The sequence below is a fragment of the Suillus bovinus genome, assembly GCF_016758785.1.
Source record: "Suillus bovinus strain UH-Sbo-P2 chromosome Unknown EDB93scaffold_109, whole genome shotgun sequence".
Taxonomy (NCBI): domain Eukaryota; kingdom Fungi; phylum Basidiomycota; class Agaricomycetes; order Boletales; family Suillaceae; genus Suillus; species Suillus bovinus.
Window position 1 is genome coordinate 1 of NW_024542165.1, and position 112332 is coordinate 112332.

At 47.4% G+C, this 112332-nt stretch overlaps 33 protein-coding genes and 1 non-coding gene across 34 annotated transcripts; 16 read left to right on the top strand and 18 right to left on the bottom strand.

The window, feature by feature from the left end:
• On the top strand, positions 1 to 1484 carry EDB93DRAFT_1180957 (uncharacterized protein; the record flags this gene model as incomplete). The annotated part of the gene is made up of 3 exons (XM_041450650.1): positions 1 to 201; positions 268 to 868; positions 930 to 1484. The coding sequence occupies exons 2-3, from the start codon at positions 405 to 407 to the stop codon at positions 1480 to 1482; spliced, it is 1017 nt and encodes a 338-aa protein (XP_041301944.1). The 5' UTR covers positions 1 to 201; positions 268 to 404.
• A 2080-nt stretch (positions 1485 to 3564) lies between these two features.
• Positions 3565 to 4167, top strand: EDB93DRAFT_1256017 (uncharacterized protein; the record flags this gene model as incomplete). The annotated part of the gene is made up of 1 exon (XM_041453882.1): positions 3565 to 4167. One exon carries the CDS (start codon positions 3565 to 3567, stop codon positions 4165 to 4167), a length of 603 nt encoding a protein of 200 aa, XP_041301945.1.
• Positions 4168 to 4795: 628 nt separating this feature from the next.
• EDB93DRAFT_1057271 (uncharacterized protein) lies at positions 4796 to 5266 on the top strand (the record flags this gene model as incomplete). Its single annotated transcript, XM_041444770.1, has 1 exon — positions 4796 to 5266. A coding segment is annotated over one exon (471 nt), but the record flags the coding sequence as incomplete, so codon positions are not given.
• Positions 5267 to 13914: 8648 nt separating this feature from the next.
• EDB93DRAFT_1256022 (ferric reductase like transmembrane component-domain-containing protein) lies at positions 13915 to 16099 on the bottom strand (the record flags this gene model as incomplete). Its single annotated transcript, XM_041453883.1, has 8 exons — positions 13915 to 13930; positions 13982 to 14333; positions 14385 to 14448; positions 14501 to 14604; positions 14653 to 15064; positions 15121 to 15305; positions 15365 to 15434; positions 15482 to 16099. The coding sequence occupies 8 exons, from the start codon at positions 16097 to 16099 to the stop codon at positions 13915 to 13917; spliced, it is 1821 nt and encodes a 606-aa protein (XP_041301947.1).
• Positions 16100 to 17593: 1494 nt separating this feature from the next.
• On the top strand, positions 17594 to 19651 carry EDB93DRAFT_1095086 (amino acid/polyamine transporter I; the record flags this gene model as incomplete). Its single annotated transcript, XM_041446661.1, has 11 exons — positions 17594 to 17833; positions 17888 to 17946; positions 17996 to 18060; positions 18109 to 18169; positions 18217 to 18436; positions 18498 to 18532; positions 18584 to 18635; positions 18694 to 19152; positions 19213 to 19298; positions 19356 to 19422; positions 19472 to 19651. The coding sequence occupies 11 exons, from the start codon at positions 17594 to 17596 to the stop codon at positions 19649 to 19651; spliced, it is 1524 nt and encodes a 507-aa protein (XP_041301948.1).
• A 435-nt stretch (positions 19652 to 20086) lies between these two features.
• On the top strand, positions 20087 to 22446 carry EDB93DRAFT_87269 (GWT1-domain-containing protein). Its single transcript, XM_041457769.1, has 8 exons — positions 20087 to 20285; positions 20335 to 20760; positions 20815 to 21000; positions 21053 to 21185; positions 21241 to 21345; positions 21398 to 21639; positions 21694 to 21915; positions 21969 to 22446. Exons 1-8 carry the CDS (start codon positions 20193 to 20195, stop codon positions 22113 to 22115), a joined length of 1554 nt encoding a protein of 517 aa, XP_041301949.1. The 5' UTR covers positions 20087 to 20192; the 3' UTR covers positions 22116 to 22446.
• Positions 21969 to 24588, bottom strand: EDB93DRAFT_1264051 (Alpha/Beta hydrolase protein; the record flags this gene model as incomplete). Its single annotated transcript, XM_041454213.1, has 13 exons — positions 21969 to 22446; positions 22504 to 22531; positions 22592 to 22719; positions 22920 to 22985; positions 23041 to 23232; positions 23281 to 23494; positions 23545 to 23682; positions 23734 to 23878; positions 23934 to 23953; positions 24008 to 24065; positions 24110 to 24156; positions 24224 to 24279; positions 24334 to 24588. 13 exons carry the CDS (start codon positions 24586 to 24588, stop codon positions 22372 to 22374), a joined length of 1422 nt encoding a protein of 473 aa, XP_041301950.1. The 3' UTR covers positions 21969 to 22371.
• Positions 24589 to 27372: 2784 nt separating this feature from the next.
• EDB93DRAFT_1264063 (glycoside hydrolase family 3 protein) lies at positions 27373 to 30235 on the top strand (the record flags this gene model as incomplete). The annotated part of the gene is made up of 14 exons (XM_041454214.1): positions 27373 to 27492; positions 27556 to 27626; positions 27679 to 27912; positions 27959 to 28083; positions 28136 to 28216; positions 28274 to 28332; positions 28382 to 28806; positions 28862 to 28889; positions 28947 to 29090; positions 29150 to 29323; positions 29376 to 29588; positions 29640 to 29815; positions 29870 to 29936; positions 29993 to 30235. Coding segments are annotated over 14 exons (2160 nt in total), but the record flags the coding sequence as incomplete, so codon positions are not given.
• A 213-nt stretch (positions 30236 to 30448) lies between these two features.
• EDB93DRAFT_87346 (uncharacterized protein) lies at positions 30449 to 32895 on the top strand. The gene is made up of 9 exons (XM_041457770.1): positions 30449 to 30694; positions 30747 to 31021; positions 31071 to 31346; positions 31395 to 31522; positions 31569 to 31741; positions 31789 to 31938; positions 31998 to 32106; positions 32154 to 32655; positions 32709 to 32895. Exons 1-8 carry the CDS (start codon positions 30539 to 30541, stop codon positions 32624 to 32626), a joined length of 1740 nt encoding a protein of 579 aa, XP_041301952.1. The 5' UTR covers positions 30449 to 30538; the 3' UTR covers positions 32627 to 32655; positions 32709 to 32895.
• A 2333-nt stretch (positions 32896 to 35228) lies between these two features.
• Positions 35229 to 35636, bottom strand: EDB93DRAFT_1061994 (uncharacterized protein; the record flags this gene model as incomplete). The annotated part of the gene is made up of 2 exons (XM_041444844.1): positions 35229 to 35480; positions 35529 to 35636. Coding segments are annotated over 2 exons (360 nt in total), but the record flags the coding sequence as incomplete, so codon positions are not given.
• A 2179-nt stretch (positions 35637 to 37815) lies between these two features.
• On the top strand, positions 37816 to 38361 carry EDB93DRAFT_1332129 (uncharacterized protein; the record flags this gene model as incomplete). The annotated part of the gene is made up of 3 exons (XM_041455236.1): positions 37816 to 37986; positions 38035 to 38206; positions 38254 to 38361. 2 exons carry the CDS (start codon positions 37816 to 37818, stop codon positions 38161 to 38163), a joined length of 300 nt encoding a protein of 99 aa, XP_041301954.1. The 3' UTR covers positions 38164 to 38206; positions 38254 to 38361.
• A 2404-nt stretch (positions 38362 to 40765) lies between these two features.
• Positions 40766 to 45614, top strand: EDB93DRAFT_1181002 (P-loop containing nucleoside triphosphate hydrolase protein; the record flags this gene model as incomplete). The annotated part of the gene is made up of 7 exons (XM_041450651.1): positions 40766 to 40824; positions 40855 to 40926; positions 40951 to 41338; positions 41367 to 41374; positions 41436 to 42616; positions 42674 to 44154; positions 44204 to 45614. 7 exons carry the CDS (start codon positions 40766 to 40768, stop codon positions 45344 to 45346), a joined length of 4332 nt encoding a protein of 1443 aa, XP_041301955.1. The 3' UTR covers positions 45347 to 45614.
• Positions 45615 to 45662: 48 nt separating this feature from the next.
• On the top strand, positions 45663 to 46787 carry EDB93DRAFT_1095075 (ribosomal protein S5 domain 2-type protein; the record flags this gene model as incomplete). The annotated part of the gene is made up of 6 exons (XM_041446660.1): positions 45663 to 45828; positions 45882 to 46001; positions 46060 to 46165; positions 46233 to 46375; positions 46426 to 46546; positions 46604 to 46787. 6 exons carry the CDS (start codon positions 45663 to 45665, stop codon positions 46785 to 46787), a joined length of 840 nt encoding a protein of 279 aa, XP_041301956.1.
• A 960-nt stretch (positions 46788 to 47747) lies between these two features.
• EDB93DRAFT_1095120 (carbohydrate esterase family 8 protein) lies at positions 47748 to 49351 on the top strand (the record flags this gene model as incomplete). Its single annotated transcript, XM_041446663.1, has 10 exons — positions 47748 to 47962; positions 48015 to 48105; positions 48157 to 48357; positions 48411 to 48567; positions 48617 to 48638; positions 48690 to 48804; positions 48864 to 48912; positions 48975 to 49068; positions 49120 to 49166; positions 49218 to 49351. The coding sequence occupies 10 exons, from the start codon at positions 47748 to 47750 to the stop codon at positions 49349 to 49351; spliced, it is 1125 nt and encodes a 374-aa protein (XP_041301957.1).
• A 1199-nt stretch (positions 49352 to 50550) lies between these two features.
• Positions 50551 to 50631, bottom strand: EDB93DRAFT_t104. The gene has a single exon. It is a non-coding gene; the product is annotated as a tRNA-Pro (tRNA).
• A 1399-nt stretch (positions 50632 to 52030) lies between these two features.
• Positions 52031 to 58543, top strand: EDB93DRAFT_88086 (glycosyltransferase family 2 protein). Its single transcript, XM_041457795.1, has 10 exons — positions 52031 to 52537; positions 52599 to 54525; positions 54575 to 55459; positions 55507 to 56535; positions 56590 to 56744; positions 56799 to 56883; positions 56936 to 57409; positions 57462 to 57731; positions 57785 to 57838; positions 57888 to 58543. Exons 1-10 carry the CDS (start codon positions 52197 to 52199, stop codon positions 58404 to 58406), a joined length of 5739 nt encoding a protein of 1912 aa, XP_041301958.1. The 5' UTR covers positions 52031 to 52196; the 3' UTR covers positions 58407 to 58543.
• A 308-nt stretch (positions 58544 to 58851) lies between these two features.
• On the bottom strand, positions 58852 to 60494 carry EDB93DRAFT_1243326 (glycoside hydrolase family 71 protein; the record flags this gene model as incomplete). The annotated part of the gene is made up of 8 exons (XM_041452127.1): positions 58852 to 59202; positions 59263 to 59379; positions 59432 to 59484; positions 59532 to 59657; positions 59708 to 59796; positions 59849 to 60224; positions 60284 to 60365; positions 60423 to 60494. The coding sequence occupies 8 exons, from the start codon at positions 60492 to 60494 to the stop codon at positions 58852 to 58854; spliced, it is 1266 nt and encodes a 421-aa protein (XP_041301959.1).
• A 359-nt stretch (positions 60495 to 60853) lies between these two features.
• EDB93DRAFT_87825 (Phosphotyrosyl phosphatase activator) lies at positions 60854 to 62502 on the bottom strand. The gene is made up of 9 exons (XM_041457785.1): positions 62298 to 62502; positions 62109 to 62237; positions 61913 to 62055; positions 61791 to 61862; positions 61620 to 61744; positions 61465 to 61565; positions 61358 to 61411; positions 60964 to 61308; positions 60854 to 60889 (listed from the first exon to the last, which is right to left on the bottom strand). The coding sequence occupies exons 1-8, from the start codon at positions 62457 to 62459 to the stop codon at positions 61021 to 61023; spliced, it is 1074 nt and encodes a 357-aa protein (XP_041301960.1). The 5' UTR covers positions 62460 to 62502; the 3' UTR covers positions 60854 to 60889; positions 60964 to 61020.
• A 1355-nt stretch (positions 62503 to 63857) lies between these two features.
• Positions 63858 to 65360, top strand: EDB93DRAFT_1234236 (uncharacterized protein; the record flags this gene model as incomplete). Its single annotated transcript, XM_041451327.1, has 9 exons — positions 63858 to 63918; positions 63973 to 64085; positions 64140 to 64298; positions 64352 to 64430; positions 64479 to 64607; positions 64656 to 64760; positions 64813 to 64895; positions 64949 to 64972; positions 65085 to 65360. The coding sequence occupies 9 exons, from the start codon at positions 63858 to 63860 to the stop codon at positions 65358 to 65360; spliced, it is 1029 nt and encodes a 342-aa protein (XP_041301961.1).
• A 715-nt stretch (positions 65361 to 66075) lies between these two features.
• Positions 66076 to 67662, bottom strand: EDB93DRAFT_1108510 (uncharacterized protein; the record flags this gene model as incomplete). The annotated part of the gene is made up of 10 exons (XM_041447847.1): positions 66076 to 66127; positions 66280 to 66380; positions 66411 to 66493; positions 66549 to 66754; positions 66808 to 66920; positions 66980 to 67072; positions 67132 to 67195; positions 67258 to 67355; positions 67417 to 67437; positions 67603 to 67662. The coding sequence occupies 10 exons, from the start codon at positions 67660 to 67662 to the stop codon at positions 66076 to 66078; spliced, it is 891 nt and encodes a 296-aa protein (XP_041301962.1).
• Positions 67663 to 68040: 378 nt separating this feature from the next.
• On the bottom strand, positions 68041 to 71047 carry EDB93DRAFT_87926 (uncharacterized protein). The gene is made up of 6 exons (XM_041457789.1): positions 70839 to 71047; positions 70189 to 70791; positions 69459 to 70132; positions 69228 to 69403; positions 68454 to 69169; positions 68041 to 68407 (listed from the first exon to the last, which is right to left on the bottom strand). The coding sequence occupies exons 1-6, from the start codon at positions 70936 to 70938 to the stop codon at positions 68295 to 68297; spliced, it is 2382 nt and encodes a 793-aa protein (XP_041301963.1). The 5' UTR covers positions 70939 to 71047; the 3' UTR covers positions 68041 to 68294.
• Positions 71048 to 71229: 182 nt separating this feature from the next.
• Positions 71230 to 71865, top strand: EDB93DRAFT_1108512 (uncharacterized protein; the record flags this gene model as incomplete). The annotated part of the gene is made up of 2 exons (XM_041447848.1): positions 71230 to 71352; positions 71422 to 71865. The coding sequence occupies 2 exons, from the start codon at positions 71230 to 71232 to the stop codon at positions 71863 to 71865; spliced, it is 567 nt and encodes a 188-aa protein (XP_041301964.1).
• A 204-nt stretch (positions 71866 to 72069) lies between these two features.
• EDB93DRAFT_88382 (NADP-dependent mannitol dehydrogenase) lies at positions 72070 to 73883 on the bottom strand. The gene is made up of 10 exons (XM_041457808.1): positions 73811 to 73883; positions 73486 to 73753; positions 73331 to 73427; positions 73216 to 73279; positions 73066 to 73158; positions 72901 to 73013; positions 72642 to 72850; positions 72506 to 72588; positions 72357 to 72439; positions 72070 to 72293 (listed from the first exon to the last, which is right to left on the bottom strand). Exons 2-10 carry the CDS (start codon positions 73514 to 73516, stop codon positions 72275 to 72277), a joined length of 792 nt encoding a protein of 263 aa, XP_041301965.1. The 5' UTR covers positions 73517 to 73753; positions 73811 to 73883; the 3' UTR covers positions 72070 to 72274.
• A 990-nt stretch (positions 73884 to 74873) lies between these two features.
• On the bottom strand, positions 74874 to 76172 carry EDB93DRAFT_1181040 (uncharacterized protein). The gene is made up of 4 exons (XM_041450652.1): positions 75877 to 76172; positions 75750 to 75815; positions 75587 to 75697; positions 74874 to 75531 (listed from the first exon to the last, which is right to left on the bottom strand). The coding sequence occupies exons 1-4, from the start codon at positions 75925 to 75927 to the stop codon at positions 75352 to 75354; spliced, it is 408 nt and encodes a 135-aa protein (XP_041301966.1). The 5' UTR covers positions 75928 to 76172; the 3' UTR covers positions 74874 to 75351.
• Positions 76173 to 76952: 780 nt separating this feature from the next.
• EDB93DRAFT_1095098 (uncharacterized protein) lies at positions 76953 to 77180 on the bottom strand (the record flags this gene model as incomplete). Its single annotated transcript, XM_041446662.1, has 1 exon — positions 76953 to 77180. A coding segment is annotated over one exon (228 nt), but the record flags the coding sequence as incomplete, so codon positions are not given.
• Positions 77181 to 81162: 3982 nt separating this feature from the next.
• Positions 81163 to 82559, bottom strand: EDB93DRAFT_1108514 (uncharacterized protein; the record flags this gene model as incomplete). Its single annotated transcript, XM_041447849.1, has 7 exons — positions 81163 to 81192; positions 81240 to 81377; positions 81418 to 81468; positions 81517 to 81870; positions 82061 to 82135; positions 82201 to 82323; positions 82542 to 82559. 7 exons carry the CDS (start codon positions 82557 to 82559, stop codon positions 81163 to 81165), a joined length of 789 nt encoding a protein of 262 aa, XP_041301968.1.
• Positions 82560 to 83579: 1020 nt separating this feature from the next.
• Positions 83580 to 85193, top strand: EDB93DRAFT_88766 (uncharacterized protein). Its single transcript, XM_041457825.1, has 7 exons — positions 83580 to 83797; positions 83848 to 83966; positions 84019 to 84180; positions 84250 to 84325; positions 84377 to 84517; positions 84565 to 84749; positions 84805 to 85193. Exons 1-7 carry the CDS (start codon positions 83731 to 83733, stop codon positions 85075 to 85077), a joined length of 1023 nt encoding a protein of 340 aa, XP_041301969.1. The 5' UTR covers positions 83580 to 83730; the 3' UTR covers positions 85078 to 85193.
• Positions 85194 to 85700: 507 nt separating this feature from the next.
• EDB93DRAFT_1181059 (uncharacterized protein) lies at positions 85701 to 95686 on the bottom strand. The gene is made up of 41 exons (XM_041450653.1): positions 95468 to 95686; positions 95336 to 95404; positions 95198 to 95239; positions 94621 to 95136; positions 94448 to 94559; positions 94208 to 94400; positions 93959 to 94153; positions 93709 to 93907; positions 93470 to 93660; positions 93161 to 93415; positions 93045 to 93109; positions 92969 to 92996; positions 92867 to 92919; positions 92152 to 92812; positions 91863 to 92102; positions 91594 to 91804; positions 91346 to 91542; positions 90440 to 91295; positions 90209 to 90377; positions 90080 to 90153; positions 89895 to 90029; positions 89659 to 89774; positions 89473 to 89605; positions 89395 to 89419; positions 89234 to 89334; positions 88700 to 89175; positions 88494 to 88572; positions 88384 to 88443; positions 88260 to 88333; positions 88076 to 88204; positions 87887 to 88011; positions 87658 to 87766; positions 87565 to 87602; positions 87202 to 87513; positions 87107 to 87155; positions 87040 to 87056; positions 86814 to 86988; positions 86343 to 86690; positions 86198 to 86287; positions 85978 to 86143; positions 85701 to 85919 (listed from the first exon to the last, which is right to left on the bottom strand). Exons 1-41 carry the CDS (start codon positions 95570 to 95572, stop codon positions 85836 to 85838), a joined length of 7272 nt encoding a protein of 2423 aa, XP_041301970.1. The 5' UTR covers positions 95573 to 95686; the 3' UTR covers positions 85701 to 85835.
• A 117-nt stretch (positions 95687 to 95803) lies between these two features.
• EDB93DRAFT_1332144 (uncharacterized protein) lies at positions 95804 to 97091 on the bottom strand (the record flags this gene model as incomplete). Its single annotated transcript, XM_041455237.1, has 5 exons — positions 95804 to 96288; positions 96347 to 96534; positions 96582 to 96710; positions 96769 to 96844; positions 96906 to 97091. The coding sequence occupies 5 exons, from the start codon at positions 97089 to 97091 to the stop codon at positions 96064 to 96066; spliced, it is 804 nt and encodes a 267-aa protein (XP_041301971.1). The 3' UTR covers positions 95804 to 96063.
• Positions 97092 to 97716: 625 nt separating this feature from the next.
• Positions 97717 to 98729, bottom strand: EDB93DRAFT_1256046 (ribonuclease III domain-containing protein; the record flags this gene model as incomplete). Its single annotated transcript, XM_041453884.1, has 4 exons — positions 97717 to 97770; positions 97820 to 98135; positions 98184 to 98640; positions 98693 to 98729. 4 exons carry the CDS (start codon positions 98727 to 98729, stop codon positions 97717 to 97719), a joined length of 864 nt encoding a protein of 287 aa, XP_041301972.1.
• An 813-nt stretch (positions 98730 to 99542) lies between these two features.
• Positions 99543 to 101870, bottom strand: EDB93DRAFT_1264221 (uncharacterized protein; the record flags this gene model as incomplete). The annotated part of the gene is made up of 9 exons (XM_041454215.1): positions 99543 to 100066; positions 100126 to 100190; positions 100656 to 100775; positions 100834 to 101021; positions 101071 to 101199; positions 101258 to 101333; positions 101403 to 101564; positions 101621 to 101739; positions 101801 to 101870. The coding sequence occupies 9 exons, from the start codon at positions 101868 to 101870 to the stop codon at positions 99892 to 99894; spliced, it is 1104 nt and encodes a 367-aa protein (XP_041301973.1). The 3' UTR covers positions 99543 to 99891.
• A 1802-nt stretch (positions 101871 to 103672) lies between these two features.
• EDB93DRAFT_1108519 (uncharacterized protein) lies at positions 103673 to 104961 on the bottom strand (the record flags this gene model as incomplete). Its single annotated transcript, XM_041447850.1, has 7 exons — positions 103673 to 103882; positions 103937 to 104124; positions 104173 to 104301; positions 104354 to 104429; positions 104489 to 104650; positions 104707 to 104825; positions 104892 to 104961. The coding sequence occupies 7 exons, from the start codon at positions 104959 to 104961 to the stop codon at positions 103673 to 103675; spliced, it is 954 nt and encodes a 317-aa protein (XP_041301974.1).
• Positions 104962 to 106192: 1231 nt separating this feature from the next.
• On the top strand, positions 106193 to 109316 carry EDB93DRAFT_1340533 (uncharacterized protein; the record flags this gene model as incomplete). Its single annotated transcript, XM_041455455.1, has 7 exons — positions 106193 to 107363; positions 107443 to 107676; positions 107780 to 107988; positions 108313 to 108415; positions 108570 to 108861; positions 108925 to 109176; positions 109290 to 109316. Exons 1-7 carry the CDS (start codon positions 106282 to 106284, stop codon positions 109314 to 109316), a joined length of 2199 nt encoding a protein of 732 aa, XP_041301975.1. The 5' UTR covers positions 106193 to 106281.
• A 649-nt stretch (positions 109317 to 109965) lies between these two features.
• Positions 109966 to 111542, bottom strand: EDB93DRAFT_89155 (uncharacterized protein). Its single transcript, XM_041457839.1, has 7 exons — positions 111369 to 111542; positions 111191 to 111309; positions 110976 to 111137; positions 110843 to 110918; positions 110659 to 110790; positions 110428 to 110612; positions 109966 to 110371 (listed from the first exon to the last, which is right to left on the bottom strand). Exons 1-7 carry the CDS (start codon positions 111430 to 111432, stop codon positions 110144 to 110146), a joined length of 966 nt encoding a protein of 321 aa, XP_041301976.1. The 5' UTR covers positions 111433 to 111542; the 3' UTR covers positions 109966 to 110143.
• Between the last annotated feature and the right edge of the window lie 790 nt (positions 111543 to 112332).

Below are 112332 nucleotides of genomic sequence, written 5' to 3' on the forward strand. Positions count from 1 at the left end.
CACGAACTCCAATCAAGTTTACCATTATGCAATTGACCTTTTGAATCACCTTGCAGGCTCACTCAGTATGAATGCATCAGCGAGCTAGGTTGTACTAAAAATGCTACAGAGCGTTCTGTAGCCCTCTGTAGTGAATTTCGTTTCCCTGTGTTTACCATGAACATGGGCTGGCCCAGAAGCGGACACGGTCCCGAACTTCCTGTACGTACCCGAGTTCGTGATATAGTAGCCTGCCACAAATTAGTTTTAACGTAAACTCACGTACAGCGCAGAAAACCAACGAGTCTTCCCGTTTTCGCTTTTGCATACTTGGATGTGGACTACGACGAAGAGCACACCAGTTTTATAATATCTCACCCAGTTAATTGCCACCATGCTCATTCGTCTTGTCCCCTCCGTATCACATGGCACTGTTCACTACAATGTCTCCTTTCCGATTCACTTTCCTAATTTACCTACCCCCCCCTGCGTGGTCAAACCAGTTGCACCATCTGACCTCAGTGTTGCATCTCGATTCTCCCCCGAGCATCCATGTGTTCGACCATTCAGTTGGTCTCGTCACTCGGATAATCAAAGTCATGTTTGATCTACCAACCAAGGAGGTTGTCGTAAGCTTCGTTAATGGGTGCATTGAAAAGCTGCCTATGAACTCCCAATGCATGCAGATGCTTCAGAGTGTTGTTGACGATGTTAAAGCATGCACTGAACAGGAGTCTCGACGAGACAGCTTCGAGTATGCCACCTCCGCTAGTATCTGCAGCAATCCTGCCAGTTTGCAGGATATCCCTAGCACACCCATAGCTCCCCTGAAGTCTCTGAAGTTGAGCAGGCATAAGAAGCAGTGCTCCCTGCTGTTTTCTTTGATCTTGTATGTGTTGTCATGTTCCTTACGCTTTCTCTAGGCTGACTTGTTCTTGTCTACTATTCAGCTCATTGGTGCCACATTCCTTGTCTCCGCCCCCAGCCCCTCCTCCATCACCCACCACACCCTGCCCATCTCTGCCTCCCCTCCCACCAATTCCCCCTATCACATCCCATGATACATCATTTTCTCCCATCCCGCAATCTCCAATCTCCTGTAACCCTGCTTTCCTATCATCAACAGACCTGCCAATTCTCTGTTGCCATGCATGTGCTATGCTTATCGATGCCTGGAGACGACATGTTGTTTCAGCCCTTTTGAATCAGAACCATTATGCAGGGTACATTGAATGGGTGCTCTGTGGTATGGCTACTAGAGCTTGTGCCCAGCTGAGAGAACTCGAGAAATCCTGGCAGCCTGGGCATGGTGCCATTCACAAACATGGTAGGGCACAAAGTGAGGGAAGAGTTGCTCTTGACTTTGGGGAGCGTAGCTCTGAGGAGATTCAAGGACAATGGCATGCACCTTCACCATTTCTTGATGAACTTGAGAGTGAAAACGATGACTGCGTTGTATATCCTCGTCACGAACAAGGTTTGATTGATTTCATTCTAGAATGACGTATTTCTGAAAAGTATTTAGCACACGAATTTGGCGCAATTCGTCATGTCTGTAACTCAAGTGCATATGATGAACTGGATGTGTACACTTTTGAGTTCAGCATGGAGAATGGCAGCCTCCTATGCGAGAGCTTTGGCTTTGGACCTGATGCTTTTGGTGATGTGTGGGATGATGATGACCATGTCGCTTTTGACAATTTTGGCGCCCTGCGCCCAGGAACAGAGTTCACCTTCGATGATGGACAGCTCAATTTCGATGAGGATTTTGGAATTACTCATGAGGGCTGCAACTATTATGCTGATATGACATTTGCTGCTATGCCATCGGATGCCACTGAGGAAGATGAGTCAGATGAAAGCCAGACATCTTTGCATACCCCCGAGGACGATGAAATGCTGCCTCTGCCTCTCCCAGCTATGTTACCAGGATTGTCTGAGAATGGTGCATGCTTTCAGCAATGCAGTCATTCTGACTCTGTTTTGACGACCATCTCAAAAACTATTTCTTCCTGTCCAAAAACTCGTCCTTTTCATTCAAGCCCCTCAACTATGCTGCATGTATGTGTCAAGCCTAGTACTACCGTGGCGCCATGGAACTACCGATCAGCAATGCACTCACAGAAGTTACCCTCACATTTCCCCTCATCACCATCACATCTGCCAAAGTGCATGTCCATTTCGAACGCAGAGGAACTTATTTCTGTTACAAGAACATCTAGACGCTTGGGCCCCTACTATCTTTTTCCTAATCCTCCTCGTATCAGCCCTCACATCATACCCTTACCCCGACCTTACCCTTGTCATCCTCGTCATCCTCGCATTCCCTTTCGCCCTCTACCTGTCGCTTCAGCAAAGCCAGTACATTTGGCCGGATCCTTTCGCTGACGAAGCATACCCATGCTCCGTTTCACCACCTGACTGATCCTGCGGACAGTCCCCTTGCCCTTACCGTCCGGACGGTAACCTATGACACGATGCATGACGCATCCCCTTTGCCCTGTTCCCTTTCTTGTTCTCTGACTCGGTGCGCAGTCGCACATGCGACCTATACTTAGATCTGCAGTTGCATGATCGTGCCCCTGCGCGTTTTACTTCTCATTCTGATCCTTGACTCACTTTCTTATCCAGCACGTTCTACCTAGATCGAACGTGCCTTCCTATTATGGTCTTACCCTTTACCGATTGCCTCTCCCGGTAGTACGAGTTATCATCCACTAATACGTTCCCTGTCCTCTATATAAACTCGCTACCATGTACTATATTCCTTAACTTGAATCTACTTGGTTCTTGACCTCCTACTCTCACCAGAGTGATCCTTCTGCCTCGCCAGCAGTCTATATTCTATCTTCTTATCTGCTCTTTGCGGATAAGCCTATAGTCTCGACCTTTACTCATCGACTTCGTCGACGAGCAAAGCCCCTGTTAACTAGTCGGACTTCTGTCCTTCTAATTAACGACGATCCTTACGATTAACCTTCGGGTGTCGTAAGCCTAGGCCGATATAGCTTATCGTCTCGCACCCGCGTGACATAAGCTACCCGATTTGGACATAGGCGTTAAATCGTACTTGCCGAAGACACGCCAAGTACGACCCCTAACCTTGGGCTAGCCCAAGGACGTCCACAGACCGTTGACGACACAAGCTCTGTTTGAGCATCGCCAACAGATACCATCCAAGTCATAACAATTTCTACTCGCATTGCCTTACTTTCTTGAATTTGAAGTGCTCTAACTTTTGTGCGTACTCATGCACATGAGGAGCATCGGGGCCTGTTATGGTCACAAAACTCTTTTGGGTGTGGATTGATGGACCCTGAGTCTGAGGGGCAACTCGAAATTAGGGCATGCAGGTGTACATGGAGTGTGGGCATCAAAGTCACTGTGGCTTTTGCGCCCACCTTATTTTCAGTTGCTGTCCAGGGTTCTAGCCCAGGTATGAGGGTATGGGATGGTTCCGTCCCATCTGCTGCACATTTTCCTTATTGACCTCCTGGACTCACACCACCTGTGACAAAGCTGAATGGACCGATTCTTCCAACTGGCCTTGTGTTGGGCAGACCTGTCAGGCGGTCACCATTAGCCATGTATGTGTGGGGCATGGATGATGTTTCTAAGAAAGACATTGGTCGTCACAGCAAATACAGGGATATCAATTTGAAACGTGGTGGAGAAACAGCAGCTTCAAAGTGTCCCCTGCGCATTTCGTTCCTCGAGAGTCCCACTAAGTTGCTTCCTGTTCATGAGGGAGGGGACGATGAGGGAGGGTCTCCCAAAAGGAGAACCTCCAAGATTGACTTCCCTCAAAGCCCTACATCGCTGAATTCACCTGAAGTTACATCAGCTATCACTCTGGATGGGAGACTCGGTGTCAGCCAGGGAGATGTCAATGCAACTGATGATCTGTTCTTCTGTTCTCCATTCCATGTGCACACACGGACTACAAGCATGTATCCTTGCTCTCAATCCTTGCAGGAACTCCCTATGTTTAGGCCACGGACGCCTCCCCCATCGTATCAAGCTGCCATTGGTAATGATAACACCGATGATGATGATGAGGCCGACAATGGATCACTCAATGCTTGTGCACTGTTACTCCAACCTCTTTCAATGTTGTGCCTGACATCGCCCACAAAAACCACACCTACACGACCTCCACTAGTAACAGCTCTGCCAATTACTCCATGAGTTCGTGCTGCATCCTTTATTGACGCCAGTGTGCCTTATACGATACGAATCACGCTTGGCGGAGTTGATAGTTGGAATACCAACACGGACTATGTATATATATATCTCATGCCTCATTCCCTCCTTCCCTCAGTCCGTTCTATCTGACTGAGGGTAAGCCGCTCTTCGTTATCACGCCATACATACATAACTTACTTGTCATTCCTAGACTAACACTGTCTAGGTATTTGCCAATATCAGTCCATTCTATCTGACTGAGGACTAACAAGCACTCCTAACTAAGACGCACGCACACGCACAGATGCATACACGCGCACAGACACATATATGCGCACGTCCTTCCCCTACCCCATTTTGGCACCTCATGTCTCTCTCCCCCCTTGTTCTCGAACCATCACCACTGGTAATGTTGAGAGCCAATAAGCCGCAACCCCATACTCAATCCAAGAGTTCCCTAACTGCAACACCTAATACTATGGCTATGCCTTCTTTGATTACCGCCATCACCCTTAGTCAGACAGATCTTGAGAAGATCGAGATTCTCGATCGCAGTCAGAACAATTGGGAGGTTTGGTCTGACAAACTACAGAACTACCTACTCCTCAAGCATGGCGGAGGGTACCTTCTAGGCATCATCTCCCGTCCAGATCCCGTCACTGATTTTTCAGGTGCGGCCACCTGGGACCTCAATAACCTCTGTGTTATCGCTGCGCTTCGTACTCGTTCCAGCTCTGAAGAGCAAGAGTTTCTCCGTCCTTTCACTAACACGTTCCTAGCATGGACTGCGCTCAAATCGCGCCATGAGAAAGTCAGACCAATTGCTCAAATCCTCCTTATCCAACAAGCCCTGGCAGTTCGTTATTGTCGTTCCGGATGGCTTTCCACCACCAGTACTCAGATTGGCGACCTCGTCAGGTGCATATATGCTATAGGGATACCAAAGGAAGACGATTTTCTCACCATTATGATGTTGAACGCGATGACCAACAATTTGCCTCACGTCCGGAACCACATCACGGACTCACTTTCCACCAGTACTTCCACCTCTGTCTATGGACCTTCCAATATTCTCTCCCGTCTCGATGTCGAGCAGCAGCTCCTCGACACGGAGAAGATGAAGGGATCTGTGGACTTGGCTATGGCCACTTCCACCACCAAGGGCTCCAACGGCCGCAATGCGCATCTGGGGAAGATCTGTTCGGAATGCCACGTTGCCGGTCACTCCTCGTGCTGCACTACTTGCAGTAGCTGGGGTCATCTCGCCAAAGATTGCTTCAGCAAAGGTGGGGCCATGGAAGGCAAACACGATGAAGTGCTAGCGCGAAAATGTGCTGCCCGTGACACTGCGGCTGCCAAGGGAGGTTCTTTTACCACTAAGCCTGTTCCCAAGGCTGCAGCCACTGGTAAGCCTGGCGGTCTGCGCTACAACCAAGGGGGATGCGGTGTCTTAATAACCGAGGGTCTTATATAAAGTCATGTAAATGTAATGACACCACAATTACACTTTGGATAAGACTGCTTGCCAGTCCTCGATTAACACGGTCTACAACTTTTCCTATTTCATGGTAGATAACGTGTGAGTTCTTGGGAGGCTCGCTAAACTAATCTTTTTATAAAGATCAACCTAGCCGGAGCTTTACTTTTCTTTATTGAAACTCAAATCTCTTGTCTAGGAACAAGCTTCTAGACACGTAATTCAGTTTCTGGGACGTATTTGCCTAGGAAATCTCCTTCTAGGCTCTGGACTTGGATACTGGAACTAGTGAGACGTGGTCTCAAATATACAAAATATGACCAAGATCGCTTGGTCTATGGACACCTGACTGTGAGACAATGGTCTCAAATATACGATATATGTTCAAGATCGCTTGAACAAAGGGGACTATAACTTGACCAAGATCGCTTGGTCTATGGGACAACTAGTGAGACGTGGTCTCAACAATATGATAGATGACTAAGATCGCTTAGTCAAAGGGCACAGAGCAATGAGACAAAGGGGTCTCAAAGACAATATATGTGACCAAGAACACTTGGTCTATAGCACTAAATAAGTTTCTAAGGTAAGAAACTTATGATCTCAAGGAAATTCTTTTCCCTGCACTTGTCTCACTTCAAAGGGACTAACTTTGCAAGTGAAATATCTGATAGGCAGATTGCTACAAATGGGAGATCATATTTTTTTTTGGGGAGAATGGGCTCTCCTTATATACATTTTGTGTGGGAAAGTAACCTAGGTTCACAAACAATAAAAAATAAGGAGGACCAATCAAAATATTGGGTCAAACCCAATAAAAGAATAAAATACAAGTGAAAGATGGAGCTATGACATCATTGTGGAGCAGAACATTCTGGAATGTGGAGTAATGACATCATAATGACATCAAGAGTGACATCATTGTGGAGCAAAAAATTCCAGAACCTTCCATGAGTGAGTCAGAGTGAGTCATTGTGGAGCAGAATATTCTAGAAGGAAATGACATCATGGATGATGTCATTGTGGAGTAGAATAATCTAGAGCTTGATGACATAATATCTTTCAACAGAATACCTGCAGGAGTATCTGTGGAGTCTTATGACATCATAATGACATCATACCCTATGGGTACAATTTTATGAAGTGTCAGGTGAGTCAAAGCATCCTAATGAAAAAGTAAAGTAAAGAAACACTAGAGAAAAGTAGGTAGCAAAAATAAGACAGTTGGCAGGAATTGAAACATGGTCTTTTTGGATAGGTTTTTTATAGGCTTTGTACTTTTCTCTATGGTTTTCTCTAGCCAAAGTGAATAAGTCAAAGGCAAGGCTATACCTTAACCTTCATTTCCCTTCTCACATCAACTAGGTCTAAATGTGATTCCCATCTCACATTAGACTTTTTCCATCAAAACATATTCAGATCATGAAACTTGGGGAAAACTGGAAATATGGACCATGGTTTGAAACCAAGGTATGGGTTGACTAGTCTGAGGACTAAGCTAACAGACTTTATCTTTTGAGGGTCACCTAGTATTCATGTCCATGCATGATTCCCACATCATGCAGGACAGCGCGTACCTGCTTGACGGGGAGACTGGTGAAGCCATCTACATGGCCATGTCCTCTGCTGCACCATCCTCCGCACCTTCTACTTCACAGGAATTTGCGGGCCTTGTGTTTGATCCCACCCCATCCGCGTATATTAATGAGCTCTCCAGCTCTGATGATGAGGAGTACAATGCACTATTCGCTACCATTGGTGACTTTCAAACCAGCGTGGATTGGCGCATCAACTCGCAGAGTGTCGACTTCGCCAGCATCACTTATAAGGCTCCCAACCAGCGTCTACACACCATTGTTGACCCATCCATTGTTCCTTTCTTCCTCGACAGTGGTGCCTCTGTGCATATCAGTAATGTTGAGTCCAATTTCTACTCCCTATGACCTGTACCTCCCAGATCAGTCAGTGGAGTTGGTGGCTCCTCCATCCAAGCTGTCGGTATCGGCTCTATCTGCCTCATCATCGCGAAGGGAATTCATCTCACACTCGACCATGTCCTTTTCATCCCTGCTGCGACTGTACGTCTTGTCTCCATGTCTGCCATTTGTGCTGCCCACAGGTGCATTGCATCATTTGATGCTTCATCCTGCTGGATTCAGGCCCGCAGTGGCACTCGCATGCTTACGGGCAATCTTACTTCGCACCATCTGTATGCGCTGTCCGGCGGTCAGTTGTCTGCAGACCATGCCTACCTCGCTCAACGCCAGCCTACCTTGCAATCCTGGCACCGTCGCCTAGGTCATGCGCACTACCGTGCAGTATATGACCTCGCGCGTTCAGGCAATGCAACCAGTATGCCCATTGATCTTTCTGCCCAGCCACCCATTTGTGACGCATGTGTTCTTGGCAAACAGACCAAGTCTAATGTTCCAAAAGTTTGAGTGGGGGATCGCGCTAGCAGAAAGCTTGGTATTGTGCATGTTGACTTGATGGATCACCCAGATACAATGTCCGCTGCAGGGAATAGGTACATTATGGACATTATTGATGACTTTTCCTCCTACTCCTGGGCCATTCCCCTTGCTGCTAAGAGTGACACATTTCCTGCTCTCCTTGCCTGGGAGTGCGCTCGCAAACTTGAAACTGGTCTTAAGGTTGGGCTTTATCGATCCGATAACGGCAAGCTCAAATCTGCGTCTATGCATGACTGGCTCCTTACCCGCTGTCCTGCATGATGTGGGAATCATGCATGGACATGAATACTAGGTGACCCTCAAAAGATAAAGTCTGTTAGCTTAGTCCTCAGACTAGTCAACCCATACCTTGGTTTCAAACCATGGTCCATATTTCCAGTTTTCCCCAAGTTTCATGATCTGAATATGTTTTGATGGAAAAAGTCTAATGTGAGATGGGAATCACATTTAGACCTAGTTGATGTGAGAAGGGAAATGAAGGTTAAGGTATAGCCTTGCCTTTGACTTATTCACTTTGGCTAGAGAAAACCATAGAGAAAAGTACAAAGCCTATAAAAAACCTATCCAAAAAGACCATGTTTCAATTCCTGCCAACTGTCTTATTTTTGCTACCTACTTTTCTCTAGTGTTTCTTTACTTTACTTTTTCATTAGGATGCTTTGACTCACCTGACACTTCATAAAATTGTACCCATAGGGTATGATGTCATTATGATGTCATAAGACTCCACAGATACTCCTGCAGGTATTCTGTTGAAAGATATTATGTCATCAAGCTCTAGATTATTCTACTCCACAATGACATCATCCATGATGTCATTTCCTTCTAGAATATTCTGCTCCACAATGACTCACTCTGACTCACTCATGGAAGGTTCTGGAATTTTTTGCTCCACAATGATGTCACTCTTGATGTCATTATGATGTCATTACTCCACATTCCAGAATGTTCTGCTCCACAATGATGTCATAGCTCCATCTTTCACTTGTATTTTATTCTTTTATTGGGTTTGACCCAATATTTTGATTGGTCCTCCTTATTTTTTATTGTTTGTGAACCTAGGTTACTTTCCCACACAAAATGTATATAAGGAGAGCCCATTCTCCCCAAAAAAAAATATGATCTCCCATTTGTAGCAATCTGCCTATCAGATATTTCACTTGCAAAGTTAGTCCCTTTGAAGTGAGACAAGTGCAGGGAAAAGAATTTCCTTGAGATCATAAGTTTCTTACCTTAGAAACTTATTTAGTGCTATAGACCAAGTGTTCTTGGTCACATATATTGTCTTTGAGACCCCTTTGTCTCATTGCTCTGTGCCCTTTGACTAAGCGATCTTAGTCATCTATCATATTGTTGAGACCACGTCTCACTAGTTGTCCCATAGACCAAGCGATCTTGGTCAAGTTATAGTCCCCTTTGTTCAAGCGATCTTGAACATATATCGTATATTTGAGACCATTGTCTCACAGTCAGGTGTCCATAGACCAAGCGATCTTGGTCATATTTTGTATATTTGAGACCACGTCTCACTAGTTCCAGTATCCAAGTCCAGAGCCTAGAAGGAGATTTCCTAGGCAAATACGTCCCAGAAACTGAATTACGTGTCTAGAAGCTTGTTCCTAGACAAGAGATTTGAGTTTCAATAAAGAAAAGTAAAGCTCCGGCTAGGTTGATCTTTATAAAAAGATTAGTTTAGCGAGCCTCCCAAGAACTCACACGTTATCTACCACGAAATAGGAAAAGTTGTAGACCGTGTTAATCGAGGACTGGCAAGCAGTCTTATCCAAAGTGTAATTGTGGTGTCATTACATTTACATGACTTTATATAAGACCCTCGGTTATTAAGACACTGCGGCATGCAACATCAATTTACCGCGCCATACATGTCTGCCCAGAATGGCCATGTTGAACGCCTACATCGTACTTTTATGGGCAAGGCCTGTGCTATGCGTTCTGCGTGTGATTTGCCCCCCAATCACTGGGACGAGTTTGTTCTCACTGCTTGTTACTTGTCTAATTGTACACCTGTAGCCTCACAGTCAGGACACACCCCGTTTGAACGCTGGTTTGCTCGTAAGCCGGACCTTTCGCATCTCTGAGAAATTGGCTGTCGCGCCTTCGTCCTCATTCAAAATCGACACAATCCTAAAAATTTTGATCATTCAGTTGAATGTGTCCTTATCGGCTACTCCCTCGACTCCAAAGCTTATCGCTGCTATCACCAGGCAACCCATAAAGTGTTTGTTTCTTACCATGTTTCCTTCATCGAATCTCACCAAGCTAGTGACATTCCCTTGCATCCGGGGGTTACTCTGGGCACACTTGTTGACACTAACGTTGTTCCACCCACCGGCAGTGTCCCAGTTGATGCGCCTGGCCCATCCACTGCTAGTAACCCGACACTTAGTGAGAGCTCTCCCGTGCCTGGTGCAGTTTTGTCCCAACGGACAACTGTTACTGACACAACTGACACTGGTGACCCCCCTCCCATCTTACCTCGTCGGTCTTCCTGGGTACCTGCTCCATCCGAGCATCTACAGGCTGCCAATGACCTACCATATACCTCCGCAACTCAGCGTGCGATCCTTGCCTCCATGGCTGTAGCTGATCGTCTGCATGCACTCAAGCCAATGCCCTCTTGCCTGCCCGATGAAGATGTCCTAGCCGCAATGGTGTCAGAGGGAGAACTCGCCCACCTTGCTGAACTTTTTTCAGCCATGCCAGATCATCTCGACAACGAGCACCCCAATGATCCATCGACCTATTCCGAAGCCATGGCATCTGCCGATGCTGCTGCCTGGACTTCAGCCCTGCAGGAGGAGTTCTCCTCACTTCGCAAACTTGGTGTGTACAAGCTCATGCCCCGGCTCTCCATGCCTCATGGACGAAAGATTATGAAGGGACACCCAGTCTTTAAACTAAAACGTGATCAACATGGTGCGCCTGCCCGCTTTAAAGCTAGATATGTCTGTCGTGGGTATTCTGCCGTTTGGGGTCAAGACTATATGAAAGCATCTGCTCCCACCGCCCGGCTAGAATCTTTCCGAGTCCTCGCACACTTGGGCGCCGCACTTGATTGGGAAATCGATCAACTCAATATTAAAATGGCTTTCCTCTATGGTCTCCTTGATCCAGACGAAGTATGCTATATGGAACAACCTGAAGGTTTCATAGAGCCCGGTTTTGAAGACCACGTCTGGGAACTTCAATGGGGCCTTTATGGTATGAAGCAGGGCGGACTGGTATGGAATCACACTATGAATCAGGCAATGCTCTCCTGGGGATTCACCCAACTTAAGTGCGAACACTGCATCTATTACCATCGCACCGATGCTGGCATCCTACCCGTTGCAATTCATGTTGACGATTTTTTCACTATCGGGAGTTCCAAGGCAGTGATCTCTGGCTTTAAGGAACAGCTCCATACTAAGTGGACTGTCTCTGATCTTGGCGCTGCCCAATTCTGTCTGGGAATCACTATTGAACGTGACCGCGCTGCTCGCACAGTCAGTCTCTCTCAGGGTGCCCTTATCAATCGAATTGTCAAACAATTTGGTCTGAAAGATGCCGTACCTGTCTCTACACCCATGGAACCTGGTCTCCAATTGTCGCGCAAATATCACGCACCTTCCTCTGATGCAGAACGTGAGCTAATGGCCCACACCCCTTATTGCTCCCTCGTTGGCTCATTAATGTACTTGGTGATCGGCACTCGTCCGGATATCGCATACGCAGTTCAGCAACTATGCAAATTTTGGACTGCTATGGTCGTGTCCATTGGGAAGCTGTGAAGCATGTTGTACACTATTTGAAAGGTTCACGGGATACTGCGCTTGTTCTTGGAGGGGAGCACACTGCACGCTTACTTGGCTACACTGACAGTGATCTGGCGAATTGTGTTGATACACGCCGATCAGTCAGCGGTTACTGCTGCACCCTAGGCAGTGGTATGATCACCTGGAGTGCATGTCAGCAGAAGACTGTTTCTCTCTCCACCTGCGAAGCTGAATATGTCGCCACCTCCGAAGCAGCATCCAAACTCAAGTGGTTGCGTACCCTGCTCAAAGAACTCAATTTCCCACAGCTTTCTGCTACTCACTTACTTTGCGACAATAATGGCAGTATCATTCTAACCGAAGACTCATCATTCCATGCGCGCGTCAAACAAATCGATATCAAGCATCACTCCATTCAACAGCACATTGAACAAGGTCGTCTCAAACTGCACTATGTGAAATCAAAGGAAAACACCACCGACATATTTACCAAACCCTTACCACGAAAAGATTTCAAGCACCTTAGATCATGCCTTGGCCTCCAATAATGCAATCGAGGAGGAGTATTGATGCCAGTATGCCTTATACGATACAAATCACGCTTGGCGGAGTTGATAGTTGGAATACCAACACGGACTATGTATATATATATCTCATGCCTCATTCCCTCCTTCCCTCAGTCCATTCTATCTGACTGAGGGTAAGCCGCTCTTCGTTATCACACCATACATACATAACTTACTTGTCATTCCTAGACTAACACTGTCTAGGTATTTGCCAATATCAGTCCGTTCTATCTGACTGGGGACTAACGCTGTCTAGTATCAACATCCTTGCCCATGTGTCTACCACCCCGCCCGCATAGTCCATCTCTCTCTTTGAGGTCAAATGATGAGGATTGCCAGGATCTGTCACAGGCTTACGCTGCACTGCCACCACCAGCCACCCCCATTATTGTGGCGCCAACCATTGTAGTACCCGAGTCTTACCTCACTTATGCGCACCTTCATGCTCCAGTGCCTGCTTGTGGGAAAGCTAGCGTGATGAAAGGCATATGTGAGAAGGGCAAGGGAATAGCAACCCAAGAGTTGGTCTTTGAGTGAAATGGGGAGGAATATACTTTGGGTCTGGAAGTGGTGCTGGGTAGGGCAGAGGAAGGACGCTCAGTATGGTGAACACACAGATGTAGTTAAACAAACTTGGGAACTGACTACTAACTGCTCTAATCCTTATTCATGTCTATCGTGCTTTCTTTCACATCAGCTTTCGCGTTTTCATTCTTCATGTAAGTGCGCTTTATCTTCCTCTGCTGTACCTGCAAGCTCATCCATTTCTTCATATAGGATCTTACCTGATGCACCTCCGGCTCCTGCCTAATAGTCAGCATTATAATGCTTTTACCTAGACCATCAGATACATTGATCAAATTAACCAGTCATGTGTCACGTAAGCCTCAGTAGGCCTGGTGCTTTCATTACTCAATGAATCGCGTTACGGTACGGTCATCAAATTCATTCATTTAGGTCTTAAGTTGCGACCCGCCTTCCTGCGTCGATGTGCAACATAACATATACGTTTCTGCTAACATCAATCGCGTTTATTAAATGCCGCTCCGCACGAGCACAACGATCATGTTATGTTGCTACCGTCCAGACGTAAAGAAACACGACCAAAGTTACAATCCAAGCATCGAAGTGAACTGATTTGGCACGGAACACAACTGAGTATAATAGAGTTGCCATCAGTGCTCCGCAGCACCGGATGCAATTAATTCTCCGGTTTGTGACTAGTGATCGGTCATCCCACCCCAAACCAAAGATCTCAATCAACTATGTAAGTACGTGATCCGTCTCGCTCAAATTAGATAAAAAGAAATAAATTCACTTGCTTGCAAGTATCGGCGGAGTGTGGTGTTGCTCGATATGAATTTGTCTCGCTGAGATACACTGCGCTGGGCAGTCGGTGATTAAATATGTTATACCCCCAATATTCTTCCAGTAACGCCGCAGAAGAGCCGCAGAGCCTACCACCCAAACACCCTGTTCGAAAATTATGAGACAATAACGCACTGAGATTAAGCGAACGCTTACTCCTCATGCATTTCAATTCCGCCGACGGCCCAGCGTCTTCCAGCATCTACTTGAGAAATTACGTGCGCGACATCATCACCCAAACCTGTTGGGCCGCACACGCCAACCACGACACCTGTGATATCCATACTGGCCTTGACATTAGATCCGTAAGATACCGCACGCGATATCACTGCGTCAAGGACTTTGGCTATCTTTGGACGTCCTGCGGTGAGCGTAAGCCCTGGTGGGAGGAAATCCTTCCCGGGGGGTTTCTCGCATGCGCGTGTGTAGTGGACAGATATTTTGAGTGGCGTGTAGATGCTTTGTTGGATAAGCGCCGCTAGTTGAGGGACAAATGGAGTAAGGGAGGCTAGTGGGTATGAGAAACGAATCGTTCAGTTGATACGATAACGATACAGACCAGAATCTTGAACACTCCAAATGACTTCTATAACTTTTACTCGACTCGCACCTTCCGAGTCTCTCTAGCAGCAGGGGTCGGAAAACAGGAAGTTAAAAATGCTCAATCTGGCTTACTTGTATGATGTCCTGTACAGCTGAGAGGGCAAAGGTAATCCCACTTCCGCCAACCATAAATATCGCGGCGGAGTAGCTCGCAAACACGCAATGACCTGGCCCGCCTGCACGACTAATGAATAACCATTAATAAAACGCCTGTCTTCACTTACCATATGGTCCTTCGATCATAACTTGCACCGTCCTCCCATACGTGCCTTCGTCTGATCCATACCCCGCAGCTTTTGCCATATCATACAATCTCCCCGTCCACCCACCAGTCTTCTTACACAACAACACCATGCCTTCAGGTGTCTTCGCAGCGGTAGCAATGGTAAATGGGTGACTCTCTGCCCAGCCGAACCATCCCATGGCGGAGGAGAGCACGCGGAGGCGTACGTGTTGTCCTGCCCTCCAACCAGCATTGAGCTGGGGAACCTCGATACGTGTGAACATGAGATCTGGAATAGGACGTATGCGTGCATTGAATATGCGTGTTTTCATAAGTCGAATGAGGTAGTCGAGGCCGATAATACCGCCAGCGGCAATGACATATGGCCAGACACCAGATTGATGAGCGTGAAGCTGTATATGTCATTGTGAGAAGCTGGCAACATGGCATGAAGACAATTTGGGCTCACACTTGGAAGAAAGAGAATGAAGAATATGACATGCGAGTAGTAGAACAGATTGTATGCCCGTCGTCTGAAGAATGGAATTGAAAATAGGTATAGTAGATCTACAGCGATGAGCGCAACAACGCCCCATAAACGTGCTGGCACGCGAATGTTTTCAGTAAATGTGTGGTTTGTCGTCCAATGATAAACTAGAATAAGAACGACCAGAGACATCAGCACTGAGCAATTACGCCCTTCTCAAACTCACTGTAACCAAGCGAATGCAAGTTGGAAGCGATCACAAGGAGCGTTCCCGCGAACCTATGAATGTAATTGAGCTGTAGAGAGTTCGTAAGAGTTAACTCAAAGGATTGCAATCACCGACCTTCTCATACCCGAGACCAAGAAACATACCCAATATATTATTTTTTGTTGCCAACAGAAAGACGACAGGAATCTGTGACATCGCTACGAATCCAGTCCGCAACGGCTCCGCAAATGGGTTTGACTCTAGGAATCCAGCGTAGACTAGAACCGCAAAATAGATCACCAGGACCAGTGCTTGACCCAGAGAGAAGCCCGCGTCCAGTCTGTACCTCAAGATATTAGCGAAAGTTGGGGAGCGCGAGGACCATGCGCGAACATGCGGTGGGAGTGACCAGCCTTCTTCCTTTGCTGCTGGGTGTCGAATGAGATGTGCTTCGGAATGTAAAGTGTGAGATTCTTCCGACGTAAGGTTGTCGGCTGCCGCGGAGGGGCCAGCTGAGGGAGGTTGTACGGAACGCATGTGGGGCTTTGGCACTCGGCGCTCGAGAGGGATGGCACGGAGGATATGTCCATGGCGCCATTCTGCAGCGCGGGAGAAGCGTGCAATAGCACGAGGGAGCGCTAACAGGGCGAACACCCCCGCAAGTGCAAGAAGGAAGATATCGATGTGGAATACCAGTTGGAAGGCGTTCATGGAGGGAGAGGTGCTTGATGCTGATTGTGTTGTGGCTTCCATGCTTGGAATGGTTCAACCTGTTGGACCGGTTGGAAGGTGGATCTAGCAAAATGAGGGTATTAGAATAGAATAGATGCGGGACCACGCCGCGTCGTTCGACAGTGTGAGTGGGAGGGAATGTTGGATGACGAGAGGCGACAAGAGGATGTTTATAAAGGTGACTTGCATGTGCAGGTGTCCAGGAATATCAATGGATGAGCATGGTAGCTGCGCAGGTGATGCACAGAAGAGGATTTATCCTGATATACTACATGTCCAATCGATTGGAATGTAAGGATCATGGAACGCGTGTTTGCACCATGTCAATCAGTCACAGTGCCATTATTAGCACACGCTGCGGCGGAGATGAGCACTTTGCCTATTTTCAATCAGTTAACCTGCCGAGGAAATGAGTTCAACGTGCGCTGTTACTCTCACCTAATCGGATCCTGAAAAGGCCCATGTGACCACTGACCAGTCGTGGGTCTCCAGCCTGACTCGAACAAGGCTAACAGCTCCGTATCAATGGAGAAGGTGAACTTGGCATGTCGAATTATGTTGATCCAAGACTCGGAGGTCATCGATCATCAGCAAGCGTGCCCGTTCAATTGCCTCATTAGACTCCAGCCACCGGCAGCTTGAACCAACTTGAATGGCTACCCAAGTTGGCACCTCACATCATGGACCTCAAACGTTGTATTGTATCTTGCTTAAGAGTCATTGATGATTCACTTGTACGAAGGTTCAAATGCAGTGCGAGCCCGGCCATACTCATGACTTTTCAAAATCTGTGAAGCGATCAACCGACATCGACGAAGCCATCGATCCTTCTCACCTCTCTCAGGCCAGGAACTCGGACAAGTGTGAGCTTCATTTTCATCGACTGCAGACGAGGGATTATACTGCCTGCTGGCAGCAATGATGGCCGACGATATGTGCACAAGCGGCACACATTAGGGAATTGTAAATCACAGGTCCCTCGTCTATAACATTTCCTGCCGCAACTGACTCAACCGCACAGATAGAGACATTGTCATAGCCAGCGCTTCTGGTGTTGAACTAATATTGTTTCCTTCGGGGTTTTGCCGTCAATTTCAAGGCTCAAGCACATCCGTTTATTTAATACATTATGGCGGCCATATTTCCTGGCGTCTACTGTCCAAAAGCAAACGCTAGTTACTACATAGCAACAGCGAGCAAGCTGCTTGTCTTATCAGATCCACTTTCTCTCAGTGAGCCTGACCTGTTCAAGTTACCCGTTGATGTATTCTAATATTGACTGTTAATGTAGACACCTCCGGTGACCATAGTCAAGTCACAATGTGCTTACTCCACTACAGGAGAGAGTTCAATGCCAAGGCAGAGGTACACGATGCTGCCTATCCCACCAACGCCTTCCGGACCTGAGTATAGACCTGAATCTGGAACTGAGCTCTCACCTTATCTCTGCTTTATCTCATTCCATATAACGTTGATTATTTCTAATCATAATTATTAGCGTGTCTCACATCCACTATGGGCGAGCCAGAAAGTCCCTCCAGTGAGGTAAAGGTCAAGGAAGAAGCATACAATGTTACCATATCCGACCAACGCCTTCTAGACCTGGGGTACAGACCTGAATTCCGCCGCGAGATGTCTCTCTTCGGAGTGCTTGGGATATCGTTCTGTTCCATCGGCATTTTAAATGGAATGAGTAGCGCCCTTCAGACAGGGTTGTTCTCTGGAGGCCCGCTGGGTCTGTTTTGGGGATGGAATGTGAGTTTGACGCTTAAACCCCATGAATATGACAATAACTCCTGTTCTATCCAGATTTGCAGTTTTTTTATGCTGCTGATCGCGTTCAGCTTTGCAGAGATTTGCAGTGCATAGTAAGCATTTCATGTTCTGTCAGAGCCTACGTCTTAGGTTGTTGTATAGCCCAACAATGGGAGGACTCTACTTCTGGGTTTGCAAGATGAAACCAGACGTACCCATCCTTGGCTGTAAGTCTTGATGTCCATCCTCCGAGTAGCGCCTAAATGAATTATTAGTCTTTACTGGCTGGCTTTATTCCATGGCCATGGTATTTACTGGTGTTTCTGCTAATTTGAGGTGAGTTATCTGCATCATCGAATCAGCACCTGTGATTTGTCATCTAGTACCGCTCTATACCTTTCGTCCATGGCAGAAGTTGGGCAAGGAAGAAGTTTAACGAGATTAGAAATCGCTGCGATCGCATGGGCCGTAAACGTATTCTCTGGCATCGTCAATACTATTGGAACGAAGGCTATAGGACATATGAGCACATTATTTGTTTGGTGGACGCTCGGAGGCACAGTTTGTTTGGTCACCACACTGCTTGTGAAAGCACCCGTAATGGTAAAGTTCCATCAAACCGCAAGTCCGATTCCTTCATGCGGAATCTGATGATGTCTGACAGAACTCTGCCGACTTTGTGTTTACGAATGTTCAAAAGTAAGCTTCGCCCATTTTTATGATTGAAAGAGTCATTGACTAGTCGACTAGCTTCACCGGCTGGCAATCCCAAGGATTTGTCGTGCTTCTTGGGTTTCTTCAAGTGAGGATCGGCACTGCACATGTTGTACTGTATGACTCACGGCGCAACCTTACCATAGGCTGTATACACGCTCGAGGGGTGCGAGACAGCAGCTCAAGTAGCGGAAGAAGCTGTACGGGCGGAGATTCTGGCTCCACTCGCTGTCGTTGGCAGCATCGCAGGTTCTTGGTTGATAGGCCTCGCGTACTTGCTTGCACTTCTTTTCGCAGTTCAGGATATCTCTTCCGTTCAGGGCACCACGTTTGCCATTCCGATCGCTCAACTCTTCTACGATGCAGTCGGGCCCCGATTGTCACAAATGTGTCTGGTTGTGATAATGGTTTCTCAAGTGATGGCTGCAATTACAACATTTACTGCCAGTTCGAGACTGTTCTATGCGCTCGCTAGAGATAATGCATTCCCATTGAAGAAACAATTTATGTCCTTGAACCGATTCCAAGCACCATACTGGGGCGTATGGTGTAGCGTCTTGATAGGATGCATCATATCATGCGCTTACATTGGGTCTGCGATTGCAGTCAGTCTATCCGACTCATTACAGTGTTTATTTGTTCTGATAACATTTGCGCCTTCACAGTTCAACGCTATCTTATCCTCAGCAGCCATATCGGTGATGTTGAGCTACTTGCAGCCCATCATTATTCGCGTGTTCTGGCCTGACTCGTTCGTCATTTACAATGATGTATTTGAGCCACACTTAACTTGTTTTCTTGAATTTAGCATCGAAAACTTTGGACCTTTCCGCCTCGGAAAATGGTCATGGCCAGTAAACTTTGCTAGTTTTCTGGTACGCAACTCTATCATCCATCATACATTCATATTCATTATCCGTACAGTTCACTATTTTCGTTTGTGTCTTATTCATCCTACCTACGGCATACCCGGTGGACGTCTTCAACATGAACTACGCGATTGTTGCTGTGGGCGGTCTTCTTGTCGTGATCACAATCAACTGGATTTGGTGGGGAAGGCATAGATTTAAAGGCCTTGTCACAACGGTCACGTTTAAACACTGACATAGAGTCAAATGACTACAGGCACATGATAAGAACGCAAATGCTTGTACACTGGTCAGTTGTATGATTACTATGAATTGCATATATTTCACAAATCGCATTGCACGAGAAATTATATTTATGTGCGAGAAGAGGACGTGCAAAAGAAATACGCTTCATACTTTCATTTGGAATCTTGAATGCGACGAGGACCCATAGCCGATTGCACTCCGTTGTTTAGGGACGATGATGCTGTAGGGGAACGTCCTTACAAAAGTAGTTCCTCTGTGTGTCGCTCCAACAATAAATAAAGTGACCTAGTGAATTTTTGGTCTATCGTTACATACGAAGAATCGATAGCTGTAGACTTGTTCACTCGGCTGTACCGTGTGCAAGTAGATTCTGGAAATTGCCGAGGAAGGCAACAAAATTAAATAATAGACCCTACGAGTTGGCGCTTCAAAAGTTGGCGGCACCTACACCTTGCAGCTTGCTGCAATCCGACACATTATATGGTGTTGCAGACCACAATTAGCAACTGACCATATTCTTGCAGGTCACGATGAATGACTACAAGGCCTCGAAGGAGGCTTTTGTCTCTGAAATGACTGGCTCAACAGTATTTCATGTAAATATGATAAGCGGCGTTGCATTGGTGCGTATTTCTACGTGTCTTTCCACTCCAGCAAGCTGACCATCTTCAGTCCTCAATCGCCCTTCATTCAGCACTGCGTTCGCGTGTTCAAGCATTTGGATCCCCATATTTCTTGGCAGAGTTTGTAATACTTGCCATGCCTCTGTTATTGTCCATGACATTATTCGCGGAAGCTCCTGGCGCACTGTCTTTCCTACTACTCGTACCAATGCTTGTTTTACTCCTTCTGCCCCCTCTTGAAAGAGGCACGCCTTTACCGGCTGAAAGTCGGGATGAGCTGGCTTCGCAAAATGGAAGAAGTCGAGCAGACACTCCACCAACACACTCATCTCAATCTGAGTTCATCAGACCCTTACCTGCTTTGACCACCTACCGTGCTCATATGATGTTAATGACAATTCTGTGTATTCTTGCTGTTGATTTTCCAGTGTTCCCCCGTATTCTAGCAAAGTGTGAGACGTATGGTGTTTCTTTGGTGCGTCTGGAACATATATCATGTTTTTCAATTTTCACACAATTTGATTTATAGATGGACATCGGCGTTGGCTCGTTTGTATTCTCCCAAGGCGTGGTGTCTGCGATTCCGATCATCAAAGATATATCCTACCTCCAGGCTCCGATCCTTCCTAAACTGAAGTCTGTTTCCCGTAAGATGATACTCATCATTGTGTTAGGCATTCTTCGCGTCGTGCTCGTGAAAGGCACTGAATATCCTGTAAGATCTTACATAGGTTTCATGTCACCCACCGCTTAACAGCTACAACCAGGAACATGTGACAGAGTACGGCGTACACTGGAATTTCTTCCTCACACTTGCGCTCTTGCCTATCATTGAGGTCTTGTTGCATCCCATCATCTTGCATATCCCCGTCGCTCTGCTGGGTCTCTGGATTGGAGTGTGTAAGTGATAGCCAGGCCGTCCATAAGAAACTTGAATCAGATGCCTGCTTAATAGTGCATCAATTCGTACTGTCACCTGGAGAAATGAAGGACTTTCTGCTCGACGCTTCGCGGAGTAACATTATTTCTGCGAACAAAGAGGGCTTGATCTCCTTGCCGGGTATGGTTTGTTACTCTCGTAGGATATGCACCTCTTAATCCCTCTCCACTAGGTTATGTTTCGATCCACATACTCGGCTTGTCCTTAGGAACTATCATACTTCCTCCCTCCCCTTCGTTTTTCCGGAAGCAGCAGCAGTTACTCGACAGGCCATCCTCTCACCGACCTAGCAAACTTGATCCTTCAGCACCCAGACAGAGTGCAAAGATCATCATTGAAGTACTCTCGTATTCAATAGTTTGGTGGATGCTTCTGGCTTTCGTGAGGCTTCAATTAGAAGTTTCGAGAAGAATGGTTCGTCCTGTTTGTTTTGGTTTGCGGAACCTTATGTGCTGAGATGATTCATAGGCAAACATCTCATATGTTCTCTGGGTTGCAGCCTACAATACCTCCTTCATCCTTGGCTACATCTTACTCGATATGGTGTTCTTTCCCACCAGAACATTAAAGATACGAGATCCAACCAATCCTTCAGGTAAACGGCTCCTCATCGAGGAAAAGGGGCCGAAAAGCAGCGCGCCTGTGCTATTGGAGGCTATTAATAAGAATGCATTCATCTTGTTCTTGCTGGTTCGTCTTGCTAATATCACCTGCATTTGTGGTCCTGACGGTTCTACACACAGTCAAATGTGGCCACCGGTTTGATCAACCTCAATATCCAGACTATGTTCGTGGGTAATATGAAAGCAATGTGTTTGTTGTGTGCATATTCTATGGCTATGTGCGTTTTTGCATGGGTTTGTAGAAGGAAACGGTTATGGAAGATGTGAGGCCATTTCAAAATCTATCAAATAACATACACTGCCGAACTGTTCTTATAGTTGAGCCTATACCAATTGCGATATGTTTGTTTGAATTCTTCCCCTTGTTTCAGTCTTCAGTCCATTACGTCTCAAGCTTAAAGCTTACTGTGGTCATTCGGAGTGCGATCAAGGCACTTACACAGTTACAGTGATGTGTGCTATTGCTAAACCTTCCTACAAAAACTTCTAACCAATTCACGATGTGTACTCCCAAATTCACTCTTTAGACAGAATGAAGTTGCTCCTTACGAATAACCTGCGAGAAAATTTCTAAAGCTGTTTTGGGCTGGAAGGCAGGCTAACAAAGACATAACAAGCATCAGTAGACATCATCATCTCAGGAGAGTCAACTGACCACTTTGTGTCCTGCGTTATACACCCGTCTAAAACATGGAATAATAAGGTATATCTCTCGCTAACAAGCTGAGATGAAAAAGACTCACGCAAAGGAGAAGTTGTCGACGTTCTGCACGGCTGCAACAGCCTTGCCCTTGAGCGTCATATTGGTGAATGGAGTATTATGGAGTGTCTTCTTGCCATACCAATCCATCGCTAGAACTGCGGCTTGGCTCTATTAACCGGAATAATTCAGCAGGGTTGGCGGCAGGATATGCGATAACCTACCCCAAGCCAGTTGCAACTAAAGTCAGTGAGAAGCGTCAGGAACATAGGAAAGGTCACTACAACACGAAAACGGACTTCAAATCAGCATCTCCGGCCTGTTTTCCCCGGGTAAGTTAAGAGACAATGAAGCAGTAAATAGGCACGCACCCAAATCAAAATTTTCATCTTAGAGTTGACTAGAGCTGATAGCTGGGGTAGCCATGTTCTAGCGTCCTTCGATAGGAAGCCAAATTTAGCACTCGAAGAGAGAAGTTGGACAAAAACATACGTCGCCTGTCTTTGCAAATTCATTATAGATTTTGTCTGGGCATTCCCCGTATTCGACCTCGGCACCGATCTTCTTCATAACGTCCTTTTTACTCAAATAATTTACATAGTATTCAGGGGGGAATACTTCAGATTTTTGACGGATATCATATTGGTTGAAATCTCCCACAGCAAGCAAGAGGACATTTCGAATCTGAAAGAGTTCAGTGATGTCCATACGTATAGCGTTGATGTTACTCACACAGTATTTATCAGCAACCTGGCAAATCTTGTTTGATTCAGCGGAATTTCCAGCAGCGTAGCAGGCTTTCTCTTGCGCTACGCAACCATTTGGACCATAAAGAAAATTAGACATGTTCTTGAGTACACCGTCTGGCCGGAGCTTTCCATAGCCGGGGGCATTTGTCGTATAGTTCAGGTACGAGACGTAATGGATGAGCGGATCAAACCAGCCACTGCGAATGCTCATTCAAGGGGGCATCAGTAAATCAAGAAAGCGACTTACTTGTTGATCATCAGGGCGCTGACAACGATTGGAACAGCTTTAATCTTGCCGCTAGTAATTAAGGCGTTTTGATTTTCGAAGTACGTTACAAAGCCGGGTCCGTAGTGACCACCGTAACTCTCCGTGGCAAAGATGAACCTGAGACCGGCGTAAGTAAGTGTTTGTGATAGCTTGAGTTAAGCGACTGACTCTCGACTGGCATACTTCGAGAATAGCTCGCTTTCGAACAAAGCCTGAAACGCAGTCCATACAAATGGCGCAGCGCTTTGCGTGCTGTTTACCGTTTCATCGCCGTGGGAAAACCCGGTTCCAATTGGCTGGTCAATGTAGATCACTGGGTGAGGAAGTCAGTTCTGGTCAACGAAGTCGTAGGTCTGCGTGCTACATACTGTTGCTAACACTGTTCCAGCTGTAGAAACCCGTGTTGGATTAGCATATAAAAATAGCTATAATCCTGACATACCTGTAGGGGTTAAGAACTGTAGAACTACCGTCGGCATTCACAAGGCATGGCCCGTTTTCTGTAGGAAATTAGAAGCAATTGAAGGCAATTAAACCGATTAACCTTGGAACAATCCGACCATAGAAGAACATCCAGGGCCGCCATTCAACCTGCGAAGGCAGTTCAGAGGTGCGACTTAACTCAAATACTTAGGCGACCAGCTTCCCGGCAACTTACCATAGAGTGAATGGGGCTGTTTTAGGTGAGTTTCTAGACTCGAAGAACCAGAACCACTGTGCCCCAAGTCAGTTTATATCCAGAGCAGCTGGCAGGGAACGGAGATATACCATGGACATGTTTGTTCCAACCTCGATATAACCAGAAATTTGGTTAACATTCGGAGTTGTTTCACAGATTCCTGAATTCTTGACAAAACGAATACCAGTTGCACTGTGAGCCTCGGATTGAAGCTCGATGTGTCCCGTTTCCCGGGTCACGGTAGTATCAAGATCGTTCTCGACAAGAGAGACGGCGCGAGTTATGGATACGCTAGCTGCCAGTAATAGCGCAACGCCAGCTCGAGCGAGTGTTCTCAGAAACATGCTAGTAGTGCACTGAGTGGGGAGATCTAATAATTTTTTCACGGCCAATTAACTTCTGATATTTATAGAGTACCAGACGCTTTAGCTAGGCATTAGTATCAAGCGATCGAAGGCAAGTGCTCACATGATGGCGGCGATAAAACCGAGATATGGCAACGTCGTACCTTAGCCGCGCTTCAGTGGTTTTAGACTGCTTGATTCAACCGTGGCTGGCAAAACCCACTGTATGGGCTAGAAATGAGGACTTGCCGGCATGCACGCGATTAGCAGCCGCTGGTGTGCTCCGGGCTACTTATAACCCCAGGGTAGACTCTTAGTAACCATTCTGCCTACGGGCATTTTTTGAGATGGTGTGATTTTTGCCGTAGGCAGACTGGTCAATCTCGGGGAGATTTGGCAGGGAAAGCACGGAATTTGAAAGTTTGCCCATAGCACATGAACTTGAGTACTGAACTCCAGATAGGACATTACAATGATACCATTTCCTGCGCTTTTCCCGCAGATATTGTACTATCATTAGTCATCTGAACCTCTGGCATGGACAATCAACGTTGAACCACCGTGGCCTCAGCGAAGACGAAAAGGTTCTGGCTATCCCGGAAATACTTTGTGACATGCAGATGACAGTAAATGATAGAGTGGACAAACTCATTGACCTAAAGGCAGATGCAGAAAAGTAAAATTCATGATTTAAATTTTCGAGCGTACATGATCTTTTGCAAAAGCTTCAATGGTGTGACGGCGATTGCTATCTTGTTGGGAGAGAGCAGTAAGGGAATAATCATTGCCAGTGGTTGTTTCGTTCCTTTGGCAAGAAAATTGAGTCGGGCGAAAATGTCCACAGCGTTCTGGCGCTGGGATATATCTAAAGGATCAAAATCTGTCAGAAGGTTCTCAAGTGCATCTAGCGCAGTAAGGGACATTGTGGAAATCGAAACGACAAGGCCACGATCATAGCATATAGTACTACGTAGGCATGAAGACTATGACATAGTCTGTACTTGAATACCGCCGACACAATCGGCAACTGCAAATTTTCAAACTCCGTGCGAAATCTCTCCGAAATAGGCCAGCCGTACTCAAGTGGCAATTGCAGATGGAATTGGTAGTTGCAGAAGAAGTGCTTGCAGAAGCACCACTGGTCAAGGTATCGAGTATGACTCTGAGTTAGCTAGGAGCCGGTTTGATGTGAATAAAGAATGCTCGAACAGGCACGAACTACCATATCGATACATGGGACCTGCCCCCCGTCCCGTGCCCTCCTGTCCAATTTCCACAACCAAAGTTAAATGTACGCGGAACCACTGTTATAGCCTGTTCAGAGTGTCCCGTGATCGTTCAAGCATGTGGAAAGATATATTATCTATGGTACACCCGTGCAAGGTCTTGGCAGATTCTGCCTCTTGGGCTAACACAAGTACTAGTAGTTGCCTTTGAAGCTTACCATGCGAGTCACGCGCGACAACGGCTACCGACGATCTGTACAAGAATGCATACGCACCCCGAGGATCGCATCTGTTTGATATCTTCGTGCACTCGGTCCCCAAAGATATATGAGCTATGCTCCACAAGTGCGTCAGGTCGGACGTTCCAGTGACCATGTGATATCTAGATTTCAGTCATTCCCGAACATTCACTGGCATGTGAATCCTTGTCATCGAGTACAATGAATTGTCATTGCGTCGTGCGAAATACTGCCAGTTGTCGATGTCATCACCTCCCGAGTTTCCTCCACTCCACCTCGAGGAATCCATCAAACCACCGGTGTCACCTAAGTTTACCTGTATGACCATGAATAGTCCCCACGGTCGATGATGCGCTATTCGCGATCAGATCGGGGTTACCAGGCCTGATTGAAGGACATGATGGCGCAGACGCAGCAACACAGAGCGACAAACTTCTGGTTTAGAGGCCGGCCGAATAACGATTCTAGCTGGAAATGGACGTAAAGAATCAGCAGGACGTGATCGATTGATCAACAGACCAGAGAACGCGTGGCGCGCGGTGTTTCAACGGCGGTTTTGGAGTCATGTGCGGAGAGCCTCTCCCATGAAGGGGTATACATAGCTCAAGGTTGTCTATTGAAGTGAAGGATAAAATTTTGAAGTGAGTCGTGACCTCTAGTTTTGCAGTGGATCTCTAACAAATTTATGGCTATTTCCCTAGAATCTGGGGTAAAGCTTGTGCGATTCCGATGTGAAATTGTGAATACTTATTCTTAGGTTCGTTCATTGCAAAGAGCTAATTTAATCCATCAGACCACTGCCAGTTATAATCAGCAGCAGCAATGCATTTCGTTAGCGAATTCATCTGTATATCCCTTCCCCGTACGCATCCTCCAGGATGGTTCCAAGCTCGTTCGTGCTGCTACTTGTGTCGTATGCGGTCGCGTCGAATTCCTCGGTCACGATCCCGACGACTTCTGCATCCAATAGCAGCACCCCTGTCACGAGTAGCATGAGCTTAATGAGCAGCGTGAACATGTCGACTAGTGGTGTCGCAACATCTGTGTCAACGTCTTCGATGACTTCCTACCTTGCCACTGAGACTGGTCCTTTGACTTTGCCCATCTCACATTACTCTTTCAGTCCGTTTCCAACTCCAACGCTTGCGCCAGAGCCACCGATTTTCCCTGCAACCGATCCTTTATATCCCCCTCCTGTTAGTGCAGACCCCATGGTTGTGCCTGACTTTGCTCCAGCTTGGGCAGCCGCTTACACGAAGGCAGTGTCTATGGTATGACGAGCAAATCCACTTCATGATATGATTATCTGATTTTGCGTACAGATATCCAACTTCACTATCCAGCAAAAAGTCAACATCACCACAGGCGTTGGCTGGGGTAATGGTCTCTGTGTTGGAAACACTCCTCCTGTTGGAAACTTTCCTGGGTTGTGTCTTCAAGTCAGTGAATCGTATGTTTATTTTTGACGAGTGTTCAATCTTCTGGCACATCTCCTGCTCTAGGATTCACCGCTCGGAGTCCGGGATACTGACTTCGTCACTTCGTTCCCCGCTGGTATCACCACCGCTTCTACGTAAGTCTTAAATGTAAAATTCTTTCACCTGGAATGATATATAGTAATGCAGATGGAATCGTGCTCTCATGCGCGCCCGGGGTTTCGCGATGGGTCAAGAGCACCGAATGAAAGGTGTCAATGTCGCTCTGGGACCCATGATGAACATGGGCCGCATCGCTCAAGGTGGACGCAACTGGGAGGGATTCGGTGCTGACCCGTTTCTATCTGGAGAAGCCGCCTATGAAACGATCCTGGGCCTGCAATCTGGTGGTGTCCAGGCCACGGCTAAACACTACATCAACAAGTGCGATTCAGACATGTCATTTTACCAGGCTAACCTTGTTATCTAGCGAACAAGAATGGAAGCGCACACAGGAGTCTTCCAATGTCGATGATCGTACCCAACATGAAATTTACGCCCATCCTTTTATGCGCTCTGTAATGGCGGGTGTCTCGTCGGTTATGTGCAGTTATAGTGAGTGTCTCCAAAATTGAATTGTCAGTGCCTCATGCGACCAAACTTTCAGACTTGATTAATGACACTTATGCTTGTAATAACAACAAGACCCTCAACGACATAATGAAACGCGAGTTTGGCTTTCAAGGCTGTGAGTCAAACTTGGTATTTTGGATCAATAGCCCCTGAGCTGTATGAGCATGTCCAGTTATCCAATCTGATTGGTCTGCGACGATGGAAACCCTTTCCCCCGTTGCCGGTCTCGATGTAAGTGTAGAGTCGATTATGCCTCAGAACACTGATCTGATGTCATTAGATGTCGATGCCCGGAGACATAACCCTCGGTTCAGGGACGTCTTACTTCGGTCAGAATCTCACCGACTTCGTTATGAACGACACTATATCTATACAGCGGCTTGACGATATGGCGACGCGGATCATTGCTGCATGGTACTTCTTGCACCAGGACGAAGGCTACCCAAATGTCACTGTTTCTTCGTTCGATCTCTACAACCCTCTTAATCGGGAGGTCAACGCGCAAAGTGATCATTATCTAATTGTACGCGAGATTGGTGCCGCTGGTACAGTTCTTCTAAAGAATGAAGGCGCACTCCCTCTGTGCAAGCCGAAGAGCATCGTCTTAGTTGGTAGTGATGCTGCTCCGCCAGTTTCGGGTCCAAACGAGTACACCGACCAAGGTGGCGATCCAAGTGGCATCCTTGCGATGGGCTGGGGTTCTGGGTAAGTGGCAGCCTTCCGTACATTACAACATTTCTCAAGCGCTTCTGCATGTAAGAACCGACAATTTCACGTATCTTATCTCCGTGAGTATCTCAACTTTTGCCTAATTACTCTGTTTAACGATTGTCCCGGCCTTTCAGCCCTACGAAGCCATTCAGGCACGCGCTCGAGTGGATCAGACCAGTGTTTTCTGGGACTTTGATGACTGGGACCTCGCCAAGGCAGGCAACTCCGTTATTGGCATGGAAGCCGCCATTGTTTTTGTTAACTCCGACTCGGGTGAAGTGGGTCGTCCAACCTTGATTTTGGTCCTGACGACTTACTTGAACATAACGCTTCTTAGGGTTACATTACTGTCGATGGAAATGCGGGTGATAGGAAGAATTTGACTGCATGGCATCAGGGTGACCAGCTCATTCTTGCTGTCGCTGCTCAAAATAACAACACTATCGTGGTCACCAATTCTGTTGGTCCTTTGATCATCGAACCTTGGGTCGATCATCCAAACGTCACTGCCGTGGGTGCTGGATCAAATCGCTTGCACACATATGCTGACATCTGATGTACAGATTGTTTGGGCTAATCTTGGCGGCAACGAGGCTGGCAACGCCATCGCTGACATTCTTTACGGTGCCTGGAACCCATCTGGGAAACTACCATATACCATTGCGAAGAGCCCCACGGACTATCCTGCCCAGCTTGTAACGGGTGGTACTGCAGCAGATATCTTGTCCATAAACTACACTGAAGGTCTCTTCATTGACTACCGCTGGTTCGATGCAGTAAGTACTTCTGTACTTTCCGCAGGTTTAGCCAATATTGACCGTCCACAGCAAAACATCACACCTCGTTATGAGTTTGGCTTCGGATTGAGTTACACGACTTTCGAGTACTCTGACCTTGCCATCACGAAAGTTAACCCCGCCAACTACGCACAAATGGACCTGGTTCAGAATTGGGAAGTCGGGGGTGCAACACCCATTGCCGAAGGGTCTACAACTGCTCTCTGGTCTGTCCATGAATATGATAATTCCATTGTATCGAACTAATCATCTACAAACAGGCTGCATATGCCAGCATACGAAGTTACCTTTGCTGTACAAAACACTGGTGCTTTATACGGTGGCGAGGTACGTGGCTCCTTCCGTTATCCTTTTGCCCAAATTATTGACAGTTATCCACCTAGGTTCCCCAAATATACATCCATCACCCACCCTCAGCTGGTGAACCGCCTTCGGTCCTTAAGGGCTTTACGAATGTCGTTGTATCACCAGGCCAAACTACCTCTGTATCGATTACTCTGTCCCGCTACGATCTTTCTATTTGGGATGTTGTTCGCCAGGGGTGGGCAAAACCCGAAGGAACTATCACTTTCTCCGTTGGGGCAAGTAGCAGGGACTTTAGGCTGAGTGGGATCATTCCTGCATAGATTCTTGGGAGTCTGCATTGTAAGAAATGTAGAAACTTTGGACATCATGATGGCAGATAGTGTAGTGCAACATTGCAACGCTTTTACCGAATTGTGGGGAAATCGGCCGGCCCGACTTGCCATCGGATCTTTCGGCTACTAATAGGTGCTTTTGTCGAGTTCAACCTATAGTTATCTAGTGACTTCTAGTCTCCTGTGGTCAAACCTTGAGACAAGGAAGCAAATGTTCTTTTTTTTCACAGCCATCTGACAATCTGCCTTCATGTCCATCAAACGTCCAACATATGTCTACACACGGTGATCATGGAACAGGACCATCATTCATCTGCGTCTCGCGAACTTTTGATTCTCTACGCTACGGAAACAGGTACAGCTCAAGAGACTGCCGATCGCATTGCGAGGGAATGTCGAAAAGTCTGTTTTCACTGTCGTGTGCAGAGCATGGATGTGTATCCACCAGTGAGGCAGCTTCTCAATCGTTTTACTAAGATGGTGTTCACGTCCTGTGCAGGAAACATTGATTTCGGAACACTTGGTCATATTCGTGGTTTCGACTACTGGCTGGGGAGCTGAACCCAGAGCCATGACTTCGTTATGGAACATGCTGCTGAGGTCTGATCTCCCAAGCGACCTATTCGAGGACATGGATTTCTGTGTATTCGGCCTTGGAGACACGGCCTACGAGAAATTCTGTTGGCCGGCGAAGAAGCTATCGAGAAGGATGCAAAGTTTGGGAGGTTATGAGATTTGCCCACGAGGCGAAGGAGACGAACAACATCGCATGGGGTGGGTATCCCATGTTTTCCGCGTTTCAACATAGCTGATCAAAGTGCAGGGTAGATGGTGCTTTGGATCCTTGGATCGAAGGTCTCCTAGATGTCCTCACACGGCTCTACCCACTACCGCACGAGCAAGATAATATTCCTGCTGGTCTACCACCACCTCGCGTATCCTTGAGCAATGTGACATCCGATAGCTCCCTGAATCCAGATCCTCTAGATGAGGACATGAAATTTCATACAGCTTCGGTGAAATGCAACAGACGGATCACTGCGGAAGATTGGTTTCAGGACGTACGCCATTTTGAGTTCTCCTTTGAAGACGATATACAGTATGGGCTTTGTCTTTTGAATTCGCGGTTACTAACGGGAAATTTCAGGTATAATCCTGGAGATGTTGCTGTGATTCATCCATCTGCGGCTGCATCAGAAGTCGACTCTTTCCTTGTCACCATGGGCTGGGCAAATGATGCCGATGACTTTTTCACAGTAGAACATACAATGTTAGGTGCGACAGAACAGGTCCCTAGTAAACCACATCTAACATCTTTCAGATCAAACGTTGCCCGACCATCTACCGAAAATCATTTCCCTCCGAATCCTATTCACCCGCTATCTCGATTTCAATGCTGTGCCCCGCCGCTCTTTTTTCCAACTGCTGCGATATTTTGCTACTGATGAGCTCGAACGCGAAAAACTCGATGAATTCGTATCGATAGAAGGAGCGGTACGTTGGGTTTCCTCCATTTTGTTTGGTTTATTGAGGACGTGCAGGACGAAATGTATGATTATTGTCAACGCGTCAAACGCACGATCTGGGAAGTATTGTCCGAGTTCCTGTCCGCAAGGATACCGAGAGGGTATGTCTTTGACTTGTTCCCTCCATTGAGACCAAGAGAGTTTTCAATTGCTAGTTCGATCAAGGTGAGCTTGACTTAGATCGCCTTCACTGCAAACCAAAATTCACTTCTGTGTTTCGTCAGCTCCATCCCCATGAAATACATCTCTGTGTCGCTATAGTGCGCTATCGCACGAAGTTGAAAGTTCCTCGGAAAGGCGTATGTACTAGTTATCTTTCAGGGCTTAATTCAGGTCCGCACGGCGTTCTAGCATAGTCCCTGAACTCATATCATGTCCAGGAGATACCCTTTGTATCGGTCTCAGAAAGGGCTTCATTTCCCTTCCTACGGATCTAAACATTCCAGTGGTATGTGTGGGTCCAGGAACAGGCGTTGCACCTATGCGTGGCGTTATCGAACAACGCATACACGAGGGATACACCAGTATGTTTGGCTGCTGGCATACGCCACTCGAGCATCCATGGGTAGGCTGGTCACGATCTAGGGCTTTACATCATGTAAACTACCACTCGCCGGATCATTTCCCTCTGGCGCTTCAGCGCTTCAGCTTCGTCAATACCGTAAACCTCTTCGGTTCTTTTCAACTTTTCGAGAACTGCAAGTTCAGTGGCAATGTCGTCGCACGAGATACTTTCTGGACTTGCAAGAAGGTCATATCTGCATCGCAATTCATGTCGGTCGGGAGAAAGGTGCCCATGCGAAGGATACCCCAAGATCATGTGCGATCTCGACAGCCTGTGCCCTACAATTGAAAGATTATCACAACAAAGACCTTGAGCGAGTAAGTTTCGGAGTTGATTTTTCCACCACAACTAATGAAGGCCATTTGCTTAGCCACCGGCACCATCCTACTTTAGTAAGCCGAGGGTTGGTTTTCGCGCTCTATTGAATTCAAACCCATCTGTGTTATCATATCTCGTGAGTCTCGATGCCTAGGAGTTTGTCACAGACTTTTAAAACTAGGTTTGAGTTTGGATCAAAAGCGGATTCTCGGGGTAATAGTCTACGTGGTTGGGCACAACCAGATCACCCCCGAGTTCTGCCAACAACACTGTAGTTACTAACTCACGTCGTCATCGGAAAATAAGCTGATTCACACATGATGACAAAAGCTTACCTGTTCTTGTCTTGTGCATGTTATAGGCTTTCAAAATCCTCAAGTCCTTCGCACTCCGGAACTGGCTGTGTTCACCATGACTGTGTACCTTGCCGCTACTTGCACGTACTAAGTGACAGTCAGCGCTCAGTGTAATGGCGGCGCGAAACTCGCTGACTTCTTGATAAAATAGAACTACAATTGTAATGAACACGCATCGGGAAAACATAATTTGCTACGGAGTGCTTTGTAGCACTTTGAAGCACCCTGTAACACTGTAGCGCAATACGTCCCGCTGATGTGACAATGAACACAATGTAAGTAAAAAGTTCCTATAGCCATTACCGTAAGTAAATCTCATTCATTTCATGAACCAGGTATTGATCTAAGCATATGAACGTACGTAACAAACACGTAAAAGTACCTCGCTACTAATGCATGTCTTTCTCGATCCCGAAGCTCTTTTCTCGGAAGTGTTGCGGTGTGCTCCGTTGCTTGACAATATGACTCAGCTCGTCGTACAGGCTCTGCACATCGGATATTGCAGCGTCGAATTTGGCCCGAGCTGCATCATCATCCACAAGGACCGCTTGTTTCTTCTGCCATTTGACCAAAGCTTCATGCACCTTTGCAGCGAGATCTGCGAACCACTTCATCGGAATACTATCATACGAGGCTGTTAAATTCAGCCTCGTCGCTGTCACCAAGGCTGATATTCCATCGACATAGTCGTCTTCTTCTTTGAGATATTGCGCGTTGTCCCATGCGTCTGTGACGAGCAACTGCCATGTCTTCTGGACAGGGCTGAAAGGAAGAACCTTGCCCCAGGACTTGATGCGCCCGAAGATCACAAGAAGGTAGAATGCGACTTCCGAAAAACGCTCATGACAAACATGGTCGATCAGAAGAATGCACTGTGCGAGATGACCATCACGAGTCAGACGTTTCCACTCGTCGTTCTTTGTCAGGAAATAGAGGAGGTGGAGGTAGCATTTGTCTCGAGCTTGGTTGAAAGAGGCGTCGGGTCCAGTGTCGTGGATTCTCTTGTTGGCATTTGGACGTACAGCAGTTAAGAGAGCGCGGGAAAGTTCATCCAGGAGTTGTGCGTCGACGCCCTCTGGCATCGAGGCAATTGTCATAGAAGCTAATTCTTCTCGAGCTTCAAAAACAGCTCTAAGCGCGGCGTGTCGGACTCGGGAAGGTCTGGTGGAGTGCATACAGCGGATGAGCGACTTGATGTAGGACAGTTTCTTGGTAGGGCTCCCAAGTCCACGCATGGCGCTCAGTGCAAGCAAAGCGTCACCTTCTGTTTCATCGTCTGGTCCATCTGTGCCATCTGTGCGAGGTTCTGCACCATCAGCCAGATAATCGATAAGCCAATCGAAATTATCGCTGGGCACGCGCTCGTCGCTTTGAGAACAGCGCAGATCACCATTCCAAATCAAGCGTTCATCGTCCGGACGTGAAAACTGTGCGTCCAGTCCGTGGACAACCATTGTTCTAAGAGCTGTGCGCGTATCGGCCCGATGCTTCTTCTCATCCTCTTCTTTCTCTGAATCCTTGAGCTGATCGTAGGCAGCCCGTCCAGCCGCGAAAGCATCGCGAATGAAACGCCATCGGGTTCCTTGAAATTTATCATTCCACTGAAACTCCAAAAGCTCCTTCTTGATTTTCACCGGCTGCATGTAGAGATGGGCCACGGCTTTGCCGAACTTCACATATAGCTCTTCCTTGTCCTCACACGTCACAAAATGATCACGCAAACGTGCGAAGGTTGCTGAAACATTATGGTTCCGGGGCCATTGCACGGAGGGTACAATCGTAGCTGCGGTCTCGACAATGTCTGGGTTTGTCGATATCTCCAGCATCCAACGAATGGCGGACGATTTGCCGAATATCTTAGAAGTGAATAGGGATCTGTCTGGAAGAAACTTTCGGCAGATAGCTACCAGTAAATCCGAGGTTGTTGTATGGAAAGGACTGTCCGGACGCAACACCGACAGGACGATAGTGCCGATATAGAACAGGAAACCGGTGGCTGTGACGCTGATGATGACGCTGGATATCGTGGTTTGTTGGAGCCACATGCGGGCGCTGAGCGAGAGGGCGAAGAGCAGCAGTGAAATTTGGAGCATCCCCAGGAATGTCCGTAAGAAGAACTCCAGGCGGAATTCTTCTACTCCGTCTAGCTTCATCTGCCTCTCGATGCCGCGCTCTTCAATAGTCCGTCCTTCCCGAGCTACCTTGTAAGAGTTTAGCCATTGTTTCCCCAAGACAGCTCCGAACGCGGCCAAGACGCTAAATGTGAGGCTAGCATAAGCAAGCGCTTGCGTCCAGACCGTGGATGGATCAAATCGCGTAGTTGAGGAAAGAGTGTCAACGTTAGGTAGGGAATTCTGTCCGCTAACATTTAATTGGATTAAATACAGGAGGAGAGCATTGGTGGTGTCTCCTGGATTGGGCTGCATCCCGACGAGGAAGGTGGAATTGACAGCTGAGAAAAGACCAGCCTAATACGCCTGTGAGACTTGTATCGCAAGTCATGGAAAAAAACGTACAAAAGTCAGAATAATGTCCATATCATCATTGGCCTGCCCGAGGAAGTCATCGTCGTATTCAGTTGAAACTTTCTTGTACGTCGCCCAAAACTTTGAAGTGTCGTCCTTTCCACGTTCTTTTGCGATCGTTGATCCTTTAAGGACTTCGAGAACGTGTTCCAGCGTGTCCGACCTTTGAGAAAAATATAGTTAGACCTCAAGTGTAGCGTACTGATGTGTTGAAATTCACATCTTATCAAGGCTTCCTTTGATAGACACCTCAGGATTCTTCATCACATCATTCGGCTTCCCATTGTCCGGGGTCTGCTCCAGGGTGTTTGACCTTTGAAACAATATAGTTAGATGCTAAGCGTATCGTGCTTATTGGTTAATGATTACATATTCTTGTCGAGACCTTCACGTTCCTCGTTCGCATTATTCGCCTTGAGCTCATCCTGGATCTGCTCCAGGGTGCTTGACCTTTAAGATAGTAAAGTCAGACGTCAAGTACACCATGCGAATGGGTTGACATTCACATATTCGTGACAAGGTCGACCTCGATCACATTCCTGCGTGTTCATGAGTATCATGGACAATTGAGTCTAGCTTGCTACTCACTCATTTGTCAGGACTTCGGTACCGACAGGCGGGGGGTTGGGTGATGATACACTTGCCATGTCTTTGGGCTGCGGGCAATGAATAGGAAAGTAGGGAGGAAGAAACGGTGGAAATATATAGTCCTGGCTCTACACTGCATCCAAATCATATGTTCTTATCAGACGTCAAAGCCTTGTCACCGGTTAAGCCGGCACACAAGGTACCACTGAATCGAGTCCCTGAGACAGGGGTTTGAAATCTGCCAAGACGCACATATTGAAGGATCCAGCTTACCACATGATCCAAGAGCGCGCTAAAGTATTAAATTTGCGACAGGAGGAAGCAAATGGTGACCGGCAGTATATGATTCCGACCTGCGTAGTCGCTGTGCTGGCGTCAGTTTTGACATAAGTGGGATCCCAACTGGCGTCAAAGTCTGCCATATATATTGCTGATGGCCCTGGGGTAGTAGGTGATCTTTGAGGCAGAGCCATGTGTGCTGTCACGGAGTTTCGAAGTATGAGAATGAGCATGCGGTTCTCCATCAATATGCAAGCTATTTGCTAGTACAGGTTAAAATGGTCGCATATGCAAGGAGGGAAGTGGAGATATATTCGGAAACGCACGGACGATGCTTCACTACCAAAATTACTTTTGATGGTCACGAATACAATTTACAAAGATTCGGAACCTGACTCGGAGGCCTGAAGCTTGAAGGTTCGAGCGACCCCTCACCGTTGAAGAAGCGATGAGTGTAGCACGAAGCCTCGTAGTGGTTCATAGTCATGAACCCAATGAGTTCCGCAACATTTGCATTTACCATCTGCTGCTTGCGTGTACAGACCATCCTCGCACAACGACACACCATGACAATACTGACTACCTTCTCATCATGCCACGATTTTGTTGTCGAGATCGTGCGAGGGCGGGTTCAGTTGGCGGTGCACGATGCGGAACTCTCCGGATGACTCTCGCACTGCCAGATTTTCAGTGGGCCTGGGTTATTAACTTATGCATGGCCTCCGAGTCACAAATAGTAAGGCGTCGACCGGAATCGATGACCATTTTCATTCATCCATGGGAGACCAATTGCCTAGTAAAAATCAGTGCGAGGGACGTCCGGAGAGTGCTGCCTGTTGTAGTACAAGTAGGTGCAAGGCTGCAAGTTGGGTCGCCGAAAACGCTGGAGGAGTTGAACTGTTGAAGGCGGATGCTATATGATTCCGACACCTTCGGCATTTGCCGAGGACATGTCATTTACATCCTTGGCGCTTAGCGGCCCGCACAGTACTAGTTACGTACATGGGTCAGACTGGTGAGCAGTAACTTATGAGGCAAGCTGTGTCACCAGTCTAATGCAAAGCAACAGAACAAATGCAAACGTCGCTAATCCGTGCAATAATGTTCGCGCCGCGGATTTACATTGCGCGCTACGCTCACAAATTTGAAAATAGTCGTCGTATGTTGCTGTCAACTAAATCTGCACATATGATCTGACCCTTTGCTCGCACGTTCTGACATGTCCCTGCAGTGTCGCAATTGTTGCCCAAAGGCTTTGTACCTTGACGGCTTTCGGTCTATGATACATCCGACGCCGCATCTCTGAGATCTGAGGCCTGAGGTCCCACACCTCTTCTTGTAAACACTACGTGACCGTCAAGTAATGTTTATCATTGATAATAATATTTGAACATCAACAGGATGTAGACCTATGTCACACTCTCCACTTAAGCAAACGTTCAGCCTCGCTCTCCTCCTACTAGGCCTCGGTATCCTCCATGCCTTCATCACCACCGTTGTCCTCACTTCCTTCTTTGATACCCGCCCTCCGGTCTTCGATCAATGTCGTTACCTTCTCTGCAACATCACTCTCGCATTTTCTGTCGGTGAAAAATACAGAAACCCGAGAACACGGCTCAATCTGTTACAGACGAGGTTTCAGGCTCAAAGTCCCGTTCGACACATTCAAAAATTCCTCTGCTTCCATACTCCCATTTACCCTGCACCTGAAAATATGTGGAGCGACAAGATTATTGCTCTGCGCGTCGAGTCCAGGTGATATGGACGGTGTGAGCTGATCATCATTGATCCAAAGGATTTAGGTGGGTGGCTTGCGCTAATGCAAATTCCAAATCACAATTTAGAGAAGAACTTGTTTGATAAGAAGCCCGCGAGAAATTTATTGAGTACGATCCAGAGCGGAAGGTTGGCGGTCGTTATCTCATTGTGTCTATCATAGCTATCCAGTATAATCGAGCCTATTGCTGGCAAAGTCACTTTAACACTCGAGTAGCTAATTGTTCTGTAGCGCTCAGGGGCATGAGAGGCCGGTGTAGCATAATGAAAGGTGTTGACAGCGTGTCAAAATATTATTTTGAGTCCCCCTGAATACTCGAGACGGTCGTCCGCTCAACTATTGCGGCGCTAAAAGGCAGTGATAATGAAATTTGAAAGCTTGTGCTTCAATATCGCGGACAGTATTTATATAGATTATGAGAACTTAGTTTTAAAAATTACTCGTAACCATATGATCCATTGAATTGCGCCCTCACGAGGGCGAAGACGCAGAATATACAGCAGAGTATTCCGATGTCTCGCCCTGTCATGAGTACGATGGATTTCATTTTATTTGTTTTTCTGCGACAGTTGTGCACATTAACTTGTCACCCTGAATATTTAATCATTGAACGGAAGTCTGCCTTCTGCTCAACGTGCTCTAACCATAGGAACGAACTGCGACGTGCCAGTGCATAACAAACATCAGCGGGGTGGATTGCACTACAGAGTGTTACAGGGTGCTACAGAATGCTACCGAGAGCACTCTGTAGCAAATTATGTTTCCCTGATGAATGCATAAAACACTACTGATGCTACCTGTCAGTGTTCCGACGTTCCACCCTCCCTTTGTGGGGCAATCTGGTCCACAGTGCAAGGTGAGCATCATCCTCCGACTCATTGTCTGTAGCTGTCCTTATTGTTTCAAGTCTCGTCAGCTAATCGATGAGCCAGTCAAATTCTGCACAACTGGGTGCACACCCGTTGCTGTAATGCCAGCGCAGTTCACCTTCTCAAATCAGAGTTTCAGGTGAAAGTCGACAATAGTCTGTGTGAAACCATTGATCTTACAGTGATGCGTACATCTGCCAAGTGATGGTTCCGCCGAGCTTGCAGACCAAAGGCGCTGCCTTGCCCTTCAAGCCGACGGTGGGTGTCATGACTATCCACGAACGCATCGCTGATAAAATGACTTTTACCTCCCTAATAATGAAGAGTATCAATGTCTTTCGAAAGAAGTTCTGGGTTGATTGTCACTGTCTGCGTACAAAGATGGGTCATGGCCTTGCCATACTTCAGAAAGTGTTCTTCCCTGTCACCACATGGCCAGCAGCTATTACGTAAGCGTACGCAAACTGTTGAAACATCAAGGTTCGGCGGCCATTGCACGAGGGGTACTGTTGGAACCGCAACCTCGGCGATTTCTAGGTTCCTCGAAGTCTCTAGTATCCAGCGAATGACAAATGATTTACCGAATATTTTTAAGTGCCAGCCAGTATGAATTCGTTTGGAAATATTATTTTGCCAATGGCAACAAGCTCCGAGGCTGGTGTCCGGACGCAGTACTGACATGAGGATGAGGATAGAAGAGGCCAAAAGCTGTGGTGCAGATGATGATAGATATTAGCGTTGACTCTTAACGAAAGGCCGGAGAGCAGGAGTGAAATCCAGAGCAGCACTAGGAATGCCTGCAAAACGGTCTGCAGGAGATATTCTGCTCGTCTAGCTTCATTTTCTGATTAGCGCGTGGCTTTTCGTCAATTTTCGTTGTGAGAAACTCGCAGGCTAGTGCAAGTATAGAAAATGCTGATCAAGCACATACACCAAGTGGAGGATCTTCAGAGACGCATGCTTGGCTATCGAAAGGATTTCAATAGTCACATATACAACATACGGTGATTCGGAGCCGCAACCAAACTCGAGGGTTCGATCCTCCCTAAGAATTCGAGGTAACGATACGTGTAGCACGAAGCCTGGTTCGCAGTCAAGAGTTCAATGAATTGAAAGCAGCGTCGTCGCGTGATGAGGTTGTGCATTAAGATAACGGCGTAGTCTTGTTGAGCCAAACTGCCTGGTTGAGGCCGTTGAGGTCTTGGTTGAACTTGAACAACTGGGTTGACCCGCCCGTGGCACATCAATGTGTGTATTCCATTCCAGCTAGGAGTACCCGCTCGGTGACCTTTTATAGACCGTTAGTTCATATCCCGACAGAGTCAATGTTCCACTGCTCTCATGGCTCAAGATAGAAAGACCTCCTGTTTAAGAGATTTGCCATTCGCAATAATGAATGATTGCTGGAGCAAAGTACTCACCTGCAATATAATCGCATACTTGTAACACAATGAGTGGGAGCCGAGCGCAGCATGGTGTAGGCCATTGTTGTCTATTGTTGTGCAAAGGCTTTGTACCTGATTACATAACAGTTTTTATTGTTTCAGCGTCCATTGTGTCTGATTGTGTTCCCACGTGGCAGGACAATAGTGAAGCGAAACTAAAGCCACAATTGAAACAACAAAAATGCGGGAACGTCAGGCTAGCTTTTCGACGTTTCTCTCCCTTATACCATTCAGACGATCGAAGAGGCAAGTTCATCGTGCAGAGCGACGATGAAGAACCACGATCCAACATCAGATCTTTCAATTCGGTCGATTCACTCAGCTTCTTCGTCGACACTTGATATCAAAAATGACACCAGTGTTTCTGAGACAACATCAATTCACGACATTCCTAACATTCATGCAGTACCTGTGCCATCAACGAAGCTGCTGTTCTCATTCCTCACTCCGCGAAGGAAGCTGGTCCTTCTAACACCAGCTGTTTTATCCTCTGTCGCTACCGGCGCCATTGCTCCCCTCATGACTTATGCTGTTGGGCAGTCGTTTAACGCCTTCGCCGCATTCCCACTGACACCCAACCCACCGCAATCCGCCAAGGATGCGCTGCTTCATGGTGTGGGTATCGCAGCACTCGAGCTCGTAGCACTCAGTCTTAGTGCGCTAGTCATGAGCAGTATCACAAGCAGCTTGTGGATTTCCACTGGCGAGCACAATGTCGTGGAGCTTAGACAGCTCGTTTACCGGTCTGTCGTCAACAAGGAGATGTCATGGTTCGATCTTCAGATGGGGATCGACGGGTCTGCACATGCGGGCCATGTGCAAGACTCGTCTGAAGATTCTCCCGTAGGTGCCTGGCGGTCTCATGGCCAAGTTTGCCAGGTTAGCATTTTTTTATCCGTCTGAGCCCTTGATTCTGATTGTCTTTCTATAATCCCAATAGAGAAACCGATGAGGTACGCGCAGCATCGTCCCTGGCAGCAGGGCAGCTGCTTCAATATTTAACCACCACCATTACGAGCCTTGTACTTGCATTTGTGTGGTCGCCGCTCCTCACCCTTGTCATTCTCTCAGCCGCCCCCGCATTAATTATCATTCAAGCGTTCTCTCAAGTGCTAGCGGGTCCTCTCCTTGCTCGTGAGCGCACCTTTACTGCGAGTGCCGCTACTGTCGTTGAGCGCGCTGTGTCTGCAATCGCTACCGTCAAAGCGTTCAACGCAGCTACACATGAGACTCGGGTACTTTCCCGTGTGCTTGGACGCGTAGGCGCAGCTGCCAATAGACTTGCGGGCATCTGGGGTCTTACATGCGGCCTGAGCCAGTTTGTTACAATGGCAATGTTTGTACAAGGATTTTGGTTCGGAGCTCACCTTGTCCGCGAAGGCAAGAATACACCCGGTCAAATCATGAGCGTTTTCTGGGCATGTCTTATCGCGACGAGCAACCTTCAAATGGCCGTACCCCTTCTCATCACCTTCATGAAGGGCAAGGTCGCCGCTGCAGAACTCGCAGGCATCATCTCTGAAGCACATCAACCCCCAAAACGACGTCTACAAGAACTTCGGAAAATCCAACCGAAATCGTTTTATGGCGAACTGAGCCTGACTGGCGTGTGCTTCGCATATCCCGCACGACTGGACGTTCAAGTGCTCCGCGACGTAACCATGTACCTCCCCGCGCGTGAGACGACATTCATCGTTGGATCAAGCGGTTCCGGAAAGTCCACGCTTGGTGCAATCTTGATGGGCATTTACACTCCGAACTCTGGCTATGTTTGTCTTGACGAGCAGGATGTACGATACATTGACGCCGCGTACGTGTCGGACCGCATAGCCGGCGTAGCGCAGGGCGCATCGTCTGCACCTGTCTTCCCAGGAAGCCTTCACGAGAACGTGGCTCTCGGCGCAGTAGGAAAAGGCAAGCGATCGGAGGATGTTAGCAGAGCAGAAGTAGAAGAGGCGTGTAGAGTTGCGATGCTTGAGTCTTGGGTGGTTGGTTTAGACCAAGGCTATGATACGCTATTGAGCGGTACTGGTGCGGAAGGCATCCAGTTAAGTGGTGGACAGCGCCAGAGGCTCGCGATCGCGCGGGCGCGCATTCGTGACCCTGAGATATTGATTCTTGGTAAGTTTTGCATTTCTCTCGTATACCTGGTCTCTTAGTTTTGTTCTTTTGTGTCAGATGAAGCAACATCGGCGTTAGACCCCCCAACTCGTGCACTTATATTGGCTGCCATTCGAAGATGGCGACAGCACCGCACGACAATCATCATTACGCACGATGTTGCTGCAATCGAAGAGAATGACTTTGTCTACGTCATGCGAGAGGGCTCTGTGGTCGAGCAAGGCTTTCGATCAGATCTCGAGCACGCAGATGACGAATTTGCTCGCATGCTTCGTACAGGCGGCCTTGCAGTTGAAGACGACCTCCCTGAGTACGATGCAATCGCAGCGATCCTCGCAGGGGAGGAAGACGAAGAGCTCCCAGTTCATGAACGACACGTGAGCATAGCCCCAACGTTGGGCGGCATGCGCCCCGTCACAGCAACGCTTGGCAACTGGATGTTCGATGTTGTTGCGGAGCTTACAAAATCGGGTACAGCACCACCATCTCTTCCTACAGCGGCAGAGAAAGACAAGGACTGGCGAATGAGTCGATTTATCCCCTCTAGTGCGTTGCCCATAGAAGAAACACCGGAGTTCGAAGGTGGTGCAGCAGGGAGACAACGGAGACCGAGCAGTATGTCGATATTCGTCCCCGAGGTCACGTTTCCCCCCCGCACATACGGCGGCCATCGTTTCAGTCTGCAGTTCACCCCTACTTCCCCGACATCCTCACGCCCAGGCTTCTCTCTGCCGGAGCCGATATGCATGGTCGAAGATGATGAGGAATTCGAGACTGAGAAGCAGGCATTAAAGCGCAGCGCTGAGGAGGCTGCGAATAGAAGGGAGCGCAGGGAGCGCAAGCACCATGGCACCCTGCAGAGTGTCGTTGTGCCTCTGTCTGGAATCGAAAATACTCAAGACCAATCTAATCTTTCACCGGCTCCCGGCCTTTTTGCCCTTCTCCGTGCTGTGTACCCCACCATTCCCACCAAGCCAGTCGTTTTCGTCGGGCTCATCATCTGCCTGCTAAGCGGGGCGATGACACCCATATTTTCATTCCTCCTTTCCAAACTTATCGTCTTAGTCTCAGCTGGTGGTTCAGATGCCAGCATGATCAACTCCTACGGTGGTCTCGTTCTCGGAATTGCAGCCATTGATGGGCTACTTCTCGGTTCCAAATTCTTCTTTATGGAAACTTCCGCTATGCGTTGGGTCACTCGCCTCCGCGACATCGCTTTCTCCCGTGTTCTTAGTCAGGACAAGAGCTGGTTTGACCGTCCCGAGAATGGTGCAGCTAAACTCACCCAAGTCATTATCAAGGATGGCGATGACGCTCGTACGTTGATTGCTGTCGTGGTAGGCCAAATTGTTGCTGTTGGCGCGATGATGATAATTGGCCTTTTCTGGGCGATGGCTTGGGGATGGCAATTGACATTTGTTGGGCTGGCTATTGGGCCTGTGTTTGTTGGAGTCATGGGCATACAGACCAACCTTGTGGCAAAATGCGAGGAACGCAATAAGCGGGCTCGTGAGGAGGTTGCCAGGGTGTATTACGAAGTAAGTTTTTGTCACTGCCTGATGTTTCTTGTTCTGATTTGTTGTTTAGTCTGTTCTCAACGTCCGTGGCATTCGTGCTATGTCTCTTGAGCCTGTTCTTCAGGCTCAATTTGACAAGGCCGCTTCGCAGTGCCTTTCCACTGGTGTCCGCGGCGCTTTCGTCGAGGGGTGCTCGTATGGTGTCGCCAGCGCTCTCATCTACTTGGCAGAGGCCCTTCTTTTCTATGTTGGCGCTGTGCTCATCGCCAAAGGCACATACACATACCTCCAGATGTGTCAAGTCCTCAACCTTGTCGTCTTCACCGTCTCCATCGGCTCCCAACTCATGTCATTCACTCAAAAAATTGCCAAGTCCGTTCTGGCCACGCACGATCTACACGAGCTTATCAAGCTAGATACGACTAGTTCCGAGTCTCAAGGTATTCTCCGTCCGAGAATCGAGGGTGATCTTGTCTTCAACAATGTATCATTCTCTTACCCCACCAACCCTAATGTCTCTGTCCTGAACAAGATGTCGATGCGCATTGCAGATGGAGAGTGCGTAGCGATTGTAGGCTCTTCTGGATGTGGCAAGTCAACCATTGCGTCGCTCCTCCAACGTCTCTATGAGCCTACTTCGGGCACCATCTCGGTGGGCTTCAATGAACTCCGTGCAACGGATATCAACTATCTTCGCGATCATGTTGCCGTCGTCAGTCAGACCCCAAACCTCTTCGACGCCAGCATCAGAGAAAACATTGCCTACGGACGAGTCGGCGAGGACAACGGAATGAGCGACGCAGACGTCGAGCGGGCTACTCGTGCAGCAAACGTCCACGAATTCGTGATGTCACTGCCACAGGGCTATGACACGCTCATCGGCGAGAACGCATCTCTTATCTCAGGTGGACAAGCGCAGCGCTTGCAAGTCGCACGCGCACTTGCACGACCTGCCAAGATCCTCATTCTGGACGAGTGTACTTCAGCGCTCGATCCTGCCAACCAGACGGCTGTCCTGGAGACGATACAGGCTGCGAAGGTTGGGAGGACTACTATCATGGTGACGCACAAGGTGCCCGTGATGAAGATGTGCGACCGTATACTTGTCGTCGAGGATGGTCAGGTGCGCGAGCAGGGCACGTATGAGAGTCTCATGGAGGGCAAGGGTCTATTTGCCAGACTTGCGAATGGTGGAGAATGGGTTAGCGAGTAAAGGCTCGCTGACTGTTGTGTTTGTTTCTTTTTACCATTGCATTTTCTTATGTTCTAACGGCTACAACATACTGCCGTGATAGCTAACTTTCGACTTTCACTGTATATTCTTTTGTCTCTCTGCTTTCTGACTGGGTGCAAATGACATTTCACGACTACGCATTTGTAGTACTACCACAATCATTTATTTACTCATCTGTACTGTAGTTACTATCAAAGAATTCATATGTTGTACGATTACAATTGCAATAGAATTAGTGAAGCTGCTGTGCCTGTTGCGAAATTTCCAAATCCGAGTCGATATAGACAGCTCCTCTATGTCTTCCTCATCTGTCACAAATTCCTCCGCAGCGGAGGAAACTCTCCGCGCTCAAATTTTCCAGAGATTGCATCCTCGCGTTTATCTCGAAAGGTTTATTGCCGAGAACATCAGGCCAGATGGACGGACGTTTGATGAATGGCGCAACGTTTCTGTGAATGTCGGTACGTGATTTGTCCAGCTTTTCGGTGCTTACACTATAATGTGCTCGCTACAGGATCAATATCAACGGCTGATGGCTCTGCTCTTGTGCGAATGGGAGACACCACGATCGTTTGCGGTGTCAAGGCGGAAATCGCAGAGCCAGAGCTCGATCGCCCTGAACAGGGTTTTTTGGGTGATTCTTTCATTCCTTCCGCACAAAACAGTAGAGGCTGATTAGTCTGAAATTTTAGTACCCAACATCGATTTACCCGCAATCTGCTCTCCGAAATTCAAACCAGGACCTCCGACAGAAGAAGCTCAGGTCCTTTCTGATAGATTAAACGAAGCTCTCGTCGCGTAGGTCATTGCGTTATGTGTGTGCGTTTGACTTTGAACTCGTGTCTTTTCTTCTTTCCCGACACAGCTCAGGCGCACTTTCATTATCTTCGTTGTGCATCCACCCCGGTAAAGCTGTTTGGACGCTGTATGTGGACTGCACGTGTATAAATTATGATGGGAATGCGTTTGACGCAGCGCTGCTAGCTATGTTGGGCGCGCTTAGAAGTAGTGAGTTCAGCGTGCTAGAGGCATGCCACGTAATTGATGACACGAGCTAGCTACGCTGCCTAAAGCCACCTATAACGAAGAAACTGGGCATACGACGTGTTCGCGGAAAACTCGTTCGCCGGTACCATTGACTCGAAATTTCTCTTCGGCATCTTTTGGAGTGTTAGACACGTACGCTCTCTTCTGGCTATTTCAATGACGTGTTATTCATGCCCTGCTTTCTTCTAGATCGCACGTTCTTTCAGATCCCACTGCATTCGAAGAGCCCCTGATGGACGTGACGCTCACGGTTATCGTAGATGATCGAGGAGAGCTTATCAGCACCACTAAGTCAGGCGGCGCAATCTCGGAAGAGATGTTGTTGCGGTGTATTGACAGAGCGAAAGAAAGAGTTTTGAAGCTCACAGACTGATGGTATACAAATCCGTGTGGAGACAGTTGTGAGTGAAGAATTTGACTCTCGTGGGCATAGCCTGCCATGACATATGAGGCGACAGCACATCCACGACAGGAAGGCACCATAAAGCGCTTGGATCACCGTGTATCTATAGTTGTTCCGTTGCCGACGTCCTCATATGTTTTCAAACATCCGAACCTCGTCGCCGCCGATCTCGGTACTACCGTACGTGGTGGTATAGTGGTTGCCAACAATTTTGTTGCAATAAATTACGCTGGATTTATCATCACTTAATTATGTTCTCCCGCTTTTTTCTGGTAGCATCTGCCGCGGACTGGCGGATATGGTCAGAACGTGAGTATACATCAGTGGGAGTCAACCTTAACGATTCATTGCATCAACCTGAATCGGCCATGAGTCGACTGTAAGTGTGAATACCTCCAATTCTCATACATCGCGCTTAAGCTACAATTTTAGGCATATCAAACAATCTTGGTGGTCAGACGAATGTTGAATCGGCTCCAGAGCCGATTCAGGGCGATTCAAAATTCCACTCGATTCCGACGCTCGAAAATCGACATCAAAATTAGCGGCGATAACAGTGATAGTTGATCCACATGGCCCACCACGAGTCCGAACTCATCATCAAATTTTCCGTGGCCTGAGTAACGGCAGTCCTCCAAGCCATCAGGGTTGCCTCGATACAAAGGAATGATTACCTCTAAGTCGGGTTTGCTAAGTTCAAGTTGGGAAGACCCACCCTTTGACAATCTATTCGTGATGAGTTTGCCAAAATATTGACTTGGATGCTCTCCCACGCTGCGTCGGCGTAGGGATTCAGTGTCGGACAAAGGGTCGCCAAGATCGCCCCATGGTTTGGGAATGGACTCATGTGGGGATTTCTTGATGAGAGTTTATAAGCGCGACGAGCCATGGTGGGCATACAGCATTACTCCTTCCCTGGATATCATATCAATGGGACCATATTTGACACACTTTGCAGTGCTTTGCGCATTCCTGGCCAGTTTGAGTGTAGAAATTCACGCCCTCTCCCCGGACTATTCTGCATGCCAATTACATCAGAATGCGGAAACTTCCCCCTTGACTGGATGCCCAGATGGAACGCTATTTGTGTCACCCACAGATAGCAGAGCAGGCTTTAAAACTGTCCAAGCTGCTGTGGAGTCCCTGTGGGTAGCAACCAGAATTTGTCCTTTGTCTTATGTCTTGATATTTGCACAGGCCAGAGACGGGCGACGCAATAATTCTGATTGGAGCGGGAGAATACTTTGAAAGGGTCAATGTTGCGCGGTCTGCGCCGCTCACTCTTCTGGTATCTGTCATTTCATCTGTAGAATTTGATTACTGAGACATTTCTGTATAGGGCCAGCTTGATCCCAACACTGCTCGCGACCCAGCTGGGAATGCTTCTCAGCGCAACCTTGTTCACATTTGGAGCAATTTACATCTTCTGTCTGGGATGAACGACCTGGAGACTGCGACTCTGACCGTCGCACCTCGCTCTGGACAGCAGTTCGGTAACATTGACTTCAAAGCCTATAATATCGACTTCGAAAATCGTGCTGTAAGCTTCGACGTATTTCTTACACTGACATCTGTACAAGCTTAGCGATCCAGGCCAATTACGCGATTTCTCAAGCTCTCGCTGTAGCCTTCGTATCAGCAAATGTTTCTTTCTATGGCTGCTCCTTTGCAAGCTATCAGGATACGTGGTTCACCGGCCCCGGCGCACATTCATATGCTGTTGGCAGTATAATATACGGTCAAGCTGATTGTGAGTCATGTGACCTCGATTTAGTTGCAGTTGCTGACATCGTGATAAGATCTTTTCGGATTTGGCACGGCGTAAGGATGTATCAATATATGTATAAACTCCATGAGTAACTATTGGAATAGCTGGTTTCAAAATGTGATTTTGGCCAATCGAGCTTGTAATGGTGGTATCGTAGCATGGCGAGGTACAGAAGGAACCAGGACTGGGGCATTCATCGCTGATTCGAAAATCATCCGCGTCAGTTTTTTTCTTCTGGTGATTGCCTGATTTAATTCTTATTTTATTTCACTATTCAGTCCCCAGATGCAAATACCACTACCGTTACTGATGGCCATTGCTACCTCGGTAAGCTAGAAATGAAGAAAACACTTTGATTATGACACTAAGGTTACTTTTTCTCTATGTAGGACGCCCCTGGAATCCCCTGGCTGTCACCGTATATTTGCGCACATACATGGATAAGAGCATTCATCCTAATGGTTTCACCCACTGGTCCAAAGCGTAAGCACGATTGCAAAACCATGACACCAATCGCTAACTTGTTTATGACAGAACAAGTGTTCCACGCACCACGTATTTCGCAGAGTATAAGTCGTCTGGTAAGGCTCGTGCCTTATACTGTCAATGTTGGATCCTTATGTCGCTTGCAGGTCCTGGAGGGGACACGTCGAAACGTATACCCCAAGAATTTATCCTGACTGACGCGCAGGTGGAGAAAAATTTCACGTTGGAATCAGTGTTTGCTGGTACACCATCGTGGATTGACTTTAAATATGGGCATTGATGGGTGTTGTCATGATGTTCACACTGCCAACGCTTAGACGTTTCATTGCTCTGTACCGTCCAGACTCCGTCACAAGTCGATGGCTATTCAACTTAGATGACTGCCCCATGTTACAACAGCCGCGTATGCACACTGTCTTCCTTCGTCGCAGCCAGAGTGCAGGAAGAAAGGCTCTCTTGAGTAGTAAGAAACTGAGGTAAATTTGTTCATCGATATGTCACCGATTTCTCTTGCAATGATGGCTTGGTGTTGATGATGATCTTGAATATATATACAGCACGCACATATTGTCTAAACTGAAATATGGTGCATAGATAGAGCGAGGGAATTCCCTTGAAGAAGTAACTTTCCTGAAGACACTGCCTGGTAAAAATATTGATGTCTTGTCATTGTCGGAGGAAGCTCAAGGTATGGGCAGTATACTTCAATACTGCCACTGACAATTATCACTTGGCTACCCCGTCGGAACGACACAATCTGGCCATATTCTCGAACCAAGTCGGTCAGCGTATTGGCAATGCTGAGTGGACACTCTGCATCAGCTTTTGACATCTCGAATAGAAACTCGCTTCACAGAAGGCAAAGCATTGCACCAGAGCCAACGGGCAGGAGGTCCAGGTGGAAGTGGGATCCCTTCCTACCCGCTACAAGGGATGACTTGTAAAACATGATGAGTGTCACTACAACTGCAACTGCGACGATACCAGCGGCATAGTTGGCACTCGTGATGATAATTTCCATTATCACAATGTCATTTGGGATGGAATAAGATAGTAGGAGTGAAAGTTAGATGTCTCATCGACATAGAACGTGCGTCTGAATTGGTTTGATGAGTTCATGCGTGTCTGATTCGGTATCTTATGATAGCCAGTTAGGAGCCCAACACCAATTCACTGTGGTGACACAGGTCCTCAGATGAATTGAATTGTGACCAGCCCATCTATGAGCAAGCCGTCATGATAGAAAGGCTGTACAACTGTTTGAATTTGGATGCCAGCTGAGCGGATTGGAGATTCTCAGTCATGACAATGTTAACCTTACCTCTGGCCAATGAGAAAAAGAAGACTTTGTCAATAATTATAGTTACCTTGCTTGATGTAGTACTGCAGGCCGGTAAAGCATGCCGTCAAATTCAATGTCCGACGTTGGCAGTGACGGCAGCTGGTGCTTTCGGTAAGCGAAAAATGTCAAAAGTTTCTGGGCCTTGCTGGGAATCGAACCCAGGCCACTTGCAATTGTGATCACCCAAAGCAAGTATCGTACCTCTAGACTACAAGGCCTTGCTGTAGGTCCAGATATGACGACACATATTGCTCGGGCAACAGACATGACATGCCTCGGCTGACGTTGGGCTGACATTGACGATTTATGTTAAAGTCTATCGTTTTGTATTGGGCTTTGGTTCCAGTATTCTTCTTTTTAACGATCAGCACTGTCTATACCATGCACTCGTTAGACTTCTCCACTCTCTTAGTTTCGAGACCGCTGCGTACTACACTTCAACCAACGCGTCCCACTTTCTCCTCGAGCTCCGGCGGACTGACGGAGATTGTCAGAGACTACGAGGCCAATGAGAACGAGGCCAATGAGAGGGTCATGACGAAAGCTGTAGCGCGTGCAGTTGTTGAGCCCATCATGATACCCTTGCGTCGGCCGAATGTAATGTCTCTCACGCACATCTTGTGCTCCGGTCCTGGAGTTGTTCCGGATCAAGCAACGCTAGAAGGGAGTAAAAACAATGTTTCTGTCCCGTCATCGGGGATAGAGGCGTCAAGCTGGGATGAGCCTGTAGGTAAGTATTTAGTACGTCGTGAAGGATGCACTGATCGAGAAGCAACCGCTAGCGCCCTTCGAGGATATGGATGTTTACCTCAACTACTTTGATGAGAACGAGGAAGAGTTCACTCAGCCAGATTCATCCGTACAGTGGAATGCCTCTCCTATGCTTGGATGGATACCTCCCAGTGGTTGCGAAGACATCGAGGTCAGTCACGAGGATCTGACGTGCTCTTCACGAGTTTCAAATTCAACCCTACACCACATTCCTCGGGCATCTGATGAACCGGTGCATGTCAAAGCATACCCAGCCACGCGGCCTGCAGACGTGAGAGTCACAACAAAGCTATCGACACATCCACCTGCGCAGCTTCCACGAACACGAGTCGTACACCCCGCAAGTCAACGCCCAGGAGTGAAGAGCAAGAGCAAAGACCGTAAAGCCAATTCGCGGCTGTCTTGTGGGTATGGGCAACCGCCGAAAGGTGGGATTCCTCCTGCGCTGGCTCGAGATGTGACGAAGTCTCATGCACTACGCGCGGAACAAGAACATAAGCGTATGCGTGCTGCAGCTGCGAGAGCTGGGGAAGGAAGGAAGCCCAGTGTGCTGCAGAGAGCTAGCCTTGCGGAGACTGAGGATGGGATGGCGAAGATTTGCTAGTCACTGTTCCTCTACGGATATTGGTGGTTCACGTGGTGTCTGTTATGCAAACTTGGTTTAAGAAAGACTTGAATCAAATATTTCCTGGATCCTGCTGCAATGATTATTAGTTCACTACCCACGACGACAACAACTTTGAAGCGATTATTCTAGTCTGTGTGATGCCGTGTCGCCATGTGAGTTCAGAGGTGCCCGTCGTGAGAAAATTGGAAACCATAGGCTAGCTGGAAATAGGACAATTTCCCTTTGCTCAGCTACAACCGTTCAACGGGTCTCACTCGCTTCTTTCCCTGCTTCATCCACCTCCGTATTTCTCTGTGTCTGCCAGAGCATTTCTTTCCTTTCTTTCCTACCCAATTCTTCTTCCTTCCTTCCTTAGCAGGGTAATTGGTCAACAACGCGCTCGCCATGAGCCGCCCGTCTGCTGGCATGTCACATCACCAAAGGCTTGAGGCCGCTAGCGACCTCTCCGGCTTGTCCTCCATATCAGACGATCTCATTGTCTCATGTATTCGTGAGCGTTTCATGTCTGAATCGATTTACACCAACATCGGCACCAATTCTCTCGTCGCCGTGAATCCCCACAAGTATGTCTCTTCCAACGGCGACTCTGTCCTTCAAAAATATGCCTCAGAGTATCGCGACACATCGGAGAACAAGTCTCCATTAGCTCCTCATATTTTCCAGCTTGCCAATAATGCCTACTACCACATGAAACGAACTACCCAGGACCAGTCTATTCTCATCAGGCAAGTAACCCCCATCAATGCATGCATTGCATCATCTAAAATAATACCGCCATCATTCTAGCGGTGAGACTGGAAGCGGAAAATCAGAGAACCGCAGACTTGCTATAAAGACTATTCTTGAGCTTTCCGTTTCCAATCCAGGAAAGAAAGGTTCCAAACTCGCTACCCAATTACCCGCCGCAGAGTTTGTCATCGAGTCTTTTGGTAATGCCCGGACTCTATTCAACCCGAATGCTTCTCGCTTCGGTAAATACACAGAGTTGCAGTTCACTGATCGTGGTCGCCTTTCTGGTGTCAAGACCCTGGACTATTACCTCGAGCGCAACCGCGTATCTTCTGTGCCATCCGGAGAGCGCAACTTCCATATCTTCTATTACCTCGTGGCAGGTGCAACTCAGGAAGAGCGCCAGCACCTCCACCTCTTGGATAAAACCCAGTACCGTTATCTCGGTCAGCGTGGTGCTATCCCAGCACGCCAAAATGGCGTTCGGGATGATGACGCTACCCGCTTTGAGCAGCTCAAGGTCGCTCTCAAGACAATCGGTTTGTCCAAGCGGCACGTCGCTCAGACTTGCCAACTTCTCGCTGCCATTCTTCATCTTGGCAACCTTGAGTTCACCGTTGACCGTGGTCGTGACGTTGACGCTGCTGTCGTGCGCAACACAGATATTCTTGGCATTGTTGCTGAATTCTTGGGTGTCCAAGCGGGTGCTTTGGAGGGCGCAATGTCTTACAAGACCAAGCTTGTGAAGAAGGAGCTTTGCACTGTTTTCCTTGACCCCGACGGTGCATCTGATAACCGAGATGACCTCGCAAAAACGCTGTACTCCCTTCTCTTCGCATGGTTGAACGAACATATCAACCAGCGGCTGTGCCGTGAAGACTTTGACACATTCATCGGCCTTTTCGATCTTCCTGGGCCACAGAACATGACCAGTCGCCCCAACTCCCTTGATCAGTTCTGCGTCAACTTTGCCAATGAGCGCTTACAACACTTCGTCCAGAAACGTATCTTCGAGGCTCACGTGGATGAATACCAGAACGAGGGTATCTCACGTTTTGTCCCCACCGTCTCCTACTTCGATAACTCTGAATGCGTGCGGTTGCTCCAAAACAAGCCGGGTGGTCTTATCCACATCATGGATGACCAGGCTCGCCGTTCGCATAAGAAGACTGATCACTCGATGGTGGAAGCCTTTGGCAAGCGTTGGGGCAACCACTCCTCATTCAAAGTCGGTGCCATAGATCGCTCTGGTTTCCCCACGTTCACCGTCAATCACTTCAACGGCCCTGTCACCTACTCCGCTGAGGGCTTCTTGGACCGCAACCTCGATGCTCTTAACCCTGATTTCGTCTCTCTTCTTCGTGGCTCAGCTTCGGGCATTTCTGATGGTGCGGAGGGTGCTGGTTCAATGAACCCCTTCGTCAAAGGCCTCTTCTCGGGCAAGGCCATTGCAACACAAGCCCACCCAAAAAATGAAGACACCATTGTCGCTGCCCAGCAGCCCGTCAAGCCCATGCGTGCCCCCTCTACCCGCCGCAAGGGTACAATCAAGCGCATGCCTACACTGCGTGAAAACGGCAACGACGAACAGGATCGGGAAGACGACGATATTACCGCTTCCGCCGGAAACGGCGCACCCTGCGTCGCAGGCGAGTTCCGTTCCGCGCTCGACACACTCTTCGAGACTCTAGGAGACACGCAGAATTGGTATGTTTTCTGCATTAACCCGAATGACTCGCAGCTGCCCAACCAGCTCGAGGGTCGTTCTGTGAAGGGGCAGGTGCGCAGTATGGGCTTGACAGAGATCGCGAAGCGCAATGTGAATGTGTTTGAGGTGGGCATGACACCGGAGGAATTTTGTCAAAGGTATAGGGATCCAATTTTGGCTCTGAACATTTCGGAGGGAGCTCCGAGGGATCGTGTTGAGCAGACGCGCGCTGCGTTATCGTTGAAGGAGCGGGATATTGTCCTTGGGCAATACAAGGCAAGTGAATTGATTACGCAGCTCAGACACGTTTTAAACATATCTGTAGGTCTTCCTATCACAAATAGCGTTCCACTTGCTCGAGGACCGTATTCGTGCATCGGATGTTGAGGAACAGAAGCGCAACCGTGTTCGTGATGCTGAGGCTGAGGTTGGACTTGATGTCCGTGGCTTCGGCGATCCTTATGCTCCTTACCACTCACCTGGTGCCAATAATGGTGAGGATTCGCCCTTTGCCAACGCCTTCTCAGACCCGGCTCTTCCTCTTGTTTCCAATGCATCCCCCTTCCAACGCGCTGATCTGTACGAGGATGAATACGACGAACGCAAGTCTTTCCGCAGCGACGACTTTGACAACCGCAGCCGCCTCACAAGTAACAGAGACGACTCAAACTCCAACTATGGTACTGAGTCCTATGCGCCCTCTCGCAATATGTTCCAGAACGCGGACAAGGAGGGTCTCATGGTGAAAGAAGCACTGCCTGGTGAGATCGGAGATGGCGAGACAACCGAAGTGCTCAAGGAATCTTCTGCGCGTCGTCGCTGGGTCGCGATGTGTTGGGCTCTGACATGGTGGATACCCTCTCCCTTCCTTAGATGGATCGGCCGAATGAAGCGTGAAGATGTCCGACAAGCATGGAGAGAAAAGCTCGCAATCAATTTCATCATTTGGTTCTTCTGTTCATGCGCTATTTTCGTCATCGTCTTCCTGGGCGAAATCATTTGCCCCACAGAGCATGTTTTCAGCACTTCCGAATTAGCGTCGCATTCATATACGGCTTCACCGAATAACGTGTATACCTCGATTCGGGGGGAGGTGTTCGATCTTACGACTGCTGCGGCTACGCATCAACGCGTTGTTAGTATTGTGCCTGTGAAGACGATCCTTCAGACGTATGGTGGTACTGCATCAGACGCGATCTTCCCTGTTCAGGTCAGAAGGATGAGTTTACGAGTTGATTCTTTCTAACCAGTCTTCAGGTCTCCGCATTGTGTAATGGCGTGACTGGCTCCGTCAGCCCCTACGTGACTCTAAGCTCTGCCAATGACACCGATCCGAATGCTTCTTATCACGACTTCCGTGCTTTCACCAATGATTCCCGTCCAGATTGGTACTTTGAGAGCATGACCATCATGCGATGGAACAATCGCGTCGGATACATGGGTTACACGCCACAGGAGATCAGCGACATGGCCAATTCTGGCTATTCCCTCGGTGTCTACAACGATATGATATACGACCTCACGTCCTACGTCAACTACGGACCTGCCGTCAAAGCTCCATATGGCGAGCAGCTTCCTGGAGGCATCGACACTCAATTCATGGACACATCCGTCGTCGATCTTTTCAAGTACAATTCAGGACAGGATCTGACGAAGCAATTCGATTCTCTCAATCTTGATAGTACTACGCTGGAGAATCAGCGTACCTGTCTCCGCAACTTGTTCTTGATCGGTATGGTGGACAACCGTAACTCGCCACAGTGCCAGTTCGCAGAGGGTATCTTGCTCGCACTGTCTATTTTGATGGTCAGCATCATCGGATTCAAATTCATCGCTTCCATCAACTTTGCGTCTCCTCGTGCGCCCGAAGACCATGACAAATTCGTTATTTGCCAGGTTCCTTGTTATACAGAAGGCGAGACTTCATTGCGGAAGACTATTGACTCATTGGCGCAACTCAAATATGATGACAAGCGGAAACTTATCCTTGTTATCTGTGATGGGAATATCGTTGGTTCTGGAAATGACCGTCCCACGCCGCGCATCGTGCTTGACATCCTAGGAGCTGATCCTAATCTTGACCCTGAGCCGCTCAGTTTCGTCTCGTTGGGTGAGGGTGCAAGGCAGCATAACATGGGCAAGGTCTACTCTGGTTTGTACGAGTGCGCTGGGCATGTCGTTCCTTACTTGGTCGTGGTGAAGATAGGCAAGCCGTCTGAGCGTTCGCGGCCTGGTAACCGTGGCAAGCGTGATTCTCAGATGGTGATCATGCACTTCTTGAACAAGGTGAGGTTCTTTCATAGAATGGTGGAAATTAGCGCTTACACTTGAGCTGCGCAGGTTCACTTCAGTACGCCCATGAACCCGCTTGAGCTGGAGATGTACCACCAGATCAAGAATGTGATTGGTGTCAACCCGACGTTCTTTGAGTATCTGTTTACGGTCGATGCTGATACGACAGTGGAGCCTTATTCTGTTAACCGGTTGATCTCTGCGTAAGTCATCGTTCGTCACTATGGGAATTGGGATTGATGTTTATTTTTCTGTAGGTGTATTCATGACAAGAAGGTGCTTGGTGTTTGCGGTGAAACTGAGCTAGCGAACTCGAAGCAGTCAATCATCACCATGATGCAGGCAAGCTTGTTTTAGGTTTGTAGGGTGGTTCGAAATTCTAACGGATATCTAGGTCTATGAGTACTTCATCTCGCATCATATGGCCAAGGCTTTCGAGAGTTTGTTCGGATCTGTTACCTGTTTGCCTGGTTGTTTCACCCTATATCGTTTGCGGACTCCCGATACCCACAAACCACTTTTGATATCCAACCAGATGGTCCAGGACTACTCGCAGAACCGCGTTGATACCCTGCACATGAAGAACTTATTGCATCTCGGAGAAGATCGATACCTGACCACGCTCCTTTTGAGGCACTTCCCGATGCACAAGACCCAATTCGTTCGCGATGCTCATGCATTCACCGTAGCGCCTGATGACTGGAAGATTCTACTCTCACAACGTCGTCGTTGGATCAACTCGACGGTTCACAATCTTGGCGAGCTGATGTTCTTGGAGCAGCTCTGTGGTTTCTGTTGTTTCTCCATGCGATTTGTCGTCATGATCGATTTGGTTTCAACTATCATCCAGCCTATCACTGTCGGCTACGTGCGTCGAGTTTCTCTTGGATTTTTCTTCGGACTCTGATTTAAAGTTATAGATTGTGTATCTTATCGTGGAGGTCGCTACTAAGCAGGAAACTCTCCCGGTCATCTCGCTCATTATGATCGGTGCTGTTTATGGTTTACAAGCCCTCGTGTTTATTCTCCGGCGTAAGTGGGACATGGTCGGATGGATGGTCTTCTACATTTTGGCTATCCCGATCTTCTCTCTCATGCTCCCGCTCTATTCGTTCTGGCGTATGGATGACTTCTCTTGGGGTGCTACCCGTGTCGTGTTGGGTGAATCTGGCAAGAAGATGATTGTTCATGTGGGTGTTTCTGGTCCTTGTTATTTGGAACGATGTTGATGAAGTTTCTTTAGGACGAAGGCAAGTTCGACCCACGTGCCATTCCTCTTAAATCTTGGAATGATTATGTGAGTGGTGTTAGTTCTTTGTAGTCATGTTACTGATCTTAGTTTACAGGAAAACGAGCTTTGGGACAAGGAGTCGAACCACAGTATTGGCTCGTGGGTACCTCCCAATCAATTCCACAAGGAAGGATATGCGCCATCAGCTACTGCATCGTTGTACGGCCGCGAGACCTACTACGAGCCACGTGGCCATTCACCTGCACCATCACAATTCGGCATGATCCCACCCCCTGGATACCAATCGGGTCGCAATACACCGATGTCACAGTTGCGGCCCATGAGCGACGCTGGCATGTTGTACCAACCCATGCCATCGCGGCCGCCAACGAACTATCTTGAAATGCCTATACCGACCACACGCAGTCATGAGGACATGGATTTGGCACCAGGCGTTCCTAGTGATGCTGAACTTGATTATGCTGTCCATGAGATCCTTCGCACTGCCGACCTCAACTCCGTGACGAAGCGCGAGATACGGCGTCAGCTCGAAGAACAATTTGGGATGGACTTGACGTCACGAAAGGCGACAATCAATGCCGCGATTGACCGAGTACTACTGAGACAAGCATGAAATAGGACGGTGGTATTTAGACACGAGACGGACGGACAGACTCCTACATAATACCAGAACGCGATCAGAACGCTATGTTTCGATGGTAGATCTAATTACGAACTACACTTATGCGACAGGGAATGCCTTTGGGTCGACTACTCTTTTGACTTTCTTTTAATACCATAGGACGTTCTTTACTTGCTCTGCTGTTGGGTTCACATTTCATTCCTCTTATTGGACGTTGCATTATAACCCGCATGTGTTTTAGTTACGAAATTAGCATGAAGATATTTAGACGCCGCACACTAGTGACGAGGACCTTGATCTGTGCGAGCCCAAATCAAGGCGCCATTTTGCTACTCGATGAGTCGACGTTTTCACTAAATCTAGCTGTAGTCCGTCATTCGGTAGAGACGATAGAACAAACGGTTGTCCATACAGTGGTCTACGGCTGTATTCTACATCACTCTGCAACGCTCCCAACGAAAGGATTGAAATTGTAGTACGTACATCCGCTTTGATTAACATACATCGAGCCATGGGTGTCGACAACTGTTGTGCCATCTTTGTTGATCGCGATATAGGGTATCTGTGAATCCTCTGTAGGGAATGGTACAGAACCCATGGTCACACCCGGACCAGCGGTGAAATTTACCGTATTGCTACCTATGGCAAGCGTGATAGTTGCAGTGTCTTTGAGCATCGCGAGTGCAAAAACGGCGTCCTCAGGGTATGCAGCATTGCGTGGTAGAGATCCAGTACTGCAACTAACGGCTTTCGGCCATGCACGATACCAGAAGACGACTTCATCTTTCTATACGATAAAAGAAAACCCAGATCATCAAATTGGAGAGCAATTTAGCAAATGGCTCACCGTAATGGTCGGTGCAGAACCAGTCTTGAACCATGAAATATAGTACTGAGCTACATCTCGCCAAGCAGCATGTATGAAACCATCGACGTAAAGTGGGGCTTGTGTCCCAAGGTACACCTACATAAATGCATGTTAGAGTTATAACTTCGACGACGGCATGAGGGGTTACATTTGGATTGATATCACCGATGTAATGGGATTCGGCATAATCGTTCCAACTTACTAGAGCACGATGAGCTATGACCAACATAATAACAAAGGTACAGCACTGATTTCGACGATATCAGGTTTCACGTCATTCAGGGCTTGCTGCCAGCGGTAGTTCCAGAGAGTGTCACTGTATTCTACCCAATCACCAGCGCCATCGAGGTTCTTAAACTGCCAAGGCGAGACAGCTCAACTGAATTTCAATGAAAGCCACAAAGATTTGGGAAAAACTACTCACACATAATGTACGGTCCACTGAGCGACGAGACAGCTGATTTGTAGGCTAAATCTGTAGCTGTCGTTAAGTTTTCATGAACATCGGCAGGCCTAGTGATACATTTGGTGGGAGGGTCATCATTCTCTTTGCGACATTACTTACCAGGACCACCAATTGAAGAACCCACCAATTGAGGGGAACGTAGACACGAGTGAAGTAGCATTCGAAGGGTCACGGTAAGTTGTGAACGCGGGTGCAAGTGTGATGTCGATGCCTTGGCTCTTAAGTGCGCTCTTGAAGCTAGCCCAGAAGTCTTCTCCATAACTCTCCCCTGAATATGTCGATACAAGTATAGTATTTTTCCAGAGAAATGTACTTGGACTCGACGAGTGATTGGCAACGATATTGACCATATCGCTCTGCTGCCAAGTGTATGACATATCAAAAGAATAGAAGAGCTTGAAGCCTAAAGATTCCGCAGCTGAATATGCATCGACGATTCTGTCAACTTCATAGTCGTTTGCGGCAATGTTCAATGCTAGGCACGAGGCGTACTACATGAGTGATCGAAAGCTTAAGAAACATAAGACAACGCACCAAAGCCATCGATGCCAATATTCTGAGCGGTTGTCATATCATTCGTCCAATCACTTTCGGCGTATGAATAAGAGTTTTGTGCCTGTGCAACAAGGTTTTCAACAGCCTGACATACAGTCAAAGATTCTAAAAGACTTGCCATGAAATGGGCAAAAACGCGTTGCGCATTTGCAACGCGCGCTAAGGCAATGCATGCCAGGAAGAGGAACATGAACTTTTGCAAAGTGTGAGCGTACTGTGAAGTCCTCAACATTAGGTGGTAGCTGTCGAGTTGGAAGAAAGTTGAAAAGTGTGAACGACTAGTTGCCATGATGACCGAATTCCGAGTGCGGATGTATCTTCCCCTTGTATTTTTGCTCATTCATTTATATGTAGGGCTGTGGTATAACCCTTTCCCGGTGGTGCTCGCGCCTTCCCGACAGCCGTCATTGCAAGTAAAGTTTCGCGCAGTACCTTTTCAGTCAAACAAGAATATGGATTAGATATGAATGTATCACAATACATTGCGGCGCGTCCCCAATAAAACATGTTCAGACAGCCTGAAAGAAGCCGACTCGGCCATAAACGCACCAGAACACACACCCGATTACCTGGAAAATGCAACTTCTGTTCACGCGCCGACCAGGTTGTCTGTGAGCACTGCTATCACATTTATATAGCACTGAACCTAGGTTACCTACCGATGTTTGTGATGGAGGCATTGTCATGACTTGGAAACCACCCTCGCAAATTCCGTTTCAATCAAACGGTACAGGACGGATGCCTGGTCCCTCGATCCTCTTTCCTGGCTCTCGCTCCTGTTGGACTGCCGCAAATGCACTAGGTATGGGTATACCACAACAATCGCCCCATCCTTCGTGCACGTGACCACCTCCGTGATGCGATTCATCAGAAGATGGAGGCGGTGGTCCTTCGTATGGAAGAATAGATCCAAACAGGAAATGTTGCATGACAGGAAGCTTCCCTAAAACTTCTGCTTGATACATCTTGATCATTCCGGAGTTAACTTTTTCCCAAGTTCTCACCTACACAAAAAGTCAGGCGAGTCAATTTACCGAGGGCCGCAATACTCACTGCTGATATATCATCCAGCATTGGCGAGTGCCATCTAAGCGAGGCTGTCTTAATCTATATCCAAATCTTGAGATCGCAGCTAAACATGCGATATGAAAGATACGAACGGAGTTGATGAACTTTATGCAAGAGAAGTACATATAATCCTTCGACAGTTCATCTACGATCTCTGGATCATGTATTGCCTTCGGTCGTACAAACTTGTGTCCTGTAAGTAGAAAATATCAGGACCTGTTGCACTCTGTAGGTGATTGCGACGTGCCTCGTAGCTGTGCAGAACCAAAGAGGAAAGGCAAAAAATGATAATCGTCGAGACCCCAAACGCCATGAGATCCAGCGGGTTCTAACCAATACGTTGACTGAAGTATGCGCATGATTTGAATATATCTACGAGGAATGAGTAATGAACAAAATAACTGTTTTGAGAATGCACCTCCAAAACACACAAGTAACAAGCATAGTGTGATCACTTGCGGTAACAACCTGCAGACGATCTAGGCATATCCTGTGAGATGTGATGAGGACCAAGCGAATTAAAAACATGAAAAGACTTACAGCCAGCAAAGAAAATTCAGCTCCATACCGCTCCCATAGTCAATGCGTTCTCGATTCCCCCAAGCCTGCAAGAAGTAGGTAGTTAATTCGGGTATAGCATTTTGATCTAGGCCGGGGAGATCAGCATGCAACGACGGTGCCAGCTTGAATACGGCATAAGTAGGAGACATGAAGGGAGAGGAATTGCAAGACCAACAGTCTGAACTTTGTCGTAGAACGACCTGAAGGCTGGGTTGCCAAATCTTGATGCCTTGTTCTCAACCGGGGGAGTCTCATGAGCCAGTTGCTCTATTCGATCCAACAGGCGGAGGATGGCGTTTATCCCCTGAACTTACGCAAGAAGAATGTATTAGATACAATGATGAAATTCGAGGAGGAAACGCACCAGAGATAGCGAGTATGCGTCGGTAAGCTTCACACCCACCACAGAAGCATTTAGAACCTCGATGTATGATGTGATGGTATTGTAAGTAGCAGATGATTGAAACGCAGTCAACTGATCATTAGACAAGATACGTTTGCCTGGAATTTCGAAGGCAATCGACATCGTAGTACCAAGTCAAGGAGTCGGATTTATCCATCGATGGGACTTCACATTGACTCATCATCCAACTGAAGCTCATTTAAAGGACTCATTTCACGGTGTATAATCTGAGCAACCACTCGAAAATATTCTCGAACTTATCAAGCACTTAGTATGTGGTGCAGCGGTGGCACGTTTCTTGAAGGAGTCATGTATTATACTTTGCTTTCAGATTCGCATCCAAATGCCCGCCGCACCTCCCGTCAACACCGATACAAAGACAGAGTCATCAAATGGAAAATGCCTCCATTTTGAGCTGCAAATGCGAATGGCAAGAGGCGAAAAATCGAGCCCCGGCCAAGCTGACGCACCACTGATCAAGCCATAGTGCCACGTAGGCTCGTGACCAGCGTCCGAGTGGCGTGGCAGAGGGGTTTCAAGTTGTACTTCGAGCTGCGACAGGCTCTGGAAAGACCCTTGGCATTGCTATGGTTATCCCTCTACTCCTTTCTTCCAACAAGAGAGCTATCACTGTCACACCTTTGAAATTGCTGCAGCGAGCTCATGTACGCTAAAGACACAACGTTTCCACACACTCCAACACATTCAGAAATCGCACAAGTGCCTTGCTTGGAAAGAAACCTTATCTCCAAGTTGCCTGGAGGGTCTTTTCGAGATTGAATACAACATGAGGTCCATGACTGTCATCCGCAATCCATGAAGTATTTTGAGGACAGCAAGAATTTTTCGAGGCTGGAAGGATCAAGCCAAAAGTTCAGGCTGCTGATACATCATCACGGGTGGGTATGATGCATGGAATGGAATCATTTTGATTGTCCTAATCAATGATTTGTGCTCCGGCGCGATGTACTGTTGTATTTGAGAGGATATTGTACTTTTCACGGTAAGAGTTTGCGTTGTTGACAAGCGGCATACGGGCATCTACCAAATTTCAAAGTCCTCGCTTCGCCTGCCGAGACCGACCAATTCTTCGGACTACGACTACGCCAATAAATTCTCACCAGACTGGTTACGAGTCTACATGCCACGTCTGCTTAATAGCGATCACTGATGATAGTCGCAATAGCATTGTCCAAGTGCCTGGTGCCAGCAATGTCATGATCTGGCGGATGTTTCCCACTAAAGCTTTATGACCGCACTAGTGTCTGCTTGCAAGCTTATGCGTGGGATTATGAGTCGAAGGGTGTAATCTGCTTTCACACTTTAAACCAGTCTGTGCTGATCAGATGCTTTTAATACAGAGTAAATTCACTTTACTGCTTCGTGTGTCTACGAGAAATAGCGCTTATTGTGGTGCGTGCAACCGATCGCTTGTTACTAGACTCGCCAGCACGAGAGTATCTATATAAAGTTCCTCAATCTTACCTACCTCACATCGACTTGCAGGCAACTCGAGGTATCATGGCGTTGACAATCTCGACAGCTGAGCTTATCGGCGTTTTCATTGAGTCGTTGGCATATGGTGTTGTTTTCCCATCTCTATATCATGGTGTGTCCCATACTGATCCTTGCCTAGGTGTATATCTGATGGTGTTCATTCAATGCATATTTGTACTACGGAAGAGGCATTCGCGACCAAGTGATTACTTGCTTGGGACTGCAGTTTCACTGTTCATCCTCATCACAGCAGTACGGGTCTCGTCGATTCAACATTGTCCACGTATCTTATAGATAACTCTCTAGCACCTTTTCATCGACATTCTGCGCAACATGCAGGCTTTCACCACAGACGAGGCAGTGCCAAATTATCCAACCAGATATTATGACACATTTAACACTTGGCAGAACATTCTAAAGAGTGGTCTGTATGTCGCTGTTACATTAGTGTCCGACGCATTCATTGTACGCATCCGAGTTCTAAACTTGCTGTTATTCAAATCTGAGCATTTCTGCAGTTATACCGCTCCTTTATTCTATGGGGTAGGAATTACCTCATTTGCGCCTTCCCCTTCTTGTTGTTTATCGCGGATATTGGTTTGTCTCCTTCTGCCATCCCACTGCTGCGGCTAACATGTAGTATAGTTATCGGTGTTTTATGGGTATACACTCTGAACTTTGTCGTTCTAGGTGATAATGTCTTCGCCGATGCCCTCTCCGTTCGCGTCAAGATATTTTCCTCGATTACTCTGGCCATGAATGTGATCTGCACATGTTTGTTTTTTACTCTGTATTTGGGTCTGGACTGAATTCGCATTTCAGTGCTGATTGCCTTCAAAATTTTGAAGATCCAAAAAGCAGTTGCGCACTTCGTAAAAGGTAGCGGGGACCAGGTCTCTCGTTTGGTGCCTATCATGATTGAATCTGGTAAAAAAAAATCTAGCAATACACTCCCTGATATGTGTTCATGCACCAACAGGTTCTGTGTACTCAGCCTTGCTCGTGGTTATGATTGTAACATATACTTCTAAGTCCGCAGCCATATTCATCATTTTGAATCCAGTAAGTTCAGCCATTCCTTCCAAAAAGACTGAACTGACGGCATATTAATCTAGATGTCACCGATCATCGTAAGTTCTGTATATTTCATTTTTCCAATTTGCTCACCCTACGTCTGACACAGGGCATTGTGGTATGTCGATTCTCTCCAACTGTTTCTTCCGCCCTTTCTCACGTGCATCCTTCCCCCAGTTTTCTTCCGTTATCGTCCGCGTCGGTATGGGACTATCTCATGGTGATTCCTATCGCGCCAATGGCACAGTTTCTTCCTCGCGGAACAATCAATGGATGCCGCGTGTGGGTTCCAGGCCATTCAATAGCGACCTGCAGATTTATTCTCCGTCATTCCCGCATGGAGGTGTTCAGGTTCAATTGCAGCAAAGTGTACACACCCGTGCCGACGTCTTACCGGATGACCTCGAGAATGACACAAGCCCACATGCAAAGCGCTCTTTCCTGGCTGTGTGATATAATAATAGAGGAAACGTGTTCGCCGCTTATTTATTTGCACGTTATTATTCCAGCCAAGAATTCAGTGAAAAGAATGGCCATCTGAGCTGGGGTGTGGTTTATAGATAGCTTTGATCCACGGACGTGGTCATAGACTTGACGCGAATGAACGTTGAACCCACCATCTTGGATCCTCCGAGGGCTCAAGCTTTGCGAGGACTCCGCATACAGTGCACCCATGTAGCATCCCCGCAAGACCGCGGTGTTATTCCCCTTGAGGTTTAAATTGAGATGGGCCATTCGGTATGGAACTTGATGAGATCACGCAGATTCTTTAGAGATGATCAAAATGATCAATCACTTTCGCAGGGACTTTGTGGACGAGGACTTGTTCTTTAGACCGATTTTAGTCGCTTTGGGATGAAATGCTATCCAAAGGTTCAATTGCTTCTAACGGCTCATCAAAGTGCGGGCTGTGGTCTTGAATTGCAGCCACGACTGAAATTCTCCCCTTCTGCTATTACAGCATGTCAGATTCTTTTAACCGTCAATCATCAAAATAGCATACTGACAACCTTCATCAGATCTCTCTGCTTGCGATGATCCTTACCACTCGTCTACAGTGCCTTATATTGATGACCCAATTAATTGGGCGCATAGCACCGCCATTTATGCATGTTGATCATATAGGTCCACGAATCGATGGTCCATTCAATGCTGCTACAGTCATAATTCAATTGTCTGCGACAACTTTTCCGCGTCCGAGTCTTCCTGTTGCGCGCTCGCTTGAAGTCATATCCCAATACGTACAATCACTCAAACACATCGCTCCTTGAGCACATGACAGTTCACCAAATGAGGTGGCCACTAAAGTTCAAAGTTCAAAAAGGCGTCAAAAACCCAATAATGCGCCTCAGAATAATCATACCATACGTACCCGTCGACAAAATATTCTCCACCCGTCATGTAGCTGGCATGATCGGACAGAAGCAACACTGCCTGGCCTGTCATCTCATGCGGCTTTTGAGGTGGTGAGCGCTTGTCGGACCAAAATCACTTGGTACATACCTCGGCGAAGCGTCCGAGCGGTACGGTCCTTGCTTGATTCTCGAGGACGCAGGTTTCCATACCAGAGGTTTGATCCGTGTTCACTGATGTCAAATGTTCAACGAGTTAAAACCAACAGAATTATTACAAGATACAGACCATAACCAGGGGACAGCGCATTCACTCTAATGCCATGAATAGCCCACTCTGCAGCCAACCCTTTCATGAGAGTGGACACAGCACCCTTGGATGAATTGTAGAAGACCTGAGTTAATGGTTTATTTGGCGCGACTTGATTTATGATTCGCGAGCTCATGGAGGATGTGATAACGATCGAACCGCCATACTTCTTGTCAATCCAAAGCCTGCCATATCCGTTTGGCTCACGCTTTCCAAAATCCATCATGATGGAACTTACTTTGCCGCGGCCTTGGTGCTGTTGAATACACCAAGGACATTGACACCGTACACTTTATGGAAGTCCTTGTTGGTCAGCTCGAGTGCAGGCTTCACCACGGAGACACCAGCATTCTGTGATACCAAGCCACTCGGTTCAAAGAAATGAAATGGCTGAAGAGCGTTCCACTCACTGCTATAAGTCCTGTCACCGGACCGAGATCTTTGTCGATGAGAGAGAACGTTTCATTTGTCTTGTCTGCATCGGATACATCGCATCGATAAGCCTGCGTAAATAAACAGAAAGGGTTAATCCAACGAGTCAACCACCAAACATCTCACATACTTTGACCTTCACGCCGAATTCTTTTCCAAGCTTCTCAGCTACCTCATGCGCGTCCTTGGAACTTCTGAAAGACGCATTTCATTTCAGAAAAATCCTTGACATATGGATGCCCAACTTAGGGCCAACCTGTAGATAATGGCCACTCGTGCACCAGCCTGAGCAACAGCACGACTATATGCGTATCCAATCCCGCGATTGCCCCCAGTGAATGATGATGCATTTTTCTACGGCGAGGCAAACAATGTCAATTGAAGGGTAATGCCTGCACAATCGCAGCTGACGCACCAGAGAAGTCGATGGTAAAACCTTTCGAAGCCATGGTGTGTTGCATACGTCTATGAGATGTATGTAGTGTCGGAGGAAGGGAGATGTAAGGAGGTCCCAGATCTCGAACTTTCATTCTGGCGAGCTTCAAGAACCGTCACAATTGCGGTGAACCGCGGTGAAATTGCCTTCCTAATATGTACTCACATTAGTTAAGGATAAGGAGTGTGCACGTAGTAATAGCGCAAGCTTTTGGTAGGCTGACATGTCTTTGTGCAACACGTTGTTGGAGTATCTGGGGATGTAAGTTGCTGACCAGGTGAACCTTCTTAGTATGATGTCAGATGGATGGATCTATATATATATATATGCATGTAAGCTCACCCGTGACCTAATACAGTGTGGACTGTAGAGCTGTACTACTACAGTCACTTGCATTCACAGTACTACAGCGACATCCTGGGAGAGGCATCAGCGGATATTAGCTTCATACATCCGCCAGTCAAGCCCAAACTTGAGGCTTCAAGGACAGCTACAGCGAGGGACGACGACGATGTCGGTTCAATTGTGGCTAACTTCAATACATTGCGGACGACTTACTGACTAAGCAGCGGAAAGGGCCGAGTCCACGCTTCAAGCTTTAACGTCAACGTTAAAAGCCTTTGATTAGCAAAAGCCTGATATGAGATGCTAGTGAGTTCGACGTGGATTGACCGATCATGAGAGATGAGCGAGCGGGAGTTTATCAACTAAAGATACCGGGAAAGTAAGAACAGGCTTTTATATCAGGTGAATGGCTATGATAGCGGTATAATGGGAACTCCATAGGCGGCAGAGTAGCACTCGGAATCGGTACAAAGGGAATTCTGTAGCCAGCGGAGTGGCATTCATTACAGAGATTAGAAGTGATAGTAAACATGAAGAAAGAAAGAGATTAGTATGCCTGACCATATCAAGAAACGCGCTCGTGCATGCACAAACAAGAAAAGTATATCATCCTTCATTCCATTCCCTATGTCTGCGGTCAACAAAATATAACTAATATCGAGGAGACTCACCATATATTCTGCCTTCCGCATGTATCCAACCTTCTACCTTATCTCCCAGCAAGTCGTTAGTTTGCTCCCACTTGTCAATCTGCAGCGGCTCTTCGTCGCATTGCAGCTGCAGACGGACAATCTCGCCAGAACATTTCATTATCGCCTTCACGATAAATATAGGCCACTGCCAATTTTCATTCAGCCAGAAATACCACCAGTAATTGTTCCGTAAGTTGCGTAAATGCAAGGCGACCGAGAGAATACTCTGCGATGCTGCAGTGTCACTATCAGACAACTCGGCTGTGAAATCGACATCCAAGGCTTTCCAAGCGGCTCTCTGCATTTTTCCTTGTCGATATATTACCACTGTATCCTGCATAAGCCCATGAGAGCTCCACAGGGAAGTGATAAAATGGTGCCAGAGAGATTCCTCGTCTTTGGGATGACATATATGGACATAATACTTCACATTATCGAGGGTGACTAGCAGAACGATGATCTTGAAGAGGTCAATCTCAGCTTGTGCGAAGGAGATGGAGTGTATTATAGCTCTACAAAACGGCGACCCTTTTCCGCCGTTTGGTGAGAGAAGTTGTTCTATGAAGTTGGACAATGTCACTTCGACTGGGTGCTCGTCCGAGTCACCGTTATCTTCAGGTAGCTGGAGCGGTGTGACAGTAGAAAGTAAGTGTGATGCTGCCATGTTAATTGCGGACCATGGCCAGTCACTACAACTACATTTCATAGGGAAACGATCAATTAGACGAGAAATCGTAAGGGAGCTTGACTCACAAACTGTTTAAACACCACGGAATCTCAATAAACAGGTACTTCAGTTCATGGCAACACTTTATGACAATCTCTAGCCAAGTATGACCACGAGGGTATAGGATAAGTCCTGCAATCGTTTTCGCCACGTGCATCGTAACCAGCCAATCTAAAATTCCGAGCCGGTAATTCGTCACAACCTAAATGTGTGTCCTTTCATTCATGCCATTAATTACTGCATATGAAGCAACATACCTTGATCCAAGCGCCTGCTGGTTTGTGGATAAAGCCAGCTCTTCCGAGGGCCCATATTGCTATCAAGTCCCCTTGGCGTAACCCCAGAGTCAATGGATGATGATGTTCCATGATATGTACAGCACCATACGATCGCCTCCCCGATTCACTCCGAAACTGTACGCTGAGTGAAAAACAAGCAGGTTCAGATACCTCGATGAGTCTTCCGTCCGGTGTTGGCCGAAGAATAGCACATTGAAACCATTCCATTCTGTTGAGAGTGTTTTCGGTAACAGAGGCTGACTGTTCCTGGCCTGGTTCCGACTCCACAGTGCCATAAAGAAATACATGAACTGATGTGATTCTTGCTCCAGGGGTTGCAATTGGAGGAACCAGAATATATAGATATTTACTTGGCCCGCAGAATCTGGATCCCAGAGTGTGGGTAGAGATACCCGGAAATGTAGGGAATAAATCTGTGAAATCAGGCGGCAGTAGGGTGTATGTATGGTCTTGATCGTTCATGTCGGTCGTCCGGTCGTTGTAAATGCACAGTTCCTTGACGCGTAGTACCCAGTTGAGAGGACCGAAAATGACATGTTTGAACCAAAGTCCAAGGTCAATGAAGCCATAAAGGAAACAAGCAAATCGCAGAGTACAATACTCGTGCCAACGTAGGTCATGCCTCCCTTTCTCTGAGATTTCAGGCTATCAGTCAGGATCCGAGTGCGTTGAAATGCACGAGATGTACCTATGCAATGCAAAAGTAAACCCCCAAATGCACCATACTCGGTCAACAGGTAAATTTTGAGCTGGTGCAACGTCACATCCCTCCCTGACATGGTCACTATCTCAACGTTGCTACTAGACTCTATGGCAACGGCCATAGCAATGCCTCGAGACCAAGCCCAACAATTGGCACTGAACAACGCATAGGCTTTATGTTTCGTCCCCATTTGCCTTAGAATTCGGGCGATGGAATGAAGAGTGACAGGGCTGTGAGTAGGATGATCAGAGAACTGAATTTCGAGGAGAGTCATGGTGCATTTCCTCCGGTGGTCTTCATGAGGATCATTCGGTTTATAGAACATTGCTTCATCCGCGCTGCCTTTCTGACTACTAAAAAGACTGCTAAGAGTCACGGGTATCCGTTCTCCTAGTCCTGCGCCGCCATGCCAAGAATGTTCCAAGTAAAGCACACGCCTTTCACTTGCGTAAGTCAGGGTAAGGACAATAAACTCGTGACGCCAGTGGGAGAATCGAGTGTCCTTGAGCAATTCCAGTTTGTGTATTAGTGCCTTGCCATATTTCGAGGCGCTGGTTTTGACAGGAGGTGCAGTGCCAGGAGTCCCGTCTTTTTGTTATTTGTCTTGAATGAAAAAAACTTTATTTTGAACTCACCACTATCCCCCACCTGCTGATACTCTAAATTTCCCAAGACCAATTTGCACAAATCATCGATGCGATATTCCGAATCAATATTGAATGAGGTAGTGCTCATGGTGTGGCATGCTCTGAAAGCTGTCGCTCCATATATCAGTAGCAAATCCTACTCACAATTGCCGCGTGTTCGCGCACAGCCTTGAGCATTCCTGTGTCATGTACAGCCGCATACGCCCTTCTTCGCGTTGCATAAACATGGTTGAAATGAACCCTCAAGGAGCTCCATTCTGCCTCCAGTTTGAGGTGTATTGAGCACCTCACACCAGCAGTGCTTCGGATGATGTCTCGTCCCCTCTCCAAATTCTATCTGTTGTGTCTCCAAATCTTGGATAATGTTTTTTTACTCCAAATGGGACGCATTTATCTTTCCCGATTTCGTGAATTTGCAGAGGCCGCTGACACAGCCGGCCTACAAGCAGTTGATCGCTGGCGTGTGGATCAGCAAGCAGAGTGGGATAGATTGTCGAACACGGTAAGCTGTATGCTCAAACAAGTCATCATGATCTTCACTAATATATCACATAAATCCGTGTTTGTACAGCTCGCATTCCTCGCCACTATGAATGCGGCTATTCTCGCGATTTCACCACCCGCACCCCCTCTCGCTTTCTCTGTTTGGCTAGGAGCAGCTGGGCTGAGCGTTTGTGGTCTTTTCATTGTTCAGTACTTCCCTATCCAGGCATTCTCTATTTCGGACGAGGACATGGGAGAGCTAGTGAAAGGCGGTGATTACATCAACTCAGCTTTGCTTGCGATTGCAGTTGCCAGCCCTGTCATATTCGCCCTCTGGTCATCTATTCTTTTTGCTGTTGGAATCGCCGATTACATTATTGAGAATCATCGTGGCCAACCGCAATACATGCTGCTATCGCTTGTACCAGTCGCTATCGGATTCACAGCGAGCGCAGCCGTCATGGCCATCGGCAGCGTAATCTCACGGCGTGTTCGCGTAGGTGATTTGTCGATAATGTTATTATTTGTTTGACTCTTTTCCTCTGCCCTTACCAGTATAAAGAAAAAGCAGTGCGAGAAAGATGGGTTGGTTTTTCGCGAACTAATTGGTCTGTAATGTTTATTCCTATTCTTATTTGATGTCAACATGTCGCACAGAAAATGCCAAGCTTGGCACGGACGAATGTGTATGCGAGTTTGAACCCAATCTATTGCACCACAGCCATTCAATCGTCCACTCGCTTCCTAGATGATAAGATGAATCTCGGCAGCATTTACTTCAGAGCGAACTTGGTCAATCTTGTCACGGTCCTTCCTGATTCCGTAATATCTTTACAGCAGCATGGCTTTGTCTGAAGTTATTTTACAAATGTTACATCTATCTGTTACAAAATCATCCAACCACGTCGTCGATCACAACTGCTTTGCGATAGCAAGCGAATTTACCAGATAAGCTGGCCGCTAGAGAAGTGTGGCGAAGAGTCTTGTCAGAGTTTTGATGATGTGCGAATCCGGCAGACATACCCGTCAACGAAATACTCCCCGCCAGTCATGTAATCCCCATGCTCAGACAAGAGCAAGAGACCCTGTCCTGTGATCTGTTCGGGCTATAATTGATAAAATAAGTAGAATCAGCAAAATCGAAATAGAATACAATACATGTTGGCACGTACACGAGCGAATTTTTGCAAGGGAATGTGGTTCCTTTCATATTCGATCACGTCGCGAGGCAAAGTGTCGGTCTGATCCGTTTTCACTGATAGAAGTTTTCAGTACATCGTGCTTGAGACATGGAAAAAAAGTACTGACCATAGCCGGGAGAAACTGCGTTCACTCTGATGTTCTGTCCAGCCCACTCGGCAGCCAGCCCCTTTGTAAGGTTGGAGACGGCGGCCTTGGAAGAGTTGTAGAACACCTGCGTCAAGGGTTCGTTTGTCGCAGCTTGGTTAATGATCTGCGAGCTCATGGAGGACGTGATCACGATCGAAAGGTTCTTCAAGTTTTTGCCTTTCCAAAGCCTGCCATATTCGTGAGTTTATGCTTTCACAAGATACATGGTAGACCTTACTTTGCAGCAGCCACGGCACTGTTGAACACGCCGAGGACATTAACATTGAACACGTAGTTGAAATCTTCCGTGGTCAGATCGAGAGAAGGCTTCACGACGGAAACGCCAGCATTCTGTGATCAAACCGATCGTAAGAAACAATCTGGCGAAAACAGATCTACTCACTGCAACAAGACCTGTGACGGGGCCGAGCTCTTTGTTGATGTACTCAAACATCTCAACGGTTTGCTTAGCATTGGTGACGTCGCACTTGTAAGCCTGGAGGATAGGGGTCTATGTGAAGACGGCATTTCCACAAGCAGGCTGCTAACATACCCTGACTTCGACGCCATATTTCTTTTTCAGATCTTCAGCGACCTTAGGGGCATCCTTGTGACTCCTAACAGCGCAATAATTAGCGATTGTTGACAGCGAAGTAGCGAAGCTTAACCTGTAGATAATTGCCACTCGGGCACCAGTCTTAGCGAGAGCTTCACTGTACCCGAGCCCAATGCCGCGGTTTCCCCCAGTGACAATGATGCATCGTCCTGCAGGTAGAATCAAGACGAGTTAGACTGACCATCACCGATAGCCCAGGCGACGCACCAGAAAAATCGATGGTAAAAGGTGAAGACATGGTGAGTTTAGCGGTGGATAAGCGTTGAGTGCGAGTGTAATAAATGTCGAGAAGTCGGAGAAGACTAGAGAGGAGACTTGAGGCAAGCGGTATATAAACTGTTCGTGGTTCGAAGACGTCATAACTGTCCCCTCTTTGAATTTGATAGTCACTGGTGCTGTATTGACTGACCTAAGAACGTCCCCCTTTTTGAAATCTCAGAACTGTAAACTGGCATCGCCTAAAAAGTAGCTGACTCTGTTTGTGAAGCACTGAGGATGAGCTCAAGCTCGAACCTTGCAAGATACAAAACACCTTGACAGTAAAACCCTTTCCTTCTTGCCCCCTTTTCTCACCTTCAGCCTCTGCCTTGCGCATCTCTTGCGTCTCTTTTCGTCTTTTTAACGAAGCGCGCGGCACGTATCCTTCTCCTTTCCTCCAAAAGCTCGTCCTTATCTCCTAATTCTCTATCACCTTGTCAACTACGTTGGAGAGCTGCCATATGCAAATATAATTTGTCTTGGAGAGCCGCGATGCTCTCTGGTTTAGCCATGGAAACCACGGTGTCGCAACGGTATCGATATCCACCTCATTCACTTGCGTAACGTCATCGGCATCAGAATCGGACCCATGTGCTGCAGCTTTCCGTCTCCCTTTTCAAGAGCAGCGTCATCTGAAGGTCGATGACCGACTTTCGGTTAGCTGGGTCCAGATAGGAAAAATAAGAACTTAGACTCAGAAGGGAACATCAGGCAGTGATGATAGTGACAGACCTTATCCCTGCAAGCCTTTTTTGATGCCTCCTTTGCAGCTTGTTTGGGTGCCTTTTTGTAGTATTTTTGGATGCACTTGCCTTTTCCGTCTGGGGAGGTGGTGACTGAAGCCATCTTCTTACCCGAGAACCGCTGCTTGAGAATGTCTGTATCTCTATTAGTATTCATTGATCTCCATTACAAAAATACCCACCCCCCTCGGTAAACGTGACATCCGTGTCTATCACGCAGATGTCAGAATGTGCATACACACTGCATACAAGACTCACTTTCCGACATTCTCTCAGGAGAATTCCGGGACAATCTCACGTGTTGGATCTAAAGCCTCGGGAAACAGAGGTTTGGTGTGCTCCGCGAAATTTTAATGGACATGCCGCACAGTTGAGCGAAGGCACGGCCATCCTGTACATATACGTGGAATTGCATCAACAAGAGTGCGCGTGCACGGCGTGGAAAGGAGAGCGCACAAAATGTATTCGTAGAATCTGAGGTGTTTTGGGACAACACAGGCCCAGCTCTGTTATTCACGATAATTCGTAGGCCTAGTCTCAATGTGTGCTTCTTCGAGAGCCGCACTAAGTAGGAACGGGCGAGAGGAGATGCGAGACGCGCGGCGGATATCGAACTGAATTCTAGGCGCTAGCTGTGACAATGGAGTGCAGAAAAGCATTAGATATCATAGACAGGGCATGGAAAATACAAGGGAGCGGGAGATAGAGCTGCTTGTGCCCAGTTAATGAACGACGCTATCAGTGTGGCCCTCCTGAATGCCGTCTGCATCACAATAGTTACGGAGGATGGGCAACGGGACAATATTGAAGACAACAATACAACGTACTAAGGATGAACATGGCATCATGGCACATACAATGGCCCGACAGATCATTCAGACGAAGACATAAAAGATGGGAATGTAGCTTATTGACTGGACCGCTCTAGCTGAATCACCGTCGTTTCAAAGATCTCCCTAAAACAGTATTGAAACTTCGAAGAGATTGACATCCGGTAAACAGGATCGCTGAGCGGCCAGGTATGGCAAAAGGATAAATATAACAGTCGAAGTTCAAGAGCATCGTTAAATAATCAGAAATATACATCTATGTCTAATGAGAGACGAAGCCAGATATAGCCAGTATAAAACTCACCTGGGTCATCATGGACATCATTGTGACAAGGGCGTAAAAACAGGGATCGTAAATGAAGTGGCCGCCATCTACTCCTCACTTTCGACTGCACTCCTTTCAGCAAGCGACAAGTACGGTCCTAGTAGGGGAAATTGTATTAAGAATAGGTACTATAGAGTGCTTTGGATACATACCCGAAGTGTCCATCGAAATGGCAAAGAATCTTGTCGGTCATAGTTTCTATCTGGAGTTGTAGCTGTGTGCTCAGTGGCCCCGTACCAGGGCACGGAATCGACTGAAAACCTCTACGGATTTGCAATGTCAACATTGGTTGATTAGGACAGTGAGGCGGCCTACCGGCACGAAGCTGTACAGGTGATCTGGGGGAGGCGACACATAAGAAATTTGGCTGTAACTATGGTCCTGAGAGAATTCCCGAACCGTAAGACTGAGAACATTATGCTCGAGCAATATGAAAACTCACCACATTAGCATACATGTAACTCGACGCGGCGCCGTATGGATGATTGATCATGATGGCCCAGCATGAACAAGTACGGGTATAACGGTATATTATGCGCTCCTTTCTGTTTGCTGCCGCGGGGTCGGGAAACCGCAGACAGATAAGCGATCAAGGAAGACCTCTACACCGAGGTGACCATGTGGAGGATGAGAAAAGGGCACTGCCGACACGGCCCGACGCGAGATAACTTGGCAGGTTGTGATGGACATAGCCCGAATTCAAGTGAGAGCCGAAGTCAGACTAGGCCAAGGCCAAACCCTGTCGTGTTTCGAATTGCTGCGGAGATGTCCGAAGGCTCCCGGCGGACCCCGATGGTCATCATGATTACTACTACCAAGTATGACTCGTGAATCTATTAATGACCGGACAGAATTCGCTTATACCATCATATTACCTTCCTGTGGTGTCTTCTCATCTTGAAGTGACCTTCTGCTGAAGTGGACCACATGGATGCCAGTGGTCAAGATACCCGACAGCCTGAAGCCCCGACCATCGAAAGTCCCTCAAGCTGACCACCGTGGCCCAGGGTGTCCTTGCACACGTCATTCTCATGGTACTCCCATTCATCTGAATCTCTCAGATGCACATCATACGGTTATACTGTAGCACATACGTCAAGCAATCACAATCATCAGGCCCGAATTTCTTCAGTCCACCGACCCAGTGTTCTAAGCTCGTTTGTGTTCCAATTCCGAGTCACTATGATCATCAAAAAACATATCAGAGATTCCGTCCACACGCGCAACCGCATAACTTCATTGGTGATTCAGTTCATGCCCTACAACATAAGAGGGAAGTGATGGGTGTCACTTGGTTGGAAGTCGTTCACTTGGTGCACAGGCGCCTGTCTCAATCATGGATAGGTAATTATAATAGTAAACGAATTCGACCATGCAAAACTATCATATGCAAAACTATCATATTGTATCCAGCATCTCCACATATCAATCGTTGGAATGAGACGTACAACTAGAAATATCGATTTAACAACTGCCACAGACGAAAGGGTAGGTACTCACTCGTGTGACATGTCTTCTCTAGCCGGACGAACCAAGGGAAGATAACCGTTCCTTCGTAGTTCTCCGAGTGGGACCTCTGCAATTTTGCCACTGTGATCCATGTGCCATGCGACTCAAATCAAGCTCAACATATCCCGTAGGTATGACCAAGGCATTCCAAGGACTATAAAATGCCTGTCGGGAAGTGGGTGGTACCCAGAATAAGAGCTGATCTTTTGGTCCAACGACCCATCCGTCATCTCTCAACAAAAAGGGGGTCGACTTGGGCTCATCATGGGAGGTGTTTGTGATTAACTCGGCAGTGTTGCAGAGTGCACGAGAAGAGTCGGAGGAGAATTTCACGGCGCGCTCTGGAAAATTTATATCTCTTGCACACCAGAGCCGGATTGTGCCATCCACCGAACAAGACACAACGCGAGTACCATCTGGCGAGAACGAGACGGAGTTAACCAAACCAGTGTGCCCCCGCAAGGGCTCACCAACTTGAACCGGCTGCTCCTTTGCTACATCCCACAGTCGGACATTGTGATCCGAAGAACCAGCCGCGATACGGGTCCCATCTGGCGAGAAAGAGACTGAGTTGACGGAATGAGTGCCACCATGCAAGGGCTTTCCAATTTGCTCTCCAGTTGCTACAGCCCATAACCGGACAGTCTTGTCCAAAGAACCGGTCACGACGCGAGTACCGTCAGGAGAGAATGATACTGAACTGACTGAACCACAATGCCCCCGCCAGGGCTTACCAACTACCTGCCCAGCCATATCCCACAACCGCACAGTCATGTCTGAAGAACCAGTCACGACATGAGTGCCGTTGGGCGAGAATGATACTGCGTTCACCGGACCACGATGCTCCCAGTGTTGACCAACTTGCTTCCCCGTCTTTACATCCCACATCCGGACGGTCTTATCCGAAGAACCAGTCACGACACGAGTTCCATCTGGGGAGAATGCAACCGAGCTAACCGAATCATTGTGTCCCTCCCAGGGCTGACCAATTGGCTGCCTTGTCTCTACATCCCACAACCGAGCAGTCTTATCCCAAGAACCAGTTACGATGCGAGTCCCGTCTGGCGAGAATGAGAGTGATATAACCGAGGAAGTGTGTCCCTCCAGAGGCTGGCCGACTAGCTGCCCTGTAACCGCATGCCACAGTCGGACGATGCCGGTGTCCAAAGAACCAGTTGCGATATAAGTTCCATTGGGAGAGAAAGAAACTGAGCTGACAAAACGAGTGTGATCCAACAAGGACTGACGGGCCTGATGCGGCGTCACTGCATCCCACAGCCAGACAGTTCCATCCGAACAACCAGTCACGATGCGAGCGCCATCAGGTGAGAATGACGCTGAGTTGACTGGACTATTGTGTTCCCGCAAGGGTTCAGCGACTGGCTGCCCTGTCTTTGCGTCCCACAGCCTAATAGTCTTGTCCGAGGAAGCAGTTACAATGCGACTGCTATCCCGTGAGAATGAAACTGAGTTGACCGAACGAGTGTGCCCCAAAAATGGCTGACCGACTATCTTCCCCGTTGCATCCCACTGCCGAACTGTGAAATCTCGAGAACCAGTTGCGATGCAAGTCCCATTCCGGGAGAATGAGACCGAGTTAACTGAATCAGTGTGATCCTTCATGAGTTCCGCGACTGGCTGTCTGGTCACTGCATCCCACAGGCGGATAGTGTTGTCCGAAGAACCGGTCAAGATGCGAGACCCATCCGGTGAGAATGAAACCGAGTTCACTGAACCATTGTGCCCCTGCCAGGGCTCACCATCCGGCTTTCCCGTAGCTGTAACCCACAACCAGACAGTGTGATCTGAAGAACCAGCTACGACGCGAGTTCCATCGGGTGAGAATGATACTGCATTAACTGGACCACGGTGCTCCCAGTGTTGACCGACTTGCTTCCCTGTCTCTACATCCCACAGCCGGACAGTGCTGTCCGAAGAACCAGTTACAACACGACCTCCATCTCGCGAGAATGCAACTGAATTAACTGAACCATCGTGTCCCTTCCACGGCTGACCAATTGGCTGCCCAGTTGCTGCGTCCCACAACCGGACAGTCTTATCCTCAGATCCAGTCACGATGCGAGTGCCTTTTGGTGAGAAGGAGACTGATAGAACCCCTTGCGTATGTCCACGGAGCACGCTCTGAACAGCTGTCCAGTCCTTATCCTGTCCAGCTGGCAGACGGAGAGTCTGCGGAAATCTTTTAGCGAATTCCTTAGACATCACTGAGTTGATGGGTGAGAACGGTAGCGCTGATACATATAGATGTGGCGTGCTGTACAAAATGATATTGCCGAAGACTTGGATGAATCTCTGTACATCCATTGCAGTCGACAAAATATCCTCGTATCCGGAATGGTCCTGCGCTCACATGTCAGTATTTCATTTGATGCTATCATTAGTAATTGTGCGTACCTTCAGCCATGGGACAATGAGTAACAGGGTGGGACCTGCACTGTTGAGTGCGTTGATAAGGCTGAGAGCTTCAAGCCAGAAGAGCAGTTGCTCGTGGCGAAGGAAATTTCTCACTTTCTTTGCGAGAACTGCATCGAAATCTGTTTGTTTTACGTGTGTAGCCCAAAATCGACAGGCATATGACAAATATGGGGGAATATTTTTTTCGACTCGTTCCTGTAGCCCGGTGTCGTTGCAATTAGGGAGATATGATGTCTTTAAATCACAGATATTGAAAGAAAGTCGTTTCATCACTCGAAGTGACGCAAAAGCAAGGTCGTGTTGTACCTTCGATGTGTCGACGAAAAAAATCCCGCTGTGTGATTTGTCCATGAGGAAATCGCGAAAGGTTGCATGAAAGGGTCGAACGGGGGTTAATGAATTGGTGGTGCCGCTGAGGAGGGATCCCATATGGTTCACTATAGTCTCCACTTTGTAATGCTCTTGGTCTGGAAATTGGTATCGCATGACGTTTAGAGACTCCATAGGGAGAGGTTCTGGTGCGCCAAGGATCTGTCCCATCACGGAACGAAACCTTGTTAGCTGCGTGTGCCGAATTGCCGAATTGTCTTTATCCATTTGCATGAACCTTGTCAACAATAAGTGGTAGATATCATATAGCAGGTGTTTTTGCTTGGCAGGATCTCGGGATGCTACAGCATCAAAGGACTCGTCTGCAGATAAGCCAGGAAGAGGTTCTGTGATGGCTTCGCAAGCAAGGCGCGCCCATTCGAAAATGCCATCAGCTTTCTCAGCGAGGACTTCGTGCTCTCTTTCCCCAAAATTCGGCAGCCCTTCCAGCTTCTTCGACACGTAAGTGCGGATGTCGTGCTTTGCGGTTTTGGGTGGAATGTCATCATCCATGGACATCCGTTGAATATGCTGAACCTTGGTAAACTCGGCATCGATATCATGCAGTGGGCGTGAGGTAACGATAAAGCGGATGTTATTTGGGAGTTTCGTGATTTCTTGAACATCCGGGTTTTGAAGCTTCCCGGAAAGAATGCGAAGAAGTTTACTCCGTGTTTTTGCGCTGCCACTTTCATCTAGCGCATCGATAACGATCACAACAGGGCCCACGATTGATTCAGAGAGCTTCCCCAGTGGTTTTGTCAGAAGCTTGTCCCATTGCTGAATGATATCTACGGTATTCTTGAGCGCATTATCGTTTTGAACTGCACTCGCCAAAGCTCGTCTCATCTGCGGATGACGATCAGCCAGGTCACGCGCGATGGTGGAGAAGACCTTTTCATGGCGGAGGTCAGCACTATGGCAGTCGAAACAGTAACAGGAGCCAAGCTTCCCCACGCCAATAAACCTGCTAGCAATTGTGTGAGCAATGGCTGTTTTACCCGTCCCAGCAGTGCCAGATAGCCACAGCACGCGTCCAGCGGAATCTCCACTTTTATTGATCCATTTCGTAATCTGAGAGATGATGTCCTTGCGGGTCCCTGGTAAGCATTGTTTCCCAATATCTAGCCCTGCGCCCTTTGCATAAGTCATCTCACTGAGGTTCAATTCATCAGCTGAATAGGTATGAGTGTTTGTCAAATCAGAAGTACGTTCGAATCCTTACTAGTACGGTGGACGAAGATTACCACTTCCCGATCAACTTGATCCCGGAAGTTTTGCATGAGTGTCTCCAGCTTGTCGATGTACGTTTGGATTGTACTATCTGTTTCCGAGAAAATGTTCTTTGCCAGTCTCTTCGCTATGATAGTGTAGAGAATTCAGAATGTGCAAAGCGTAACATTTTGTTCGAGACTCACGAAAGTCCTTGGTCCTCGAGTAGTCTCTAATAAAATGGGCACATTCAAGGGTCTGTTGAGAGATCTGGCCAACGATATCATGCATCGACGAAATTTGGCCAAGTGTCTCTTCCTTAAGCATGAAATCGTAGACTTCAGCCACTTTGTCGACAAGGCGAAGTACTGCTTCATCACGATCTACTTGAGCAAGAACAATCTGCACCGATAATGACTGAACAAGCGATATAAATGAAACCGAAATCAAAACATACTTTTGATGCGCAAGACAACGCGCCCAAAGCCATCTTCGCATATGGATGTATCTATAGAATAAGATCAGCCTGGTCCCCATGCAAAAGAAAGACTCATACATCCGCGATTTTCTCAATAACAGAGTCGAATATCCTGAGGGGTTTGAGATATGTGTTCTGGAAATCGCCTGCAGCATTGAGATACGCTGGTCCATCTCTGACTGTGGACAGCACTTTTGTCTCATGTCCGCCAAGTGTCTTGAGGTTATGTGTGTCTTCACGGGCAACTTGAAGTGCCACGGCCGCCGATTGGGCTTCAGCACCGTTATTCATATGAGACCGGGTGTTTTGAACCTGCGAGGCCACAGCTGGAACAACTCCTTCTTTCACATCAGGAGGCGTGCTCTGATCCTGCACGACCACTGATTTGGGAACAACGCCTTCTTTCGCAGCAAAAGGTGTAATTTTTAGAACCTGCATGACCATCAGAATTTGGCAAGAGCGCAGAAGCTGAAGCGTGAGTTTTAAACTACCTCAATATTCTGAGTCGATAAAGGGTCTTCATGGTTGATATTTTTGTCAGGGTTGCGACTGCGGGAACGTTTCAAGCGCTTGTATACAATGTCAGATTCCAGTACGGTTCAGCATCTTTACTAGTACCTACAGACAATCGTTCAATCATACCATCCTTAAACTTCAGTAGCAACTTGAACGAACGAGTTCTGCCACGGGGTATTGCCTGAAACGAGCATGCCAAGAGTCAATAGCATCAAGTGCGATAGATTTCAGAAAGGAGTCACGTACTGCCGAAGTTTCATTAGCTGCAATTGCATTATTGAAGGCTGTTGAAGGAGGATACGAGCTTGAACGTTTCATGCGAGACAGAAGTTCTTCGCTCATCCGGCGAAGGGGAGATTGTGTATGAGTCTGAACAAAGTATATAAGGGTGTGATAAGGGTGTGTAGCCTGAGAAGGATTTAACTAGGCATTAGAACGGGCGTCATGACGGAGTTCTGCGAGTTCCTTCAAGCTCGATATCATCAGCCGGTCACGTCGGATGGTGAATATTTGAATCATGGGTTTGATGGTGGCTTGATGTACCACTCGGATTCGGTCCAAATAAGCGCGCGCTAAAATGAAATTACCTTCAGAGCGCTCAGCATTCTGCAATTATGGCAGAAGTAAGCACGAAGAATTATCTAGTGCGACTGTCTCAGACCAGTCACGGTGAGCACGTAGTACTGAGCTTGAACGTTTGAACTTTGGTGCAGTGGGTGAACGGATGTAAATAAGCGCGATGACGTAAATTAACTGTCGCTCATTCCATGGTGCTGGTTGGCTTTTTCCTATCTAGTTCTGCCATCTGCTTGATCTAGGTTTCCATTCACACTACATAGTGGCCAGCTGTTTGGGATTGCGAAGTGTGCGATGTGACAACTCCGTGCAGCACACTTGCTATGAGGGTAAGGGATCCTCGTGAATTTGGATACAAACAGCTCCAAACTCGAGACTGTCTCCTGCCCGAAAGTGATGCACTACTCATATGCGCTTGATGTGCGCAGGTTCAATGGTGTGTATATCATACGAGCTTTAAGCAATTGCAGGAAGGCGATACATTACAGGAACGGTCTATGTAATACATCACTGATAGCATCATGGTTTATGGCAGACTCTGATATAACATCAACCTTGGACAATGTATCATTACCACAGACTCACAGTATAGCCTGACCTTGCATGTGAGCACGTCCAGCCTTGTACAGCTTTTATCACACACAGTAGTTTCAAAACGAATTTAGCTAAGTATTTCAACTGAGAACACCATCGTGTGAATTATCTTGTGACCCTGGAATTCTGCACCATCTTGCTTTAAGGTTGTTTCTTACGTTCCATTGGATTCAAACTCTATACCTAAGCTACATTTCTGCGAGTCGGGAGTTGTGCCAAGTTTTGCCCATGACCCGGTCGCCGAACGCAGGAAAACTCAGCAGCCAACAACACTACTTGGCGAACACCTCGAGTTACGTGTGAATCACAGGTGATTTTCCGAGCCCGCGGTAAGTCATCGATTCAACTATATAGACTCTAGAGCGACAACAAAATTGGACTAATCATGATCTACATGAAACTCCCTTACGGTAGCGGGAATAACCGAAGCTAATCATGGTAACGGGGAACTGCCTTCATCAACCTCTCTCTGATGGGCCATTATCATGATGGCACTTTGATAATCTCGTCCTTCTATATAATGATACATGCGTGGGGTTAACAAATATGCACCCGCACCTTCGTGCATCCACAAGTCTGTAGACAGTTGCAGATCTTATTTTTGTCATGGCTTCAAACATGCCATTGGATGCTGCGTGCTTACTGTCATTAGCACTGGAGGGCGTGACTTATGGTGAGCATTTCCTTCGTCCTATGCCAACCGAGCTAAAGTCACTTCCCTAGGTTTTTCAATCCTCATGTTTATCGGTACTATCTGGGCTTTGGCCTACAAACAGCGCATACAGGATGTCAGTCGCCCAATTATTGTGGTGGCCATCCTGCTGTTCATACTGAGTACCGCGGTAAGCGCTTCTTTCCTCTTATATATATTGCCATGGATTGACATTCCGAAAGCATATCGTCGTGAATATCATTCGTGTTGAAAATGGACTGGTGAAGTATCGCGACACATTCCCGGGTGGGCCAGTGGCGTTCTTTGCCGATCCTTCTCAATACACATTTATGATTGGGAATACATTATACATCTTGCAAACTTTACTGGGTGATGGGGTATTGGTGAGTTCATGCTTTTATAGCAGCTTAAATGCATCTGGGCTCACAGACAGCCGTCCGCTGACTCGAAAGATTTATCGATGTTATTTTGTATGGCAATCAGTCTTAATCATCGTCGTACCGAGCATGCTGTGGTGCAGTGCTGCAGGTTAGTTCGCGATCATGCTCACGAGTTATGTGTTTTCTGACGTTACATCAGTGTCTGGTGTTGCTATAATCTACACTTTTTCGCAAATCAAAAGTGACTCTGGTCAAATCTATGAAAACGAGCATGGGACGCCTGCACATTGGGTTAATGCATTATATGCCTCGACTATCGCAACAAATATGTTGAGTTCAGGTGAGCGAATTTTTGTGGACATGGTACCAAGGCCTAACAACATCTAGCGTTACTTGCGTATCGCGTCTGGATGATCGAACGCGATGTCTCTACAATTCGCTCTAGGAAGAACACCATGATGCCAATTGTGCGCGTGCTTGTGGATTCTGCTGTTCTGTACTCAATGGCGCTCTTGACCACATTGATCACTTATACGCGCTCGAACAATGGACAGCTTGTTATATACGAAATGGTGATTCCGTCATTGACATCTGTTATTTGACAAAGGCTGAACTTTGAACTACCAGGTTACGCCCATCATATCGATCGCCTTCTATATGGTCCTTATTCGCGTTGCAATCAACAGAAAACACAGTCATCTCTCGACTATAGGCCCGGGGATGACCGATGCAACAGACCCGGGCACTTTGCAGCATCCTATGCAGCCCTTGCAATTTTATAGATCCAAATTCACGCGTGATGACAATAAAGCAGTTTATGGAATGGGGATCGAAGGCGGGCCATCGATGTTCGCAGCAGAGTCCGGAAAGGGCTCCCTATCGAACTTGCAACCAAATTGAATGTGTCTTGTATGTCGTTTGTTTTGTATTTTCCCAGTTTTGTTTGTGCTTCTACATATCATTATGCTTGCACACAGCTCTCCAATATGTAGTCCGTTTTATTGTAATTATATTCCCCTGCTCACCAAAACTTTCGACGTTGCAATGTCGTGTACATTCATGTATTGCCCTGATCGACATTATGCTATTTGTGTCATAGGAACATCATTTCATTTTCAGGTGAGGATCAAAAATGACGCTGGTGGCAAAAAAAAGTTTCCGCTACCCCTGTAGTGGGCCTAACATACTGAAAAACGGCTCGCCTCCTTCGAACCTGTCACGATTAAGCTTGAAATGCAAGCCATTCTTCATTCTACACAATATCTTCGTCGAAACTGCTCGAACTTCAGAACTGCTTTCCCCCAATGTACTGCAGGTATCACCATGCAGGAGACACAATTGGCTGGCACAAGATTCCTCTCCTCTCCTCCTTTTAAGCACTTGCTTATATTCTCGAGGACAGAAGTGATGTCGGGGTTATGGCAGGGAGCAGGCGGCCGCTCTGGTGCCTTGGTACGCATATTTGTGTCGGAGGTGACAAATCTGTAGCGGGCAAATCGGACTATCTCCTTGAATCACGAATGTTTTCATCTGCTTACTCAGTATTGAATACTGTTAATTTTATATAATACAGCTTCACATCTGCTCGTAGAACTGTTGAACATCGAAGCATCTAGTCAAGACATCAAAACAGTCATTCTTGTATTCCTACCCCTGTCTCATGTTTCCTTCTCGCTAATGAGAAACCCTCTTGGCTTTGTGAGCGAATGAGCAATTCCAAGGAATGTCTCAGCAAGTTGAACCTGATTGCAAAATAATGTCAAGCAGGGTTTACATCTGACGTTGTATGAAATTGCTCACCGTATCTAAAGCTTCCGAGTATGTGGACGCAACAGTAGCTGCCGCAGAAGCAAAGGGGTCTCGCGGGGCGTTGTTTTGGGCTTCTAGAGCGATCTGGAACATTCTTCTCAATGAGGAAGAATATATATTTTGGCCAAAAGATACAGAGTGGAAGGATAATGGTTTCCTACATTCGAAGTCTGGAAATCAGTGAATCAAGAATGCAATAGCAACCACAAACCCAAGACGGACTGCAGCGCGGCACAAATCTTGAATGGTCTGGTCCTCGATGGGGCACTCGCCATCGGATAGAAATATAATTACAGGTGTTCTGTGGTATAAGCCCATGTAAATGTCTCGTAGACTGATCAATAATGGAGACTTACCTCTCTGTGCTCCAGTAGTGCTCCATAAGTAACTGGGCACGTTGAATGGCAGCAGTGAAGTTTGTGCCTATCGAAGTTTGATAACGTAACACAGCGTCTAGCAAGTCGTCAGGTGAGCTGGAGAAATCGTTGAACACAGCGTCCACAGTAGACTGATCAAACAGGATAACACTGTAGGAGTCTCGTCTGGCTGCTTGTTGACCAGCGACTGCTGCAGCTCGGGCAGACCAGAAGCCGTACAAGGATGACAAAACAGCGCCAAACCTATTGTTAGAGCTTCGAATAATTTTGTCCGAGACGGGGGTACTCCTCAGAGGTTGCCGATCTGTCGAACGCATGGAGCTAGATCTATCATTATAATCAGTCTGTGTTGTAATATTCAACATGTAGCATGTAATACCTATCTGCCACAAAGATTCTAGCGTGCATCGATGAACGGTCATGTTATGGAACAAAAGAAAAACGACTTACACGTGAAATGCTTGCTGCATCACCACCGGATTCCTACAAGAAAAAAAATGCCCGTCATTGGAGATGTATCCGAGGGTCGTTAGGGGGGCGTTTGGATCCATTGGAACGTGAAAGAGAGGCAAAGTACAAAAAGAGGGCTGAGCGGCATTTCCCTCTGCAATTGTGTGTTCAGGACCTGGCGTGAAAATGAGTAACCAACTAATATCACTAACTAAGATAACCTCACCGCTGCACATGGCATCACTGAATAGGAAATGTGGTCAGTGCCATAGACAACACATTGTAAAACCTACCATTTTGCGAAATTTGCTCGTTCTTCCCGAGAGTACGGATCTTTGAAGCCTGTGGACCTGAGATCAGCCAACATAATGACAACATGCCAACTCACCACTCCGTCGCCAGAAGAGATTGTGTGTCAAAAAGTCTTTGGGACGGTCCGGGGTTGGTGACATCCTCTTGGAGATATGCAGAACTTCAGGGTTCAATCTGCATGGGGCAGCATCTTGCGATCGACAGTAGTCAATGTGTACGTGTCTGCCCAATGTCTGGCAGACAATGTTGCACATCATCGGTGCACCCTCATCATTTGACGAGAAGCGACGGCCTTCGACCTCAAGACTTGTACCATCTGGGCCATCGATTGCCCATCGTGACGAAGACATGGATCCATGTCTGGTTTCGTGCTCTTGTTGCGGGTGACCTGATGTAATGGTTTGTGAAGCGTCACCGCTGATATATCAATGGTACCTACCGAGCGGCAATGTACAATAGTAGCCACAGTGCTCACATCTTAAAACACAAGAAAACGTAAGGAATGGCTATGGAGGGAGACAAAGATCCAAACCTTGCTCTGCAAAAATGCACCACTCTTTCGTCTAAACTATGATTGTGCTGACCTTCATGGACCGCCAGGCCTGGCGGTATCGGTTTGGCACATCTTAGTCGTTTAGCCACTATTTGGAGGGTGGTAAACGCCAGCATGAAAGGTAAGCGACTCGCACACAAACCTTGTGAATACTGTAAACAGTAAAGCGGGGTTGTCCATTAGCTGATAATATACCTACGACAAACACACCACGCCACCTTCGTGTACTGGAATGTCTCATGCCTTCCAGTGAACGTCGCCTCTATCGATTGTGGCGCAGTCTCGATTTCGCAGATGCCATCAGGCAATGCAATCCATGGGACATGGGTGTTCCTCCCTATAATGTCATGTAATTAAAGATTAAAAAGATACACAGTTTGGATGGTCATTAACACACCCGCAGAGATGAATAGCGCCATCCTGCAAGCCATGAAGATGGTTCGTACTCGCACAGAGTCTCTTGCAAAGTTGGCAGGGGAAAGAGCAAAGTCGAGCACCACAGTGGTGTTGGTCATGGTCCACGTCACTGCAGTATACAACATGGTAAATGTGGAGTTAAGCGTTCATAGCTGATGACTTACATTGGAGTGCCACATATACCACGGCAAGGTGGAGTTGATCCATCAGCCAACCGTAACTTTGACAGCTCACAAGACTAGACATATTCTAGCATGTACGAAAGGCCTGCCCAAGGATTAAACATACCTGACCGCAGGCATGGACAGTAGCAGCACACAGATGATCGTCTTCTACATGTCCGATCACCTAAATAACGAGTTCAGAGCCTTTCTAACCATGGTGGAGATCAATCTCACCTTTGTACATTCATCTAGACATCCTTGTCTTCCGAAGAGTTTGCAAACTTGACCACAGAGATGGGCGTTCACAATACACCTAGAAAGGGCAATCTCATGTGAGCTCGTGTGAGGATGTAGTCTTGAAAAACTTTCATGTGATTGCCTGGATGTCCCGCTCTGAAAGCATATTAATCATTTAATGAGAAGTGCAGGTGACGACTCACGACATCGTACAAGCCTTGGTCTCTCCCGATGATGCACAGAAATCGCAAGAATGTATGCATTCATGAGAAGTCTGGCAGTCATGCTGTCCGTCATGCAATCTGCTCTGGATGCAGAGCAGCTCGCAGCTTGCACATTTCAGCTTGCACAACTGCAAGTTGCTCTTCAAGTCTATTGTTGCACTGCCAAACGTTCTCATGAGCTCGCCAATACTTGCTTGCTCACTTGGAAAGCGAGTGACATTCAACAATATCCACTTGCGAACGTGAGCGACACGCAGATTGATCAGATTATCGATATGAGCAGTCAAATTCTCGACCCAAAGAACATCTGACATGTGCTGGCGAGAAGTATGGTCTTTCCAAGCACAAGACAGGACGTGCAGAGCGGCCTCACGAGAAGAGGACTGCTGCCCCCCCGCTAATGAGAACTCCGATGCAGTATCAGGCATGTCGATTGGGACACCGTCATCCAGGTTCTATATAAACATCACGTTTATTGTGTGTCAAACAAAAGATAGTAGGAGCGTTTCATACCTTCAAAGGTTCTGGACAAGGATCAACCTCTTGCAGTCCAAACGCCAGAGCATTGGGCAACATGACCGAAAGAAGCTGTGCTCGATGCGAGGCCATCGATTCTGTGGTACATCGTTCATCAACTGAACTGTTTGGTTGTTTCTGAATCCAAGATCACGCACGTGAGAGAGCGCCCCAATCATTTGCCTGTAGATGTTCGAATCAATACCCTCACAGATTGTACGATGGCCAAAATGTACCTTCAGTTTTGCCATCAAGGTCTTCATCACGTGAAGAAACTCTCCCGCTGTACTATGAGTGAGTTTCTGTTTGTCCAATTGACGCTTAAGAGCTGGAAACAGCTTGTAAAATTCTTGCGACTCAATCACCGGCCTACAAAACGATAAAGTTGATCGTGAAAATACACACAGAAACACTGCGCATACCATGGAATTATATTTAACTGTCCAGCGTGGAGGCGAGAAATGAAGTTGGCTTCTTGTTCATCCTGGACAATCTTTTGAAACTTGAGAGCGAACCTAAGTGTGAACTTAAGCATGCGCTCATCAGGACATGATTATAAACGAACTCTTTAGCTATATCAACTTTGTCTGAATCCACGACGTCCTAGAGTTGCCAAGTTCAGCAATATGAAAAGCGACTGTCAAAAGGGGGAAATCACCTTGATGATGATCACTAATGTTGATTGAAACAGATTCGGGTTAGTTGCTGGGTCTAGGACAGTTGCACTCGACTGGAATGACTGAAATAGTCCTGTAATATCGCGGCTCAAGGCGAAGTTATTCCGGAATAGCACCTATGAAGCAAGGTCAAGCGCCCATTTACAGCGTGAAAGGGGCATCAAACCAAGTTAGAGATTGCTGTATTGAAAAGGACAAGCAAAGTATCTTCTTGAGCTGAACGCTCAATACTATGGACACCTTTTGGGTGAGGATATCAACACGTTATATTGCAATCATGACTATTTTGACATGCCTTCGAAATCCAAAGCAACCACAAGGACATCTTGGGTCGGAGTCACTGACATCCATACTCCTTCTGTTGTACGCATCGCTGATCCAGCAAAAGATGTGTCCATGAGGTGGTTCAAGGAAAAGCTTTTCCCTACTGATTGTTCGCCCATAGATGAAACGACTTTGACAGGCTTGAGATTATATCGGACGTTAATAGGCTTAACAAATCGTAGGGCAATCATAACATCCGCACCTTTTTGGCCATGTATGACTGGAACAAAGATTCATACCAACCAAAGGACAGGTGATCGACGATGCGGTTGACATCCGCACCGAGAAGGGACTTTTCCAGCTGAGTGGAATACACCCCATCCTTGAGCGGAATGAAGCGATTTTCCATTGTCACAGCGATCTGGATAGGAATGAGGCAGAGAAACTCTGCAAGCCACTCCCCAGCACGAAATTTTGACACGCTCCACTCGACACCTCCAAGGTGACTATCATGAAAAGCAGAGTATGCTGTTGAAGAAACATCAATTCTCTTGAGAAGATTGCCAGTTGGCTTCTTTGACGTCCTTTCAAAGGTTGAAATAAGATCGTGGAAGTGCGGTACAAATCTATGATAGTCTTGTCCTGTAATGAACACCAGCGTTCGCTGACACCTTTGACTAGATGAAGTGATTGTTTCTCGCTGGATGGCACTGAGAACCGGAAAGCGCGTCCACACTTCGGCGTGACAATCAATGAGGCAATTGTGGGCAGTGATATTCCCTGATTTTGTATTTCCCGCTCGGGTGCCCCTTTCTTTGAAGGTGAACTCTGTTGCTCTCCGGGTGATGTCAAGAGCAATAGATCGACATAATCGTGTGTCAATGTCAAGTGTGACCAAATGCACGATATTCCGACTAGTCAGTGACGTCAGAAGTAGTGGCTGGTCCAATGGAAGATCGGGGATCTCGAGTAGGATGCCATCCGTTGAGCCAAACGTGCTCCAGTGGTGGGCGGTTAGTGTCAAGTCAGACCCGCGGACATGAGACACGATTAAGCAAGAACCATCTGGAGTCGAATAAACTGCTGTTGGAATCTGGATGAGATTGAGCGTCGCAGGTCTATGATATATAAATTAGATATTTTCATTCTTGTAAGCGTAAAGCCTGACCTAAACTGCATAGTCGTCAGGGAGTAAACTCTGGCCTGTGCTAATGTATCAACGAGCAGCAATTCTTCCCCACCGTATATGAAACATGCGTGCTTGATAGAGGTACCTTCAGGATACCATTGTGTCAAATTGATTGCACTGCCGTTGGCCTGGAAACCGACACGGTTATCGTCGTGAATGAATATGTGCAGCAAAAGCTGGTGACAGGTTTGTCAGGCGCATCCTAGCAGATTCCTAGTAGAACGAACTTTCTCTGTGGCAACAACGCTGAGCACACGCTTAGACTCATCGAAAGCTAGAACAAATTTGCCAATCTTGTTGCTATTCAGCTTTTTCCCGTGACTGCCGTGAGCCAAGGCGCCCTCAATAGCAGTGAGGTGTTCCAGGTACACCGTTAAGTTTCCAGACAGATCAGTCGTCGCAAGCAAAATCTTCTCGCCTGGAAGCAGTTGCGCTCTCCTGGGATTAACAGTGTGCGTCAGTTACATGTATGAGTTGAATTGCCAAGGGCACATACACTACAGAATGACCTAGAGGTAGCTTGAACGTGAACGAATTCCTGAACTTTGGTGAAGGAATTGTACTCGAATCTAACTGTAAGGAGTGTAAATCCTGCGCTGTCAATTCCATGGGATGGACTGTAAATTTCAGCTTCGGTTGCTCAAGATATTCCCTTGAACCAGTTATTTGCACCGAAGACGCTGCTAGAGACAAGAACCCTCGCCCATCCTCAATGGCATTGATAAGAGAAGTATGCCTACCAATTTATGAATGTGGTGAGGTAGAAACGCAGCAAAATCACTTACGAATGAAAACCCATCTCTGAATGGGCGTTGAAGGAAGCGATTAACCTCTTTCGTGATTGGGCCAGTTGTTGATCTTCGCTGCTGAGCGCTTCCTGACGAACCCGGGCAACACATTTACTGATTTGTATGTGCAGCGCCGAATGAGTCAAAATTGTTGTTTGCATCATCAGAAGTGACCTGAAGTGCGCCAACGCAGCAGCCCTGGTACATGCGACGACCTTTTTCATGACAGGTAGCTTCTCAATGTCATCCAACTCAGCGAGGAATTGAGTGTCACTGGTTGCAGATGCAGCAGCCTCGGCGTCGTTGAATGTCTTATCGACGAACTGAGAGCCCTCCCCAGATGAGATGAAGAAATTAATGCTATTCAAAGTGGTGCTCATCAATCCCTTTGGCCGTTGATGTGGGGCAGCACTTCGTCCTATCATCCTGACGGATTCCCTGACGTGTCGTATGTCCTTGTGAAGAATTGCATTTGAAAAATCTTCATCTTCCATCTTGACGTCGGGAAATTGGCGAAGTAGGCTCTGAGCGACATAGATTCGTTCCTTGTAGCTTTTGAAATCGCGACTGTTAATCTTCTCGATGGACAACTTTTGCACTGTGTGACGAAGCTCATCCCCTATTTCTGGATATAGCTCAACGATAGTTGAAAGTTGATCTAGACACTCTGTCACTATGACGCAACTTCACTACATAGACAGATAAATAATACCTTGGACCTCGAAGCTATGCTGCACACTCTCCATGAAATGAGGGGAAGAGCTACTGAGTAAATGAATCAGAAACGGTTGAGGCTATTTCAAGCGCGACTCACGAAGGAGCAGTAGCAGGTTTGATCGGTCCTGGACAGAATGTTATTATCAAACACGTTGATTGCACAGATGATATACCTTGAGTTGCATAGCAGCCCTGCTCGTCTTTGGTAGAGTAGGGGAAGGAATCATAGGTGAAGGTACTGAAGCGATCGAGTTAAAGATACAAAAGAGTGATGGGAAGGGATGCTCACGGAAATTTCTGAATAATGGCGTCAACCAATGCCCAATGGAAAATGGGAGTAAGAAGAGATGAGTTGTCCTCCAACTTCTTCCTAGTTCCGGCCTGTGTCGCTGTACTGCAGGCATAGACATTCGATGAAATATTAGCTGACTCCTGCTGCCACTCGTTGCATAATTGCGGAAAGCGATCCCGAAGGCCTGCATCCAGTAAAAGATGCAATGCGTTGACATCCAAGTTCTCGTTTATCCGCAAACTGTCGGTGCACCTGAGGAGGCATTGATTTTGAATACAGGAACTAGCTACAAAGAGAAACACCTACAACCAATTGCTTAACTGGAGGCGAGTAATGGACTTGCGTGTCCACTTATCAGTGATCCGCCTGGCAGGTAGATAGCTGCTCGTCATGAACCCTTGAGTAGTCTCGCCGTGCAATAACCAGGGCTTATGTGGTCCAACATTCCCTGTTACCTCCGAGTGAGCCTGGGGCATGGCTATGTGACTGGATGCAGCCTACGTGCAGTTGTCAGCACTGCACCAGTCACGATCGATTGGGCAAACCTTGAATCCAGGACGCGGCTTTATGGCTTCTTCCTGTTCGTTGGTTTTCCTGACTTCAAATGTGAACATTCTGTCGTGCTCATCCTGATTTTCGTCCATTTCCATGGTGTTTTCGCCTTCCTGTTCACACCATACAATGGAACGGGCATGCTCAGGGGAGATGAGCGCCTTGACTTGATCGCATATTGTCGTAAGGTATCTAATATCGTGTCAAAAATGCTTAGTGAAAATCAGGGAGGATTTGACAAACCGCATGAAGGTTACACGAGTACGTTTCACGGATGAAGGAGCTGAGTCATCCCAAGTGGCATCCTCGGGCCAGTAGACAACGAACACTTGTTCGTCGGAGGTAGCTTCACAATTTGTTCGAACAATGTAAAGTCCAGAACGAAGGTTTGGTTTGGAAACACTGGACTCGCTGTGGTTCGCGACAAGCTGGGCTGCTCTACAAGAAAGGTTTATGAGGATGTCAATTTGCAGCTGGAAAGCACGATCTCACATGTGGTCGTCGACGACACCAAGAGCCAACAAGAGTCGTACTATTTCCTCTTTGCTCCCATAGATGCCGATGGGCTTCATGATCAAGCTATCGAGCGCGCTGAAGTCGACATTCGTCATAGACACATATGCACCAGGACAGATGGCATTAATGAATGTCCGGAGTGAGTCCTGTGCGATGATAATTTTATCCACTAGGAACAATCAGCGAAGAAAGGCTCAGAAAGGAAAATGGAGTCACCTAGCCCACCACTCCCTCGTTCACTGACCAAGTCCAGGACCCGGTACATCGATTTGATTGACTGGACAAGGTCACGGACATCATTATCCAGAAGGGAGTCTTCTGCATCCGTCTAAAAAAGAACGTGGAAATATCAGCCTACATCACGAGGATCACGAGGGAAATATACTTACAGAGTCTTCTCCGTTATCTGATTTTGCAGATAGATACACATCATCATCTGCATCCTCGGACACAGGGGGCTTGTCTGTCTGAAGTATTTGATCGCCTTTCAATGAGTGTGCTTGTGATGCAGAGCGAGCATCTTTGTCCATCTCGTCAAGGAGATGCGGATAGGAAAGTGAATCAGATGAGATAGTTTTTGTACTTTGTGTCGAGCAAGATGTGGCGGGTAAGGTAGAAACATTGTGATGCTGACTCGTAAATTGGTCCAAGCTGGGCAATTCAATTTCTGTATGCGGCATTCCAAGTATATTCATATGATCTGCGGCCTCATCTGCAGCTCGACGTTCCACGCCCACTAATTGGAGACTAGTACGTTCTTCTATACCAGAGGTGATATTGTGAACCTGCGTAGCTACTGATTGGAGACCAGCGCCTTCATCAACACAAGAGAGGGTATGATGAACATGTGCGACTATCGGTTGAGGAACAGCATCTTCTTCCACAACAGAATGCTCATCCTGAAGCTGAGTGACCGCCATAATTTAGAGACAATGCAAAAATTGAAGCGAAATTTCAAGCACCTACCTCGGGATGCGGAGATAATGATGCACCTTCAAGTTTAACTGCCTTGAGCAGAGTCGTAGCTGCGGGAAAGTCTGAAGAACTATTGATTGTCTCAGTGCCTGATTGATTACAGTACAGATCAACTCCTCATCGACTTACAGAAAATTTTCTAGTTACACCTTTCTTGACCCTCTGTAGCAATTGGCGAGTGTTACTGCGAGGTGTCGCCTGGAAGTTCATGTCTCAATAGTCAATATGTCAGCATCAAGCTTCAATTTCAAAGTTCCTTACGAAGGTTTCACCAACTGCAGTTGCATCGCTGACAGCAGCTTCTACTTGCAGAGGAGATTGTAGCCTCGAAGATCTCCTTCGAGAATTGAATACATCTTCGTTCATCGCGAAACAGTAGTTGAAGGCGTATCAATCAGGTTTCAGCTAGTAGTAGGTGGGAGAAAAGTGGCGAGGATTGAGGCTTCCAGTTCCATAAGCTTGAAGCGCCTACGCCGTCACTGATCATCAGCAGCTGAGCACTGCCACATCTGAACTTCGTGTCATGTGACAATGGACCAACTTGAAGTAGCACGTTCTATCACCGTCGCCGAGCACTTTCCCACAATACAGTCTTAAGTTGTCCTCTGATGGTAGACCGAAACAAATCGTAACTTTGTGAATCATCTGTACGTGTAGATCCGCATCTCACACTTGCGAGTCGGCCATATATCATGATGCTGCAAACTCTGTTGCCCGCTCAGCCTGCATTATTTATTACTAAAGCTTCTCAAAAAATCAGGATAGCCGCTATCGTCACTTTCAGTTTGGATATTCGCTCACAAAAGATACAATCCGTAGAATAAGCCCTTATGCTCTCCCTCCGATTTCGTTCGCACCTACTTCGCTAATGCACCTGACTGAACATTCCCTACTTCGCACGCTGAAGTATTAGGTGCAAATTGTGGCAGTTGGACCTGCAGGGGTTGCATAGGATACTGTTGCATGTTGCCTATATATTCCGTCTCGGTGATCGCGCCTACAGTCAAGAGGTGACTGCGATGTCTACTGATGGCGACGCGGATAAGGACCATGTAGAAGGCGATCGATATTATCGGCACCACCTAGTTCAACGCTGGCATCTCAGTATGTTTCAATATCAGGCACTAAAAGAGGGACTACCATGTCCACCACAATATATACTCCATTGTTCGAACAGAGGAAACAGATTAGTACAGCGATAAGTGCCACAGAGTACAAAATGGCGGCATCCACGAGCACGTGCACTATTGGCATCATGGTGCCCTTCCTACTAGCGCGAGTTCTAGCAACCTCGCGTTCGATCGTCCATATTCGATATGCCAGTAATCCTGGACACATGAGAATCTCCATATCGCGTGATTGCAGACAAGCTTACCCGTACTCAATACATTAGTTGCAATTGTCGAGACCAAGAATGCCTTGATCCACCTTGCAATTTCGCGGAGGAAGGGTGTAGTACTGGACTGAAATTGCGAACTATTGTAGAGCCCATAGGTGCCAGTGACTACGAGGCAGTATCAGATCGCACAGGTTCCTCAAACTGAGTATCATTGCAGCCTTACCTGCGGCGCTACACCACAGCATGGCTGGTACGATGATAACCCGGACGGATTGCCAAACAACATAGCAGCGATAAATCTTTTATGAAGAAAGGCACTTCAATGAGCCCTGAGAGTGGCAGACGAGTATATGAACGTACCACGACCCCATCAGCAAGTAGCGTTTGGAGGAAATATAATACGTCTTTGATCACATAGGTCTCTTGGGCAAGTCTGCGAAGAACGCCACCGGCCCGCCTGGGTATGTGTTGCGATACTTCACCAGTCCATTTTCCGCACGAACAATGTTCGTGACGATGTGCTCGGTGAATGTCAGCAGATGCCATGCCATAGACGTACAAAGCAACAAGGACTCACTGCAGTACTCAATAAAAATAATAGGATAGCCACTATGACGATTGGGCGATTGATGTACCGCACATGGTGTTCATACGTCAAAGACCAGACGGTGCCAATAAACATGAGCAAAGAAAATCCTGGGGAGGTGAGTTGACTCTAGACAAGAAAACGTGATGTGCGATACTCACCGTATAAAATGCCTTCGAGCACTACTGACAATAAAGCACCCTCGTCGAACGGAATACCACCTGAAGCTATTGGGAAAACTGGATGTGCAGTGGTATGTGCATCCTGTTATATAGAAACAAATCTAATCTGTCAAGTGGAGCTTATTTCAAAGAAAAGCGGCGGTTCCAGAGTTTTGCTTCGGGCAAGATTTTAATTGAAATGAGAGTTATGCGGTAGATTCGTCCGACCCTAAGTGTTGATCGATCGATCTCAAACCCTCTCACCTCCTATCGCGCACTATCTTCCATGTCCGCTTGTAGGACCAGCTGGTCGTGCCAAAGGTAGTTCGTTATGCTGCTCTCGCTCAGATTGTACGCTATTTCAATAATATTGAGTTCTGTACGCTCGCTGCTCGAGATACAATTAAGAATCTACCAACGAACTTTACGAGTGCCCTACGGTGACGATAGCTCCCTTTTCGTTTGCAAATCTTTCTTTCTAATGCGGAGGGCTCAGCTCCAATGCCAATCAGTTCTCTTGTTCCCACCAATGTCCGAGTCCTGCAACGTCCGATGGCAGCAAAGCCCTTTTCGGTCTCATCAGTGAGCTTCAAGGGAGCCTTGGTATCGTCAGCGACGATAGCCTCTGCTACTTCTGGGAGAGGCAGCGGCCAGGTCCCGCATGCAATTGCACAACTTTTCAAGAGACTTGTCAAATGTTGGGTCAGCCAAGACAGTGCGTGCACGTTCCGCTGCAAGACCTTTCGACAAAGACAGGTTGGTGCGTGGCCGACAACAACTACGTCATGCACGACCACAGAAACGCTATCATTTCGCCGGAGCTCGGGATTGCTCTGTGTCTTCCTGAAAAAAGAGTCACGAGGGTCCTACAAGCATATCCAGGAAACTCACTGGAAAGATATCCGCCTGCATCCCGCTGCAGCTGCCCAGACCATCAACTCAGACACAGGGTCGCGAGGAAGATCTGTCGTGAGGACTTCCAACACATCGCTGATGACCGCTTCGACTATGACCGCTGTTTTCTCAAAGTCGAAACGGGTGTCAACTAAGACTGCTCCAACAATACTTTCCAGCACGTTACTCAGTGCTTTCGGCGGATCATATTTCCATCCCTTGCTGATAGTATCTTCAGGGGAGAGAGACGTAAGCAAAGGAACGTGTGTTGTGATCGCAGTGCTTAGTTCAGCATTGTTGACAAGCAGATGCTTGTGAATCCCGAGCCGTCTCACAGCGACAGAGGCTAAGGTTGGCCCGCATACAGCGAGCGAGCGAGCAGCTGATAGTTGACCTGAGGTGGCTTCAGGGAACTTGTTGAACAAATACTTCATGACGACGAGGTCAATGACAGCTTAGCAGATCATCAGTTACTGGCTCAGAAGCGAGGCATCGAGTTTGCTCACCATCACACAGGAATTCCTTATACAATCTCGTAAACATAGGGTTTTGTCACGTACTACAGTGTACGAAGCACTAGAGTGCCGTCTCTATAGGGAGCTTAATTGTACGAATTTTTTTGCTCAATGAAAATTCTACAAGGAAACAAGCAAAAATAAGCAATTTTTCGAAATTTCCCATTTTGTTTCAAATTTTTCCGTCGGAAAAAATTTACCCCATGCTCCATATACCCTGTTCATCTCCCCGAAACCCTGTTCATATTACCATATGCCTCCTGTGACAAAGAAAGCTGCTCAAGCAAAGAAGCAACGAGCCGACTGTCGTAAATTCAGCTCTTTGCCATCACCTCAACCAGAACAGGGGTCAGACTCAGAGTATGAGCCTGGCTTTAGTGGGGAGAGCGAGGTTGAGGCAGATGATATATCTGGGTCCATTGTTGCCCTACAGAGCCTCTATGGCATGTTTTTACCTGCAAATCTTCGAGCCAAGGACAATAATTTAACTGGGTCTGATGGAGAACCACAGGTGAATGTCTCCGAATTTCTATTATCTATAGAACGTCAGCAATGCTTACCATCAAGCCTGGTGTCAGCGAAAGAAGCAGAAAATTGTAAATAGGCCAGCTGTTTACCGGGGAAACTCTCGGACATCTCAATGGAGGATGGGCTCATGACAGAGATTTTGGCCTCACTGGATGCCGAAACTGCAAGCAGAGGGCTTCTGTAGATTGTATTTACCATCTGCTTGCTTGTATACCTGCTCAGTTACCCATAAATACCATTTCTTGCAACATGTTTCAAATTTCGTCGGAAATTTTTTCAACCCTTCGATTTTCAATATTCGAACGAGGTAGCCTTAATCTACAAGTCAAAAGAATGCATTTGCGCTACTCTACGGTACAAAGCAGTCAAATTTCGAGGACTAGATACATTTTTGAGTTCGGGCTAATCCGAGAGGTCGGAAAAGTGCTTCGTACACTGTAGGGTAAAGAGCTGACCTCGCAGGCCGTTAGGACACGGCTGACCTTGCGAACTGTTGGTTCATAGCAACTTAAATCCGCAGACCGCTCGAAGACAAACCAGTCGTTGTACTGGAAGTATTGCCAGGAAGCAGAACAGGAAAGCCAATGACACGATATTTCCGGGTAGCACAGATAACCTGCTGCCTACAAAGCTCTCCAGGAGGTATCACATACTTTGAGATGTCATCGAAATTGAACAGAACGCGACTGGAGGAAGAAGAGCGCTGCTGAGGCGACGGAACGTTGAGAGAACTCGCACGTCGACCACCATGAGAATTGACAGAAGGACTTGACCTTCGCGACAGCGTTACGACCGATTCCAAGGTTGCAGCTATCGACGGCGAAGGGGAAGAGGTGACTGTTGAACGATACCACGTCAGTAGATAGCTAGGAATAGGCTCTAGAGTAGTGACATACCTAACACCAATAGTGCTGATATAACTCTCGGTGTACGTGTCGTCTGCAAGACGGAGGAGACAGGACTGTTGAATGATACAAAGTCAGTAGATATCAATGGTTCCATGAGGGAGTACGGCAAAGATATGATAGCTTTGGGTTATGAAAGAAGGGGGATACAAACAAACGATATATCGTGCGACTGTCGACGACGGCCTCACGTCTATAAAGACGCTAGACACGAAGACCGCCTCCAATGCAATGCCAGAGCACAACGGCTCGAGGTTCCCATAAGGAACTCCAGCAAAGACATGGTAGGTAGAGAAAATAGAAGAGTAATACGAACGAACGATAGCGACATACCTAATACCAATATTAGTACTGATATAATTTTCAGTGTACCTGTCATCTGCGAAGCAGAGGAGAAGAATATTGGTTTGCACTTCTTCCTCGATTTACGTAAGCACACGAGGAAAAAGTGCCACGTTTTACTGGTCACGTGAAGTCCAATGTCACTACTGGGCAGCTGCGCATGGGAAGGGGAGGCTTACCACTCGAGGCATTGAATTTATCCTTGTAAATAATAGGTCCAGAAGTTCGAGCAGTATGTGTCGATTGATGGCGATGCGAATAAGCACCATGTAGAAGGCAATCGATATGATCGGTGTCACCTAATTCAATACTGGCAGCTCAGTATGTTTCAATATCAGGTAGTGAAAGAGGGATTACCATATCCACCATAACATATACTCCATTGTTCGAGCAGAGGAAACAGATCGATGCAGCGATAAGTGCCATAGAGTACAAAATGGCAGCATCCATGAGCACGTGCACTATTGGCATCATGGTGCCCTGTGTACTGGAGCGAATTGTAGCGACATCACGTTCGATCGTCCATATTCGATATGCCAGTAATCCTGAACACATCAGAATCTCTACATCGCGTGCTCGCGGAAACAAGCTTACCTGAACTCAATACATTAGCTGCGATTGTCGAGACAAAGAACGCCATGACCCACGTTGCAAGTTCTTGGGAGAAGATGCTAGTACCGGACCCGGATTGCGAAACATTGTAGAGCGCATGGACACCAGTGACTATGAGGCAATATCAGATCGCACAACTTCCTCAAGCTGAGTATCATTGCAGCCTTACCTGCGGCGCTACACCACAGCATGCCTGGTAGGATGATAACCCGGACGGATTGCCAAACAACATAGCAGCGATAAATCTTTCATCAAGCAAGGCACTTCAATGAGCCCAGAGGATCCTAGAGTGGCAGACGAAGATATGAACCTACCACGACCCCATCAGCAAGTAGAGTTTGCAAAACATATATCACATCCTTGATCACATACGTTTCTTGCGATATGTCTGCAAAGAATGCTACCGGCCCGCCTGGGTATGTGTTGCGATACTTCACCAGCCCATCTTCCACACGAATGATGTTCACCACAATGTGCTCGGTGAATATCAGCAGATGCCATGCCATACACCTAAGAAGCAACGAGGACTCACTACAGTACTCAGTAACAACAGCAAAATAGCAACTATGATGATTGGGCGATTGATGTACCGCACGTGCTGTTTGTAGGTCAAAGACCAGATGCTGCCCATAAACATGAGCAACGAAAATCCTGGAGAGATGACTTGACTCTAGCTTGCTGGAGACGAAAAAATCCGATGTGCGATACTCACCATCTAAAATGCCTTCCAGGACTGCTGACATTAAAGCTCCGGTATCGAATCCGATATCATCTGAAGCCATGGCAAAAAATGGGATATGTGTATGTGCAGCGTTGTGTGCATCTTCATCAGTTTTGTACACCCGTTATATAGAAACGATTATGTGATATGATATCACCAATCCGTCAGGTGGAGCTTGGTGATGGATCTCAAAGAAAGAGCATTTACTTCTGTTCGGTCTACCTAAGGAAGCTTAGCGGATCATGTCGATCGCAGCCGCAGGGCGCACCTCTCCTAGACTAGTCTCCTTCTGCACAAGGTCGGGAGGATGTCTTGGGTCGGCGCACATTTGTGTCAAAAGCAACTCTGATACGGCGAGGCAGTCTATGCTGTGATGATCGATTTATGCTCCACGACTGTCGCGGTAAACCACAACAGAAGCATCTGGAATGATAATAATAATGAGTAGAATACTAGGCTTCAAAATTCAAATGCGCAAGAACCTTACAAGTATCATCATAGCCAAGCCACTCTATTTTCCCCACAGGCCAGAACGCATCAAGAACGCCATCATGACCTAGCCCCGTACCTGTCGGTACCACGCGTCCTTCGGATCTATGTCAAAACTACGCTATGACTAGTCATACTTGTGTGGAGCCATGACGTTTCAAGGAAGATAGCATCTGATCTGGATGCCTTCGCCTACAAGCGTTGCCGGACCCTAGAGATGGCCTGAAGATGAAGATACTCTAACGCCGAGTGCATATGTCTTGGCAGACAAAGGTACCAGTAGAGTTGAGCGCGACTGGACAGCGCTAATCGAACTCTTCGCAAAGTCATGATGGTCGCATCACTCAGTGTCATGCTCGCAAAGTGCACCAACTTGTGGAGGAGTGGAATACTTGGCAAGCATGATGCTGATTGCTGAACTGATTATCGGGGCTTTAGCCTTTGCTATGGAGTAAAAAAGAGGGCCTTGGGCCTATTCATTGGGTAAATGCCATTATAAGGGGCTAGTAACGTCGTCATCGCATTGAGATTCTTAGATGACTGAAGAGTTGCTGAGCCATCAGCTATATACACGATTGGAATCAGTACTGTATGTAGCCTATGGATGAATTTTCCCGACTCACGTGAGTGCTGATGCATCCATATCCGAGTCGCAGACTAATCGTTGTGCTTGAATTGAAACAGGTGATTCAAGCCTGGGGATGAAGAACTTCACTTGAAAGATCAACGGGCAGACATTACTTACACTGTGCATCGCCCAAGTTGTCAAATGGGCGTGACCGCTGAAGTGGATTGAAACTCCGCATTACCCCTCGTCTATCTCGGGCTTGTGCAAGCACGCGAGAAAGTACAGGGGATAAGGGAAACCTGTTGTCGTGCCAGTCTCATTATCGCACAGTCCCTTTATAAGACACTTCGTGAGGTTGAAAACGCTTTCTAACCTTACCCCGACTGAGTTCATACAAGTAGGATGATATGCATTGTTGTTCAGTAGGATGTGATGAGTACACTACCGAGAATTCATACTAATGATTGTTTTCAAGCCATGCAAATCACAACCTCCTTCGACCTCATTTCTTGAACTTTTGCGTAAGCCGTTTGTACTTGCTTGCAATACCTTCATTAAAATTTAAGGATAACTATCAGGCTGTCCACTCTCGGAAGATAAAATCGGACACCTGACGTCTTCCCTCTTCCTCCGAATTCACCAATAGCTTCTACTTCCTCCCCAGTCTGATTCAAGTCACTCCTTCATTATCAAATTTATGACATCAGCGTTAGCAAGGGAGATAGGATAGCCATTTACCTTACATTCGGCCCTGATGTTGGCCTCAACTCTACCAACGTCCAAGTAGGTGCCAGTGACTTTCCTGACTAGTGTTCATTCCCCATCTCGTACGCTGAAGTACTATCACTGCCCGTAAATCGGGGTACATGGACCTCCACGGGCTTCATAGGATATGTCTGCAAATCGCCTTGTTCCATTATGACGGTTGTTTCTACAGTCGAGAGGTAATTGTGACGCCTATTGATGGCGATGCGAATAAGCACCATGTAGAAGGCAATCGATATGATCGGCATCGCCTAGTCGTTGGTGGTTCAGTATACTTCAATATCAGGCATTAAAAGAGGGATTACCATGTCCACTATAACATACTCTCCATTGTTCGAGCAGAGGAAACAAATGAGCACGGCGATAAGTGCCATAGAGTACAAAACAGCGGCATCCATGAGCACGCGCACTATTGGCATCATGGTGCCTTTCGTACTAGCGCGAACTGTAGCGATATTGCGTTCGATCGCCCATATTCGATATGCCGTTAATCCTGGACACATTCAGAGCCTCTGCGTTGTGTTCGTGGAAACGAGCTTACCTGAACCCAATACATTAGCTGCAATAGTCGAAACAAAGAATGCCATGATCCATGAGACAAGATCTTTGGCGAAGATGCTAGTAGTGGACGCAGAGTGTGAAACACCGTAGACTGCAGTGGCACCAGTGGCTGTGAGGCAACATGAGCAACTTGCTCAAGCTGTGCATCATTACAGCCTTACCTGCGACGCTACACCACAGTATGCCTGGTAGGATGGCAACCCGGATGGATCTCCAAACAACATAGCAGCGATAAATCTTTCATTAAACAGGGCACTTCTATGAGCCTAGAGTGGCAGATTAAAACATGGACTTACCACGATCCCATCAGCAAGTAGAGTTTGCAGGAGGTATAACGCATGCTTTATCGTATACGTTTCTTGCGTAATGTCTGCGAAGAATGCTATTGGTCCGCCTGGGTATGTGTCGCGATACTTCACCAGTCCATCTTCCACACGGATGATGCTCACGACAATGTGCTTTGTGAATGTCAGCAGATGCCATATCACAGACGTAAGAAGCAAGAAGGACTCACTGCGGTACTCAATAACAATAACAGGATAGCCACTATGACGATTGGGCGATTGATGTTCCGCACATGCTGTTTGTAGGTCAAAGACCAGATTGTGCCCACAAACATGAGCAATGAAAAGCCTGAGGATGTGAGTTGACCCTAGCTTGGTGGACATGGGATGAAAAAACTCGATGCGCGATACTCACCATATAAAATGCCTTCTAGCACTACTGACATCAAAGCGGCGGTGTCGAACGGAATACCACTTGAAGCCATTTCGAAAACTGGATGTGCAGTGGTATGTGCATCCTCGTCAGTTTCGTAAACACGTTATATATAAAAATGAATCGAGTTACCGGCGGAGCTTCGTGATGGATCTCATCATGATAGCAAAACGTGTTTCAATGGCCATCACAGATCTATAACAAATTAGTAAAGAAAGCATAACTTCCTTCTACTTATTGGGTCCACTTAAAGAGGCTAGGCAAATGATGTCGTTTGCAGCCGCGAGGTGTCTCCTGCACTAGGTTCGGGGTGATGTTTCAGGTTCGCGCGCACGAGGATTCGACAGCAAGTCTGATCATTACGGCGAGGCTGTATACACTGTGATGATCGAAAGTTATGCTACACGACGAGGGGCATGATACACCACAGCAACAATCCCTGGAATGATGACAATAATGAGTAGGATGCTAGGCTTCAAATTTCACAGCTAGGTCATTCCACGGTTTGCCTCTGGCTGTCACGGCCCAGAACACATAAAACGCACCATCACGACCTAGCCCGGACCTGTTGGTACCCTGTGCGTTCCGTGGATCTATGGCAAAACTATGCCGCGGGTAGTCACACTTGCGCGCAGCCATGACGTTTCAAGGGGGATAGCATCTAATTAAGATGCCCTCGCCAATCGCTACTGGACACTCGAGCTGGCATGAAGATGAGAACGAAAAGGCCCCTCCGACCTACCTCTCACAACTTCTTGCTGAGACTATCCTGTGCAAGTCCACTAGTACCATTCAAGTTCTCGGTCAAGGATAAATTACAGTTGGCGACCGGATAACCATTCTGCAATATGAGACGGCTGGCGCTGGTATTGCTTATTAAAGAAATGTGTAACACCTTCAAGAATTCGGTTTTATTCAGCTTCTCTCGATAAGTGATAGATTCGACGTTACCTGGTGTAGACAGCTTGTGTCATGCCGAGACAGAAGAAACGGACAGTAGAAGGCAGGAATACTGCAAGGTGATGTAACTATATGTGAAGAGGACGCGGACTCTTAGTTGTTTCATAGAGCTAAAAGGACACGATGCACCGTGACGATGTGAGGTCGACAGCGAGATATAATACCAGTCGACCGCGTCATTATCGTGCATGAATGGATATAAGGTATGCATCATGCACCAGGATGCTCGCCGAGTAAGACCTTTGATTTATGGTCAAGGGAGTCACCATAATTAACGTTGAATGATGATGGTTGATGTGCAAATTCGAATAAACGCTTAACACGTAAAATTAAACGACTACCATTCATTGACTCAGCCGCTCCTTCTCCGTTCCACTCTCTTTAGAATCGTAATTACTTTAGCAGTGCAAGTATGCACCGCCGAAAGTCCAGCAAGGAAGACGTAGACGATGGTGAAACATTTGTGCTCATACCAGACAATGAGCCAACGACGACACCTACGCTGACAGCGGCACCTGCTAGTCTTCGACAACCACAGCTTGGTCCAGGAATACCAGCACGTCCACCAACAGTGAGACGTCCACCTAGCATTTCTCTAAATTCACCGCCTAGCTCGCCCTTCCGTGCATCGCATACTCGCGTACGAAGCATATCGTCAGGTCCGTTTATGCCACCCGTGCCATCCCCGCTCGCCAATACGTTCCATGTCCCACTTCATCCATTTGAACCGGGTCAGGTTGACGACCCGCCAGAACCACTCAGAGGACACGGCCGAAGACACGGCCGGATGCATTCGCGCAACCTATCAATATTCTTTCCCCGCTCACACGCAACCATCTCTGAAGATCTCACTTCAGACCTTGAGTCTTCCCCAAATAACAATTCACAATCCCGAACCGACCTCCATATACCCGCATCACAAAGCGAGCCCCTTCAGATCGGGCACGACCGTACAGCTTCTTTTTCATTCGGCTCCTCGGGCTCTATCTCCAAATCAAACTCTGCAGGTGCAGTACCAGCTAGTGTGACAGCGCGTAGAGGTCATCATCATAAACATTCCCTCTCTCATAACTTCTTTTCTTTCCTTGACCCTGTTCGTCAATCACAACCGGTAACTAAACCTGAGGAGTTGCATACGGCTCCTACCCCTGCTCCGATGTCCCCATGGAGTTCAGCGACCAACGGTCAAAGCGGAGAAAGCATAAGCTCTAGCAAGGTCGTTCTCACAGCAGGCACCAGCTCTCCTTCCGGCTCAGAATCCCCTGCACCCTCTCCCTTGCCTTATCATACCCAATTTTCTTTGAATCTAAGCAAAGGCGGTCTTTTGGCGCAAATTGCATGCATATTGCAATTCTGTTTGGGCGGGTTGGTCTGGGTGCGCGGGCAGGCTATCGGGTCGCTGGCGTGTACAGGTTTAGGATATTGGGTCGTGTTCGATGCATTTGGAATCGCAGTGGGTGGGCCTCTTCTTGAGAGAAGCAAGGGTGGTTTTTGGTGAGTTAGTTACTCAGGTTCGCAACTTTCCACCCTCTCTACCTTCCTATGTTATACACCCACACTAACCCCCGCCCAGCCCAAGACGCACACAAACAACCCTCCTCTTCGCCCAATGCGTCTACCTCATGTTCGCAGGCGTATACGTGGCCAAAGAAGCTGTCGAACATATTCTGCTTTCTGCGGGACAGGGACACAGGGCACGGACACGGGCAACCTTCCCCTTCTCCCTCCCTTCCTTCCGCGTTAGCTTTGAATGCATCACTCAACACAGTCGAAGGTATCACGCGAGGCCTGGGTCTGCACGGCGCAGGTGAGATGGGAAATGATGGACATCATCACCATTGGGGCGATGAGAGGCCTGAGATGTTGGGGTGCGTCCTCTTTTTTCTTGTTTGATCTGGCGAAGCTGATAGATTTCGTATTTCTGTTGTGTTTTGGTTTTGGTCTTCCGTTGTTCTGTTTCTTGTGCGGGGGATCTGCGTTGCATCTCACACTACATCCTACGTCAATACCAACGGCATCGTACACAGACTGTGTTACCCCCTCGGTCTCGTTATCATAGTCCTTCTCTCGCTCCTCGCTACTTCCATTGCGTTTGAGCATCATGATGTGTTGGTTAAAGGTGTGTTTTCGTTGGTCCCTTCTTTTCATGTAGTTCTTGTTTTGTCTGAGTTGCATTTCGTTTCATCTGTTACCCCATTTTGTTCGTTTCATTCGATTTATCTCTCCTTCTGGTGGGGTACTGCAATGATGTTCCTCTGGATGTCTTTCTGAATACTGATTGCATACTTATTCTGATGCGCACCCTTCCTTTCTCCCCTTTCCATCTTACCTTCTTTAAACCCCAACTAACACATCCCACCAGTAACGAATAAACACATACACCTCCCATCCCCGTTCTCTCTATTTCAGCACTCCCGACTCCATCCATCGTTCTCGGTTCCAGGAAGAGGACAAGCGCCATGGGAAAGAATACTGAGGAACCCGTACGCTCTTCCTCCTATTTTGTTTTGTGTGGCAATTTTGGGGGGTGAGATGGTTTTGGATGTGTGAGTACTTATTCTTGTTTTTGTTCGACAAGGGTTTTTGTCTCTCGACTTCATCCATTCTTGCTACGACCTTTCACCTCGCTTGCAAGACTCCTTCCCAAACGAGACAAATTCCCTTCCTCGATGGCATAACCTACGCTAATTCTTCATGCAGTACACACTACATACCCTTCGACCTTTCTCTAGCGACTCTCCAGGTCATCATCACCACGCACGTCGCATACGCAGCGTGTGTAGTCTTGGGTGGTGTATTATTGCAGACTGCACCTGCAGCATCGTTCACAATGAGTGCTGGCAGCGTGGGTGGTATGGGCACGAAAGGCATGGGTATAAGTTCAAGAGGCACAAACACGCCAGAATCCAAAATGGAGTCCTTTTGGCGCGTCGTCCGCGAAATTGAGCGACATGAACACGTCACGAGTCTTCCTGCTCCGCATGTGTGGCAGGTGGGTCCGCTTGGACGAGGGGAGATGAGGTCTTCTGGGTTAGGGTCTGCATCTGCGTCACAGTCTGCGCCAGGGTCCTCCTTTTCGTCGGTATTCCCGTCTGCGCCACGATCCACTCTCTCACCCTCTGACTCCTCATCGCCCTTTTCCAATGTACCGAGAGGGCCGGAACCGCAGTTGATAGTTACACTCTCGCCACATGTCCCGTCTTCGTTGTGCGATGAAGAAGTCTTGAAGTTTACACGGTGGGCGTGTGAGAAGGTCAGGGGGGCGTTCGTGGGTGATGGAACGAGGGGGGTTGGAGTGGAGGTTGAGGTTTGCGTGGGTGTTCTTAGGGGATAGGTAGTACATGGGGAAGGGGAGATATAGCGGACCTTCTTTACGTTTACCTTTTCCGGCTACGCTGAATACCCTTCTCGCTCTGACAGGTCAAGAATCGCAAAGTATTGAGGTGATTTTGCCGTGCGCCCACAGTGATACGAAGTTAACTAGTGCCGCCCTGCATAATTAGTTCAGTCGACATGCATGCGACGAGACCACGACAGGGTGACTCATACGAAACGACTCCTCGACGTTCAAGTTCTCTGGGAAGTTGGAACGCCGGTTAACCAATGGTCAGGCACTCGACAGTTTCCAAACTGCTGCTTTTTGGTTTACCAAATTTCTGGCATGTGTCACCCAAGATAGGGTCAAAACCTCCGAGCGCTACTAATAATAGCGTACCGCAGGTTCACGATTCATCAAGTCATCTCAGAAAATACCCAGGCACTCCTATGCAACTTGCCCTTTTATCACAACGCGCTGACGGTGGTTCGACGCGGCCTATTATGACGCGCCCCGATAAAAGCAGCACTTCCCGAGCTCATCCTGATGCACGATGCCAAAGCATTAATGGCTTGGCGTTCCCCCGCAAGGCTAGAGGCTAGAACCTCTTGTGGCACACGACCGCATCATAAGCGAGTCCCTATACACCGCGTATATGGCAGCTGTATCCAATTGGACACTCGCTAGTCATGATTCGACACGGCGTGTGCGTGACGGAATGAATACTGTTTCCACCTCTCCTCTTTTCCACGTCAAGATCTATTCCGTTTCTTTGCCCACCAGCGTGATGTGAACTCGCTTAGAGTGTTGCAAGAATCAAACTGTGCCCACCCTGTCCCTCGCTCGAATGTGCAACTATAGCAGATGGGCCAGCTATTCATTTCCGGAGGAAATATAGCAGTAGGGCATTCATGTCAATGATTTCATAATGACTATATGTCAAGTACAACATATCCTTTTAATTCTCTTCGATCCCTGTCGATGGTCGGTCTTCGTCCCCGACTTTATAAGTTGAGGTGCTGTCATCTTGAGTAAATTGGGATATCCGGACCCCTAAGGGCCTCGTTTGATATTGCATGTTTCTCTGTTCTATCTCCTCGGTCGTTCGTCTCGGGAGGTGATGTCGACAACTGGTCGCGAGGCGAATAATCACCATGTAGAAGGTGATCGATATGATAGGTACGGCCTAGTCAATCAGTTCTCAGCGTTTTTCCACATGGAAGAGGTAAACGGCGGATTCACTATATCCGTTATAACAGATTGTCCGTTGTTCTCGACGAGGAAACAAATCAAAAGGCCGAATAGCATCACAGAGTACAAAACAGCAGCATCCATAAGGATGCGCACAATTGGCATCATAGTGCTCTTCGAAACACGTATTTTAGATACGCGACGTTCAGATTTCCAGATACGATATATCAGTAGTCCTGGACACTTTCAGGGCCTCGACATCGTTCACGGCAACGCGCTTACCTGAACATAACAAATTACTTGTAAGAGTCGATGCAATGAATGATATGATCCACTTTGCATCTTCGACGGCGAAGACATCTCCGGGATTGGAAGTGGCTTGCGAATTCACGTAGACTGCGCGAATGCCAGTCACTACGAGGCAGTATCAGACCACACAACTTCCAGAGTATTATTATAACCCGACCTATGATGGCACACCATAGCAAACTTGGTAGGATGATCACCCGGACGGATCGCCAAAGAACATAACAGCGATGAATCTTTTGCAAGACAAGGCATTTCTATAAGTTCACAAGCAAACCAACACAGAAACGCACCATCACGCCATCAGCAAGTACAGTCTGGGAAATGTATAACGCGTGTTTGATCACATATGTCTCTTCCGCAATATCTGCGAAGTACGCCGGTGGCCCGCCTAGCCACGTATCGCGATACTTCACCAGTCCATTTTCGATATGAATGATAGTCATGACCATGTGCTTTGGAATTGTCAACCAATAACATCATACTATGTTAGAAGCGAAAAACTAACCGCAGTGCTCACTAACAATAGCAGGAGGACCACCACAGCGACTGGGCGATTGACATCCCGCATCCGACGTTTGTAGGTCAAGGCCCAGATAGTGCCGATAAACATGAGGACTGAAAAGCCTAGAGAGGAGAGCCTAGCTATGTGAGCATGGAACGAAGAAACTCATTGCGATACTCACCATAGAGAATGCCCTCCAGTATTGCTGACATCAAAGCGCTGGTATCTGCAGGGAGGCTATTCATAGCGAATCTACAATCCAACTAGGGGGTGTGGAAAGTGTAGGCCCATCTGTGCCAGTTTCTGTGTATCATTAAATATGTCATTGTGTCAGGATTTGCACAGATTCATCCGCAGTGGGAGGAACTCGGTAATGGATATCGTGGCGACATTCGCTCACTGTATCGTGATGCGTCGCTTTCGTCTATCAATTGGTCTACCGGAGCTATGATATCTTCGGTTGAAGATGCAGGAGGGACGAGTTCAGAAGATTGTCTTCAATATAGCTGGAATAGGAGTGATTAAAGTGAACCTCACCCTTGGACTGTCATTTCTCCGGTACCTGTTGTATAAGCCCATAAATATATCCTTCGTTCTGGCTACTTATCAACCGATATCATAGACATAGAATGCACGCGCATATTTAGTCCCAGGGGAACATCCCACGGAATCCTATGCATTCGGAAGGTGAGTTTGAATATCAAAAATAGAGGGCACGAAAGTTTACCAAAGGTGCAACATCTATGTGCGTCGTGAATGTAGAATACAAGATAAACATCGAAGCCGCACAAATACAAAAGAGTACTAATAGGACATGTAGAAATTTACCTGTGAACGTTAGCTAACCTTTTGAACTACTTTCATGGTGCGTCGAAGTAACTACGCCCCAAGCTAGACTGCAGGGAATTGGACCTACTACTATGTGATTTCTTTCTCCACACCATGTTAAGAGCACGTCTGCCGATGATGATTCAGTTTATATATAATGATTATGCCACAGCCTGGGAATGTTTACGTGCCCCCACATCGTTTTGCTTGGGAAGGTCTTCGCCTAGTCTTTGCAGCGTCAGGTTCGAGCCTTGGATATTGGGTAGTCTTCGATGCCCTAGATTTGTGGGCCCTTCTTGGAGGGTTAGTTTGCGTTT

What these genes read in the sequence shown, in the direction of transcription:
- EDB93DRAFT_87269 (XM_041457769.1), top strand. Translation starts at nt 20,193, where the DNA reads ATGAATGACTACAAGGCCTCGAAGGAGGCTTTTGTCTCTGAAATGACT. An exon ending in AGACGTATGGTGTTTCTTTG is followed by an intron (nt 20,761 to 20,814) that starts GTGCGTCTGGAA and finishes TTTGATTTATAG; the next exon opens with ATGGACATCGGCGTTGGCTC. An exon ending in TGAAAGGCACTGAATATCCT is followed by an intron (nt 21,001 to 21,052) that starts GTAAGATCTTAC and finishes AGCTACAACCAG; the next exon opens with GAACATGTGACAGAGTACGG.
- EDB93DRAFT_87346 (XM_041457770.1), top strand. Translation starts at nt 30,539, where the DNA reads ATGGAACAGGACCATCATTCATCTGCGTCTCGCGAACTTTTGATTCTC. An exon ending in TCGTATCGATAGAAGGAGCG is followed by an intron (nt 31,742 to 31,788) that starts GTACGTTGGGTT and finishes GAGGACGTGCAG; the next exon opens with GACGAAATGTATGATTATTG. An exon ending in TCTTTCAGGGCTTAATTCAG is followed by an intron (nt 32,107 to 32,153) that starts GTCCGCACGGCG and finishes TATCATGTCCAG; the next exon opens with GAGATACCCTTTGTATCGGT.
- EDB93DRAFT_88086 (XM_041457795.1), top strand. Translation starts at nt 52,197, where the DNA reads ATGAGCCGCCCGTCTGCTGGCATGTCACATCACCAAAGGCTTGAGGCC. An exon ending in CAATCATCACCATGATGCAG is followed by an intron (nt 56,884 to 56,935) that starts GCAAGCTTGTTT and finishes ACGGATATCTAG; the next exon opens with GTCTATGAGTACTTCATCTC. An exon ending in TTAAATCTTGGAATGATTAT is followed by an intron (nt 57,839 to 57,887) that starts GTGAGTGGTGTT and finishes CTTAGTTTACAG; the next exon opens with GAAAACGAGCTTTGGGACAA.
- EDB93DRAFT_87825 (XM_041457785.1), bottom strand. Translation starts at nt 62,459, where the DNA reads ATGTCGATTGCCTTCGAAATTCCAGGCAAACGTATCTTGTCTAATGAT. An exon ending in CTGAATTTTCTTTGCTGGCT is followed by an intron (nt 61,863 to 61,912) that starts GTAAGTCTTTTC and finishes CACATCTCACAG; the next exon opens with GATATGCCTAGATCGTCTGC. An exon ending in GCATAAAGTTCATCAACTCC is followed by an intron (nt 61,412 to 61,464) that starts GTTCGTATCTTT and finishes ATTTGGATATAG; the next exon opens with ATTAAGACAGCCTCGCTTAG.
- EDB93DRAFT_87926 (XM_041457789.1), bottom strand. Translation starts at nt 70,938, where the DNA reads ATGAGCACTACCTCATTCAATATTGATTCGGAATATCGCATCGATGAT. An exon ending in TCAGCAGGTGGGGGATAGTG is followed by an intron (nt 70,792 to 70,838) that starts GTGAGTTCAAAA and finishes AATAACAAAAAG; the next exon opens with ACGGGACTCCTGGCACTGCA. An exon ending in CCGTGGTGTTTAAACAGTTT is followed by an intron (nt 69,170 to 69,227) that starts GTGAGTCAAGCT and finishes TATGAAATGTAG; the next exon opens with TTGTAGTGACTGGCCATGGT.
- EDB93DRAFT_88382 (XM_041457808.1), bottom strand. Translation starts at nt 73,516, where the DNA reads ATGTCTTCACCTTTTACCATCGATTTTTCTG. An exon ending in CGCAGTTTCTCCCGGCTATG is followed by an intron (nt 72,589 to 72,641) that starts GTCAGTACTTTT and finishes AACTTCTATCAG; the next exon opens with TGAAAACGGATCAGACCGAC. An exon ending in CCTTGCAAAAATTCGCTCGT is followed by an intron (nt 72,440 to 72,505) that starts GTACGTGCCAAC and finishes TATCAATTATAG; the next exon opens with CCCGAACAGATCACAGGACA.
- EDB93DRAFT_1181040 (XM_041450652.1), bottom strand. Translation starts at nt 75,927, where the DNA reads ATGATCAATCATCCATACGGCGCCGCGTCGAGTTACATGTATGCTAAT. An exon ending in ACCTGTACAGCTTCGTGCCG is followed by an intron (nt 75,698 to 75,749) that starts GTAGGCCGCCTC and finishes GCAAATCCGTAG; the next exon opens with AGGTTTTCAGTCGATTCCGT. An exon ending in CATTTCGATGGACACTTCGG is followed by an intron (nt 75,532 to 75,586) that starts GTATGTATCCAA and finishes TTCCCCTACTAG; the next exon opens with GACCGTACTTGTCGCTTGCT.
- EDB93DRAFT_88766 (XM_041457825.1), top strand. Translation starts at nt 83,731, where the DNA reads ATGGCTTCAAACATGCCATTGGATGCTGCGTGCTTACTGTCATTAGCA. An exon ending in TGTTCATACTGAGTACCGCG is followed by an intron (nt 83,967 to 84,018) that starts GTAAGCGCTTCT and finishes ACATTCCGAAAG; the next exon opens with CATATCGTCGTGAATATCAT. An exon ending in TACTGGGTGATGGGGTATTG is followed by an intron (nt 84,181 to 84,249) that starts GTGAGTTCATGC and finishes CTGACTCGAAAG; the next exon opens with ATTTATCGATGTTATTTTGT.
- EDB93DRAFT_1181059 (XM_041450653.1), bottom strand. Translation starts at nt 95,572, where the DNA reads ATGAACGAAGATGTATTCAATTCTCGAAGGAGATCTTCGAGGCTACAA. An exon ending in TCAGAGATGGGTTTTCATTC is followed by an intron (nt 92,103 to 92,151) that starts GTAAGTGATTTT and finishes ATAAATTGGTAG; the next exon opens with GCATACTTCTCTTATCAATG. An exon ending in AGTCATACATGGCCAAAAAG is followed by an intron (nt 90,378 to 90,439) that starts GTGCGGATGTTA and finishes TATAATCTCAAG; the next exon opens with CCTGTCAAAGTCGTTTCATC.
- EDB93DRAFT_89155 (XM_041457839.1), bottom strand. Translation starts at nt 111,432, where the DNA reads ATGAATAGCCTCCCTGCAGATACCAGCGCTTTGATGTCAGCAATACTG. An exon ending in TACTTGCTGATGGCGTGATG is followed by an intron (nt 110,919 to 110,975) that starts GTGCGTTTCTGT and finishes GTCTTGCAAAAG; the next exon opens with ATTCATCGCTGTTATGTTCT. An exon ending in AAGTAATTTGTTATGTTCAG is followed by an intron (nt 110,613 to 110,658) that starts GTAAGCGCGTTG and finishes GAAAGTGTCCAG; the next exon opens with GACTACTGATATATCGTATC.